At 45.6% G+C, this 144,179-nt stretch overlaps 2 long non-coding RNA genes across 3 annotated transcripts; both read left to right on the forward strand.

Moving 5' to 3' along the window:
- The first annotated feature begins 2,569 nt into the window (after positions 1–2,569).
- Positions 2,570–115,511, forward strand: LOC121133034. Of its 2 annotated transcripts, XR_005869773.1 has the most exons (5): positions 2,570–2,639; positions 37,094–37,175; positions 52,683–52,843; positions 79,460–79,520; positions 108,467–115,511. It is a non-coding gene; the product is annotated as an uncharacterized LOC121133034 (long non-coding RNA). The 2 variants fall into 2 exon arrangements; XR_005869772.1 differs by lacking the exon at positions 2,570–2,639 and having other exon boundaries at positions 31,691–37,175.
- A 16,204-nt stretch (positions 115,512–131,715) lies between these two features.
- Positions 131,716–140,995, forward strand: LOC121133033. The gene is made up of 2 exons (XR_005869770.1): positions 131,716–134,989; positions 135,717–140,995. It is a non-coding gene; the product is annotated as an uncharacterized LOC121133033 (long non-coding RNA).
- The last annotated feature ends 3,184 nt before the right edge of the window (positions 140,996–144,179 follow it).

Below are 144,179 nucleotides of genomic sequence, written 5' to 3' on the forward strand. Positions count from 1 at the left end.
AGGAGGGGGAAAGGAGACCCCAAGAAAGGGCAGGACATTTGAGGTGAAGGAAGGCAAGAAGAGTCCGTGAAGTCAAGGGCCAGGCTGTGGAGATTACAGGAGGTCAAAGAGAGGTAAGGAGGCAGAGTTGCTGAGAAGAGAACCAGCTGCTGCTGGGGGCGGGGCGGGGGGGTTAAGTATTTGGGAAGGCCTGAGCTGGGCACAGAAGCCAAGGGAAGGTTCAGACAAAAGAGGGGTAAAGGATGAATTAGATGTGAAGTTGGAAGGCCAAAAGGATGGTGGCTGATAGAATTTGAAGGGGTGAACTGCGATCGCTCATCGTAACCGGTGAGGTGGAAAGACTGTCCAAGGCCAGGCCAGACCAGAAGGTGCACCATCTCCCAGCGCACGCTTCAAGTTCCCGAGTTGGCTTTTTTCTTTTTCATAATTCCGCTCATATAGTTTTCCTTACAGAAATGAAAAGCATGAGCTAACAGAGAAATGGCAATTTATTTTACATTATAGGATAATATTTCCATGATCCATAAAAATTTTGAGACAGGGAATTGCAATTCAAAGTAAAACATCCCCCCCCCACACACCAAGACTGCAAATCAGTAAGATTAAGTACTTCAAACTGTTAGTTTCCATACATTACTGGGCTCGAATAAGCCTTTAAACGTTAGTACATAAATGCTAGCAGTGGGTTTTCAATAACATGAAAGTGCACTTGCTTGCTTTGTATTCATACATACATACATATACACACATACATATACACACATATATACATACATACATAATTTGTAATGTGTAGCATGTACAGTATGATTAAGGGATAAGCATGTTTTCCTGATCACCCTACTTCCAACCAAACACGCATTTTACAGCAGTCATCTTGTCACCATTTGAAAGAATGTGGTCAGAAAAGTAGTACCCAAACTGCCACTTTGGTTTTGTCTGTACCTTACAGGTCATAGCTTCATACCTCACTTCCTGATACAAACAAGTTTTTACTGCTGTCAGCAACAAAGCCCTGATACAGCTGCGGAAGAGAAAAACTGCCTTGCATTTTCCTCTTGAGAGCATCATCAACAGTTACCGGAGGAATGTAATTCCAGAAAGCTCCGAAACTGGTGGTGATGGGAATTATGGACCAAATGCCTGATTCTATTTGTTGTTGTTTGGGGGCATTTCTGTTCTACCAGCGATCTGCGAGTGAGCTCACTGAGGGGGCAAATCTGGTTTTTTTCTTTTTGACTTTGTAGAATTTAATCAGGCCTGAGAGGTTCTCACAGCTCTTGGGAGAAAATAAAGTAGGAACCACGAAATGTCATTTTAACAGAGCGTGGGTTTGGTGACTGCAGGAAAGGATTTAAGGACGCTCCTGTTCCGTTTGCTGTGTAATGAGCACGGGCTCCACGCACGCACCGACGCCACAGCTCCCGGATGCAGCGGCTCCCCTTATCTGGGCTTCTGCAGCGCCACAAACCCCTTCGGGATGCTGCGAGGGGCGCCCGGTGGGTGGTGGTACAGACGCTGCGGCCGCCGCCGCCGCCGGTCTCGCTGCTGTTGTTGCTGCTGCAGTCACGTGGGAGCCCCTTTAAGTTTCCATAGAGAGGCCTCTCCGGTGTCACATGATGGACATGATATAATGAAACAACATTGTGGAGAGCAAAGCATTAGGAGAGCCCACGGCTACAAAAACAAGTGAGTGAGAAGAGGTGGGAGAAAAAGAAACTACGCCACCTCCCTTGCAGCCGAGCGCACGCAGCAGCTTGGCGTGACGAGTGGGCGACGCCGGGGGGCAGGGAGCGGGGGTCCTCGGCCCGCCTCGGGGACCCTGGAGCCCACCGTGCGCAGAGCAACTTTTAACCGGCAGCCCCGCACCTGTCTCTGAGTCTCCATCGCCCTCCGCGACCATCCTGGGAAAATTCTAGAAGATTACGCTCCCGGAATCTACGTGCGCATCGTTTTCTCCTCGCTCCGGAGGAAGGAGCCGGAGAGGAAAGCAGAGCGGCGTCATGTCGAGACCACCGGTAAGTTCTGCGGGGTGGGGGCAGCGGGCCCAGAGGGGCTCGGGGACGCGGGTGTGGGGCTCGACTCCCACCTTCGGGGGTGAAAAAGGTCCCCGCACTCCCCGAGACGCAGATGATGGGTCGGCGCGTCCCCCGAGCCGTTTTCCCGGCGGCCTCTGTGGACGTCCACCCTCGCACTCCCCCGGGGCCCCTGGTCGCCCCCCGCAAGGGGCTCGCGGCTGCCGGCCACGATGCTCGGCGGCCGAGAGGAAGAAGGTAGGGCTGCTGCGTGATACGGGCATGTCGCAGCTATTTCGCCATGTTTGTGTTGCTAAGAGCACTTTTTTTTCCCCTTTTGCGGTGGCTTGATGCCACATGGCTCCTCCGGAGCTGCTGCCGGGCTGAGAGCGAGTGGCTTTTTTTTTTTTCAATGTCCGCATTCCAGCTAATGTTGCGCAGATAAAATTCAAACTTGAGGTAAACAGACGAGGAGGAGGAGGAGGAGGGGAGGGACCGGCGGGGGGGAGGAGGACTGTTTCCATTTCGAGATCCCACCTCTTCACTCAGCGGAGACCAACATCCCGAACCTGGAGGCAACTCACGCTTGGCTCCCACGCCCCCCACCTCTGCTGTCAACAAGAAGTAAGGGCCGGGGGCGTGCGGTTGGGGGGGATGCGGCGTCTTGGCCGTCGGGGGGTGGGGAAGAGGCAGCCCCTAGGAAACCGGAGCTTTTCTGACTTCGGCTGTTATTTGGGCGGAGGGAAGCAGGATGCGTCCCTTGCTCTGGAGATGAGGAGTGGGAGGGCAAGGGGCGCACGTTGCCCCCCTCTTCCCGTGACTACCCATGACCGTGTCGCCTCCACCTCTGCCCCCGCTTCGGAACACAGGTCGTCCCCCACCCCCCGCAGGTGGGATGGGTGGGGCTCCGGGTTTCCAGAGGGCAGGTTATCTAGCAGGTGTGCGGGGTGGGCGCTTGGATTTGGTAGGAGACCGCGGGGAGGCAAAGCGACTGCGTAGGTAGAGCTGGGTCTAATGCTTCTGTATGGGAGGGGGGTTGTTTAAAATCAATAGAGAAAAATCAAGACGGCTCCCCCCCCCAATATGTCTGTTTCAGCTCGCAGCCAGGCTGCTGCGTGAGTGGCGAGGACGAGGGCGAGCTTCGTCATGTGGCACCCTGTAGGCTTCTGACAGCTTGGAGCCATCTAGCCCCCCCCCCCGCGCTACCGCGCGCGCCCGGGGCGGAAGGTGTGGGTTGGGTGGTCCGAGGAGGGTGACGTCCGAGACCGGGGTGGGGACAGCGCCGGGGTCCGCGACGACAGGTCGCTGGGGGCCGGGGGGGAACGACACAGCGTGTCTGGGAGGAGGCGGCCACGTGAGGGGGGGGTCCGCAGCGGCGCGCGAGCCGAAGGCCGGGGGCGAAGTGCGTAGCTGAAGTCGTGACGGGGGTGACACGCAGCCGCCGAGGCCGCCCGCCGCCCACGCAGGGCCTCGCCGCGGGTGGGTGCGCACTCACGCGCCCGCTCCCGGGAGACCGTTTCCGGCGCAGGGCCCGAGCCCGGCGGTAAACAGGGTGGCGCCCTCTGCCCTCCCGCCCCCGGCCTGGCGGAGGCGCGCGAGCGTGGCGGGCGAGCCGCGGTGGCGAGCGGGAGCGGGAGCGCGCGCGCGCCCCGCCCGCCCGTCCCGCCTCCTCTGTTTTTGTTTTGATGGAGCCCGCGTGCAGCTGGCGCGTGTCGAGTCACGTGCCGCGGCCGCGAGGGGGCTGGGCGCTGGCGGCCCGGACGCGGGGGAGGGCTCAGGAAGGGGGCGCGCCCCCCCGCACAATCCCAAAACGACGTGGAGGTGCAGTCTCGCGGGGCTGGCCTGTCGCGGGTGCTCCCGTGGAGCCGCAGGATTTGGGATCGTCGTCACGGCATCCCTGCGAGGGGAGGCAGCTGTGTCCCCCACCCCACCCCCGGGCTGGAGGACCAGCCGCGGGATCGGACGGACCTCACAGGTGTGTTATCATGGACTCAGAAGTATCGACATCTGGCTCTTCATCCAGGCTGCACGGTATAATAATCAATCCGAGACCTTTAAAATTGATCCCGGTACCTGAAATCCAAATCGAGTTAGGAGAGAGGGCCGTTTTCTTCGCCTCCTCCTCCTCCAGTCGTTGTGACGCAGTAGGAATGAAAACTGATGGCTAGCCAGCTTGATAGACCGGGTAGTTGTTGAATCATCCGTATTTACGCAGCAAAGAGTGAAAAAGAGCCCCGATAGTTAACATGTCGGTCTGTCACTAAGTGGGGCCTCGAGATGCCAGACAGGATGACTGCGCAAACATGGCTGTAACCTGGAGAGGTAACAGTTTTACTCACGGGGAAATGGAAGCCGCGAGGTTCGGGCAGTAGTGTGAGGAGTCCCTTCCCTGACTGGTGTCCAGGGTGGGCAGATCCCGGAGTGCATGCTTGGAGTCATGACTTGGGGCTGCTTGACCTTTGTGGACAGCTCGGGATCACATGTTAGCCTGAGGGCCTGAGTTTATGTACATGTATTTCTACTGTTGAAGCTTTTATCTGGTCTGAAGGGAGAAACCTTTTGGTAAATTCATTTTAAGGCCTTCAGGCTACCTAGTCTAGGTTATTGTGGGGGAAGCCAGAGGCTGTTAGCAATTTGAAGTTAACAGGTGGATCCCCGGGAGTATTTTCATGTTTGCTGTTGTTGAACATACGTGTAAACTGAAGAAGAGTCCGGAAGATGCATCTGAGTTCCATCCATGTTCATGGTTAAGGATGCCCTGGTGGTCACGGTTTGGATGTGGTCCAAAGTGCCCCGTGGGGTATAGTGTCTGAGAAGTTCTGCGTGAAAATTTTGGAGGGAGCGCATGCATTTTGGGGTATAGAAGCTTTGCTTTTTACAGAAGTCCCCTTGGTTTGATTGTTTTTTGTTATATAAACTTGATGGGAACATTGCGATGTGTGGGGGTTCCGGTACGTGTTTGGGAAATATGCTTGCTGATAGCTAAAGAGATAACTAATAACAGTAAACTGAAGCTTCTCCCTAAGCACGGAGTTCTAATTCCGATAATCATGTGACCATTTGAGTTATCGTTGTCTTTTGTGTCCTAATGAACTATGAATTTGCACTAATGATTGCCACCGAATAACATTTGCTGCGTGGTGGACATTGGGTAAGTATAATAGAGATCAAGGTTTCGAGGTTAATGTTCACGTTTTCTGCAGTTTGGTGAGCTGAGCTTGAAGACCCCACCCAGGCCAACGCAACATGAACAGGAGCTTCGCTGCTTTGGGATAAATGGTTCTCCGGTTTTGTTCCTTCTCTTGTCTATCCTGGTGTCACCACCATGAGTGGCACGTTTTTCTTAAGCATTGTCAGGCCATTTAGATGCAGCGGTTCTCAACCTTCCTAATGCTTCGATCTCGTAATACAGTTCCTCATATGTAGTGACACCCCAACCTTAAAATTATTTTTGTTGCTACATCATAACTAATTATGCTGCTGTTATGAATCATAATGTAAATATTATTTGTGTTTTCCGATGGTCTTATCAACCCCCTGAAGGGTTGGTTGACCCCCCCCAAAAGGTCACAATCTATAGGTTGAGAACCGCTGGTGTAGGGGGTCCTTGCCATAGAGGACTTGTTTGTTCTATAGTACCTCCTTCAGGAACTTTCTCTGTTGTCTTTTCAAGAACTTTTTCTTAAAAGTGAATTGACTAATTTATGTAAATGGGTGTTTTGTCTGCATGTATATATTGGTACACCAGAAGAAGGCATCGGATCCCACATCACTAGTAAAAGACTGTTGTGAGCCACCATGTAGGTGCTGGGAATTGAACTTGGGACCTTTGGAGGAGGAGCCAATACTCTTAACTGCTGAGCCATCTCTCCAGCCCCCAACTTTTTTTTTTAATGTAGCATATTATGTCTTGTGCACATCCTTGGCTCATTTTGCTTACCGTATTTGTGACGTTGGAGATTTTTAACAAAAAATTGTTCTCTTCAAAGTTAAGGAATGATTTTTTTTTTAATCAGTGTATCAGTGTGGCCCGTAGTGACACTAAATTCTTTGCGGTGGCCGCCATTAAATTCTCTTGTATTGCGTTGCCTCCCTGACGCACTTCCATTTTGCAGCGGCCTTATGTCTGTGCTCTGAGCTGTCAGATGAACAGCACACACTTTTGTGGGAAACAGAGAACACGGTAGCACTAACACAGACTTGTAAATGGGATAGAGAAGATGGTCGTGACACACCGTGATTTTCACTTGTTTTCCAGTGCTGCTCTTTTCCCCCGGCCCCTCAGACAGTGGTTTTTCTCACTGATAGCTGCTGGGAGGGCAGCCTGCTGCTGTTCCCGCTTACACCCTTATTTGGGGAGAAAGAAATGGCCCCATTACCAGCAGACATGCTTTTATGTGCTCTGGTAGGACACAGATGCTTCATCCCATTTCATTACGCCGTAATTTTCTGATCTAACGTAGAGAGATGTGTGAGAGCCCCTCTGCCCTGCAGGGCTTTCTGAGATGACGAAAGCGATTTCTGAGGCCGCGATCTGCAGTCTGGTACCTGATTGAGGCCCTCAAGTGGTTTACATCTTAAATGTGGCTTGTATGACACAGGAACTGCACCTCAAGTAAATCCAAATGTAGATAGCCCCTAGTGGCTACAGTAAGGGACATCGCGGAGGGCTGCTTCTCTCTGAATCTAACATGTAATGAGCAAACATTTAGGCTAAGGTAGGGTACCTTTAAAAGGAAAATGTTGATGACTCTAGAGCATCGGCACACATGCTCCTCATGCCTAGATTATAGGTACTGGCTGGTGACATTTTTTTTCTGACCTGGGTGAGGTCCTCATCTGCAGAACATCTGTGCTGTTATGTAAGCTTTCCTTGTGCTTTATGTGGTCTCTCCCTTGTAGGAGCAGAGTGGAGATGTAGGGAATAGCTATAATAATGAGTAATTATTTATAAATGGATAGGAGCAATAGGTGCATAAGCCAAAATGAACACCTCACAAGTTGAATCGGTTTTGTTTTTGTTTTTCCGTGTGTTGTAAGAACCCGGCAGTATTTGTCTTGCTGATGGTTACGTCTCCAGTGCTTAGCACAGTGTTTGACATCAGAAGCACTCAGATGTTTGTTGAGTAGGCTAGTGGTCATGCCATTTCAGCCCCAGAGAGAATGTTAAGGAGTGGGAGGACAGGCTGAGGACAGGGACTCTGACGTCACAGTTCTTCTGAGGCATTCTGGTTAAGAGTGACCTTGATTCTTTCCCGTAGGATTCAGAGCAGGAGCTGTCACCCTTATTTGATGACAGATTAAAAAGTCACAAGGTGTGGTGTACAGGTCAGAAGGGCGCTGGGAAGAATATACACAGGGCAAAGGAAGTTTGCACTTCAGTTGTGTTAATGACTGTCCCTGTACTTGCCGTAAAGAAAATAAAACCCGCGCATCGAAGAGCGTTAGTTAGCTAATTTGGCTCATGAAGTTAAAAAAATTTGCTAATAATTCTAAAAAAGACGACCAGAAATATGACCCCAAGCGTGGAGTGACATTGAGAAAACAACTTGAGTATCGGAACAGGAACGACTCTATCTCATATAGACCCTTCAGTGTCATCGTAACACCAAGTGAGAAACTTCTCCAGGAGACTATTTAAGGTAGAGGCAGGAGCAAGTGTTTAACTACTAGGAAATACATGAAAACTGCATAGGACACGCCCAACATGTTTCGAACAAGCCCTTGAGGGTGAAAACTTGGCGTTCTCTTAAATGAGTTAGGTTCTGTGCTGACGATGTTGATGCGATGAAGTACATGCTGGTGTTTGGTACACAGTCCACTCCTGTCTTGTGTATCAGATGAGCCCACTCTACCCCATAGAGCTCCTGATGTCAGCCTGTCTTTCTGCCCCACCCCACTCTATGTCCCCCAGGGAAAGCTAGTTTTCCTCTAGAATAAGCTCAACACAATTGGAAACACTAAGCTGTCACTCAGAACAAAATCAAAAGCCATAGAGAACTCTCCCAAGGGGGACTGGGAACTGGGGAGGGGGCAACCTTCTCACGGAATTTCTGTCTGTTCTTAGTGGTTAGATTTCAATAATTCTGGAGTGATTTTTGTTGTTATTGTTTTTTTAAGACCGGGTCGGACCATGTAGCCCTGGCTGTTCTGGATCTCACTATGCAGACAGACTGGCCTTCCTCTGCCTCCCAAGGGGGATCCCTTCGGGATCAAAGGTGTGTGCCACCATGCCTGGCTGATGGGGTACAAATAACAACACGTAAATAAATAAATGGAAGCTTCTCAGACCTGTAACCAAGTGTTCCAGTAATTCCTACTGTTGCCTTAGAAACAAAACCAAAACATAACCTTAATAAGACAGAAGCAAACATTACTGATAGCAACAGAAGTGAGCCTAACTAAACACATGAAAGGAAGCCTGTGTTAGTTGACGTGTTAGAGGTCAGTCATGTGTAGGCTGCTTTTTAGGTATTCAATATAAATTACTTAGAACAGTTTATATTTGCCCGTATCTAAGTGTCTGGTGATGCTGTTAGATTGACAATGCAAAAATCAAGATGTGTTTGTCTGTGAGAGCACATAGGACCAATTGGATTCAGGTATAGCGCTAAAGAGTCGCTTTGAGCCTCCTGAGAACTGCTTACAGTGAGTGACCATGGTCACTAAGTTGGTATAAGAATTTAAGGAAGATGGGTGTGTTTGCAGAGACCAATCCTGGCAGAGGATCACAAAAATGAATAGGACGAGGTGATTGGCTTCAGTTCTTTATGGAGTTATTTGCATTGGGCCCATGGTTCTCAGTGCAGAGGCCTTGTTAGAACATGTATGTTTGGCTTCCCAGGCCTTCAGCCTAAGTAGGCCTAGGGTAAGGTCAGTAATGTATACTCAAGATGCCCAGGATTGCCTGTCATGATCTTCAGAGGACCACACATTAAATTAGGTAACTTTTCTCTACTTTCACTGTTAACACGCACGCACGCACTCATGCGCACTTGGGAGGCAGAGGCAGGGCGGTCACTGAGTTCAAGACCAGCCTGGTCTACATATCCAGTTACAGGACAGCCAGGGCTACTTAGATCTGTCTATTAAAATATTTCTGATGGTAAATGATGAAGCTGTAAGCTGATGATTTAACTTTGACGTACTAAATACTAACCAGTCGCCTTTCTTGTTTTTGTTGTTTTTTTAATGTGTATGGATATTTTTCCTGCGTGCATCAGTATACCATGTACATGCAATTCCTAAGGAAGCCAGAAGAGGGCATCAGAAGCCAGCCGGTGCCCTGCAACTGGAGTTACAGTTGGTTGTGAACTGCCATGTGGGTGCTGGGAATTGGACTTTTATCTTCTGGAGGGGCAGGCAGCGCTCTTAACCACAGAGTCCTCTCCAGGCTGCAAATTGACTTCTTTTTTAAGGTTTATTTACTATGTATACAGTGTTCTGCCTGCATGCCAGAAGAGGGCAGCAGATCTCATTATTATAGCTAACAAGTGGGTGCTGGAAGTTGAGTCTGGGTCCTGAAGAGCAACCAACTCTTAACCTCTGAGCCGTCTCACCAGCCCTGCAAATTGGCTTTTAAAATAGAACTGCGGGCCGGGCGTTGGTGGCGCACGCCTTTAATCCCAGCACTCGGGAGGCAGAGGCAGGGGGATCTCTGTGAGTTCGAGGCCAGGCTGGACTGACAGCCTCCAAAACAGAGAAACCCTGTCTCGTAAAACCAAAAAAAAAAAAAAAAAAAAAATAGAACTGTGGAGTGGTAGTTGCAGCAGTATTGGGAGCTCACTGAAGAAAGTAGGTCTATGACACGCAGATATTTTTCCCAGGTGAAGTCCCATAGCTTTGGGTCTGTTCTGGACAGCGATAGCTGTAACACAGAAGTCCTCTGAGAACAGCTGACTTAAGGACGGACATGAGTACACGGTGCTCTGACACATGGGAAGTCAGCACCGTCAGTCCCCATGTTGTATGTGCAGACACATGGGAAGCCAGCACCATCAGTCCCCATGTTGTATGTGCAGACACATGGGAAGTCAGAGCACTCTCAGTCCCCATGTTGTATGTGCAGACACATGGGAAGCCAGCACCATCAGTCCCCATGTTGTATGTGCAGACACATGGGAAGTCAGAGCACTCTCAGTCCCCATGTTGTATGTGCAGACACATGGGAAGCCAGCACCATCAGTCCCCATGTTGTATGTGCAGACACATGGGAAGTCAGAGCACTCTCAGTCCCCATGTTGTATGTGCAGACACATGGGAAGCCAGCACCATCAGTCCCCATGTTGTATGTGCAGACACATGGGAAGCCAGCACCATCAGTCCCCATGTTGTATGTGCAGACACATGGGAAGCCAGCACCATCAGTCCACAGTTCACAGCTGTGGGCACAGGGAGCAGCACTGAGGCTTGTAAATGAGAGGCCTGTGGGGCTCAAATCAGTAGCAAGGGGTCGGGATAACAGAGACTTCTCTTAGAGCAGCCAGAGGAGTGTTCTCGGGGTGCCGGGGAGCACTCTGATGTGGATTCTAACAGGGCAAGGACTTTGGAGGTATTCCAAATAATCAGGCGATTCGAAGTCTGAAGTGGCCTGAGCTAAGACTTCACAGCCTGCTCTGCACGAGGGGATTCATTGGACAGCAAAGTGATGCCCAGGGAAGTCTGTGAGACCTTATCTCAGAGGGAAATCAAGTGGGGCCTGTGAGGAGGGGGGGGGCTGGTGGTGGCGATGAGATCTTCTAAGATTTTAGAACATTAAGAAGGCTAATTAGCAAAACCAATTATAGCAGCACTGAACCGTCTGTTAGAAAATGGTTGTGAGCCTTATTTTGTGTGACTGTCACCATGTACTCTTTTAACTCACGTCAGACCCTTTCCAAAGTTTTCCTTGGAGCCAGTGCTTACATTTTTAGATGGCTTTAAGTTAACTTGCTTAAGTCAGGTTTCTGGAAAACAGGCCTGCCACTTCTTCGTGAGTGCGTCTGATGGATTCTTGTGGGTCACAGCTGGCTGCCACCTCCAGACTGGCTCCTTCGCACGAGGTTTAGTTTTATCTTGAAACCCTGTGTTTTGTAACTGTCCTTAGAAAATACTGAAACTTACACAGTTGGGTTTTAGACTTTCATAGATAGGGCTTTGGGTTTGAACCTGTTTTTGAAAAGATGCTTCTGAGGTCTAGAGCCTTTTTTCCTTGTGTTTGATGAAGGGGGTGGAGTTACTACTGACTCAAACACCTGAACACGTTCTTTGCAATTGACTCTTTAGATTTTATATTTTGGCACAGGGTCTCACACTGTAGCCCAGGAGTCCCTGGAACTCACTCACATAGCCCAACCCACCTTCAAACTCAGCAGCAGCCCTCCTGAGTCAGTCTCCCAAGTGCAAGAATTAGACGCACAAATCACTACGCACAGTTACCTCTTGGCAGGTAAATCCATGACACAGTTTTAATTGCTGAGGTTGGCAGGCCAACAGTGCCAGGCCCCAGAGAGTCACTTGTCATGGGCTGCTGTAGGATACCTTCTCCTGGTCCTTCCCTGAGTGTCCCTTTTCCTTCTTACCCTAGAGCAGTGGGCCTCAACCCCTTTGGGGAGGTCAAATGGCCCTTTCACAGAAAACATCAGAAACATTTACAGAACATCAGAAAACGTTTACACCATGATTCATAACAGTGGCAACATAAATTGAAGTAGCAATGAAAGTAATCTTATGGGTGGGTTCACTACCACGTGAGAAACTGCATTTAAGGGTCACCACATTAGGAAGGTTGAGAACCACTGCTCTGGAGCTTTAAAACCCTCCTGGGGTTGGGGGGTTGATAACTCGGTTGGTAAAATGCTTTGCATGAGGGCATGACCCCCAAATCCATGTGGAAGGCATCATGGAACAGTTTTCTCATCTTAGTACTGGGGTAGATCCTTGCTGGCTGGTCAGTCTACTTAATCAGTGAGTCTCAGGTCCTGGTGAAAGATCTATCTCCCAAAAACAAAACCCAAGGTGAAGTACCTCAGGAAGGACACCCAAGACTGACCTCTGGCCTAGGAACATGCCTATACATACACTTACATATTTGTACACACATGTACACACCACCAGCAGCAGCATCAACAACAAATCTTCCTATGCTTTAGAGTTAAACTGCTATGGACAGTTACTATTTTTTCTTGACTTTTAATGAAGAACTCTCTTTGGGTGCATCTTTCTTGCAGTTCGCTTAGGCTAACCTGTGAGAACTCTGCTTCTGTCCCAGCTAGGCATGCAGCATCTCCCATGAGTGCCGGTTGACCAGAGCTGCCCTGTGCATCCTCAGGATTCTGCCTGTACACACTCTTGTTTTGCCTGTCGCCTCTCTTCCTGAGTTGCAGTTGATCTTAGTTTGAACATTGAGATGTAATATTGACCATCCTTTTGACAGTGATTTGTGGCTGCTTGATTCCTGCCATTCTCATTAGCTCTGGGGCCCCAGGAAAAGCACGCTCTTCCCTTTCTGTTCCTTGGGGAGAGTTTGGATGGAGAAGGACTTCCTGGCTCTCAGATGCCAAATGGATTCTATTTGTACAGTGGTAGGTTGCAGACCCTCACAGCACATGACTGATAATGGAGAGAGGGGTCTGGATGTAGGGACCAAGGTGAGGGAATCCAGAATTCCTTAAATGAGTTTAATTACTGCTATGGTGAGAGCACTTAATTATGTTTGTCATTAGGATTATTCACATTCCTAATTTAGCTCTTTGAACTTTGTAGTTTTTTCCCACAATTTTATACTATTTAATACAGGCTCTGTCACAAAAGGAATTGTGATAGCACTATAATTTTTCCCACTTCTTGCTTGAATATGTATCTCTGGCCCTCTCCCTCCTCCTGGAGTTGGGGTGGGTCCCCAGGGTGCCCTCCACATACTGTGTCATTTGCAGAGTCCTGGCAGTTGAAGCGGAATCTTGCATCCCTGAAAGGTCATCTACCAGGATTTGGAAGATTTCTGCTGCTCTTTTGGCTTCCAGGAGGAGGTGGCTTCTCAGGCCAGACTTCTAAAGGCTTCTAGAGCCTTTCCAGTGATGGTGTTTTAACCACTGAGGGAGTGTAGTGTCAGGGAGCCAGCTTAGCTTAAGTTCTGTTACTTCTTGTACACACACATAATAAACAACTATCCCAGGTCTTCCTTTTTACAACTTGAACGTGGCCTGTAACCTTGAGTGCTTGTGTCCTATTTTTGGGGGAATTCTTGCCAGTAAGGAATCTCTTTGTCCACAACTACACCCGGCTGCTTATCTATCTGTCTGTGGTCAAGGCCACTGACGGTTGTCCTGCTTGCTGGTCACGTATCGTGGTACACATCTATTGCAGATACTGCCCATGCTTTAAAAGCTTGGAGAACTTTCCATCTGGGTTAGTTAACTTTAACTTTGCTTTCTTTTTTAACCTTTTCAGAATTTTGTTATATATAAACTCTGTCAGAAGCATTTCTTGACTGAAAATGCTCAAGTTTGATAGGAAGGAGTAAAACATTTTTAAAGGTCATTCATAGCCCTTTTTTGAATTTGTCCTCTGAACTTCATACCTTATTCTTTTGCTTTGTGGAACATTACTGTGAATGTGTTTAGTATCTTCCCTTTATTTTCATGGGAAAGTATGCCCAAAGCCCTTCTTGCCCCCACTTTTAGTGAGTTCAAAGTTGAGATTTTTTTCCTGCTGCTAATTTAATTCTGGAAGAGGAACCAGGGCCACCCATCTTTGTAATTATCTAATGAGCCATGTGCAACAAGGACTTCTTTGCCTTAATGAACCAGTGTCCTAGTTAGTCATTTCATACCATTTTGCAGGATGTTTTTCAAGATGAGAGATTTTTACAAATACAAGGTTAGAGCTGGGGTGCTACTCAGCAGGAGAGCATGTGCATAGTGTGGCCTTGGGTTCAGTCCCCAACACCACAAACCCCAAAAAGATCGTTTGGGATTTCAGATGGCAAACCTGGTCTCCAGTGTCTTTAGTGATCTTCCCAATGATAGCTGTGGAGTATTTGTTTCTTTGTTAGGGACGTGGTGGTGACATGATACCCTAGGCACATTTCACTGTCCAAGTGACCCCAGGCTGTTAACTCAGAAAGTCACCCTGCAGTTTTGAGGAAAGCTGGGGCAAGATCCCGAGAAACGACTGGAGACGCCTGTGCACTCACTGCATTTTGTTATTGTTGGAGGGTATTACTTGGTTACAAGGGCAGACTGCAATTGTGTGAGTTTATGTAACCCTTGCTAACATACCGTGGCGTCCTTCTGGAGTAAGAGCTCTAAGCTCAAGAGAGGTTATACTCCAGGAACCTGTGGGCTCAGGGACATGGCAGGTAACCCCTTGTGCATATTTGGGGTTGTGGACATGAGTTACTTTTATCAGAGTCCTCCTAGTTTTCAGTATGGAGCCTCACTAAAATGTACAAATGAACACGATCTCCTTGGTCGTACTCTCTGTCCCCAAAGAAAACAAAAGGCTTTGAATGTATATGGAATGTGTTGAAAGTTTTGTGGGGTGCTGGTACACTGTGGCTTTGGCATACCCAAATTTGGCCTCTGTCCCTATCATCCTTTCTGTCTCGTTCCTTTAATGGCTACTTACTCAGTTTCCCAAATTTATATGTGTGTATGTGTATTTATTTGTCTATTTGTGGGTTCTATTTATCTGCCTTTCCCATTTGCAGATAAAATAGCTCAGTTGGTAGAGTGTTTGCTTGGTATTCATGAGACCCTGGGTTCGATTCTTTATAACACAAAACAAATAAGTTCCCATATGACTCCCACCTCCAAACTGATGGCCATCTAAAGCTAAAGACAACTTTGACTCTTAATGTTAACATTGCTGTAGTCTGTGAATATTCATGCTGACACATAGTAATGAATAGGAAATATTTCCAAAGTATTAATTTGTGTATATAGGTTACTCCCATGTTGGGTGGAAAGTACATGTGACATGTATACTTCGTTCTTCAGTAGGCATTAAAGTAGAATTCTGCCAGAATTTAAGTAGTCTTTTAAGTAACCAATTTCAGGATTGTTTTTTAATGAAGAATTTGTTGAACAAAAATGTTTTTAAATTGCTTAAACTGTATTTGGTATGAAGAGCATGACAGTCAAATTTGTATTAAATGCCACTGTCAAGGATGTACAGTCTAGTTGTAATGACCTTCAGAGCTAAGGGACTTCAGTTCTGTTAGTCCTAGATCATACAGTTGACGTCAAATGACATAGCTCGCTAGTGGCATAATTGGCCACAGGCTAGTAATATTCCTCTTATCAAAAACTCAGATGACTTGGACATAGAATACTAGCAACATGAGACGATTGTTGGAGTTTATAGTAGCTGTGACTTAGACATTACAGGTGTGGATTGGTGTTTGATCTCTTCGGAACTGAGTTACAGAGGAAGGCCCCTCCAGGTGTGGGATACAGTTCCCATTGAACCAGGGCTTCATCCTGCCACCAGGTGCATTGTGGCATCTCAGCCACCTGAAGTGGATACGTACTCAGGGGCAGGTCTTCCAGACTTCTGATCTGGTAGAGGGGCCTCTCCAGTAATAATCAGATTTGGACTTGGAGGGGTGCTCTTCGATATTTCTATTCTCCATAGGGTTAAGAGACCAGTGTTACATAACTTTACGGGAATTTTGCTGTTTCCAACTCAGAGTTGCTTTGTTGGGGGTAGGAGAGGAGGTTTTGCGGTTCTCACTAGGAGAAGCTGGTAGTCCGGCAAAGGGAAGCCAGTTGGAACAATCTGGAAGGGTTAGGAAAAGAGGAGCTTTGGTGAAGGTTGGAGAAAAGCTGATTGCACCTGCTTCTGAGAGGCCCATAATCTTGAGTGTCCAGGCCTTTCCCTGTTGGTCTTACTAGCTTGGCAGGACACTCTTCTTTTGCCCCAAAGAAATAAGAAATGAAGGTAAAATAGAGGGAAGCCTTTTTAATTTTTATTTTCTGAAGGGTATGTTACCCATGCAGGGTTGAGGGGCTCACAAGCAGCAAAGATTTGCGTGTTACAGTTCTGGAAGTCCAAGATCAAGATACTGTCGGATTCTTGTCTCATGAAGACTAGCTTCCTGGCTCATAGTGACAGCTTCTTGCTGTGCCGTCAGTGCAGTGGAAAGGAAGCAGCACTCTGTGTGTGGTCTGTTGTTTGTGAGACAGGTCTTGCCGCATAATAGCTCAGGCTGCCCTCCAATGGGCTCCCTGCACTCCTTCTGCCCAGCCCAAATCTTTCTTGGTATTTCTTCAAAGGATACTAACTCCATCCATGAGGGCTCTGCCTCCTTACCTTAACCAGTCTTTATTATTTCTAAAGCCATTTCCTCCCAGTACTTTGTATGAAGGAGGATTTCATTAAACGCATTGGAGTAGGGGGAGTGCCAAAGCAGTCTGTAGGGAAGACGAGCTTTGTGCCCCTTAATTTAGTAGAGATGTTGGTTATAAGAAGGTACTTTTAGGAGTTGCTGTGGGGAGAGGGAGATGCGATGGGGGCTGATACTTAGAAAGCCAGGGAATCTCATGGGAAAGCACAAAGGAAGACATACGAATTTGTCTCCTCGGAGAAAGAGATGGTTTGTCCCCTGGGCATGAGAGGGAATCTTGGAGTTTATTTAGGTATAAAAGTTCAGAAGATGCCAAACAGAACTCAGTGTACCCTGAAGATGTATTTATACCACTTTTAGTAAGAAAGGGAATATGAGCCAGGCGTTGGTGGTGCACGCCTTTAATCCCAGCACTCGGGAGGCAGAGGCAGGAGGATCTCTGTGAGTTCGAGGCCAGGCTGGACCAATAACTTCCATAACAATACAGAGAAACCCTGTCTTGTAAAACAAACAAAAAAATCTATGGAAAACGAATATATAGAAGTAAATACTCATTTAGCAATAATGCCTACACTTGTATTTTTTTAGGCAGGGTCTTCTGTATAGCCCAGGTTGGGATTTTAACCCTTTTGCCTCCACTTTCTGAGTGGTGTGCTTCCATTTTTGTAGGGATTTTTTTTTTCTTTAAAACAATTACTTGAGTTTTCCCAAATTTTATGTGAAGGTTAAAAGCTTATTGAGTAAATTCTAAATATCTATACTATTAATTGTTCCCATGTAATTAACAATATGACTATCTTGAATGGTGGATTTTTTTTAATTGAACATCTGTGGATTCAGCCAAGCAGTTAGAAATAGTTATGTGGAAAAATCTTGGCATTTGTACTGATCTGTACCGAACATACACAGCCTTTGAGTCATTTCCTGAACAATGCAGAATAGCTGTTTATATGTGCCATGTACATTGTATTAGGTGTTTACATCTAGAGGTGATTTAAGGTGTATTGGAAGATACATGCTAAGCCACATGATTAGTAGTAGACTTTAGCATCTGCAGAATTGGGTATGGGATGTGTCTTGGAATCAATCCCACATGGATACCAAGAATGATCGTAATTGTAGGATATAAACATCTCACCCATTCTTTAATATAACTCTAAACAATCTGAGATATGTTTCATAAAAGAGGAACTATAACGTCAGAATTAACTCAGCTAGATTTTTGTTTTGTTTTGTTTTCATGTTAACCACAAAGTTAATGTTAATTCTTAAGTGCCCCTACTCTCAAAGGCCAGTGAAATTAGTGTTCAGCTAATTCTGGTGACCAGTAGGCATCCAGTGCTCATGAAGACAGGAGGAGAGGAATGTGCAGTGGTCTGCCATGGACCCCTCTAGCCATGATGAAATGTCGAGAAGCCCAATCTTTGTGGGTCTGTGTAAGCAACCACAGCTTCACTGAGCTCTTAAGTGCAATGTCCATGTCATACCCCAAAGACCTTTTTGCTGCACATCTTTCCATTTTCTAACTATCACTAAAATAAAAAAAACATACAAATAAAAGATGGGAAACCAAACAGGTCTGGCTATCCACCAGGTGTTTTTAAAATAAATATTTTAATAGAATACAGTGAATTTTGATCATAGCCACTCCCAGTTCTTCCCCTTAATTGTTCCCAGGTCCATCCTCAACTCCCTACACCTTCCTCACTTTGAGTCCTTCTTTGGGTTATTTTAATAACCCTTTGGCATTTCTGGCTGTGGGGACATCTGGAGTGTAGTTGACCTGTGTGGAGCTACTCCCTTTAAGGAAACTGATACTCCCTCCCCCTGGAGCCTTCAGCTATTCATAGCTCTTCAGAGTTGCACTAATCTGTAAGCAGAGAGCTAAGGATTGAGAGGGCAGTTTAATATCCTGTCCATTTAGCAAAGTAATCATAATGGACTCACCCTGGGGTCTGGGAGCTCCCCAGCCATGGCTTGTTGGCTAAACTTGTTGTTACCAGGTATGTATCTCCTCCCGTGGAGTGGGCTTTAAGTCCAGCCAGAGAGCATGGTCACCTCCTAACACGTGTGCCGCCATCGCTCCTACAGGCATGACTTACGCAGCAGAGAGCATGGTCACCTCCTAACGTGATCGCTCCCACAGGCGTGACTTACGCAGCAGAGAGCATGGTCACCTCCTAACATGTGCCACCATCGCTCCCGCAGGCATGCTTGCAGGTCACAGAGTACATAGTGGCTTCCCTAGCGGTCTGCACTGTACCCTGGTACCCTGATGATGAGTGGTAGAGATAGGAAGCTTCCTGGTCAGCACCCACTGGATTTCTCCATGTCCTACGACCAGTGAATGTGGTATCTTCAGCAGTGGGGCCTTACCATCAAGTTCTGTCAGGCATCCAAAAGCAATGACAGTGTTTCGGGTGTTTCCAGAACATCTCCAACCACAAATTTGAGGGGAATTAATTGTCCCACACCTTGGCACTGGGCTTTTTATTTGGCATCCCGTGTCTGAGGTAAGCATGATCCACACAGTAGGGTAACTCCACAATTAAGTAAACCTTTGTTTCGGAGGCTTATAAAATTGTTTGCATATGCTTTTTGGAATGCCCTTTGGGTTAGACACCCCTCCGCTCCCCTCCCCTCCCATGCCTGTGTATTTGATGGCATTGTTGGAAGAATACTAGCCAGTCAGGATGTAGAAGCTCCTCCTAGTCGGTTGGTTTGACGTTTCCTCCTGTGGTACTCAGGTTGTGCTTTGTTAGACGTGTCACCCAGGGAACATTATGCCCTCGCTATATCACGCTGGAGGCACATAGTGTCACCATTGATAAGGTTGACTTTGATACCTTCCCCCTCCTCCCCTTCCTCCTACTCTTCTTCTTTTTTTTTTTTTTTTTTTTTTTTTTTTTTGAGACAGGAATTCTCTGTGTAACAACCCTGACTGTCCTGGCACTCACTCTGTAGTCCAGCCTGGCCTCGAACTCACAGAGACCCACCTGCCTCTGCCTCGCAAGTGCTGGGATTAAAAGCGTGCGCCACCAACACCCAGCTCTCTCTTTATAAAGTCAGTTATTCCACCATTTTCAAATAAACAAGTTCATGAAATAATCTTCCTCAGATTTTTTTTACTATCCTATTATTTATACGTCTGATTTCTTTCAAGTTTTATTTATTTAGAAGCATTATGTTTATTTGGGAGGGAATTCATGCATGCACGGGGCATGTGTGGAGGCCAGAAGACAGCTTACAGGCGTGGTCCTCAGATTGTCATGCTTGGAGGAGGCAAGTGCCGTAGCCCGCTGAGCTGCTGCTTTGTTATTTCTACTAAGCCTTGTGACTCAATGATGCCCACCGTCTGATTCAGTTATTCTTAAACTCTATGGCACCTTGTGGTTTTAAAGTTAAATCTTTTTAAAAAAGTATTAATTGATCTTCTCCAAAGAAGTGTTTCCTGTTACAAATCTTTGTATCTATGTCAGTTTAGACTTGGCAGATTTTTCACATTGGTGCTAATAAGTTGTTACTACTTTTGGCACTCAAGTGTCCCACATTTGGTTAGTAGGGTCCATTGGAAGTGGCTTCTGTGCCTTTCGTTTCTGAGATAGGACATAGTGAGGTAACCCAGGATGGCCCTCTGTTGCTCCACCTCACTGGGATGCAGGTGATGCAGGTGTGGGCCACCACCCTTGGTCCCATGTCCTCATGACCTTCCTTTCCTGCGTGACAGGCTCCTGTTGAATGCCTGTTCTACCCCCAGCCTTGGAAGCAGTGTGCGAGTGCACGTGTCCCAAGAGCATGGCTAACCCCAGTCAGACATCTGAGGAGTGGTGTCTTAGTGTGCTATAAATGTGCATTTCTCTTACGATCCACGAAATTGAGAGTGTGTCCTTTTGTATCAATGTGTATGTGAATGTGGGTTCGCATTCTTTTTAAATATTTTTAATCTGTTTTAGGATTGCTCTTTAGGGGAAGGGAGGTCCTCCTGGATGTGCTATTCAAATATTTTCTTATGTTTTTGTCTGGTTGTGTTTGTTCACAGTGTTTTTGATTCTGGCCATACTAAGCTTTCTCTTTGATTGATTGATTGATTGATTGATTGATTGATTGGGTCATCTTTTGCTTGCTTTTGAGACAGGGTCTCAGTTCTATCCCTGGCAGGCCTGGAACTCACCATGTGGCCCAGATTGTCCTGAGCTTCTGACAGTTCTCCTGCCCCAGTCTTCCAAGTGCTAGAATTACAGACGTGAGTCACAGTATTCACTTTACAAATTAAATTGTATGTCTGTGGTCAGACCCTGGGTCTTTTGTCCTTACTGCCTCTGTGTCCTAGTGAAGTGTCCTGCTCCGACAGTGCTAAGAACATGACGGTTCTCTCTCTTGAGTCCCTGCACGGCTTCACTGTCACACATTTGGATCTTGATTCATTGGAGCTTATTCTTGTGTGTGGTTCCAGATGAGGGTGTGATTTATCTATCTCCAAATGGCTGTCCAGTCCTTCTAACACCATTTCTTATAAAGTCCGTTTTCCTCAAGTAACTTTGGCATCTCCTTCAATTCGCACAATGCTGCATGTCTCCTTGAGACTATTTTTGACTTGTGTGTGTGAAGTCCTTGGTCTGTCTGTCTTGCCTGTCTGCATCACATTTTCCATTATGGAGGTTTTATGATACCACCTGGAAGAATACATCATCCTCTCTCTAGTACTTGAGCGTTTTATTTATTAGTTATTCAACATGGAATTCTCCACTTAGAAACTTGGTATATTTGTGAAAGTTACATTTATTTTTATATATTTAGTTAACAGTGAACTGACATTTTAATGTTCGCTTGTTCTGTCAGAAAATATGAGCTCTTACTAGGTTAAGTTTTCATTTTGCCTTTTCTGGAATGTTTTAAAGTTTTCTTCCGATGGAGTTTACACATTCCTTATTATGAAACTTGCCCTTTTTTCCACTTAATAATCTGTCGAGCAGGTCAGTACATGTTGACCTATTTTATTTTGTAAAAGGAATCCAGGATAGTCTGCCATGCCCTAATTTAATATAACTTTGCCTCTGTTGATGTATGCATGTTACTTTTAATTTTTTCCTTTTTCTAAGCAGTTAGAATTGGAATTGCTTATTCATAAACCATCTGGATTTTGGGGGTAATAACTGCTGCCAAGTTATCCTTTCAAACCATTTGACGAAGTCATGCAAACTTTAGTGCATATGTACAGGTCTTCAAACTTCCTTTTTAAAGAAAAACACCATAAAAATTGCTCCTAAAAGTTGTGCGTGTTCATTAACACGGGTAGCAGGGACTGGAGGTGTGGTTCAGTGGTTCAGTGTGTGGGAGACCCTGGGTTCAATTGCCAGAGCACTGCACATAGTAAAGTAGCAGAAGCCACAGCTTCTACCTTCAATAACTGGAACCTAGTCTTGGGAATGGCATTTATGTACATTTGAAAGTATGAAAAGTTGGCATGTAAGGAGGCCTTGAGTTGAGGCCCAAAGAAAGTATTGCTAGGTCTAGTAACAACCCTCAAGGGAGCAGGAGCAAGTGGGTCTCTGAGTTCGAAACCAACTTGGACTGCACAGCAAGTTCCAGGTCAGCCAAGGGCTACATAGTGAGACCATGTTTTAATATCCTCCTCCTCCCAAAAGAACGTCTGAAAGTAGTTTGGTGTGCTAATGGCATAGGTAATGGACAGGAATGTCCTAGACTACAATGGTGTCTGTATGCAAAGACAACGAGATGGCAGAAGTTGACAGATGACTTTGAGATGAGGCCCAAAGAAACGCAAGGTTTGATTTCCTCGGCATCAGAGAGTCTTCTGAAGGTAACAGAGCGTCCTCAAATTCAGAGATGGGAATTAACAGTAAGCACGGATTTTCTCTAGCAGTGTGCTGAGGGTGGGATTCAGGACTGGGGTCTCCTGATAGTAAGTCAAAACGTTAGGTTCCAGGGTGGTGCCCCCTCTGGTGCCGGTGGCTTGAGGAGACCTCAGTTTCTTCTGCGAGTCTCCAGAGTGGCGTGTCCTGAGACCTGGCAGCTTCACCCCAGATGGAGTGCATGCTCAAGTGCAGATGTGCCGGTGCCTTCCTTCTGGCCTTCCTTTTGGGAAGCACCCGCTGTCACCCTGGCCACATTCTATTCCTTAGAAACAAGCTATAAGTAAGTTCAACCCACGCTCAGGAGCAGGGGCACTAAGTTTCACATTCTCAAGAGGGGAATGTCGAAGAATCTGGGAACAGATTGTGAAACCTACACACCGTCCCGTCTGTTCTAAAGAGGAGGTGTGATGCTGACGTTTGGAAAGGGAGTGTGTGCTCCCACCCGCATCCCCATGGCATCTAAGGAAGATCAAGCTGGTCAGAGTGTTGATGATAAATTGAAGGGAGATCTACCCAGTGCTGTACTCAAGCCCCCGCGGGTGACAGAGTCCGTTGAGGGCAGGTGGAAGGAAGGAGGCAGCAGAAGGATGAGGAGGAGCCAGACCAAGCACTTCCCAACTGGGGAGGGGGCAAGTTCTGAGCGTACCATTCCGGGGACGGTTCAGAAGGAGTTGAAAATGCACAGCCAAGACCCAGATCGAAACCTCTCACCGAAGAGGCCCTGCCTTGAGGGCCAGGCCAGGGGAGGGAGGGGGCTGTAGTTTGGTGCAGGACTGGAGCAATGAGCCAGATCTGCAGCACAGGGTGAAGGAAGAAACCGCTGCCTCCAGGCAGGAGAGAACCTGGTGTGGTCCAGAGCCCTCTGGTGTTGGGGTTTGAAGACAGCTGTGTTCAGAGTGAAAGTATTTGCCAGCAGGATTGTGATGGAGACGGCTGTTTTTTAAGTGGAGCAGAACAACTTTGGAAATTGGATCATCACATCTTCGTAGATGCTCAAAGTGGCTGACATTTAGGTTCCTCTCCTTGATGTTGACATCTTCTGTCTTCCTGATTACCTTTAGAACCACCCTGCATCTCAGGGATGGTGTGGTCGCTCACTTGGAGGAATCCTTGAACTATAAGTGAAGTCTGTTTACCTTCCTAGGTCCCCCTCCCCCACACCGTGCTCCTAGCTGCCCTCCACTGGCTCTTGAGACGTATTCGTTACATGTGTGCATGCTCAAGTGCGTGCACCACAGCACAGGCGTGGCGGTCAGGCCACTACTTGCAGCCATTGGCTATCTGCTCCTCTTAAGTGAGTCGGGTCATTCTCCGGCTTCACCCTCTGAGCCATCGCAGCGGTCCTACTCCTTCCCTCCCTTCTGGCTGTTACAGTCTTAATGCCTAGATAGGAGACTATCATTTCTCTCCTAAGTGCGATTCTCAACTTTTGTTGACGTAACTTGGATTTATACATAATATGATAAAAATGATTTGTAAATGGTAAATTGAGATCATACTTAATACTCTGTTAACCCAGTATAATACATAATCAGTTTTCACATTAGGAAAATAGTTTATAAGTCTTCATACGAACATAGCATATTCTAAGGTTTCAATAAAGATTTGAGGTTGAATGAAACAGGAACTTTTACAGGTTAAACATCAAGGTTCCCCTAAATCGTGTGTGCATTTCCTCTACCATGTGGTATAACGATAATTTTTTTTCTTTCAAGAACAAGATTTTAGGTCTACTAAATACTTACAATAAACCAAAATGGCAATAATTATTATGGTTCAGAATGAAAGAGTTTTTGTGTTGTTTGATGTTGTTGTCGCTGTAGTTTTGTTTTGAGATAAGATCTTACCATGCCAGCTTGAACTCACTGTAGCTGAAGTTGACTTTGTTGAACGCCTCCTTCCTGTTTTCTGTTTCCTAGCGCTGTCTTCACAGGTGTACACCATTATTCCTAAAAAGCAGTCTGTACCTTATGCTGGCATAAGTTCCTTTTAGCACAAAATATCTGGTTGTCTTGATTGTGACCAGAATCATCTTTAAATCAGTTGGGCAGCCTTACGTAAAAGGAGTCTGGTTCTGCAGAGTATGTGGGGGGTGAGCATGGGGCGCCAGGAGGGTGAGAAGAAATAGCAGAGAACGGAAGACTGAGAGACCCTAGTCTTCGTAGCCCAGGGCATCAGTAGGGAGGGGCATGACTCCAAACTGCAGGTCGTTCTTAGTTTTCCTTAAACAGATGCCAAGAGTCTTCATGTGCTCACAGGTGTAAGAGAGACAGGCAGAAGAAGAAAAAAAGAGTCCTAGGGTTCATCTCAGGAGAGCCACTACTTTTTTCATTTTTGCGTAAAAGATCTAAGTAGATTTACAAGCATCTCATCCTGGATTGACTTTTTTTTTTCCTGTTTCTTACCCATCTTGTCCTCACTTTTTCTATCCATTCTCTCTTGGATAGCTGCAGATCTAGAAACTTCTTAGATCACTTATTCCATTCCCAGTATCTACATGCTACACCTACACTCTCAGGAAATGCTGTCACCCTCCCAAGTTCCTCTGATTCCAGAATGTTCTGAAAACTACTCTTGTCACTGGGCTTCTAGGACATCTGTTATTAATATTCGTTTGCAAATTTGATATCCAAACTGGTAGCTCCTTAGAAGAAAGGGTAAGACAGACTTAATTTAACAACCCTACAATTAATGTTAGTGAACAGGTGCATACGTACATGTTTACCCTTCCTGTGCACACCACCAGGGTAGCAGTGGCATTGAGGGCTGGAGACTGACTGGAGAGGTCGTGTGCACATGGTGTGGCGTATCTGGGGTTGACTGAAGTTGAGTGACACAGAGCTGCTTATCTAAAGTGTTCTGAGGCTGATGTGTCAGGGTGGTTTGGGAACCGGGAACCAGATGCAGTGCTGTGTGGTGAGCAGTGCCTTCCGCCCAGCCTGGTCAGGTATATACTGTGTCCTCATGCCCAGCCCGGTCAGGTAGTTTGCAGCTACCTTGCTTGGAGTGGTCTGGGCATTCTGAGGTTTGTCTGGAATCTTCTAGAAAAATCACACTGGGGAGAAACAGGAATAGGTTTCCAGGGCACCATGTGTCACACTGTAGAGCTGGGGACTTTGAAAGACTTGGAGCTCGTGGCAGCAGGGAAGCAGTGAGAGATGAGTTTGGAGAGGCCCTATGTAGAATGCTTTCCCTGTGCTGGTTGTGGGCATTGTGGAAAGCCTTAAATTCGAAGGAATGGTATAGGTTGGCTAGAGTAGTTGAAGAGGTGGTGACTCCTTGGAACAACCATTGTGGGTATTTAGAGAGAGCACCAAGGAACAGGCGAGGAAATGGATTATTTCCTAGTAACCAGGGCATGGTATAGATTGAAGGCAGGGAATTGAGGAGTTGAAGAGTTCCTGAACTTTCTTTGAAAGAGTAGCCTCTTGCTCAGGAGCTGGAACTACATTATGATTGTTTCCTTCAAGCTTTTTTTTACACATCTGACTTTCTAAAAATTAATCATTGTGCACTAAGATACATTCACATGAACAGGTAGCATCACATACGTCACTGCGGTACATCTCCTACAGCTGAGAAGTTATTGAACAACAAATACGTCTCCCTCAAGATGGCTCAGACAGTGTCTGGCCTGTGATGATATACTGGTTATAACTTATTGAAGTTCGCCTGAGGGTTCAGAAAGCAAAGCCAGCCTCAAGCTATAGAGGTCAGGCAGTGCTAGTACACACCTTTAATCTTAGGACTCAGCATTAAGAGGTAGATGGATCTCTTGTTAGTTTAAGGCCACACTGACTACACGAGATTGATCCAGTCCTAAAAGAAACAGCTCACACAAAGGTGATCTCAGCAAGTGGGATCCCACACCTTTACTCCCAGCACTAGGGGGGGTGGAGACCGGAGTGATCTGACTGGGCGGAGAAAGGAATAGAAGGAAGAAGAGACAGGAATTCAGAGCCTTTCGCCTCTGAGGGTTTGTGGAGACAGGATTGCCACTTCACCTGGGTTAGAGGTAAGATCTAGACACCCACCGGCTGCTTTGCTTTTCTGATCTTCAGCTTGAAGCTCGAACCCCAATATCAGTCTCTGGGTCTTTTATTTGTTGTGCTACACTGACCTTTGCGAAGGATTTGTTTCACTGTGCTTAGTGGCTTAGCACGCATCAGAGTTCACCTCAGTATTTTTTGAGACAGGTTCTCATTATGTGGCCAGCACTGGCCCAGAACTCACTATCCTCCTGCCTCAGCCCTGCAACTGCTGGGGTCTCATGTATGCTTTTAAGGTTGCTCCATTGTCCAGCTAACGTATCCAGCACCTCATGACGTTAAACAGTTTTAATTGAGTGCTTAGCCTTTAAAAACTCCATCAGCGGCTGGAGAGATTGTTCAACAACTAGGAGCACTTGCTGCTCTTGGATTGGCCCCAAGTTTGGTTCCCAGCACCCACATAGTGACTCACCACCAGGTGACTCAAACCAGTGCCAAGGTACCCAGTGCCAGCTGTGATCTCTCCAGGCACCAGGCACTCACGTGGAGCACACGCATGAATGCAGGTTAGACTCTTACACACATATAAAACAGATGAATCGGTAAAGGAGAGAATTAGTTGTATATAACTGAAGCAGCTCAGTCTTTTGGTCTGTTGTGTGATGTTTTTGTTGAATTTAGTTCTGATGTAGCTGTCAGAACAAAGTTGAGAGATTTGTAGGGTACATTTAAGAAGGAAACTACTTCTTTTAAAAAAGAAAAAAAAGTAAGAGGTTCTATCCATCACAGATAGAAAAGAGAACTCCCCCCCCCAAGAAACCCCCACTCATTTTTAAGGCTTTCCACGGGCCCCATATTATCCAAGTAATCTATGTTTTAAGCCAAAAGCTATAATCTGGGAGTTGCTATGTTGAAGGGTTGCTTTTTGCTTTAAAAACAAACACATTCTCCGAGTTCCTCCTCCATATTGTGCCAGTGAAAGCCATTTCTCTTTGAAGATCTGAGAGTGATGAGCATGAAGTCCAAGGCTGCCGGAGTGGACAATCCTGAGAGAACCTGGCGCCATTCACTGAGCTGTGGTTGCTCCAGCAGGGCCACTGGGAGGAAGCCGGGCCTTTGGTGTAGTTCGCAGCTGACTTTGTGTGCATGTCTCTGTTCAGTGTGTTGCTTTGAAACCTGTGAGAGGCCTGCTGGCTGAGAGTTTTACCGTCATCCCGTGACCAGTTGTCAGAGAGAACCGTGGTCTGCAGCTTGTTGATTTTAGAGAACTATTCTCAGAAGCCCTTTTTGGAAGGAGATAGAAGCCAGAGGAGTACCAGCAGCCAGACTCTGTGCTCCGTGTTGATGTGGATGCTTTGGAAAATGATAAGTGGTTCTGTGGGACCATCCGAGGGGGTCGGATTACAGCCTACTGTAAAGGTGAAAACAACTAACAATCTATGATAGGGATGTCACATGCCCTCAGGTCTCCCTCCAAGCAGTCATGGAGAAAAGATGAGTGTTTCTCTCCACACACTCTTCTCTGAGATGGAGGTTGTAAAACTTGTAATCTCTCAGTGGCTCATTAATTCAGTTTCTGAGTGACTAGCAGGTGCAGACTTGTGATTTAAGGTGGTTGTCTTGTTGAGACTGAAGGGCTTTAAAAACAGATAGTTACCACCTCTGGTGAAGGCTGTGGCAACAGCTAGTTAAATTCAAGTGCCCGGTTACATTTTTCTCAATTTGAAAGTCATAGGCAAAGAAGGACACTAGACCAAAGCCAAGGAATATAAACCGTTGTCACATGGTCATGTGCTGCTGTTTTATCCACAAAGAATGCACATGCCATGGCAGAGGATATTTTTATAGTATGCAACTTGGATGACTCTTTGAGTCAGGTGAGTGGGTGATTCTAGGCAGAATAAAAACTGAGTTTTCAGCAAGAAGTGAGAATCCATATTGAGAACAGGAGCGAAGCCAAGAGTACACTTGGGCAAGGGGAAGATTATAGGAGAGGTTGGATGGTGGTGCTGGAGAGAAGGCATTTAATCTGAAAGGACTAGACATGGGGCCCAATAGGAAAAGGATTTCTCTCTACTCCACAGGCCAGACTTGCTCAGTCTGGGTCTGGTGGGGATGAACTGACTCCTAGGGATTCCCAGCCATGGGGCTTCAGAAGAGCGCCCTCTATGTTAGGCCTAGCGCAATTAATTGAGCACTGGGAGATGATTGTGCTTAAAGCATTCAGACGGATAGGACTTTATTCCAGGATGCATGCTAGTGAGGTTTTGGTATAGTCAAGCAAACTCTCAGTCTGTTACTTACTGCAGAGCACCGAGTCAGTGTTTCTTACCAGCAGACGAGAGCAGAAAATGTCTTCATAGATTTCATTTCCTGTCTAATTAAGATAGGGTGACAGAACCCAAGTGTGAGACCTTCCCTAGGGGGCTGGCAGGAAGGTGATGTATTTTTACACAGCCTTCTTTCTGCCTGTAAAGTCACTAACTGGCATCTCTCAAAACACTGCTGGTTTGGCTCACTTAACCAAGGTGGGCAGGAGTGGCAGGACTGAAGTTCATGCATTCCTTGGGCTTGGGCGGCCAGTGTGACGGGCAGATTGGAGTGTCCACAGCTATGGAGTTAAAGGTGTGTGGCGTGCAGGATAACTGAGTGCAGCTCTGTGCTGCATGGGTTTCAGGGCCTAAAGCAGAGAGTGGTTGCAGAAGGGTCAGAAGTTCTGTGACTCCTTTGTCCCAGTCAACAGAACTAGCTGCAGCTCTGTGAACCCGGTGCTGTTCTAGGACTCCGGAGACGGACTTGGTTGGAAGTTCTTTGTTAGAGATAAGGGTTGGGGTGTTCTCTGCATGTGGAAAGGTCACCCAGATCGATGGCACTGCCAGAGGCAACCCGGAACCACAGGGCAGAGCTGGAACAAAAACAGACAGTAGTTAGTGTCTCCCGTTTTCTTTGAAGTTAGAAGGCTGAAGTAGACTTTCCCGGAAGTGGCAGGAACTCAGCTCATCCATTCTTGTAATATACACCCTTGTTGAGCCCGCTAGCTGCACCTGTCTAGGTCTGGCATACCGCGGCTCATTCACTCCAGGAGCCATGTTGATGGCTGGCGGTCATATTTGCCTGGTCTATAAAAATTAGAAGGCTTCAGGAAAAGCGAATAAAACTGATAGTAATTTGACAAATTAGAAAGAAGTGGCAGAAATGACTGGGTGGCTAAGCGTACTTTCTTTCCGCAGAGGAGATGCTGTGGGGTTGTTGCAGTTCCTCCTTCCAGATCCCCAAATAAGTTCCTGTAGTACTGACCCTGGCTTAGAGCCATATATGGAGGGGATTCTGGGAAATGTAGTTTCTTATTAACCAAGCCAACCCCAGCACAAAATCCCACATTTATGCTATGAAATGTTTGGTTTTTTTAACTTATTGTTTTGGAAACTGGGAAAGACATGCAGAACTATTTCTGCTTAAAACTATCTGAAAAGTTTGTTGGTATACCAAATAAATTCGCAAATATTTAATTTGATTATATAATTGTTTTCTTTAGGTAACCTTATCTACTTCTGAAATGGCATAATAGCTTAAGAAATGGGACTGATTTGATCATATCCTCATCTCCTGAAAACATTCTTGTAATTTGACAATCAGTTTGAATCTCATTATGCAAGATTTTCTGAAATTACCCTGCATAGTGCCATCTAGTGGTAGATAATTTACTTGCTTTTGGACAGTAGTTCATTTATTTCCCTTTTAATCATGCTTCATTTATTAGAGATATTTAAAGGTACTGTCTAAACCAAATATTTACAGATGTAAAAAGGACTAGAGAAGGAAAAACTAACTGGAAAGGATTCTTTCTTTCCAGGTTTTCTTGTATAGCAACACACACACACACACACACACACACACACACACACACACACACACACAGCAAGTTGTCCTTTGTTTACCTGACAACAGTTTGAACATAGGCATAACATCATTTTTTGCGTATGAAAGTCCTATGCTTGTTCCAGAGGAATGACGTTAAGAGACAAGCCTCGGCTTTGAAAGCAGGCACGCACAGGCCTTGTGTTCTGTAAGTGCGATCTGCGGAGTGCCATTCTATCCCTTTTGAACAAACCAACTCCTTAACCATTCACGGACTGTGATGTCTCATGACAGAATTTACCTTTGCTGCACTCCCCATCCAGTGTGCAAGCCCCTCCACCCTCCTGATTGTGATGATAATTAAATTTTTGCATAATGCTCAGCATTTATGTTGCGTTGACTTGGAAATAACGTTATTCACAGCCAAGTGTTAAGATCTGTAGTTAGCTTTTCTCTCCATAGTTTTGTTTGTTTGTTTTTAGTTAACTCTTGTGTTTGGGGGCATTGTTTATCTAGATATGCTTAACACTTTAGTCATTCCTGAACTCTTCCCCAGACTTAAACAATGTTGCTTATGGCCGGGTGAAACAGACAGTTGAGGTTCTGTGTTGACCAGGTCACTCGGGGATAGCAGCTGCTGGCCAGCACTAGGCCACCCTCTGTGGCCCAGTAGTCTTTTGCTACTAGCTGTGGTGTCTTTGTTGCCTCCAAGAGAGGTTGTGGGTCTTAGGGTTCGGCTGGAAGTAGGACCCTCTCTGTGTGGCTAAGGCCTCAGTCAAGCGGGATGGGGGATCTGCAAGGCGGAGGAGGCACTAGTCACTTTCGATAGTGACTTGCTATAGAGAGATGGAGTGGGTGAATTTTCTGGTATTTCAGTAGAAAGGAAATACACAAGACAGGAGCAAACTAGTTCATATTTGTCTGAAGCCTTCCTAAGGAGGCAGCTTCTTGGGTCTGGTCAGGAAATGGCAAAGGAGATACACATGGTGGTGTCTTCCTTGTCTGCCTCCTGGCTTGGTTTGCTCCAGCAGTATCTGAGGTGTTACTCTGGGGATCAGCATTACCCGTGTAGAAGAACATGAGAGAATGGGAGTCTAAGATGCTGATGCTATTTTAGTAGTAGCATTGGCTGCAGAACTGCTCCTCTGTCCCTAAGACACAGAGGCTGTCATTCTTCATGGCGAGCACTAGGAGGCCACAGAGGCCGGAACTCTGGGAAAAACAGCACTGTGCTAACAGCTAGTTTGAGGAGGTTGGTATTTCATAATGCAATGGAGAGTGGTCTGAACACTCTTGTGGACACGGATTTTCAGTTCAGTCAGGATGCTGTTTGTAAATAGGAGGAGCTGAGCATTCTGTTTCTTAGAATTTAGTTGAACCTCTGGATACAGGCCTGATTTTACTTTAATGATTTATTTATTATGCATACAGTATTCTGCCTGCATGTATGTCTACAGGCCAGAAGAGGGCACCAGATCTCATGATAGATTGTTGTGAGCCACTGTGTGGTTGCTGGGAATTGAACTCAGGACCTTTGGAAGAGCAGTCAGTGCTCTTCTTCCCTCCCCACCTTTTTTTTTTTTAATTTAAGTTAGAAACAAGCTTGTTTCACATGTCGATCCCAGCTCCCTCTCCCTCCCCTCCTAACCCACCCTGCAGTCAGTGCTCTTAACCTCTGAGCCGTCTCTCCAGCCCAGCAGGCCTGATTTTTATGCATAGAAGTTGGATGTCTGATGGACCACACTCTCTGTATTTCTCCAGTCCATTGTGCGGATTGAAAACAAATATTTTCATAGAAAGAAGCAGCTTGGGCCACAGGCATTTTCAGATCTTCTGCTTCACTATCACATATTATTTCAAGCTTGAGCTTGTCTATCCTCCATCAAATCGGTGCTTCATCAAATGGACGTTGAGTGTCTTTGGTCTCCAGGCCCTGCTAGCTAGATGTTGGGTCACAGGGCGAATGCTTTCTATGTAGCCCTGCCTTTCCCAGGCCCCCCCCATCTCCTCTACTGATAACACGCGTAACTTTCCCCCCTAAAGTTTTACCTTTATCTTTTAAAGGTAAATGAGCATGTGATGTCATAATTCTCTTCATTTCTGAGTTGGCATCTTTATTCACCTCTGTTACCCTGAGCTCCTGGCCTGTGTATTATTTTATCCATACTATATTGATTTCACAGACCTGCCATTTTCTCTTTATTAAAATTCCAAACGGCCGAATGGCAGTTGTGCAGGCCTTTAACCTAACTAGCACTGGTGGTGGCGCAGGCCTTTTAATCCCAGCCCTGAGGCGGATCTTGGAGTTCGAGGCCAGCCTGGTCTACAGCCAGGGCTGCGTAGAGAAAGTGTATAGTCTCAACAGTCATGCTAAGTGGAAGCTTCTCCTTATGAGTTACTACTTTCTTGTATATTGGTCTTATATCCAGGAATATTGAACTTATATTTTATTTAATAGTTTTCCATTATAGTTCTCGATATGGAGACAATTATCCCTCAAAGATGCAATTAACATTTGTGTATTTTGGTGTATGTGTGTATTTTGGTGTATGTGTGTCCCTGTGTGCGTGTAGAGGGCAGAAATTGACATCTGGCGTCTCCCTCAGTCTCTCTCCACCCTGTTTCTTGAAACAAGGTCTTCCACTGAACTTGAAGCTCACAGATTGCCTAGATGGGCCAACAAGCTCCCCCAGGATCTGTCTCTCACCTCCTGCACTCCCTGTGAGAGGCTGGCCAGCCTTTACCTCTTGAGTGCTGGTATTCAAGGCATGCATCCATACACCTAGCAAGATACACACTAATTAATATATATTAATCTCAAAATGATTATTCTACCACAAACTTGTACTGTCCAGAGGGTAGGTATTTACTATTAAGACTTGGCTACTAAAATTCAGTCTAGTTGAAAATCCCTGGCCACATATAGCTCAGTAGTAAAGTATGAGGCCCTAGATGAAGTGCACTGTTCCAGCCAGTCAGTCATTACTGTTACTCTAAGCCATATGGCTGCCATATTTAATAACTACATAATTCTTTCATCAATCTAAGAATATGATTGATTGTACATTGTCTGGCTTTTATTTATCAGAGTTTTGTATTTGTACTATATATATATATATATATATATATGTAATATATTACATCCTATAAGAAAGCTGGTGTAAGCCAATCAGCATATCCCCAGGGACAGTTCTGAGGGCCCCAGTGTATTGTTTATATGATGATATGCTAGAAAAGTTATTTCTCAGATAAGTACCAGGACAAATCATAGTTACCCTGAGACTTACTTCCCAGAATCCTTAGGGATAACTTTGAAATCGGTTGTCTTTGTTGTTTTTGTTTTTCTTTGCCTTTTCTGGGAATGTAGAGCCAAAGTTACGGTACAGTTGAGGTAGTCCCCTGGCGTGTGGGTCTGTGTGCTTTGTTCCTTTCTCTGCAGTCTCGGGGAACAGCTGCCAGAAAGCCCTTCAGCTGGCTTTCCAAAACACTTTAAATTTCAAAATAGTAGTTAAAGAACTCAGTGATGGAGTTGACAAAACCCTTCAGGCCTTTCAGTATTGCTAGGGAAATTTAGCTAGGAGTATATTTGTGTCTTAGTCAAGCTGTGTGGACAGGACTTGAATAATGGTACCTTTTTGGAGGAAGGGGTTGTTCCTTGTGGACAACACAGAATTAAATTCTTAGTTATCCTTTCTCAGTGGAGAGACATACTTCTCTTTTTCATTTTATTCTGGAACTTACATGCCAGTGTGATATTTGCACATTTCAGGCCAAAAGGTAAAATACGTTTTAAAAAATAAGTTTTAAGCCTTATATGGAAGGAAAGTTGTAGAACTAGGCATTCTGTTGGGCAGGGTTGGTGAATATATTTGATTTGGGGCTTCCTAGTTGCCGAAGTGAGAAAAGGAAAACAGAATTGCATAGTTTATGTGTGTTGACAACCAGAAGCACGTAAACATCTGCAGAAACCAAACATTTCTTGGAACTAAACTCAAGCAGAAATGTGTCACGTGGACCTTTGTTTAAAGAGTCTAGTGAAAAATATCTTCAACCACAGTTACATAACAGGTCCAGGAGCACAGCGCATGTGAAATGGGTTCTCTAGGCGGTGACTGGGAAGCCCAGTGTGTGCCCTCGCAAGGCAGGTGAGTGGAAAGGATCTCAGAGACCCGAGGCCAGGGCCTGTGCTGTTTGGACATTACAGGAGGGAACTTTAGACAATCACCCTGGTTACAGGGACCTTTATTTTCTGTCAGATATGAGATGCTGCCAGTGTGGCTTTTCCGTAGCATCCAACAATGACTCCACTGCAGAGATTTTGCTTTGATGATTAATGTAAAGCTCTGAAGATAGCAAAGAGCATTTTTTTGTGGGACCATAAGGGCTGGCCTTTGCCCTCAAGAAGTCTAGTTTATTTCTGAGTAAAGGGTCCAGTAGAATCTTTACTCTTTCAAAACTTGTATCCATTCTCTTTTTTTCTCATTTAGGCTTTTGTAACAAAGTAGCTTAACGAATCATAACTAATAGGACAGAAGCAGCTTTCCCCCTCTTTCTGAGGAACAACTGTAGCCAGCTGCTCATCTGAAAGAGTATCATGGAAGGGTGGTTTGTTTTAAGAGCATGCCTTCTCTGGGGTTGACTAGGTATGATTTGAATAAGAATGCTCCCCACCCCAATCACTTCATGTATTTGAATGCTAGTCATCTAAAAAAGGTGGTAGTCCTAAAAATGTGCTTGAGGCTAAATTTAGTTTTGGATTAATGGTGTTGGCAGAGGAGATTTGAAGACCCTTAAGAGATTAACATTATCCTTGGTCTTTTGTGCTGTGTCCTCAGATGAAGGAAGGGACTAAAGTGCTCTTGGCCTTCTTTGAGAAGAGTACCAATTCTAGTCATGAGTGATGCTCCGTCCTCACTTCATGATCACTGCCCAAGGGCTTGCCTCAAATTCCAAAGCCTTGAGAATTAGTTTTCTTAATGTGGAGGGTTCAAACCCTGGCCTATGACAGCAGTGGTTACATTTCTGGAAAGCAACATTTCTGGAAAGACTCTCATGACTATTTTATTCTAATAATTTTCAATACAGTAATGTGACAATTTTGATCTAATTTCATTTTATCCAGCTACTTAGATACACTTTTTATCTGAAGAATGTACAGCACCTTCCAGTGCACCTTAAAGCAAAGACTACATCATTAATTACTTGTTAAAATAATTTCAGTTCAGTATACTCCTTAGGGAGGGAATTGTTGAAGTTGGAGTTTGTTTTGAGCTTTGTGGGTTTTTTATTACCAATTTTTTTCAATTTTTGGAAATTAGTTCAAAGCTATTGGAAAACTTCAGATGGAACATTTTTAAGTAATAAAACTTTCCTCCAAAAAGGAAGAGATTGCCATTCGTCTCAGAGACTTTGAACTTCAGGTGTTTGGATAGTGTTGAGGCTGTGGGAACTGAATGCGTTTTTGCATTATGATATGCTCCAACTTACCAGACCAGGGGGTGGAATGTGCTTGTTTTTATAAGAATGGCCCCTATGGGCTCATATATTTGATTGCTAGTAACCAGGGAATGGCACTGTTTGAAAGAATTAGGAGATGTGGCCTTGTTGAGGGAAGTGTCACTGAGGGTAGTAGGGTTTGAGGTTTCAAGAGTCCATGTCTCGCTCTGCCAAGGGTGAGGATATAACTCTGAAGTACTTCTCCAGCACCAAGCCTGCTGCCATGCTTCCCACCGCCTTGACAATGAGCTGAGCCCTGAGATTGTAGACAAGTTGCCTTGGTCATGGGGTCTCTTCATAGCAACAGTACAGTGACTCAGGATCTAGGGGACTGTACTGGCTGCTTTTGTGTGTCACAAAGAGCCTCTGCGAAACATACTTCTGCTGCAGCATTTACTGCTCTGAGTTAAACATGGAGCTGGGCACAGCCTTCTTTTAACAGACCATGCCTTGAGCCTGACAGGGTCCCCAGCAGGTGCAAAGAGCACTTCCTTGTTAGTGTCATCCAGGGAAGGGTCAGCTGAAAGGGCTAGTGTTTTCAGGTGACTGACATGAGAGTAAGCTTTGAAAAAGCATCTGTGCAAAACTTAATAATGAGGTCACACTATTTTTTCCAGAAAATACAGTGAGACCCATGTGAGAGAAGACAGTTTTCTGTTAGGGAAAACAGTGGCCGTGCATTACAGTGCACACCTGATCTATGATCTTCATAATGTTCATATGTGTGAAGACAGCTTTGCAACACACTCAGTCACTTTCATACTTTAAAAATAAGCCCAAAGTTTCAGTTCAGCTTATTAGTACCACCGTCGTTCTTTCTCTGCTCTCTCTTTGCTATCTGTGCTCCCCCGCCCTCTGTTTCTCCCTCCATCTTTGAGAAAGGACTTCATACTGATCCCAGGTTGGCCGGTGTGTAGCTCAGGTTGGCCTCCAAACCATGGCAGTCCTCCTCCCTGGGCCTCCCACTTCCCCTGTGCCCAGCTTCAGTCCTTTGAGTGTTTCCCTCTGACTGGGGGAGTGACCCGTGGTTAGAGTGCTGGCTGCTCTTGCAGAGGACCCGGCTTCATTTCCCAGCACCCACCTGGCAGATCACCACTCCCTGTGACTCCAGCTCCAGGGGGTCCTCACACACATGTGAATGTAGGCAAAACACCAATGCACATAAAACAGAAATAAATAAATGTTCCCACCTCTTTGAATCAAAAGTGTTGTTTGTCAGTTGTATGACTAGAGGCAGATTTTATCTAGTGAAGGGTCAGGCTGGTAAAAAGTAACCAGGCTGTGCCTTGGGATGTGGGTATTTAACTGTGTCAACCTAGGCTTGTGCCGGAAGGGATGTCTCAAAACAGAAAGGACATAGTTAAGCACAGAAGATCGCTGCGTCGTGTCACCCGCCATTCCAGGGCCGTGAATTAACTTGCTCTGAGCCCTCTCTAACAAACACAGAAGGAAAAGAATGGAACAGAGCTGATTTCTTTCTAGGCTCCTGATAGCTTTGTCCTGGTGTGTAATACAGCTTCTTTTCTCCCACAGGCACTTTGCTGCTCGTTAGGGTTAGAAGAATTGAGCTAGCAAGAGTCTGTACCCCTCGGCCGTACGCAGCTCACAGCCACTGGTAAGTAGGTGCTGCCCCATCCTCCTACCTGATCATTGTACAGCTTTTAAAAAACGTTGCATCCTCTGGCCTCTACATGGGTGTGCACAAGCACACACACACACACACACACACACACACACAGCAGCATCTTAGAACTTTGAAGTTTTAAAACAGTGCACTTTAATTGGGTGCTAATTGGGTGCTTTAAAATTTTGCTGCTGGAAAATAGTGGCGATTTTATAATAAATAATTTAAAATACAAGCAAATGTGTATAATTGAAGGGATTTTGAGAGAAGGTAACCCACTGATGGTAAAAGTAATGGAAACATTTCCCTTACATAATAGTTACTCTCTAAAAACATAGCAGTGTGTAAATGCAGATACTGACATGTTTAAGAGCATTCGCTGTGGTGTTAAAATGCAAACATGTAGGTGTGGCCATTGTGCCAACACTTGACAGGTCAACTGTGCCTACATGAGTGTGTCTCCACGCTGGGTGGGCTTCGGTTAACCTGAGATCCATGGCAGTCTAGAGGACATCGTGTTGATAGTTCTGTTTGAAAACGATGGTTATGTTACACTAATGCAGATAAGATTACAGAGTCCTTCTGGACTTATTTCTTAATCACAGGGAGCAGGGGGACGGACCCTGGCCTTTGCAGTTAAAGCACAGCCAGTTATCTTGATGGCAGTGACTTCCCAGAAGAGACCCTGTTTCTTCTGTTCTATTCTTGGAAGCTGTTTTTCGACAAAACTAGTAAACCAAGAGGCTGTCCTTGAGTTTTATTTTGGATTCTTTAGTTAACAACGGAGAGTAGATATTTAGGTGGTTTAATTTGGGTGCAAACATAATGCTGTCCAGTGTGGCAGCCTCTTGGCCACTGTAGCTCCTGAGCATTGAGATAGCTGTGCTGTTTGAGATGTGCTCTGCATAAAATATATACTGTTCCAAGTCGTGTGTGTGTGTGTGTACATACATACATGCATACATACATGCATACATAGATACATACGTGAAAAGACCACATAGCAGGGCATGGCTGCATATGCCTTTAATCCCAGCACTCAGGAGGGGCAGGCAGATCTCTCTGCTTTCCAGGCCAGCCTAGTCTACATAGTGAGTTCCAGGACAGTCAGGACTACCTAAAGAGACCCTGTCTGAAAACAAAACAAACAACAAAATATTTAAATTTCTCATGAATAATTTAATAATAAACTTTGAAATAACCTTTTTGATATATTAATTAAAACATTATTAAAATTAATTTCACTTCTCTGTCCACTGCTTACCATGTGACAGGTAGATTCTTCTCTTTTCTCCCTCTCCTCTCTCTTGCTCTTTTCTTTTTAAGGTAGAATTTTGCTATGTAGCCCAGGCTGTCCCTTCAGATCCCCTGCCTCTAAACTCCTGAGTGCTAGATTACAGGCATGTGTCCCTATGTCTGGGTTAGAAAGTTTTAATTATTTGTACCTTGCCTATTTCTCTTTTTTAAGGCAGGGTTTATTTATTTATTAATTCCTTTATAGGCAGGGTTTTGCTTTGCATCCCAGACTGGCCTGGAACTCACAGCCCCAATCATCTTGCCTCAGTCTCCCAAGTTCTAGATTATAATTATGTACTCAGCTTTGAATTTTATCTTTTTTGACAGGCTTAACCCTGTCATCATGTATGCCTATTCTTAACCAGTGTTCTCTACTCCTGCTTCTTGTCTGTATGGATAATTCATATAAATCTATATTGTTTGATGAATCTGATTCTCTGGTTTGCCAAGTGTTTATTGAATACCCACCATGTGCCAGACAGTCTTCCACGGCACAGTAGCAAACAGAACTCCATTTGAAACATTCTAGATCCGGATAGTAGAACAAATGAGTAAGTGGAATTTGTTTTGCGATGCAGTGTGAACTTGGGAGAACCGTGAGGCAGGCAAGGGCTGGGGACTCGGCGCCACGTGGGTGATTTCAAGAAGGTGTCCTTCACTGAAAAGCGGGGCTCCTGGTCAGAGACTGGAGGACAGCCACAGAATCGTAGTGAGAAAGTGGGCAGCAGTGTGTGTAGGCAGAGAGGATGGCAGATGCAGAGATCTTAGGATGCAAGCATGGCGGGTTCGCCTGAACAAGAGGGAGGGGCAGGTGACGGGAGTGGCGTGAGCAAAGCGTGGTCAGGAAGGGGAGAATGCAGGTGGACAGTTCGTGCTGCAAAGCGTGGTCACACCAAGAGCTCTGCTTCCAGCGAAATGACAAGGAGTTGGTGGCTTTCCAGGTCTTCTGAGGCTGCTGTAATTTGATCGCTCTGGGGTCAGCATTTACAGAGGGAAACAGGGAGACTTCCAGGGTATAGGAGTGACCAAGGTGAGAGGTAATGGTACCTGAGGCCAAAGGTAACGAAAGGAATTGAGATAAGTGTTGGCAGAGGCAATAGGGGTTGGATAGTGGCTGGACAGTGTGGTGCTGTAGAGTCTGTCAGAGACGTTCAGCAGGAGTGAACAGCCTGTCTGGGCAGTGCAGCTGATTGGTTAGACCAGGGGGGACCTTGAGGTTGATGGTCACTGGATTTAGCTATGACCTTGACAGTAGCAAGGTCAGCAAAATGGGCAGGGATAATTGGGAGATGGGGAGGATGCTAAGAAATCGAGTCTAGATCTTCTTGAGTCAAGAAGAGCCAAGGAAGTTGTTTTTGTGAAGATGAGAGAAGTCAACACCATTTCCAAGACAGGTGTGTTAGGTTTGTTTTTCTGAAACGGCTCTCCAGATTGTGACAGTGAAGGCCAACGCCTGTGTGAGTGAGGCGGGTGATGGGAACAGAACCCCTCTAAGGTGTCGTAGGCTTGCTCTGGGGTGGGAGGGGTTGGAGTGATTGAGAGGCAGGCACTGATGCCGCTAAAAGTTGTATGAAATTTGGCTTTGTTTCTCCTGGCTGAGCGCCATTTACATTCTGACAGTCAAAATTCTTAAGGAACAAATGTTAAAAGTAGTTCTTGTCAACTAAAAGTGCTGAAAGGCTGGCACTGGGGAATGATTTCCTTTATTTTTAAGGAAGTTATCAAGACATTTGAAGAAATAAATGCCCAGAGCCACAGAAAATAAAGCATTGTCTAAACATCTAGATGTGTAGATCTAATTCAAGAGTGTGTGCTGTCTTCATCTAAGTGTTCTAACGGCGGTATTGACTGTACCGGTGTCCGACACCTTTGTGAAGGCCAAATGGAGGCAGTAGGTGAGCACTTAGGGCACGTTGTAAAGTGCTCACCCATAAGAAGGACATATTGAGGTTAAGTCTAGTTGGAGGTTTGTCATCACATTTGGGATAACTGGGGAAAGTGGACGCTGACACATTCTGGGCTGATAACTAATCCATAGTCATGCTAATGGGACCTCCAGAGAGTCGCCATTTTGCCCTTGTCAGATGTGGTGGTTTGAGTAAGAATAGCTCCATAGGCTCATATATTTGAACTCTTAGTCTTAGGCTTTGTTGGAGGAAGTGTGTCACTGGGAGTGGGCTTTGGGGTTTCAAAAGCCCAAGCCAGGCCCAGTGTCTTCTTCCCTCCCCCCTCTCCTCCCCCCTTTCTCCTCTCTTCTTTCCCCTCCTATGTCCATCTCCAGATCAGAGTGTAGCTCTCAGCTCCTGCTCCATTGATTGACAGCCTCTATGTCTCCATGCTCCCCACCCTGATGGAAAAAAGACTAAACCTGTGAAATTGTAAGCAAGTCCCCAGTTAAATGTTTTCTTTAAGAGTTGCCTTGGTCGTGATGTCTGTTAACAGCAGCAGAACAGTGACTAAAACATAAGGCTAATGACAACACAGAATCAGCCCTGTTTGGGCCATCCTGGAGTTCTGTGGTCAGAGTTTTGACTGAAGTCCAAGCAGTCCATCAGTTTGTCCTCAGAAACCTCAACATTTCAGAACATCTGCTATTTGGGTGCCAGAAAGTAATGTTAGCTGACACGGTGCAGGGGCCATTCTCCTGTGGAAGACACTGCAGTTAGGAATAGTTTTATATTTCAGACTGGAGAGCATGTCTATATTTCTTCCTGAGGTAGAAGTAGATTTATGCTTTATTTTCATAGTACAGTTCTCCTTTATTTAGAGGAAATTGAAGACTGAAACATGAAGAGCCAAGCGGGCATGGTGGCACATGCCTTTAATCCTAGTCCTGGGAGGGATGGAATTCTTGGAGGCAGTAGACAGTAGCTGAGAGGGGTCTTGGGGCACCTTCTGTCTGGACCTGCCCACTGTCTGCACTGAGTCAGGAACCAAGTTCTAGACTCCAGCCATTTTGTCACTGAATCATATCTAAAATAGGAGATTGTATTTCAGTGTCTTTTGTGTAGAATCCTACATTGTAATTTTTTTTGAAGAATATCTTTTCTTTTACAGTTCCGTACAGATCCTGGTCATATCCACCCCAACTCTCCTATCACTTACTCTGCCATCTTCCAGTACATCCTACTCCTACTTTTCCTGCAATTTTAATGAAAATCAATAATCTTTAAAAAAATTCCCCAGTCTAGTACAAATGGAAGAAAATGGTTTAGAAACAGTTGTTTGAAATTCACCAAGCCGTTTTTCCTTAGTCATGGTCCAGCTATTCCCTAACCCTTTCTTCCCCTTCGAGTGAATCCCTCACTGAATGATATACAACATGCTCATATTCTCCAGGCAGTCTAACGGTTCTGAAGACACAATAGGGTTAAAGAGCGGCATGGGCTGGAGAGATGGCTTAGTGATTAACAGCACAGGTTGCCCTTCTATGTTTGATGCCCGGCACGAACATGGCAGCGTACAGCCATCCACGCAACTCCAGTTCCACGGGGATATGATGACCACTTGTAACCTCCACAGGAACCAGGCACGGACATACATGCTGACAAAACATCCACCCACATAAAGTAAACATTTTATTTTTGCAGTAGAGGGGTGTCTTACCTGCCTCTGTAGAGAGGAAGGGACGTGCACGGTTGACTGGGGAAGCCTTAGACGAGGAGGTTAAATGAGCAGTGAGGGCTTTGTTGTTGGCCTTTGTGGATTTTCTTGTTTTAAGGAAGTCTCACAATGTAGAACAGGCTAGCTTCAAACTGAAGACCCTCCTGCCTCAGCTTCCCAATGCTGGCATTGTTGACGGACATGAACCATTCTGTCCACTTAAGGAGCTGCACTTTTGAAGGATGGTGTGACCGGGCTGTTGGCCAAGTTTGGGATGCGAGAAGGGGTTCCCAAAGACTAAATCTGGAACCTTAAAGTTAAAGGTGAGAATAGAATTGAGATTCAGTAAGGAGGGAACATCCTGTTATTAAGACTCATGGACTAGGGAGATGAGGAGCCAAGTATGGGCTCTTCCATGACCAACACTGCAGATGGGTGACAGATTTGGGTAGGTAGGGATTCACTGGAAGGTTTTGTCAGGGGAGTAGATGATTAAATCCTACTTCACCTTTGGTGTGGGCAGTACATAGGAGCACCAGGGAAGAAAGTTACCCTTGATGGAGTCTGTGGTCGGGCAGCATCACAGACTATAACCTAACTTTACAGTAGAGGCACTATTGGGTACTTAGGTCTGGCCAAGTGGAAGAATTCCTGTATGTGAAAGCCTGAGTAGATAGAAATGCAATAGTTCTGCTAGTGACTCTGCACTTTCTACTTGATCATTTGTGTCCGTACACTTGCAGAGATGGCTGGGGGGAGGGGGAGTAATGTGTTTGCCACACTTGCATGAGGACCCGAGTTCTGACGCCTACTACCCACATAAGAAAGCCCCTGGCCTGTAATCCTGGTGGTGGAGACAGGAAGATAACTTGGGGCTTACTGGCCATCCAGTCTTGCTTAATTTCAGTGAGCAGCCAGGCCTCAAACAACGACGTGGAAAGCCATTAAGAAAGACACCTAAGCCGGGCAGTGGTGGCGCACACCTTTAATCCCAGCATTCGAGAGGCAGAGGCAGGTGGATCTCTGTGAGCTTGAGGCCAGCCTGGTTGGTATACAGAGTTCCAGGACGGCCAAGGCTGTTAACATAGAGAAACTGTCTTGAAAAATAGCAACAGTGGAGTGAAGGGCTGAACGTTTAGTGTGATCAAAGCCATGGCCAGAGTCTGCTCCTGAGTGGTCTCTCGGCTCTCCAGTCGGATACTGCGTAGCGGAGCAGCAGCCTGCTCACTGCTCACCCCTACCCCTTGCCCACAGTCAGCCTGCTCACTGCTCAACCCTACCCCTTGCCCACAGTCAGCCTGCTCACTGCTCAACCCTACCCCTTGCCCACAGTCAGCCTGCTCACTGCTCACCCTACCCCTTGCCCACAGTCAGCCTGCTCACTGCTCAACCCTACCCCTTGCCCACAGTCAGCCTGCTCACTGCTCAACCCTACCCCTTGCCCACAGTCAGCCTGCTCACTGCTCACCCTACCCCTTGCCCACAGTCAGCCTGCTCACTGCTCAACCCTACCCCTTGCCCACAGTCAGCGCTCCATTAGCATGCCCTACACTGATAGTGTCGAGAAAAAGAAAACAAGGAAAGACTCATAATTATGTGTCTTGATCTGTGACCTCCACATACACACGTGAACATTGACCCACGTGCACACAAAAGACTATCGCTTGTTCTTCTTTGGGATAAATGCTAGAAAAGATTACCTAAGTGTCTGTATGTTAAATTACTTAATTAGGGAAAAACCCTGTATGGGCAGTTTTTCTTTTTTAACTCAATAGACATTTATAGTGAAGATAACATAACAAATAATTGGAAATAAAAGTTTAAGATTTAGGATTTGCAATTAGCACTAAGTGTAAGTACCCCTATTTTTATCCTCTGACATCAGTAATGTAAATGAGGATGACATTTTACTATTTTGAGAAGTGTGATTATTTCTGCCTGGCGTTCAAGGAAGTGCTTGCAGTAACAAGTAGATCAGTGATACACAAAAGAAAATCCTATTTATGTCCTTTGTGGATAATGTTGGGGAAACACTATGGAAAGTTACTCCTCTTGGGAGAACTTTTGTCTAATGTTACTTTGCTGTTTTGTTAGTGACCATGCTTATATCGACGACATCAAAATAGTTACTTCGAAACTACATTAAAACAAGAGTTAAAATTAGGTTTAAACTGAGTCCGTGTGCATATTTTAAGTGGCATACGCTCAGCATCTACTTGAAAGGCAATCTGGATAAGAAACAGCTTGGCAAGGGCAGATGCTGTATGCCCAGATGCAGTGCAGAGTGAGTGCCACACCTGACTGACACAGTTCCCAGGGGAAGGTACCTGGGGGAGCCAGGAACTGACCTCACGTAGGCTGTTTTCCTATGGCAGAATGGCAGGGATGAAAGTCCCTCCTCCACTGTTAGAAAATTCTAAAAGGCCTTCCTACCTACCTGGCATTCCACTGTAGGAAGCAGGCTTTCGTGTGCCACAAGAGGGAGCTCCTGAGCCTAAAGCATGGCTTCCTCTTTATTTTGCTGGTATTTGTTTTGTTTTGAGCTGGGGTCTCATTAAGTAATTGGCCAGACTGGAACTATGTGGAGCAGGCTGGCCTTTCGATCAAAAGAGATTTACCTACCCCTCTTTCCCAAGTGCTGCGATTGAAAGGCACACATTACCATGCCTGGCTCTTGCTGGCAGTTGCATAGAGAAAAACTACAAGCACAATGTATTTGTGTTTAAGTAGTTTTACTGTAATATTTTCAGTGTTGGAAAAGGTTCAGGATTCAGGAGGGATCATCTTTGGCATCTCCCTTCGCTGCAGTGTCTGTGACTTGGTGGCAGGTTTAAAGCACTACCCCAATTCAGTCGGCCCCCGGTTCCCATTGCAGTGCTGTTCCCGGTGAGGCGATCAGCCTTTGGTGGTTTACCTCCCTCTCTCGTGGAATCTGATGCTGCCCTGATCAGAAGAAAGTGGAATTTCTGTAGAAAGCAGGCGTAATGTTATCTTACCGCGCAGCACCATGCTCGCACGTGCTAGGCTCCTCTGAGGTCCTCCTCACGCCTGTCGGTCAGGTCAGCCCTCTTGTTCAGGTGGGGGCAGAAAAGAGGGAGAAGGCAGTTGACACGGGAGAGCTGTACTCTTAAGTCGGTCTTTAAAATCAGGGGTCATTTTAGTAATACAAAGAAGGCAATATAGAACTCAAATGGTATGTGGTCATTGAGCCATGTCTATTTTTTACCACAAGCCTTTGCTCCTCGCTACCTTGAATAGTACACTCTCATACATCCATAGACAATGCCATTTCACAGCATGCTGTATTGTGGTGAATGTTCTAAGACAAAGTACCAGTTGTATCTGTTAGGGTGCAGGGAAGGTCCCAGGGAAGCAGAGGCTGTGGCCATTGAGATGAAGGAAGGTTGTCAAGGAGATTCCAGGTTTAATGCTTATGGAAGAGAAGAAGCCAGAACTGGGCAGAGGGTCATATTGGTCAGTCCTAAGCCTCCAGTTAGGCTTTAACTGATTTCCAGGGTGAGAGCCAAGCCACAGTGGCTTCCTATTGGCTAGTCACTGGACAAAGATTGGCTTGGCCATGGGATAGGACGTTGAGGATGCCGTTTCTGCAGACAGCTACCATCTCACAGCACTGTTAGCTGGGGAGTATGCTTTATGTATGTACAAGGGACCAAGACATATCATGTCTTAGTGTGCTCCACTGTCCATACTGTGGGTATTGTCTGACCTGGGATTTCTCATCCAGTGACTGTGAGCTTATTTATACTATCTATCCCCTACTCAGTGTTTTTATTGTCTTGAAGTGTGTTAGCTGTGTGTGGGGTGATGTACTTGTTTGTGGATGTGTGTGCTTTCAGATGTGGAGGCTAATGGTTGATGTCTCATGCCTTTCCTTCATGACTCTCTGTCTGTGCTTCTTGAGACAGGGTCTCTGTGTGAACCTGAAGCTCATCAGTTCGGCTTTGCCACCTGAGCTGTGAGCTTCAAGGATCCACGTCTCTCTGTGCCCTCACTCCAGTGCCGAGGTTACAGACATGTGCCACTGTCATGGGCTGAACCCAGGTTCACCACCTAAGCCATCTCCCTAGATTTAAGTCACTATTTTAAAATATATTTTCCTATTGAAAGACTTATATTTGTGATTTTTCACTTTCAGAATAGCAGTGCACTTTCCCCCCACTTTGTAGCAAATGTGCCCCAGTCCCTCTGGGGTAGATAACTAGAAAGTTCTAGGGTCTTAGTGCATCCACAACTTCACCTTTAATAGCTGTCGTGAACTTACTCTTTGAAGTGGCTGCATGGTGCCACAGCCTTATTAACACTTGTCGTTGTCAGAGTTTAAGACAAAATTAAGAGTATGAAATGGTATCTTGTAGTTTTAATTAGAATTTTGTTGATTATATGGGAAATTCAGAATTACTGTTACTTTGTGTGTGTGTGTGTGTTTAAGTTGGTATTCAGTCATTTGAGTGTTCTTTTTTTAAATCTTTAAAATTTTTATGTGTGTGTTGTTTATAACATTTTATTTTTTACTAAATGCTGACATTTAAAATATAAATAGATCTCTTATGTAACCATGTCCCTACTGACATTTGGGTCAACTCAATTTTCACAATGATTATTCTTGAACCCACATACTTCCCATGATGAAGTTTATGTAAATATAAGCTTACAACTTCTCTAATAATGCCAGGAGTTTAATTTTTACTTTTTTTGGGACAGGGTTTCTCTGTGTAGGCCTGACTGTCCTGGAACTCTTTCTGTAGACTAGGTGGGCCTTGGAACTAAGAGATCCACCTGCTTCCGCCTCGCAACTCTTGACCAAATGCTAGGAGTTTTATATCTTGTTGATACAAGATGTACTTGGGTGGGAAATATAAGCACACACCTAACTTCATCTTCTCTGGAAAGCTGGACAGTTTGGGGATGTTCCAGCTTTCAAGTTGATTTACTGTGTTTTCCTGTCCTGTGGCCATTAGCAGTGCCTGTGAGTGGCAGGCATTCTGTACATGTTTGTCCGCATGAGCCTGTTGTCACTTTGCAGATACCAAACTGCTCTCCATCAGTCTCTCTGTGTTTCTGATCTGCAGCCATACTGTGTTCTCATGACTCAAGTGGTATACGTCTGTGTGCTGAAGAACACCATGATCAGATTAGTTGTTTTTTGTTTTGTTTGTTTTTTTCCATGATCTTCTAGGCTATTTCTGCATTATACTTTCTTTCCAAATGAACTTTTAAGAGGATTTGGTCAAATCACCCCCCCCATCTGATCTTGATTGAAAGTGTGTTATATTTTGAAGACATTCATGTTTTAATTTTCTTGCCTGATGATTGCTATGTATTCATCTGGTTTGTACATTCTGGAACTCCAGTTAGAGCAGATTAGCCCCCCAGATTTCTTTTTTGATTGAAATTCAAGGTAATTAAATAAACCCATTTCAGCATACATGATCATGCCCACATGTTCTGCAAAGACATAATTGAACCATACCTCAAAGACTTAATGGCAAGCTTGATTCCACATGTTTCCTGACTGGACAGTTTTTAATGTCATCATTTACGGACTGTGGGGTTGGGAGGTCTTTTTGGTGGCCCCCTTTGTCCTATGAAGCTTTAAAGGATCCCATGTCCATGATTCCCTGTGTTGACAGTGAGGAAGTCAGACATGCTAGTCTGTTGAGCCTGTACAACTCTTTCCCACCTGCTTGGGTTCTGGCGATGGTATTTGCTAAGTACATTACAAGGACTGGCTTGTCATGTGTTTTCACAGAACACTGGCTCCCGGCCAATCTGTTTAGTCTTTTTTTTCTTCTTGCATAAAATTGCCTATTTTTCACTTCAGATGGGGGTGTGAGGCAGTTCTGAGGTGGGTTTTTTTTTCTTGTTGCACACACACCATCTGTGGTCTCCTGGCATCTCAGACAAGTTCCCAGATTGTCTATGGTGCCGGTTGGTCAGCACTCAGAGTGTTCTGGATCCTAGCCTAGGCTTGTCCCTGTTTGAATACAGCACCATGGCAATCATCTCAAGTACTGAGTATTGATGCTGTGGGCTAAGTGTGTTTTTTATTTTAAATAAATTCTGCAAAGGAAGTTCAGAGAGCCTGCAGTGTCCTGCCTGCATCACTCACCAGGAACGAACATGGGAATGTCACTATAGGCAGAAATTCATGCTTTGCTCAGTACTTAACTGGTGGTTCTCCAGTGTCCATTTCCTGTTACGAGCTCTACTCTGGGATGCCATGTTACTCTTAGCCTCAAGCCTTTTACCTTAAAGTAGTTGACTAGGTGTTTATTTCTTCACCTTTTGTTTTGTTTTGTTTTGTTTTGTTTTGTTGAGACAGGGGCTCATGTAATTCAGGCTGACTTGAAACTTCCATTCAGCCAAGGATGACCTTGAAGTTCTGATCTTACTTTCTCCACCTCCCAAATGCTGCGACTACAACATGCCCACAATGTCTGGTTTTATGCAGTGCTAGGGAACTAACCCAGGGCTTCATGCATGCCAGTCAAGTTCTTTAGTTTTGAGGCATTGCCTTAGTTACTCTTCTATTGTTGTGACAAAACACTGTGACCAGTGCAACTTACAGAAGGAAGCGTCTCATTGGGACTTAAAGTTTGAAAGGGTGAGTCTATCACCATCATTGCAGGAAGCATGGCAGGGTGCAGGCAGACATGGTGCTGAAGAAGGAGCTGACAGTCCTACATCTAGATACAGGGGCAGCAGGAAGAGAGTGTCACCACACTGGATATGGCTTGAGCTTCTGAGACTTCAAAGCCCACCCTCTAGTGACATACTTTCTCCAGCAAAGCCATACCTTCAACAAGGCCACTCCCTATGGCCAAACATTCAAACATCCGAATCTGTGGGGGCCATTCCTATTCAAACAGGTGAGTTTAGAAAACAAGACCACAGAGTAAAGGGTTTTTGTTGTTGTTGTTGATTTTTAATCACATGCATGTGAAGGGAGCATGCTGTCAGTGTGTCATCACCATTGATAATCCCTTGTCACTTGGCTCATTGCTGGTTTTCTTTAAATTCTTTTACATTCCCATCTACCTTTGGGAACAAGTCACCATGGACAGTAGTCTCAGTTGTAAAGTTTTGTTAATTATCTTCCCTATTGATACTTGAAAGACTGTATTTGAAATCATGCCTACTTTGGCATATCTGATTTCAGATGTCTATAGTATAGACATAATGTTGAGAACCTTAAATGCAGGAATTAAAAACAATGGTCTAAAGGAATGTTTTAGAGCACTATTACACTAGTGGCCGCCTGCATTTGGTTTGACCTTAAAATCTCCATGAGCTGTAAAGTGCATCAGCTGCCCTGCTCCGCTCAGATGCTGCCCAGCTCGCTCCTGATTTCAGCACAAGAAAGCCTCCCAGTTTTCCCTTACTGTTGGAGGATAATGCTTAGCATTGGATCCGTACTGAAGTGTGCCTAGTTAACACAATGCAGTACTTCTAGTTAATTTGATGGGAAGTGAGTTTTACAAGGACTCTCCTCCACACCAGGGCAACTCCTCATTTCATCCTCAGCCCCACCTGCTCCCCCACACGCAGGAGTCCCTAGGGCTCCCTCGGTAGCTGTCTCGCCTCCGTGTTGCTGGAAGAGAAAAAATTTTTGGTTTTGTCTGATTAGTCTTAATCAACTCAAGGTCTTTCTTATATTTATGAAAGAAAGATTGCCAGCTATTGGTGTCATACGCCTTCAGTCCCAGCACTTGATAGGCAGAAGCAGGCAGATATTTGTGAGTTTGAGGCCAGCTTGAGTGAGTTCCTGACAGTTACATAGAGAAACCTTGTCTGAAAAAAACAGGTTAAAATAGGATTACTTTAGCATATAGTCAGAATGGAAATGATATCTGAGTGGTAGTTCTTGAATATGTCTTAGGAAACTTTTTCAGAATTTGTGGTGAATTTTGTGATTGCCAAAATGACTTATTTTGAGGGTTCACACTTGGAGCCATTCTGTGTCATCCACAGCTGTAAACATTGTGTCTAGGTGGACTCGCTAAGTTTTTTTTTGAAGGCTGGAACTTAATGTCTTCCCTCAGGTTTGCCTGACCTTGACCTTGGGAACTGTGTAGTTGGACTTTGAGCCAGTTTCAGAATCCGGCACTGAGGGGAAAGGTTGAAAAAATACATCTTAAAGGGGTCTTTTGCTCACTTCATGGTCACTTGGAATGACAACTAGAAACAAGAGTAGTGTTTTCAATCAACCGCAGGGGAAATCCTTTCCTTGGCTTTCAGTTCCACTCTCGGTCAGTCAAACCATTCTTTAGTTCATGCGGGGATTCCCATGCCGACTGTCACAGGCTCTCATGTACGTGTGGAGTACAGGATAGCACCTCCTTTGTGTTCTCCTAATTCAGTGAGGTCTGTTCCATGTACCATTGCTGTTTTACTATTACTCATTCTTGGTATATGGACTAGCAAAATCTGAACATCAAAAAAATAGAGAGAAAATTGTCAAGTAGGTTGAAGTCTGTTTAATATGAGGCCTTTGGATATGTACTGCATATAACATGCATATTATACTACACATATATAAAGCTTTATAAAAGTTTTTATGTAGCAAGTGAGAAACATTTTTTAACAGAACAACATCAAATACAGGATCCTGACTTGGGCCTGCCTTATACCACCTAACTGTGCCCTCTTCATTAGCTGTAGGAACCATCCTTGCTCAGAGGAACGATATAGTTTTCTACTTTTTAATTTATGTGATGTGTAAGAGTGTTTTTTCTGCATGCATGCATGTATGTATGTATGTATACGTACCACATGCATGCCTGGTGCCCAAGGAAGTCAGAAGAAAGTTTTGGATTTCCTAGACCTGGTTGTGAATCACTATGTGGAGCTGGGAATTGAACCCGGGTCCTCTGCAAGACCAACAGGTACTTTTAAATGCTGAGTTTGGCCCTAGCTAGGATGTATTTTTATGGCTCATTTTTTAAGGCTTGGAAACAATCTTCAAAACAGTAACTGTTGACCCAGTTGGGGAAAATAAACTGATATGACAGCTTCTATCTAGCTGACAGTCTCATTAAATAGATGGCTGAAATTAGCACGCTTGCAAGAAAGTTGAAAAGCAAACCTGCACGGTGACCGCCTTTGCTGTTTCTTGAGTCTGTGGAAGAGCCTTGGCTTCTGAGGCTTGATGCTTGGCTTTTCTCAGTCACCCCAGTTTGAACCCCTAGGAACCAGGCACCCCATCCTTACCCCTGAAAATACAGTAGCTGGCCCTCTCCTGCATTTGCAAGCATGTTTGCACAGAAAGCAGGGAGTGAAAAGTCTTACTCAAGAAGCTGTCACCTGCCGTGGAGAAGCCAAGTCCCTGTTCTTCTGGCTTTGCTCTCAGCATTATCTCCAGCCCCCCTCAGAGGCTGTTCTCACGCAGAGAATTCCTAGAGGTTGAAGCCATCAGGGAGCAGTTGGGGAGGGAGGTATAAGAGACTCTTTTTTTCTTTTTTTCTTTTTTTCCGAGGCAGGGTTTCTCTGTGACTTTGGAGGCTGTCCTGGAAGTAGCTCTTGTAGACCAGGTTGGTCTCGAACTCACAGAGATCCACCTGCCTCTGCTTCCCGAGTGCTGGGATTAAAGGTGTGCGCCACCACCGCCCAGCTAGAATATTATTTTAAGGTGTGTTACATTTGTTTATGCTGTGGACCACTTGTTTTAATGATGCAAAGGTGTGTTACGTTCTTTTATATTACATTTGTTTAGCTCTGTGAAGCTGTGCTAATTTGCCTGTGGCCTAATAAGGAGCTGAACGGCCAATAGTGAGGCAGGAGGAAGGACAGGTGGCACTGGCAGGCAGAGAGGAGAAACAGGAGAAATCTGGGAGCATAGAGGAAGGCGTGCGGTAGAACAAAGAGAGGAGGGTCGTTATCATCATCATCATCGTCCTCATCAGTAGCCAGCCAACCACAGAGTAAGAGCGAAAGTAAGATACAGAAGTAAGAAAAGGAAAAAGCCCAGAGGCAAAAGGTAGATGGGGATAAATTAGGTTAAGATAAGATGGCTAGAAACAAACCCAAGTTAAGGCATTTATAGAAGAGAAAGCACCCCCACCCCACCCCACCCCACCCCCGTGTGTATTGTGTGGCAGGAAAGAGAAAAGAAACAACAGGCTTTGACAGCATCACATCACTGCTGTCTGTTTTCCATGGCCCTGCTTTCCCAGTGTGTTCTCTATTATCTTTATTATAACAGTTATTACTTTGTTAACATTGCATAAAATAACATTCCATAATTCTACTGGATTACAATATTCTTATGTGTGTGAATGTTTTGTCTGTGTATATGTATGTATATTACATGCATGCCTAGTGTCCATGGAGTATAGACGAGGGCAGTAGACCTCTGGAGCTGCAGTCATTTGTGAACTGCCGTGTGATGCTGGGAGTTGAATCCCTGTCCAGTGTTGCAAGAGCCACAAGGTCTTAACCACTGAGCCATCTCAAGTCTTGGTAGTAGGGTTTTTGAAAATCACAACTTCTCTTCTAAATTTGATGTCTTTAACTTGTATTTTTGTTAGGAATATTAAAAGTAAGTCATTACTCACATCCTTTTTTCCCCTATGCCATCAGGTTGCACAAATACCTGACTCCAATAGCTCAGGAAGAATATCAAGCGAAGATGGGAGGTCAGCCTGCAAGCCGGAAGGGAGAGCTCACTTGCAGTCCTCCGGTTAGCCTGGTGGTTTCCTAGGCAACCACTTAAACAGTAATTAAAGATGAAGAACTACAAGGTAAGTATTTAATAATCTTAGTTCTCAAATACAGTGGTCCGCAAGTTAGGATTACGGTGTGAGGGTTTTTTGTTGTTGTTGTTTGTTTGGTTGTTTGGGTTTTTCTTTTTCATTTAATATTAAATGAAAAAACCCTCAAACATTTAATTAGAGGGCACACACTATAATTAGGATGTGCGTGCTGTGCTTATTTTTATCTTTTTCACACTTGTCTTGAACAGAATGTCACCCCCCCACACACACACACACACGGAGAGGAGAGAGGGAGAGAGGGAGGGAGGAAGGAGAGAGAGAGAGACACACACACACACACACACACACACACACACACACACACACGGGTATTCTTATACTGGCTTCTTCCTTAAGGTTTGCGGGAAGTCCTTGAGTGGACTCACCTATATTCGGGGAAGGGACGCTTGTTAATCAGATGCTGCCGTTTTCAGTGCTGAGATTTCCCGAACTCTTCATTTGAGTTCTTTATGTGTCAGTCTCTACTTGGTTGACCCAATATTTTACTTCCCCTGAAGCCTGAACACTTAACTTCCAGGCTCTAAGGCGAACACTTATTCAGTTCCAGATGAAAGAAATAGGTGACGTTTTCTGCTGCACCAGAAAAAGAAGGAAGCCATGCTGGTATCATGACAGCTCACTCAGGCATTGAGAGCTAACAGGTCCTCAGAGAGAAGCAGGACGCACCAATGTCGGCTGTGTTGTGTAGCGTGTTTCTGCGTGCAGAAGGTCTGCAGACTAGGGTACTCCTCTGTGGAAGAACGAGGGGGTCTTTGCCCACCCTGAGTATCTGTGAGTTGTGGACAGTTTGAATGATAGCCACAATAGTTAGAAAACTTTCAGATGTCACCGTTGGTCCCCATCTGTCACCCACACGCCCGGAGACACTCCCGCTATAGGATGGTGGCGGATGATGTAGGTGTGCCCTGCTACAGCTTTTTCCTCTCTGGATTCCTGAAGCTTCAGATGGAATTGTCACAGGGGGACCATTAGGGAGCCAGGCTCTGGGGTCTACTGTAGTTTTGCCCCCTTTCCTGTGGCAAAGTGAAAATTTTAATTATGGAATTTAAATTATGGTTTTGAAATACCAGGCTATACTGTATGTGTTCCAATTTAAGAGAAGCAGCACGCAAGAGAAAGACGCTATGTGACAGGGTTCAAGTACAGGTTTTTTTTTTTTACTAGGGAAAGGGAAGTTGGGGGAGACCGGCCTCCAGAGACAGGAGCATCAAGAGAGAGGAGAAAGGAAAGGGGAACAGGGAAAAGCATGGGGCGTGGGCAGGGCCCTTTTAAAAGGGAGCATAGTGAATGTGCACAGGAGGTGCTCTTAGTACCTGCAGCTGAGGCCATAACCTGTCAGAACCCCAAGGACACGCCCGTACAGATGCCTGAATGCTAACATTGTGAGCTTCTCTAAATTAAGTTTTTAGAAAATAAAAAGGGATTATAAGTAAGTGAATATTTTGGGTCTTTGTTTTGTTGTAGTTACATCTGTTTGTTGATGTGGGGCTCATAGCGTCAAGGCTTGTATGTGGAGTAAGAGGAGACCTTGGAGGAGTGCTCAGTCCTACCATGTGGATCCAATATGTTGAACTCAGGTGGTTAGGCTTAGCAGCAGGCACCATTAGCTGAACAGTGTCCTTGGCACTAACTTCTTGTTTTTAGTATTTACTTTTTGATTTTTCTGTGAGGTGAAAATTGTCTTGTTTGTTTAGTTGACTCACCAAATGTTTTTCATTAGTCAGTGATGATACCAGGGCTTAAGATGAGGGTTGGGTTCTTATTTTGAATGTCCCAACAAATCCCCCCAAAAGAGGAGGTACGCAAATGAGTGACAGCAAAGGCTTCCATAGCACTTACATGCACCAGGTACATTGCAGGCTCTCAGGCAGGTCGTAGGTTGATACTTTAGTCTAATGAGATGCTTGCCACATTCTCCCTTCTTCCTCCAGGAAATTAACCAGAGAGGTAAAGTGTTTGCTCTGGGTTATGAATTGTGTTTGACTGATAGTGCTGTAATAGGGCTATTCAAGAGTTCCAGCAAAGCTATTGCAAAGATAGAAAACAGAGGCATAAACTTCAGTGTCAGCTTCAGACGTTCACAAGTCTATTCCTAGCAGTGAAAGGGTTAAATTTGCCCATGCAAATGAGTCCATAGGCTGAAGCAGTTACAGACACTGGAAGATGGGGTCAGGTACCAAGCAAAGCCCGTATATGTAAATCTTTAAGGAAAAGACGTAAGTCTCTACCTGTCTGGATACTCTGCCATTTTGTGTTGCATGAAGCTAGAGGAAGGACCGATGGGCACCCTCCAGATTAAAGTAGGCTGGCGGCAACTGATAGAGTGTCCCTACTTTACTGGAAGATTCAACCTTCCGGAAGGTAGCATTGCAGCCTTTACAGCAGCGTAGCTACCAGACGGTTCTTTCCACCTCTGTGTCCACGGGCACATCACCCCGGCCCACAGCCCATGCCTCTGCACACCCTGTGATTGTAATCTGCCTTGTTTTCTGCCCTTCCCAGAATTTACTGGACTTTGATTGCTCCATCTGCCTCTTTGATAGGTGGACTTTGTACTCTAAGTTTATTGCCCCATTCAATTCCCTGACCTGTTGGCAGGGTTCCTTTACATCAGTGTGCATCCTCTACAAACCACCCCAGACCCCACACACACACTCCCTAAATCTGTGTCTGCACACAGCCATGATCAGCAGGTCAGGGATTGTGTATTTGACCACACTCTTGTGTCCATCCACCACAAACATGTTGTTCCTACTCTTTCTCATCTACTAACTCTTTACCCATCATTTTCAAAAGACTTTAATTTCTGCCTGCCTTCCTCCTTCCTTCCATGTGTGTAGGGGGTTGGGTCTAGGGAGGGGGATTAGAGACATGAAGCCAAGAAGAATGGTCAGATCCTCTGGAGCTAGACTTACAGGAGGTTGTGAGCTATCTGATGTAGTCAGTGCTAGGAACTGAACTCAGGTTTTCTGGAAGAACTAACTGTAAGTGCTCTTAACTTGAGTTAAGAGCCCCTCCCCCCATCTCTACCTGTGTGTTCCTCGTTCTCACCATTATTCCTCTCAGCCGACTTAGACGAGGACCTGCTCTCCTGGCCTCAGGGCACCCTCTGACCTCTGCTAGATGCAGTGCTGGCGCCTGTCAGTTGTGGGATCAGCCCGGCACTCTGCGGAAGTAGTTCCCTGGGCTTACTCTGTATATGTGCAGAAGGTGGGCTCATTGGCAGTTTTCATAGTAGAAAGGGGCTCCCAGACAGATCAGCCCCTGCCAGAAATCTTTGTTTTCTTTCGTAGGGTCTAAGAAAGCAATTTGATAGTGAGTTAATGAGCTGTTTATCACTAGGAAGTCTGCACTTAGGGTGTCAGCCTTAATAGGTATGGTTTGGGGCCACTGGCTGTCCTGTGTTAAGAGCCCAGGAGACACATGGGGAACAGCTGGACTTGTTGAAGCACACTGAATAAATAGCATCTGGGCCTAGCAGAAGGCAGTTCTGCTCTTTGCAACACAGCCGCACCCAGTGTGTTAAAGGTGATGTGAGTACTGTTGTCTCCAGCTTTGGGGGTTGTACACCTGGCTCCTCCACTCATGTGTTAGGGGACATCTAGAGAGTCAGAGACCAAGTGAGAATGTTGATCCATTAAATGTGTTCATTCCACCTATAATCTGCTGTCCTAAGCTCCAGAGACTTCATTGCATCTTGACCCAGGCAGAAAGGCCGTTGTTCTTTCCAGAACTAGATATCAGAAGCCTGGAAGTAACATTTGCAGAGATCCTCAAGATCTGAGTAGAGGTGATAAAAACCAAAACATGGAGGAGAGGAAGCTTCCATGCTTTCCATTGTACTCTCAACCCTTAACGTCCTTAGCTACAGTTTTGATTTAAATGTGATGATGCCTAGAGCTAAGGATTCTGGGAAGTAATTGTTTCTATGAGGTCATGTGGGTGTGCTGCTATATAAAATTACACCAAGTCTACATGCCCTTTAACTCTCATAATTCCAGTCTCTTGAGCTAGGGAAAAATGGCTGTCAACATTTAATCCATTAAATCTGGGATGCTGACTTGTTTTGCTTTGTTTGTAACAGTAGCCCAAGCAAAAACCTCCCCTTCCTGTTTAATACAAAATATACGCAGGTGGCCCAAAACTTACAAGTAAATACAAATAATCCTGTGCTCTATAAAGTTTTAATTAACATCCTATTGATATCCATCCAACCAGGAAATGTTCAATGGTTAGGGATTTATTTGTGAGACCCATACTATCTAATGAGTAACCATTAGCCCACGGGATTCTTTCAGTTAAACTAAAAATAAGCAAGGGCCAAGGGGACAGCTCAGTGGGTAAAGTGTTTATACATTAAGATTGATGATCTGGAGCCCACATACTGAGCTGCATGCAGAGACTAGTACCTGCAATCCCAGCATTCCTCACTTGGGCATGGGAGGCAGAAACAGAAGCATCCAGAACCTCTCAGGCCCCTAGTGTGGGGGGATGTTGCACAGTGGTACAAACAGCAGGAGAGACCCTGCCTCAGTAGAGTGGAAGTCAAGAAGTTTGACTCCTTAAAGTTGTCCATTGACCTCCACACAGACTGAGGCACTCACATATGCCCCACCCCCCAGTTTAAATGAAGAAGTGCGTTTAAGCCTTACACTTGTCAGTCACGCTAGCCATCTCTGAGGTGCTCAGCAGCTGGTGGCTACCATGTGCACAGGACAGGTGCAGAGTGTCACCATCATTGCAAACGTTCTGTTATCAGGAATCGAGATGGATTCCAGTCATATATAAACATATACACACAGTTGGCATAATATTGTGCATACTGTTTTGCAGTTTGTTTCTTCACCCAACAGAGAAACTGTTAACTCGGTGTAATCCACATACTGGATCATGCCAGGAAAAACTGAAAAGGAATGTATTAGCAAATGTAAAAGTTGAGTAATCTAAACTTCTTAATTTCAGAGATCATTGTAACATATTAGTGCTTATCCTACCTTTAAATTATTAATAGACTGCGTCCTCTCACCTCTGAGCTTGCTAAGAAAAGACAGTTGAGAATATGTATTCAGGCTGACGACACTGCTGACTTCCCACGTAACCTGAGCGTACACTTCCCTTGCTCCTCTGTAGCGTCAGAAGTCGCTCTTTCTCTGTCTTCTCACTCGTCAGTAGCTGCAGTATACATGTTGGTATTGACATACACACTACGTAAAACGAAATGAACGTAATTCAACTCCTCAGCTGGATGTCAGGTGGCACAGTGACTTTAGTGTTGGGCCGTCTCCATGGTTGCACGATGCTCAGATGTACACTGTTAAGTCACACTTTCCGTGAAGTGCAGTGACATTTCCATGGAGGAAGGATGAGGAAGTGATGACTGCCTGGGAGGACAAACAAGACTTGCTGGAAATGCTTGCAGTGCACTTAGCCCTTTCCTCCAGAATGCACACTTTCTTACTGTCCGGAGAATTGGCAACCCCCGGGAAGTTGGAAAAGAGAGAATTGGCAACCCCCGGGAAGTTGGAAAAGAGAGAATTGGTACTGCAGTTTGGTTGGTTGGCTTGATTCTTTTCCTTTCTCCTGTTAAGACGACGTCACAGATAGCCCAGGCTGGCCTGGAAATTCTGACTCTCTTGTGAACACTGGAAAGTGTGCCTCATCGTTTATGGGACACTGAGGATCAAACCCAGGCCTTTGTGCTTGCCATAGGTAAGTACTCTGCCAACAGAGCAAACACCCAACCCTGGATCTGATAATCTCCTGGGTTAAGGTACTGCTGCAGTACTATATACTTGGTCAGAGATAGCATTGTATTAACTATAAATATGACTGCTGAGTTTAAACTGGAAAGTAGTTGACAAAAACTTAAAACAGGATCTATTTATACCTTTGCGTTTTTAGGAAATACATGCTCTGTTAGGATTCACAGAAGTGAGAATACGGGATGAGACGGGTTTCTCTGTGTTACCTTTTCTTCCTGTGACTGTCATGTGAGCCTTCCAAAGCTCTCCCTGTGCACAGTGGCATGGGGGTTGGCACACCATTGCTTCTCAGCTTTTACTGTACAGCAGCAAAAGCTATGTAGAACTGGCTTTCTTGATATAATTTAAGTGTATTCATGAGGAAAAATACTGTTAGCATTGAAAATCTCCTCCACGTAACCATTCTTAACACTTGGTGGAAGAGAGTGCAGGAGATAGCTGATTAAAACTCTTGGAAATAATTAGAGCAGAAAGACGAAGTTGACAAGAAATTATTCCAGGTCTGGGGCACCCTGCTTCAGCTTGTCTTTGAAGAAAATGAATGCTAGTGTTAATTGCATTTGGGTTGAATAGTGGTGACAGAGCTCATTCCACACACACACACACACACACACACACACCTGCCCTCACTGGAGAGCTCACGTTGCCTTTCTCCTTGCACACCCAGGCCTTTGAGTGATGGAGAAGTGGGCAGTGGAGACAGTAGAGATACTGCCCTCCCCCCCCCTAGTTCAGCTCCCAGGAGACCACACCTAGAGAGCAGTGATGAAGTACTCATTTTAAAGAATGCTTCCTATAATTCTACAGTATTAACTTTTCCACTAAAGCAAGTTGCTAGATCTATATTCACTGAGGAAAGAAAACAACAAAGAAACCAGTTAGGGGAGTTGACATTGTAAATTGCTTAGCTTGCTTTGAAAGGAAAACCTTGTTCATTGTGGAACTTTTAAGGGAGGCTTCCTTGGTGCCAGAGTAAGTTTCACAGCATGTGACTGCCACGGTAGCAGGGGGATCTAGTCACTGAGGGTGTGGACCCTTACACATCCTGACAGTGCGACCACTGTGGGTCAGTAGCGACCTGGTGCTACGTTTTGTGAGAGAGTCTACTGGCTGTTCATAGAGGACATGCACACCTTCCTCTCCCTCTTGCGTTCTGTGTTTGTGTTCGAGATGGGGTGCCATTGTTGTGTATGGGAAGAGGAGAATAAATTATCACACGTATCCCTTCTGGGAACCTGTTTTCAGGGAAAGTTCTGCTTTATCTTTTGTCCTTTTCTGTTTTCCTTGAGTGTGTGGGTATCGCTGTTTTAAGTTAGGCCAGTGTGAGAACTGCAGATAGGAGGAACCCGCTAGCCGTCCTGGGTTCCTACAAACTGAGGGAGAAGCACTCTCAAACCCTACCACAATGAGGGAGAAGCGCTCTCAAACCCTACCATAATGAGGGAGAAGCGCTCTCAAACCCTACCATAATGAGGGAGAAGCACTCTCAAACCCTACCATACATCGGTTTCCTCTCTCCCCCAGCCAAACACAGCGTTGAGTCACATCAGTTCAGTCGCTAGGCAAGTTTATTCAGCTCCATCATATTCATAACGGCATTCTCCTGCTAGACTGGACTACGAGGCGGGGGACTAGGAGGCGGGGATTAAAGAGATGGGAAGCGGCACCCAGACCCTTCCCAGGTCAAGCCACATTCTAGGCCCTGTGGCAGCCTCGCCAGGTTCACAGTCCCAAAGCTTTGTCCTCACCTGTGGGAGGTGCCATCTGGTGGCCCGTGCCCTGGGTGTTGTAACTTTCATTTGGCAGAGTCCCAGTTTTGTGGATTTTTTTTTTCTTTTAAAGAGAGACGTTGGGTTTTTCAGAGAAATTCTTCTGTGGCTTTTTGAAAGCGACAAACAAGTTAACTGCATTTTAGTCAATAATTGTTATCAGAAAACCTTGTTCCTAATTTCAAAGAAACCGAAGCATTCCTTCATTTCCAGTCCTTATTTAGTTTTCCTGTGATAATTATGAAATTTCTGCGAAAGGGGTAGTTTAAAGAGACTTTCTGAATTCTTTTGTTCGTCTCTATAGAAGAGATTTCAAGAAACATTGGAAGCTTCTTTCTTTTACGTTTTAGTTCTCTCTCCATGGCAGTGACTCTGGAACATCCACCATGTCTACATGGCACTATAGACATTAGCGGCACTGGCATGAACCGGAAGTTCTGTTTAGATTGTCATGTGGGTATAGCCTGTGCAGTCGGCATTCTGTAAAACGTAGAGGAAGGAGAATGGGCCTGGTATGGCTGCCAGGGCGTGGGGCAGCTGACAGCTGGTCCGTGGAGGGTGGGTGGGGTAGGTGGGGCGGCAGTTGGAGCATGAGGTTAGTATCTGGACATTCCAAAGGGTTCCAGGCTCCCTCACACAGATGAGACACATGAACCTGTGGGAGACATTTCACATCTAAACCATAGTGGGAACTAGCATATGGAGTCCTCAGGCCAGCAGGTAATAGTGATCTTAGGCACTACTATCAAGTAGATTGAGTTCCTGGGAATGGAAGACCATACCAAGCAGCTTTGGGTAGGCGCTGTTGGGTTTTCTTTACTAATCCATGTTATCAGATGGTCTGTGGGCTTGGTGTGTACTCCATAAAGCAAAACTCTGTCTTTGAAAAGCCCTTTTGAGATCATCTCATCCTGTCTCTGCCAGTTGGAGTAACTAATTGTGCAAAGGCTGAATACATTGCTTTCCAAAGTTCACTCAGGGATTCTGGCTTCTTAAGTCTTCCAGCGTTAGGTGGAGCAGGTCCCAGTGCTGGTTACTAGAGGGAGTTCTTAAGTTGTAAGACTTTGTCAGAACCAATAGGGATTGGAATTAGGACCAAGTTCTAATGCAGGGAATGCCTTGGGGCTAGTAACGTGCTGTATGCTGAATTCTCTCTCTCCAAGGATTGCCCTCAGCAGACTTGCAGGAGGCAAGTGCAGGGAAGGTGCCTCCAGTCTCCATTTTGGGGTCATGGTTGACCGAGAGGTAGTAATTAATTAGAAGGATGTTTTAGAGATGCTGTCTAGAGTGTCTTCTCATTTACTGTAGTTGAGTTTCACGTGTGAATTTGTGTTGCCAGCCTGGGAAGGCTGGTAGAAACACCAGACTGAAAGGACCCCTCCATATTGCTAGTGCTGTGTCAGATCAGGTCTTCTCAGTCATGTTCTCCATCACATTCCAAAGCACTCAAGAAGTAGAGAAATAGGCAAGAGGATTTTGAACTCAAGACCAGCCTGGGCCACATAGGGAGACTGCACACAAACATACGAGGTCTTTCTGGCCAGTCTCCACTCTGTACCACATGGTCATCTCCTACTCAGTGACCTCTATCCTGGATTTGTGCATTAAGTCATTTGAGAGAATTCTGCGGTTAGTGCTCACCACATCACCAAGCCAGATGTGTGTTGTCTGTCTGCCATCCGCTTCCTCCTTGCTAGCTCTTCTGTGAGTGGATACAGTCTGCTTGTGCATTATTTGCTATTGAAAAACGTTTTGCTTAGACAGGTTGTAGTTATAAAGTCCGTGCCAACCTCAGCTTTGCAGTCCTCTTGCCCTTGGCTGCCTGAGTGCTGGACTTACAGGTGGACACCCACATGCCTGGCTCACATTCCTTGTTTGTGTTTAGGACAGATCCAATCTGTAGCCCAGGCTCATTGGACCTTTAGCCCAAACTGGTCTCAGATTTAGGGCAGTATTCCTGCCCCAACCTCTCAAGTGCTGTCTTTATAGGCATGAGACACTACATTAGGCTAAACAGTTCAGTTGTTGTTTTTTTTTTTAACAAGGTCTCACTGAGGTAGCTCTTGGATGATCTAGAACTCAGTATGTAGATGAGGCTGACCCTTAGACTTATAGAGATTCTCCTGCCTCTGCCTCCAGCCAGCTTCTTTAAAGTTTTCACTATACAAGTAGAAAACAAACATCTCTGTGTTCATGACTGCCCCACACTTAAATTAATACAACACTTAAATTCCCTTATATTTTTATATAACTGCATTAAAAGTCAGCATAGACCAGGTGTAGCGGCACATGCCTTTAATCCTAGCGTTGGGGAGGCAGAGGCAGCAAAACCTCTGAGCTTGAGGCCAGCTTGGTCTATATAGCGAGTTCCAAGCCAGTTACTATATAAAGAGACTGTCTCAAAGAAATCAAAAACAGAAAAACCATTTTCTCTGTGATCTGTTTCATTTTGTAGCTGGGGCACACCATGTGTTGAAGATAACAAATAAGAAACCAGGGTTTCCTAAATTCTGTTTGCTACAGAAACAGCTGGATAGAACCGTGTGGACAAGAGCATTGAGTTGCATCGGGTGTTTGGTGCAAAGATTAGTGTCATGAACTACCCAGTCCCTAAGTATTATGAGATGTGAGCTTCCTGCAGTGGGCTGTAGCTTGGAGATGCATTGATGCCCACTGGGGACTTGCCTTGTGGTGCTTGAAATCCACATAATTCTTAGATGCTAAGAAATGACACGGGCCAAAAAGAGATTGAGAGATGCTACCTGTGATGCTGAAATATCTTGACTCGGGTGGGAGCATTGGTATTTTGGTGTGTGTGGTGGGGTTGGGAGAAAAGAGGAAATAGACCCCTGTACCTCACAGAGGTGTGTGGGAAACACCTCTCCTGTGCCGGCATCTTCTCAGCACATGATTGAGATCCATTCGCAGCCATAGAGCTTTGACTCCTGTCTGTCAAAACTCGGCCTATGGACCTTGGAACCAGTAGTTGGTCATGTGCAATGTCTTATTTGCTAAGAATAAAATAATAAATGGATTTCTTGTAGCTCAATCAAGTTGCGAAATTTGGATTGTAAAGGCCATTTGTATACTGCAGTGTTTTCCTGCCTCATGTTTGCTTAGAACTTAGATGCTGTTTCTAGACAAGGACATCTCCTGGTTCTGCCTCAATACGCCGAGCCATTGTTGGAATGTAGTAGCTTTAGTTAGGTCTGCTACAACTGAAAGTCCTAGCATGGTGCTGGTTGGTGTTCTCGGCTCTTGGTTGTGAGGTGGGTGGTCATTATCCTGGGATGCTTAGTCAGTTGTGAGTTAATGCCTGTGCAAGGAGAAGGAGGTCTCAGTGCACATTCTATTCCTTGTGACTGAAAAGCTGGTTCGTTGTGTTGGCTGCATTTGATGCCTTGTTCTGAAGTGTCCCTTGCAAATCTCTCCTGGTCCTTTCTGCTTTTGGCCAGCAGATGGCACCTGGCTGTCTCCTCTTTTGACTGTTGGTTTTGCCTTTTTATTCTGTCTTCTCTGCTTGCCCCCACCCCACCCCCACACTTGGCAAATGTTTGTCACCAGGATTGATGCTGTTAAAAGTCTCACCATGACAAGCTGTCTTGTCAAAGGGACAAGAAGAAAGGGAGGAAACAGGTTTTCATTGCTTTAGGCTTCATTGCAACTGTCGTGTTTTTCTCTAACACATCTGCTAGAGAAACGTTTTCTGTTGGAAGCAGATCCAACACTTCATTACGACGTCACGTTTATATTTCCATCCATGCTGTTCAGCATGTGGAAGGCTCCTCTTTGCAGGGCTAGGTTAATGAGAACCTTTTGTTTGCTTTGCCGTTTTTAAAATATGAAGGTATTTTTTAAGAACTATATAATGTACAGGTGAATGGTTTCATTTATTCGTATTTAACTATTCTGCAGACTATGCCGAACCCCACTCATCCCCCCCCTCTTTCTCAGTCAATAAATACTATTGAGTGCTTCTGGGTTGAATGTCCAATAGAAAGATATGTTAGGAATCCAGGTCTTACTGAAAGTCACTCACAAGCATGCTCACCATACCAGAGTCAGCCTGCCTTCGTCTGGAGAGTAGCCTCTCACCCTGTCCAAGTCAGGTTGCAGCTCATGCCATCTCCATTATAATTAGCTGTCTCCAACTCCAACCCTCTCCAAAAATGCTCGCTCTTGCACACCTGTATACCCTGCATCTGGAAAGTACAGACAGGAAGATCAGGGCTCAGCCACATGAGTTGGAGATCCCAGCCTGGGCAACACCAGACCCTCTCTCAGAAGAATAAAAGGACACATGGTTTCAATCTTGGAGTGTCTTCAGCTTCTCTGGATCACTCCTTGGATGCACCACTACTCTGCCCTGCGCGTGCATATATGTTACCGTTGTCCCCACGAGTGTCAGCACAGAGTCCGTATTAAAACGTTCTTCACTAAGTGACTATTGAACAGTTACTAGGTGTATTCTTATGGGCATTAGCTCTGAAGTTAATCAGATCTGGGTTTGAACCCCAGCCTTGCTATTGGCTAGATGTGTGGATTTGGTCACACCTTTCGAAATTTCTGCCTGTATAATCTGGAAAATGGAAATGTTAATGCCTTTTTGAGAGAAACTTTGCAAAGATTAAAAAAAAACTTGGCCCAGTGCATAGTGTATTTTCAGTAAATTGTTACACATGTGCATACTCATAGACATGTTCACACACTCTAGTGTGTGCATACATACACGGCATACGTGTGAAGTGATAGTCACTAGAAGCAAATTGAAACTGAGTTCTGCTTCAAGAAGAAATAGAGCCATTTTTAAAGATATATTTTCAGAAGCCACAAAGACCGAATATATTGGGAGTTTGACATCTGCTGGTCTGCTGTGCTCTGATTGGTTTGCAGTAGCATCGGTTCTCAGGTGACCCCCTTTCCTTAGCCCAAGTGTGGTAGCTGCTCTCAGGGAGGATGGAAATGAAGTGATTGGGCAGTGTCACTACCTGGTTGTCTGCAGCATTGTGATGGTGAATCCCCATGTGTGTGGAGAAGGGGAATTGCCTTGGTAGCCATCCCTAAAGATATGTTCGTAAGAAGCCTCGCAGCTTAATGATGCATTGGTAGGGGATGAGATAGGAACTCTGTAACAGCTTTCTAAGAGCACTGGATAGAAGAGGAGTAAATTAGCACCTGCTGTGGAACCGCCCCAAAATATGTAGGGTGCTTTGGGCTTCATTGGGGTTCTATCTATATTCAAGTGTGGATCTTCATCTCCAATCTATAAAGGTAGCTTCAGCGGGTCCATTTGACAGAGAAATCTGCTGCTCACACGCATGAATAAATGGCAGAACAAGGTTTAGATGCTACACTCTTACGTAGCCAGGTCATGTTGCTAGGCAGGGGGATCTCTTGAGTTTGAGGCCAGCCTGTTTTCACAGTAAGCTCCAGGCCAGCCAGGGCTGTGTAGAAGGGACTCTGTTTACGAAAGTCTTCACAAAGGAGAATCGCTAAGTCTCAGATAGGGCCACAGTTACCCATTGTTGGAAAATGCCAAGAGCAGTCTGAGAGAGTTAAGCTTGGTGTCTCACTCCATCCCAGTCCCCGCCACAGCTTAGCTCTGCTCCTGGGAGATCACCCGAAACCGGAGGGTGTATACTGTGGTGAGTGGACCCACGAGAGGATATGAGATGCAGTGTCTCCTCGACAGGTTCTTCATGGATGCCCACATTTTTTAGAATATGCATCCTACGGTAGTTGGAACTGACAAGTCCATTTGGCATGTGTATTTAATTTTTGTTAAGCGTTTTGAAAATATCTAGGGCAGAGTGCTTTACAAAGAGATGTTTTAAACTTAGTTTTAGAGGTGGAAAGTCTCAAGGTCAGGTGACCCTGTTGGTGTGAGGGTCGGAGAGCAGGTGACACCCTGTGAGAGGCACAGATTGCATGGCCAACGAGAGTCTTTTAACCACCTGGGTCTCTGGAGTAGTCCTTCGGCCTTTTCCAGAGTGACTGCCGCAGTGACCTCCCATTAGATTCCACCTGTTACAAGGACTACACCACCTTCCAGCATCCCCACACTAGGACCAAGCTTCCAGTTCAAAGACATGATGCCTTGGGAGCGAGGCCCACGAAAACACAGAGCGTGCTGTACAGAAGCAGGATCTCTGGGTTGGTGATACAGTGGTGAACGCCGCTACCTCCCAGAGACGAGGTCCTGTTGTGTTTTCTAGGCACAAAGGACTGCTTCTCAGAGCTCACTACTGTCGACTTCCTGATTTTAGATACTCTAGATTCCATGCTGGTGGCACACACCTTTAGTCCCAGTGCTTGGGAAGCAGAAGCAGATCTGAATTCAAGACCAGCATGGTATAGCTCCAGGGTAGCAGGGGCTACACAGAGAAACCCTGTCTTGAGAAAAACAAAACTAAAGATTCTTGATTCCCATTGTGGTCTTAGGGATGCTTTTTGCCTTAGTGATATTTCAGGCCCGTGGTTTTTTTTTGTTTTTTTTTTTTTAATTTGTAAAAATATTGGGCTTTCCCTCAAATAGGACTTACCCTTTGTAGTCCAGAACCAAAAAGAAGACAAAGTACCTTTTTCATCCATGTGTTTCATAATGTAAAGCATGTTTGTACTTCCATGTCTGCCCATATCGTGTCATTCTACACTGTAACAGTCCTACCGCTCGGTCACTGTAACAGTCCTACCGCTCGGTCACTGTAACAGTCCTACGGCTCGGTCGGCTCGATCGGCTGCAGTCCCCTTATTTGAGCATAGGTCTGTGAGTCAGCCGGGACTCAGCCGAGTGGCTCTTCTGGTCTCTGAATGTCCCGAGTGGCTCCAGTAAGATGCTGTCCAAGGAGAAGAGGACCAGCGATGGCATCGCCAGTATGCAGAGCCTAGATGGGGACACTAAGAGGTCACACCTGCCCAGCTGCAGGCTTGCTTTGTTTTCTTGCTAGGGTGGCTGAATTTTAGGAATCGTGCATGAAGAAACCCGCACAGGCAGCATATGTGGTGTTCCTCTGTCATGCTTGTTGATGCTCTGCTGTCTAAGCCCAGTTATTACCTGTGACATCGGGTATGATTCCCCCCATTTGCGATTCCCAGACGTGATCCACTACAGCCCTCCTGAGTGATACCCCTCTAGCATGAAACAGTCAGTCACAGAATATTCTTATGACTTCAGGCTTTCAGTGTGGAACGGCACAAAACTCTTCACTCATACAGCTGTATGTAAAAAAGGTTTATTTTTAACAGTGTGGGAGGTGGGTCTGTGACCATGAGTACAGGTGCCCGTCAGGCAGATTCCCCTAGAGCTGTATCTGAGCTACCCCGTGTGGTTTCTGGGAACTGAACTTGGATACTCCAGAACAGCAAGACCTCCAGCCCAGTGCAGCTACCTGTAAAGGTTAGTTTCCCCTAAGATGTTTTTTATACACGTGTGAGGGGCTGTATTGATAAGCTCAGGTGTTGGTTTTCTGATCCCTCTCAACAATCCATACACACCCAAATGTAACTTAAAATGTCAACTTTCAGGGTACAGTATGTTCCTGCAGTTTAGGCCTTGTCTTTCATGGCTGCACAAGGGACCTTGGTTGCTTTTTGCAGAGTGTCTTGCAAATGCTGCGTAAACTTCCCTGCGTGCAGTCTGTCTAGGCCCCTGAAACTAAAGAAAATAGAGTTTATCCTTTGTTCTCAGGAAGTTTAGGTTTAGACATAAAAACTGAATAGATGAATTGAAAGAAGTTTGCGGTGGTGGAATGGAGGGATGTGAATTTCATAACAAAGTGTTTCTGTTTTATTGATCTTAAATTCTCTCCTAATACATTTAAGGGTCGATGAGCAGGCCACATCCTTGGTGGGGGAAAGGACAGGTTGCTAAAGGCAAAAAGGAATTCATGTTGCTTTTCTAGTGTAGAGGTTTTGAAAGCCTTACGATATTCTAGGGAACCACTGGGCACTTCCACTTTTAAGTGAGCCCTGGACATGATTTTTACACCTTCTGACACAGAAGACTATTGTGTCTTGGTCAGAGGGTCTTCTGCATTTGAACTGACTGCGCTGTTACCAAATCACAGAAACTGGATGCTGAGTTGTCACTTACCAGTACCTGCCTGAGCTAGGATGATGCTTAACTGTTGTGTCTTATCCGAAGGGAATCAGCCTTTCTTCCATGTGAACAGTTAGGTTTACCTGCCCAGGTCCCCAGCAGCCAACATGTTTGGGAAACATCGAGGGAAGTTTTCAAACTTCATAGTAGCCCGTGATCCCTGGTACCCTAAACCTTGCAGGAAAGTCTACTTCTAACACGAAGCGATGTCTTCTAGTACAGGGTTGGTTTTGTTTACCTCCTACAGGGTCGTCACAGTTAAAGGAGGACAGGTTAGTTTGTGATGCAGGGTTTGAACCCAGGTTTCACTCGTGCTGGGCACCCTGCCCCCTGAATTCAGAATAATGAATTAGGTGGTGTGAACTGTGTGATAGCCGTGTTCACACCAGCCCCCATGCTTAGCAAAGTTGCATACTCTGCTTTAAATGTGTAACATTTTAAAAGCTTTCTTCACAATTACCTGAAAATAGTAATAGGGTTTCGTTTATTTGAAATAATATGCCCAGGGTGTTTTTCCTTTTTGGTTTCCAATCTATCCGATCTAAAGTATAGGGAGTTCTTGTTTTCAAACTGTAACCCTGTAATCACACCTAGGCACACAGGAAATGTCTCATTCTTAGAATAAATATTTGGACCTTCTCAGATAGACTACTATCCCAAAGGTCCTTTAAGTGCAGTGGTTCCTCTCCGATGCCCCTGGGCCTCTTCTGGTGTCACTTGGGAGTCCACACTCAGGAATGGCTTGGCACGTGTGTGCTTGCCAGAATGGAACCCACACGCACACCTGAGTGGACCCCAACACAAGTGTTTCAGACACTTAGCTGGACCAGGTATGGCACTTAAGCCTGTAACCCCAGCACTTGGAAAGCTGAGCGAAAAGGCTTGCCACCGATTTGAGACCAGGTTGGGCTACATAATGAGTTCTAAGAGTGGAACCCTGTCCTCAAAACAGAACCAGTCACAAAAGGTGTCTCAATGGCATGTCATACTCAGTAAGAGTTCCCCTCTGTGTGGGAGATCTTGAGAGCAGACAGGCTCCGTGGTGCAGCAGGGTGTACAGATGGACATCTCTGACAGTAGATAACAACCAGCTGCTTTTGGAGAGCTTGCTCATCAGTCACCGCAGGGTGAAACTGCAGCTTCACAATACCCAATACATTTGAACATTAGAAAACCCATGTCTTCATATCTTGGCAACGTTCTGTGGGTATCTTCCCCCTCCCCTTTTAAATTTTAGATTGATTTGTCTTATGTATGAATGCTCTGTCTGTATGTACACCTTTATGCCAGAAGAGGGCACCAGATCCCACTAGAGATGGTTGTGAGCCACCATGTGGTTGCTGGGAATTTAACTCATGACCTGTTGAAGAGCAGCCAGTGCCCCCTGTGTTCATCTTCTAAAAAACAACATTCTGTACTGACTAGAAGCCTGATTGGTGCTCAGAACATGTTTTGTTCCCTGTGTACAGGAATGAAGTTGGGATAGGTAGAGAGTTCAGGTGGATAAAAATAGTTTTGCTTGTTGGGTGAGTTTATATACAAAAAGAACCCAGTGTTTTTTTTAATTTATTTTTACTCTTTAAAAAACTTTTTTATATGCATTGGATTTTTGTCTACATGTATATCTTTGTGAGGCTGTTGGATCCCCTGGACCCAAAGTTCTAGACAGCTGAGAGCTACCATGTAGGTGCTAGGACTTGAACACCAGTTCTCTGGAAGAGCAGACAGTGCTCTGAACTGCTGAGCCTTCTCTCCAGCCCCAAGGCAAGTGTGTTTGACTACAAGCAAGAAGAGTGCTTCCTCGTGTCGGGAAAGCCCCCTGAGAGGAAGTAAAAAGGCCTCTGTGAACTCAAAGATGAGGGTGTGTGGGGATGGACATTAGAGAGAAAAGATGGCATCCAGGGCTTTTGATACCTTTGGGGAGAGTATGTGTTCATAGGAAAACAGTGTAGGACTCATACAAAGGAACCCAGTTACTGTCTTGCTTAAATGCATCAGCTGTGTGTTTTAAAGATGGAATCCACTGTAATAAGCCCCCCTCCATTACCTGTTCAGACACACCTAAAGTGTCTTTAGAGTTAATACCCTACTGATTTTTTTTCTTGTTCGGATTTAGACCTTTAGAGTGATAACTGTGCCCTACTTGGCTGCCTGTTGCTTCTTATGTGCGTCATAAGTTTGCCCTAAACTCAGCCTCTGTGAATTAATAGCCTTCTGTTTGTTCATTCATCTGCTTGCCCACATCTAGAGTGCCTACTTCTGTGTTAGATCCTGGAGAGTTCCAGGCACCCGCCAGGGAACAAGCTAAAACTGGACAGGTGAATCCTGGAAACCACCTGATGTTCTTATCGTCAGGATGTATTTGAAAGATAACAACAAAACTCCTACTGCAATCAATAACCACAAGGCCCTTTCAGAAGCCTGTACACTGAACTGTTAACAGGATCAAAGCTTTGGCCAGAGTATTGTCTAAGCAGGCAGGGCGAGAGAAGGTGGATGGTGGGGTGAAGCCCTCCAAAACACGGCTTTTTAAAGCATCGGGATGGTATTGTCCCATCTGTACTTCAAGGGAGAGACCAGCTCTGATGATGATACGCTGAGAAAAGCTGCTTAAAGAAACCCAGGGCACTGGAAATTGGATGGACTGTAACTGGAAGAGGGTTCTTGTTACGGTTATGACTTACTGAGGGCCAGGATAGCAGGCCCACAGGGATGTGGCGCCTAGTGTGTCCCTGGGTAAGTCACCATCCTCTGTGTGCCTCTTTACAAGATCTGTGTTGATGGTGGGTTGATGACCCATTTCAAAGGATGAGTGCGGTCAAGTTACATTGAAGGGGGTTTGAATTCTGCCTTCCAGAGAGAGAGAGCATGCACACAAGCACATGTAGCAAAATTAGCTACTATTGCTTGCCTGTGTTGGCCTGCTTATCGTGTTCTGAGTGGATAGAAAGTTAGATCACATGAGAATGGTCATTTGGCCTTCCAGTCCTCCTGCCCCCTGGACTTCTGAGCGGTTTGTTTTGCAAGGCTGTAACTTTGGCTTTTTAATATGTGACCTTGAAAAAACCCTGATTAAGTAGTTCTGGGCAAAGCTCTAATGCGGGGAAAATAATCAGGCCTCCCACACATACCTGCTCAGCCAAGAATTTGTTTGCCCCAGAAGCCGTGGGTGGCGGAATGGAAGCAAGCCCACGCCCAGTCCCATGTGAACTCTCTGTTCTGACTAGAGACTGCCCTGCTGTCGCCCTTTGTAGGCTCCTGGCTGCCTGCTTTTTTCCTTATTTTGTTTTGTGTTTTTCTTTCGGCATTGTACTGGGGTTCGAACCCAGAACTGGTGCATGAGTGCATCAGTGTCTAAGGTACATATTATGTGTTGGTTATTTTCATTCTTCATTCTAGACAACCATACTTGTGTTTTACAAAACACTTTGTAACATTTCCCAGAATGTTCCCTGTTTATTTTGCCTCGGTGTTGACCTTAATGCCAATTCCTTTCAAGCCCAGGTAGGCTACATACAGTGTCCCAGCATGGTCTGCCACTGGACTCCTCTGGGATCTGTGGCAAAGCTCCCTTGAAATGGCTCTGGAATTTCAGCCCTTCAGCCAGCAACAGACACTTCTTGCCTTTGCCCAGAGGCGTCCCAGGCACTGACTGTGGCCAGAGCTTTTTGCCCACTCCCTGTTCGGTGGGCCGGACGTTTCCCGTCCTGCCCCTGGAAGTCTGCTGAGTGTTCGGTTACTGGCTCCCATGCCTGTGTCCTGCCGAATCCTGCTGTTCAGTTCTCCACTGTGAGCAGTTAGGGCCAGGCCTCTTGTGTGGCAGCTGTAGGGAGGGGGGTGAGAAGGTGACTCTGCCAGCCTCGAAGCCCCCAGGATAGGACTGAGCTTCTGGTAGTATTAACCACCTTCAGGACCTGATTCATCAACCTCTCTGTTTTTGTCTTCCCTAGAGGGTGCTGGAATGGTGTGACGGGTGTGTGTGTGTGTGTGTGTGTGTGTGTGTGTGTGTGTGTGTGTGTGTGTGACAATATGTGGGATGGGGACTTTGCTGTATCCTTAGAAACGTAATGAGGTCTGCCCTGAGGAGGTGGCTTTTTTTTTTTTCCCCTGTGGCAGAGCGAGGGATTGTAAAGCAAGCATTCACTTTAGGTTTTGTCATTTCTATTTCTGGCCTGGTTTGTTCATTGCAAGGAAGAATGAGTAAAATAGGCACGCACGCGCACACATGCACACTTGGAAGCCAGCGCCTCTGGACAAACAACCTCCAATGGAAAGAACTCCGGACATCCTGTTCACGTTTGGTCAGTTGCTGCTCTTTCCTTCTCCATTATACAAGAGTAGCTTTTTGTGTTCTCTCTCTCTCTCTCTCTCTCTCTCTCTCTCAAGAAAAAATGTGCTAAGTTTAAAATCTGATTGCAAGTTGGTGTGTCAGGAAATGTCTGTTGATAGTTCCACAGTATACAACGTGAAGGTGTTTTAAGAAGTCCTACAGCTAAGATAAGGTCGCCTCCTAACCTGTGTCGTTCTTCTCATGGTGAAAGTCTACCGCCACACTCCTAATGAGCCAGGGGCTGGAGGGTCATAGGCAAATAGATGCTACCTAGTGTGTGAGGAGGCTGTGGCTTACTTTGTTGGGCACTACCCAGACACCATTGTGGGTTGGCCGCTCTGCGCCCCAGGGCAGCAGTCTGCAGGAAAGGGGGTGCTTATAGGACCCTAGAAGGTGAGCACTGACCAGGGAAGGTAGGTGGCAGGGGGTTGCTGGTACAGGTGTGAATCCCGCAGAGCTGGCTCTCGGGTGTCAGGTATGTGGCTTTGAGTGCTGGTAGGGAGGGCAGTGATGTGAGTTATGGAAATTTTTGTGAATAGCAATTACTGTTCTTGGTTGCAGTTCCCATATTTCTTATTTAATGGGATATTGAAAAGTCCTACATCAAAGTGAAAAGTCCTAAGTGAGAAATGCCTTTCATAGAAGTAACCACAGAACATATAGCTGTTTGAAGAATTGCCCAGTAGCCTGTAAAAACTGATAATCTATAGTGCTAGATTCTCAGAAAAAGAGAACAAATGGTAAAATAAAGTTTCCCTTTTTGTATTAATTAGTAATGTTGGGGTGAAGGTGTCTCTAAATTGGAGTGTTTGAAGATGAAGTGTTCCAGGTGTGGGGGTTGACAAAGTTAGTCTAATGTGAGGGTGACTCTGTAGGCACATTTTCTGAGGCTTCCCAGTAACCACAAGCCATTGTTTGACTATTTGTAGTATGAAATAGTGTGTTCTTAATTAAAAGCAAGTTATGACTGTCTAAAGACTCAGCTCTACCAGTAGGTTATAAACACGCCGACAGTGAAACTCCTGTCTTTGGTATGCAGAATTGAGCACATCCAGACTAACTTCCTCCCAGGACCCACATGTGCAGTGCACCTGTTGGTTAGGTGGTAACTTCATCGTCTCTCTCTGCCTTCCTCTTCCCTCTTCATTTGGAGCCTCTGTCATCTAGCGAGTGTACGGATGCACAAATCACCGTGGTCGTCGCTCAGGCTACATGTGACGCCTTTGCGAGACTCGATTGGAATGCTTGCCTCTGAGAGACCGCGTGAGGCAGAAGTGAGTGCAGCCTGGATGTGCTGCATAAGCCCTGCTGAGTGGAGGCTGTGCATGTGCTGCGAGGCAGGGTACGCCCTCTTCAGAGGAGGCTGTGCATGTGCTGCGAGGCAGGGTACGCCCTCTTCAGAGGAGGCTGGGGCGAAGCCCAGCGTTCCAGTCTGACACAGTGCCTGTGACGCACAAAGTTGTGAAATTGCCTTTTGGGAGGGAACTTGTAGCCTGTCCTATTTGCTGTGCCTTGATACAGGAGATGAAGGGACGAGCAATTTGTCCTCAGTAAAGGAAGCGCCTTGGTTTGAAAAGTCATTGTTCATGCTGTGCCCAGGTCCTTCACCTCCTCTCTTTACTTGACTTCAAGCTACATTCAAGCCACATAGACCAAGTCTGTTCTCTGCCTTGTGCCCGCAACTTAACTGTCAGCCTGTTTCTTTTTAGTTATCCATTATCTTTCAGTCACCTGAGGATTTTATAGTGGGCCTTTCTCACTCATTTCCTGAGGATCCTTCTCTTAGATATTTTAGAAAAACATTGTTTTTAGACAGTTTTTGATCACATTCTCCCTCCCAAGACTCACCGTAGGTCTTCCCTACCACTCACTCCTCACCCTCTCTCTCTCTAAAAAAGAAACAAAAATAAGACACTCGTAGAGATGGGGGCAGGGGAAGCAGAAACCAAACCATAGGAGCGGTGAATGCCTTTTAACCCCAGCACTTAGGAGACAGTGATAGGAGTATCTCTTGAGTTCGAAACCAGCCTGGTCTTCGTAGTCAGTTTCAGAACAGCCAGGACTACATAGAGAGACCCTGTGTCCAAACACAACCAAACAAAATACACAAGCGAAAGACAAAAATGATTTAAAAAATGCTCCAATTTGAAACAAAAAAATATCATTGAGTTCATTTTGTGTTGCTCAGCTATTACTGACAAGGGGGTCTACCTTGCAGTATGATTAACACGCCCAGTGAGATTCCATTGGAGAAGACGAATTTTTCCTTTGCATGGGGATGTTAGTTGCCAAGAGCTTCTTGGTCAGGGGTGGGAACCAGTGTCCACTTCCTCTTTTCAGCAGTGGAGCCCCCATCTTGAAAATGTGCAGGCTCTATGCGTGCTCCTATAGTCTCTGAATCTACGTAGATGATTCTTGAAAAAATGTTACGTATGTTAACCTTTTAAAGAAAATTTTGGGGTGTGTGTATATACGCCAGAGGATAACTTCCAGGAGTTCTCTTCCACCATGCAGATCCTGGGGCTTAAAGTGGGGTGGTTAGGGTTGGCAAGCAAGCACCCTCACTTGCTGAGACTCCTAGTCAGTGCGCTGCTATCCTTAGAAGCAGACTAGGAAGGGAGTAGATGCTGTGAGTTGTCAAAGATGGGCTGAAGTAGTTTCAAGATGAAATGTTGGACATCTCGGTATGTCGTTTGCGTATGAGCCTCATGGATCAGAGAGTGCTCTCCCCTGCCCCAGCTGTGTATACATTGGCACTAAAAGAACTCTGCTGTAGGGCAGTATGGCAGCCTGGAGCTCACCAGGAAGGCCTTGCCTATCTCCGCACACTGGAGAGATGTGGAGTAAACACAGCATCTCCTTCTGAGAGTTAAATACTGAGCGTGTTACTTTTGCTTGCAGCTAAGAGCAGGCCAGCCGATGACACTGGCTTGAGGTGTTGTTGAAAGGGGAGGGCAGGGATTCCACTCCTGACACACAGCAGTCTCCAAGGCTGTTGGGCTTAAGCTGCTCACTGACTGTTAGCCCTTGGTTTCTAGGACGCTCTGTGCTATGACCTCTTCCTACCCCCATTTATCCTCAGAGCAGAGAATACAAAGGCTCCTTAATTCTTGTCCGTTGTGCAGTCTGTCACCTTATCACAGTTACCAGGTGTGGAAGCATAAGGCCTCCTTTACGATGGGCTAGGTGTCGCTCTTGACCGACCTCACACTGGCCCAGTCAAACGCTTGAAGCCGGCCTGTGAGGCGGCTCCTGTTTGTGTAGTCTGCTGTAGATCAGTAGACCTTCCTGTGGAGAGTCATGGTTTAAACATATCAACTGTCATGGCCATATAAATATAAGGGCCTTTCTCCTTAGTCTGCTGTAGATCAGTAGACCTTCCTGTGGAGAGTCATATTTTAAACTTATCAACTGTCATGGCCATATAAATATAAGGGCCTTTCTCCTTAGGTAGGACAAAGCCTTTTATTTTCAGAATAAGTGAAAAATGCTAGTACAGGGAATGACCAGTATAGGAATACATATATACTCCATGTTTTGTCTTTTTGCTTTAATAAGAACTGTTTATTGCCAGGCATTGGTGGCGCACACCTTTAATTGCAGCACTCAGGAGGCAGAGGCAGGCGGCTCACTTGAGTTTGAAGCCAACCTGGTCTACAGAGTGAGTGCCAGGATAGGCTCCAAAACTATACAGAGAAACTGTTTATTGTTTGATCTTTTCCAACGTCAGGAATAATCATAGATTATTTCTGTACCGAATTTAAGCCCACTTTTCTGTGCTAAAGGCAGTAATTTAAACAAAAACATGGCCCAGTAAATTGTGTTAGCCAACTACATAGTTCTATGTCTTTCACTGAAATAAAATGCCTAAGATTATGAACTTAAAAAGGATAGGTTTATGTTGGCCTACAGTTTTGGATGTTCAAGTTTGGACAATTGTCGCATTGCATTAGGCCTGTGGAGGGGGTTGTGGCTGGAGTGAAATGTGCACAAGGGAGATCCTGCCACCTCCCACTAGTGCTAGGCTGGAGTAGTTCAAGCGCAGGCCTAGAAGAGCTGGGTCTTTGGGGCTAAGTATAAACCATAGCAATGATGATTCCCAGACCACTATGATCAGTTGTAAGGGATCTTAGAGTTGACCCCATAGCATCTCCTCCATATACCTGGAAGAATCCATCTTTAGATGCCCATTCACTCTGTTCATAACTCTGAAGGCTGACTTCACCTCTCTCTCACTGTCCCAGGAGCCCTGCAACTGCTCTCTCTACTTGGTCTCCCTGCCCTCATGTTGTCCACACAGCAGCCAGATCTTACAGTGCCTTCCCAGAAGACCTCTCGGCTATGCTGCTGGAATAAAAGCCAAAGGCTCATAGTGCCCTAATGTGAGGTGCTTGCCATGGCTAGGGATGTCTCTCCCAAAATGCGCTCAACTTTGTTTTGTAACCCTTTCCTTGACCATGTGGCAGTTCTTTATTAAGGTGTCCCTTAACCATCATGTTCAAACACATCACTCCCAGTTCATACTTTCTCTATACGTTTCTAAATGACACTTACTGTCACATGGTGTGTTTGATGTTTCTCTTCAGTGTTGATTGTCGCTTCTAGAATGTTACCTCCTCCCAGAGCAGATGTTGTCTTCAATATGTGTCTCTAATGTCTAGAACTGTGCCTGGCCTATTTTACATGCACACTACTTGAATGCAGTTGACTCTCTAACCGCATTATCTAGGTAAAGAATTAGAACTGGGTGGTGTGGGTGGGTGGGTGGGTGGTGGGGTCTCTCCACCAGTTTGGTTTTTAATCCCCTCACATAAAAGAACTGAAATGTAAATGTGTAGCCATAGCTGTGAACCATTTAAAACACTAGGCATACAGTTAGTTGGTGATTTGTGGGGCAAGCGGAAGGCAAGCACAGTGGTCCTGGCAGTGGTCCTGTGTGTCCCGGGGATTGGAGGAAGGCGACAGCAAGGCCTCCTCCAGTCCTCACACTGCTCAGCTGCGGTGGCACCCTGAAGTGAGCTGAGACTGTTGAGTGTCTTTCCCATCACTGTACCAGCTGAGGATGTCCTTGGCCAAATGTGTGTTTTCCTTTCTGTTGATGGTGTTTCTTAGTAACCTCTGCCAGAGGCCTCACTGCAGAATTGCTCCTCAATCATCTGAACTTTGTGCTCTTTCTCTTTTAATAGCTTTAGGTTTATTTTGGCCACGGAAGTATAGGAAACAACAATAACAACAAAATTGAGAGATTAATATAGACAGAGCCCATCTGGTTCCTGCCTCTCTTGACATACGGAACACCACAGGGAGGTTGACACTTGGTCAGGGACGCCACGTGGGCTTCCCTGTTTGGGTGATGGTACAGCGGGTTCTAATGGCCCCACAGCATCATCCATTCAAGAATAGATCTGCCGAGCCCCTGCAGTAAACTGCCAGTCAGATGAGCAGGTCCTCCTCCGGGGCCTGTGGGTTAGTGAGAGAAGGTTAAAGAGAAAACTGCGGAGGGGAGCAGGACCAGAGCGGGCCAAGTGTCGGCTGTGCTGTTTAGGCCAACATCCAGGGTGAAAGATTAAGTATGGTTGAGCCCCCGTCTGATTGATATTTTCTGGTGTTTTCCCCAAGGCCCATCTTGGGTAAGAGACGGGGAGGGAATACGAGCTAGAGGTGTGCTCCTCCAGGGGAAGGGCAGTGGGGAGGAGGAGGGCTGTCATCGTGGGCGGCTCCCGCAGGCTCCCCAGACAATCCAAGGATGGGTCCTCCGCTCCAAACTGCCAGAAGACTTGGGCTCTCAGGATATACTTGTGTACTGACAGAACAGGAACTGTTGGTCAAACTAGGCAGAGCTGCTGGGGTTTTTTGACAGTCTGTTTTTCATTACAAATGAGTCTTGGATATTATGACCTTTTTAGTCTGTTAGGAGCTTCCCTATTTGTGAGACTTGCTTCAGCATCCCAGCACAGCTGAGGGGCTAAGACATGTGAGAAACCCTGGGGAAGGCACCTCTGGTTCCTCGCTCGTCACAAACTCCCCAGGGTAAATGTCACTGGAACCTTGCCTAAGCAGTAGCACTCCTTTTCAAAAGACACTTTTTCTATTATAGTGTGTTGACTCTTCAGGTAACTCTTAAAACTGCCCAGCTGCAGTTATTTCACAGGGTAGAGGGTGAGGCGAGAAGTTAGATGTTTGCCTACAAATGATCTTCAGAGGGAGCGTGACTTAGGGAAGCATGTCAAAGGCTGGCAAAATGGTTCAACCAGTGTAGGCACTTGCCTCTAAGCATGAGGACCTGAGTTCAATCCCCCAGACCCGCTTGGTTGGTGGAAGGAGAGGACCAGCTGCTGCAAGGTGTCATCTGCTCAGGCCTTGGCTAAACCGCATTCATGGTGTCACATAGTGCTATCCTTTGAAGCCACCAGATACTTGTTTCTCAAGGCCTTATTACTAGTGAGAGGTGTTTTTTAAAAATGGGTCTTGCTGTTGTTGTTTTTAACAAATGCAATAAAGATAGCCTGAAATGATAAATTAAGGTTCTCCTGAGTTTGGGAAATACTATTTAACAACCACCGAAAACGTGTGGGTGTCCCTTTGTGAACACTCACTGACAATTGTGTCCTTCATCTTTTGCAGGGGGGACAATGGCAGCAACTCGGGCCCTTTTAATAGAACACAGTGAATCACTGACAACCAGGTAAGTGAAATTAGTTGTGTGTATATTTTTTGCATTGATCTTTATAAGTGCTTAGAATAGTATCTGACACAGGATTCAGTGTGCGTTTGCCCTTTTCTAAGTTATTGTCAGTGTACCTAAGCCCCAAATGAACTAGTCGTAACCAGAAAACTGCACACAAAGTCAACCCTCTGTCCCAAGGGTGAATGAACAGCCTTGGTAAGTTCAGATATGGCCTGAATGGATCCAAGAAACTTTATCTTGGCATACCAATTTTTGCCTTCAAGCACCCATTGATAATAACTTTGAGTGTGAAACTGGTTTCAGTTTGGAAGCTTTGACACCAAGCCAACGAAGATAGAGACACCCATGGCGCCTGTGGATTTAGGGAGCACAACCCTTCCTCCTCATTTGACCTGCGTCTCTTTGGTTCTGCATGTGTGCTCAGATTCGCCTCCTCCTGTGATGATGCTCGGGACTTGACTCCCTCGTTTCCTGCCTTTCTGTCTTCTTGGTTCTCTCTTTCAATACATCAGCATTCCTTTTCTCAGGGAGGGACCAATCTGGTAGGTTGTTCTCTGATGGCCTTCATGATGTACCTTCCTTCCCTCTGATGTGGCTTGGTAAGTTACCTGCTTTATCCTGTAATCAGTGTCACTTGGTCTTTGCTCTGGTTCCCTGCTTGCGTTTTGGGTGCGATGTTATATGTGGGATTGCTGCTCTCCTGGGAGCTGCTAGCATGGCCGTTACCAGCACCACAGGTACACTGAGTGTGACTGTGATACTCAGACCCACAGGAGGAAACACCAGTTAGCACTGCATACATTTATACCTGTCAGCTTTCTAGTTTGTTTTGTTGTTTTGAGATGGATTCTTTCTACATAACCCTAGCTGTCCTGGAACTCACTCTGTAGACCAGGCTGGCCTCAAACTCAGAGACCCGCCTGCCTCTGCCTTCCCCAGTGCTGAGATGCAAGGTGTGTGCACCACACCTGGTCCTCTAGTCTGTTTCATGATAACACTCCTCTCTTTAATGGGGATTGTGACTTCAGGGTATTACCCTCTGGCAGACTTGTGAGACTTTTGTGCTATGTCCGAGAGCCCTTTTTCCTTGCCCTTGAGAATGTGTTTCCTCCACTCCTTTTTTTTTTTTTTACCCTAAACCCCTGAAAATTTGCCTTAATTTTAAAAAATGGTTTAATGTATACCAGTGTTTGCCTGCATGTATGTGTGTATGTGTAAATGCATGCATTCAGAGACTAAGGAGCATTCGATGCCGTGGAACTTGTTACAGATGAGTGTTAAGAGGCCACGGGGACTCCTCTAACCCAACTCTTCAGCTTTTTAATTCTCCGCAGCAAACTTGCACCTTGTTGTAGCTGACTGCTCTTCTCTTCTGCTCGCCATCCCCTGCTCAGCTGTCCTCCTGTTTGAGCTTTGACATTGCTTTCCTGACCAGTAACAAAGGCTCATGCTTGCCATTTTGAAAGCCCATCCTTTTGTGCTGTGAGATCTCACTATTTAACAGCACAGGTGGTGGGGGCTAAGCTAGCCAGTGAAGGGCTTATCACATAAAGCTAGGCCCGGGTTTGGATCCAGCCGCTGTGGAGAAAGCCAGACGTGCAGTCTGTAAGCACTTCATCACTGGCACTGTGGGGCAGAGACAGGAGACTCCCTGACAACACTGGCCAGCTGATCTAACCAGATCAGTTGAGCACAAAGTTCAGTAAGAGAGTCTGTCTCCAGAGTGAAAGAATAAATGAATAGATAGCCATGGGTGATAGAAAGATACCTGACAGTGACCTCTGACCTCTGCCTGCCCATGTGCACGTGCCCCACATGAAGGTCTTGCTATTAAATAATTTTCATATTGAAGCATACAGTTCCTCAGAAGCATAACTGTGGTGGTGTTCTGATCTCAAAACCCACCCTCCCATCCCCACTCCCACCCTATAAGTGGTCAGCCCAGGGATCACAGGGTAGGGTCTTCCTTAACCCATCCTCTTCTTGCTTGGTGTCAAACACTCCAGAGAGACACCTGCTGGACAAAATGTAGTATTGCATTGCTGTTCTCATCTCGAATTTACCATAGGACCTTAAGCTTTTGTAGCATATGGATATGTCTTATACTAGAATGTACTGATGCTTCCTGCCTAAGCCTCTCAGACATGCTTGCCATTTATAGCCCACATCTGATGAACCTAAGAAGTACTCATATCTTTGAATTTGGTTCAAGGAGTAGATATGTAATGGAGACAAGGATTTATCGATAAAACCCTGGTCCTAGTCTTCCTGCATGTTCAGTGGGGCTCCAGAATAATCATGTAGTAATTATTTCTCAACCCGGGTCATTTAAAAGTTTCTGAAAGGGATAAGGAATAACTCACGTCTCCACAACAAAGTAAGACCTTACTTTTTAGATGGTTTAGTTTTATTACATGAGAAGTACTTGTGTTCCCATTTACAAACTTTGCCATGGAAAAATAAAGCCAGACGGAGCTGGTTCAGTGATTAAGAGCACACACTGACTAAGAGGACCCAGGTTTGCTCCCAGCACCCACATGGCCGCCTACAACCACCCCTGACTACAGTTCTGGGCGACCTGATGCCCGTTCTCACCTCCTCAGGCATGAGATGTGCACGCAGAAGCAGAGTACTCATCAATAGAAAGTTTAAAATGAAAGCAGATTTTAGAAATAGAAATCCAGGGTACTGGCAGTTTGCTTCAGAGCCCGTCGGGGCATCATGGTCGCTTCTGAACTAGCTCTTACTGAGGACAGAGCCAGGCTCACTTCAAAAGACAAAATACGTGGTTATGGCCTTCCCAAGGGTGTGCTATGCCCAGAACAGATTTGAAGGACTACCTTCCACAAAATGGTTCTTTACACTGAACTAAGCCAGTAGTAGTCCCCTGCCTTTGAGAAACACTCTGAAGGCGGTAGGTAACTGTTAAGTGCTTTGACTGGCATATCTCTCTTGTTGCTTGGAAATAAGGTTTTTCACCTGTTTGCTAAACTGTCCTTTGTATAGTTTTCTACAAGTAAGCGAAGGGAAGTTGGTAGGAAAGCGCCAGAATGTGTGTGTGTGTGTGTTAGTCCCTGTAGCCAGCGGCTCTGAGCAAGCAAGACAGAAGTAAGTGTGGGCTTACCTGCCGAGTGTCCTCAGACTATCTCCGTCCCTCTTCAGTAGGCAAGCTTTGTGTCACTGGACAGAACTGCAGTGGCTTCAGAGAGTGACAGACGTGGCCAGATAGAGCTGTCGGCCTAAGGGAACAAATCAAACAGTATCTGGAACATAAAATGATGCATTTGTGTTTTGTAACCTCAGACATGAAGAACATGTATTTGAAAGTATGTCTTACACGTTTTCTGTCTTTCTGGCTATCGTCTTGTGAAGCTGTTCCCTTAGTCAAGTCCCCTTGATTGATCTGAGAGAAGCCTATATTAGTCAGCCAAGCCTAGGTGAGTCTAAAAGGGGGTTAAACAAGAGGTAATGGTAGTGTATTCCAGAGGCTGGTTTTGAACCCCGGGCTGAAGTCCAAAGCATCTCTGTTGATACAGTGTGCACATTAATTGTGGTTAGCGAATAGCCACTGTTGCTGCCGAAACTACAGCAGCAGGCTGTTGGATTTGTCTCCTGTAGTCAGGGATTCTGATCTGCTTTGCATTTTCTGGATTTATATGGCAAAGAAAATACTAATATTAGGCTGGGGAAATGGCTGGGTCACAGGTGTGCCTTCTCTGCGGGCATGAGCACCTGAGCTCACAATTCAGGCACCATGTGAAAAGCTAGCTGTGACTGGTCTGTAACCATAGCACTGCGTGGTGAAGGACAGACAGCAGGTTCCCCACAGCTCTTGCTTGGGCCACCCAGCCTAGCCAATCCATGAGCTCCTGGTCAAGTGAGAGCCCCGCCCCCAGATGGGCGCAAAGTAACTGAGAAAGGCATTGATGTCAAAATCTGGCTTCCCATGCATGTGCACACACATGCTCTGCATACACATAACACAAAACAGTAACTAGTTTTCAAAGGTAAGTAAGTAACCATGTTCCATTTGGTGAGTCCCACAGACTTAAGCATCGGCTGAAAGCATAGGCGAGGATCTACTGCCATTCAGTTCAAGGCTTGCACGATGGGAAAGCCAGGTGAGATAGGCTGAAATGCCCTGTTCTACCCTTTCTGAGAACCGTGTGGCAGGCAGCGCCTCATTGGAACCCCAGCCTCTTTGGGTCCAAATAATATTGAAGCACTATTTGCAGCTTTAAGGAGCTTCTCATTTGCATGGGAGTCAGCTGTGATGACCAAAGAAGGAAAGTAGAGGGATAATAGAATAATACAATAGCCCGAGCTCTCTGCAGTTGGGCGCGCTTTAACAGTCTTGGTGTTAGAAGTTCTGAAGTGAGTACTTGGAAATTGTACTCCACATGTGGTTATCAGATAGAATAATTAACGGTACCTTTTCCAAATGAAGCGCTTGTATGTACCAGGGCTTAGCTGTTTCAGCGCTTCAGGTGTGATCGTACCAGGGCTTATTAGGAAGGTAGGAGATGGACATAAAAGCACTGGGGGTGTGTGTGTGTGTGTGTGTGTGTCTGTCTGTGTGTGTGTGTGTGTGTGTGTGTGTGTGTGTACCCATGCACAATGTTTAGTTAGTTGTCCCTGTGTTTTACATCAGTAGATACTGTGTAAGGGCTCCAGTTTCTCGTCTCTTTTATGCCTTTTTTTTTTTTTAATAGTAAGCATCGTGAAAGGTGGGATTGATAGCGTACTGTGCTTTGTTTTGAGACAGGGCATGTAGACCAGGCTGGCCTGGAACTCAGAGCCGCCTTGCTCTGCCTCCTAGTGCTGGGATTGAAGGTGTGCACCACCTCACCCAGCTCCCACTGTGGTTTTGATTTGCATTTTCTTGCAAACCAGTAGTGTTGAAAATCTTCTCATGTGCATCACGGTCATATTTGTACCTCGTCTTTGGAGAAATGCCCACTTTAGAGATGAGATTGTTTTGCCTCTGGGCCTCCGGCACCACTTACATGCTCTCTGTGACTGTCAGATGTGTGACCGACAGCTGCCTGACACAAGCCCTCGGGTCTCCCCCGCGGCCCCGCCTCCTGTGCCATGCTGAGCTGCTTCACTTGCTCTGAGCCCGCTTGTCTGGTTTTGCTCTTGTTACTTGTGCTTTTGTCATTTTCAAGAAATCCTGCCTAGATGCAGTGGTGTGGAGTGTGCCCTGTAGTCTCTCCAACTAATTTCATGCATTCGGTGTTTCAGTTTAAGTCTTCAGTTAGTTTGTGTTCACTTTAACTTTAAAAATTACATTGCATGTATTTACTGTGTATGAGTGTGCACTCCATGTACTCATGTGCTGTACAGTACATGTGTGGGAGTCAGAAGACGGCTCACGGGGCTAGGTGTATGGTGCACTCTGGTCCTGGGGACGGTGCTCACATTGTCAGACTTGACAGCAGGCACCTTTCCCCCATTCCTCCGCCTCCCCAACCCATGGGTCACGTTATCTTGTAGGGTGTAAGATAGATCCAGTAGTTTTATTATTTTCCATCTTCTCATCACTGTTCATGTAGGGGCCTGTTGTATTGTATGTCTGTGTCCTTGTCGAGATCAGTTCGTACGCAGAGGTGTATTTCACTCTGGTTATGTCTGTTTGAATGGCACCATACTGCTTTAATCTCTATGGCTTTATAGTGTATTTAGAAGTAGCATTGTCCTTCCTTCCTTGTTTCTTTTTTTTATTTTAAGATTTATTCATTTATTATGCATACAGTGTTCTGCCTGCATGTATGTCTGCAGGCCCGAAGAGGGCACCAGATCTCATTATAGGTGGTTGTGAGCCACCATGTGGTTGCTGGAAATTGAACTCAGGACCTTTGGAAGAGCAATCAGTGCTCTTAACCTCTGAGCCATCTCTCCAGCCCCCTTTCCTTGTTCTTTCTGTTTGGACTATTGCAGAATCCTTAACATTCCTTAAGAATTTGAGGATACATTTTGCTAAAAGTTGCCATTGGGATTTATTTTACAGTTTTAAAGCATACTGTTTACTTTGTGAGTTTCCACTCATATCCTAGTTCGCTGGTTTTTCCACTTTGCCAGTTTGAGGGCAGGAAGGACAGAGGCCCATGGGCACTCATCCTCCGACAATGAAGGCTTTGTGAGCCACTTGCAAACCTGGAGCAACTTCCTCCTTTAGCAGTAGCTCCTCCCTTAAATGTTCCCTGTCCTCCTAGCTCTGCACACTCTTCCTCGGCTCCAGAACAGCTGCCCTCATTTCTGTACTCTAGGGAGGCCTCAGCCAGACTCTTAATACCAGCAAGCGCTGCTGGCTGCAAAGTCGGTAGCTATGCTGCTGTTTCTGGCATAAATGCGGAGATTTTGTGATGGTGGCTTTTGTTTGGAGACAGGGTCTTATGGGGACCTCAGGCTAGTCTCAGATTCACTATGTAGCCAAGGATGACTATAAGCCTCATACCAAGAAGTGGGTTACTGGCTTGTGGCACCACACCTGGTTTTATGTACTGGGGATTGAACCTTGGCAAGTGTTTCCCCAGCTGAGCCGTGTCCCCAGCCTCTGGTTGCAGTTTTAAGTATGTTAATAAATTATGTTTTCAAAGGAAACAGTTTTGTATTTGATTCTCCTACCCCCATAAACCACTCGTGTCCAATTAAAAGAAAAAAGCTTTAAATGCAGCATTGGATATTCTCCCCTCTTCTGCAGAAGCATGCTCCTGCCTCAGCTCAGAAAGCGGGCAGGGTTAGTAGACGGGAGGAATGAGTAGCAGCATCACAAAAGTCCCCACATGCTACTGCCGCTTGAAGCAAGTGTCATACTGCTCAGTGCAAACATCGCTATTTTCTCCCAAGGGTATCTTTCTCAGAAGCAGATTGACCATATTAGTACATAATTGAATCATCCTTTTATTTTTTGTAACCCACAGTGTACGTCCCAGACCATATCAAATGTACTGGTTTCAGATACACAGTGTGCTTCGTAGAAATGAACAGCTCAGTCTGTTCATTAAGAGAAATGGCTTTAAAATTCCAAAAACCATTTTATTGATGGATAGTTCAGTCATCTTTCCTGCCTCTTCTGTGAATTAACAGTCAAAAGTAAACAGTATTATTCAAGGACTATTTAATTTTGACAGTGCTCTGTCTGAACTGTATGTGGTAAAAGGAGAACTACTTTTATTAGTTTTTAAGTCATCTAAAAGGAAGTGTGGTATAACACAGCCACTGCAGTTAAGCCCCAGATTTATCATTACTTTTAAAAATGCCCAATTGAGCCGGGCGTGCACTTGGGAGGCAGAGGCAGGCGGATCTCTTTGAGTTCAAGGCCAGCCTGGTCTCTAGTTCCAGGACAGCCTCCAAAGCCACAGAGAAACCCTGTCTCGAAAAACCAAAAAAAAAAATGCCCAATTTGTAAACCAGACACATATATTTTGATAACTGTTATTTTAAAAAAATACTTGTTTTTTTTCGGGGGGGCAAAGTTGCTGTATGATAAAAATCTGCGGTTACAGGTAAGTGTCGGGCATAGACCTGACCTGAGTATTGCTTTCCTTTGCTAGTTGCATTGACTGCTTCAGCTCACATGATGCAAGAAGGGCTGTCCCGTAGCTGTGGACTCACCGTCTGTCCTGGGAACTTTTCATTGGGATCGAACACTCGCTCACTCACTCGCTCACTCACTCGGCTCACTCGCTCGCTCACTCACTCGCTCACTCACTCGCTCACTCACTCGGCTCACTCGCTCGCTCACTCACTCGCTCACTCACCATTTGTCCTAGGTACTTTTCATTGGGATCAAACACTTGGGAGAAGCAGCTTAAGGGAAGAAGGAATAACTTTGTCTCACAGTTGAAAGGGCCACAATCCGTTGTGGCTAGAAGGCATGCAGGTGTTGACAGTGTATGGCTCAGGACTCCTTGCATCTCCAAGAGCTAGTGCACAAGCAGGGCGTGTCCACGCTTCACAGAAACCCACTTCCAGTGAGAACCCACCTTTTAAAAGTTCCTTAGTTTTTTCAGAAAGCTCTATTTATCCCGTATTCATTAAGCATTCAACGAATGAGCATGTAGGGTGACATTTCAAATCCAAATTATAACCTTTAAACTGCAGTTTTAGTGGTGCTGAAAAAGTAAGGTTTTTATTCAAGAGTCCCAGGACTCAATGCTGCCAGCAACAGTGTTGACTCATACTGTTTGTATAGACCCTGTTATAAAACATGCTGGATAACATGAAGGCAGCAAGGAGGCTGTATGGGCAAACAGTTGGGCTACATGTCATTTCATGTTGTCGTGAATCATGACCGTATACCCATCATACTATGCTAGATCTGCAATTCTCTCTGGGCCTGTTTGAAACTAGTGAGACTCCCAGTCAGTGGATGCAAAGACAGAGGCAGCCCTGGAGCTCCAGGTACTCAGCCCAGGAGTCATCACCAGCAGGTCAATGGCTTGTGGACATGAGTAGTGGGTGAGGCATTAAGAATGGACGTTACTACTGATAGTTAAGTGCCAACACTACAGCTGACCAACCAACTCCTCCTCTCTGTGATATAAATAAGAAGACAAAGTTACTGCAGAATGGTAAGGGGTCTGCTTGTTGCATTTCAGTCTGCAGCACAGTGAAAGATGGATATGCAGCTGGCTCTTCTAGGAAGCGTGGTGTGCATGCCCTGGGACATCACACGTTAAAGAAGTGAGGCTAGGCCTGAGGTAGTTGAGGTTTCTTTCTCCCAGTGTCATCACAATTGTGGTACTGGTGTCTCTGCAACTAAAAGCATGCCTTGAGATGCTAAACGCCAGGACTCTACTCCATCGAAGGCAACTGACTTAGTTTTTGTGTTATCTGTAAAACAAGTAATGTTAGTGTTTTCTTTACTGAACCACTGGGAAGATGAAGGGAGTTAATGTATGTACAGTGTATAGAACATACTGTGGCACATAGCTCTCAGTGTGTTGTACAGTGTATAGAACATACTGTGGCACATAGCTCTCAGTGTGTGATAGCTGTTATTACTGTAATTTAATCCTACTTAATTAACAATTAACTATGTGATAAACTTGAAGTAGATTTTTCTTATTGGGTTTTTTGTTTTGTTGGGTGTTTTTTCTTTTCTTTTTTTTTGTTTTTTTGGTTTTTTTGAGCTTCATCCTCTCAACACCCTCTAGGGAGAATAAATACAGGGTGATTGACTAAATAATGACTTAGAATACACCGTTAGGATCAGTGTTTAGAATAGTGTAAACACGTCTTGGTTTGTGGATTAGTTCCCGCGATAAGAAGAATGGCATAGCTCCAACTCTGATTAAATCTACATGTGATCCACCCACCTCATTTCAAGCATAATTTCCAACCTTTGCTAATAGACCATTTTCTTTCCCAGAAAGGATTGGGTTTTACAGCGTGGGAAAGTACATGCCACACACATGTAGTTATATGAGCGTGATAAGTGCCTACCTTATTATTCTGTTTTGTTTCCTTTCCTAAAAGTGCTGCTTATAGCACAAATGGGTTACTGCATGATTTGAAGAACCCTCCATTAGATCACAGTCTGCCTTTGCAGGGCTCCAAAGGAGCAGGATTGCAGTAAACTATAACTGCCTTCCTTTCCCTAAGCTCCCTACTAGCAGAACTGGAAATCTGCCACTCCACACTCACACGAGGTCCATTAATCATTTTCATAAGTAATTTAAAATTAGCAATGCTAATAGTAGTAGATTTTTCAGATTATAGTCTCTAACTCCCTACCCTAGAGAGGGCATAGACCTGAAGAGTCAGCTGCTTTGCTGGGTTGCCCGAGGCTCTGGCCTGTGCCTGTTGAGCCAGCCCCATGCCTGTGGGAAGTTAGCTGCTGCCCATGCTTGGACACCACAAGGCTGACCACACTGCATGACACCATTCTGAACCCTGCCCCTTGCTCTTCAACATCTGAGTCACCAGCCAGATCAAATAGCTACTCCTCTGGAAGATTGACAACCAGCTTCTTACCAAGCTTACCACACAAAAGCCTTCCCAGATTGCTTTGCACACGTCTTGGTCACCCACTCAGCCACTCTTGGATTTGCACACATCTTGGTCACATACATGGCCATTCAGCACTCCTTTGGTCAGTTTGGTTCTCCTGGTACAAGGTGTATGTCCAACACAACACTTTTGTGCTGGACTTGGAGGAATGTGATCACTGTTCCCTCTTTTCCTGATGACTTTTCAATCCATAGTCTTGTCGATCCCATATATATGGAGTAGGTATACATATGCCATCTGCATTTTCAGTCTCTCTGTCTTCTCCTAAGAACAGTCATCAGTCAACCCAGGAAGTTCCCAGCCTTAGTGCTTAAACCTTCTTGCATTTGCATGTAGACAAATGAAGGTCATTCTTCACTTGTTTCTCCACTGTTCGTCAGCAGTGCGCCACAGATGCGCGCTCACAGCTGTTCACATAGCATTATGCACACATCCTGTGGAATGCCCTGGATCCCTGAGAGTCTTTAGAAGCACTGTCCTAAGGGAAGACGAACTCCAGTCCTAAACCAATAGGTAATAATAGTCTTTTTTTAATCATTGTTTATTAGTCCCTTGGCGAGCCTAATTTATGAATTGAAATTTATCATCGACATGTATGCATGGGAGAAAGTTCAGTGTGCTGTGGGGTTCTGTACTTGTTGAGGTTTCAGGTAGCCACTGAGAGTCTCGGAATGTATCCCACAATCAAGGGCAGTCTTTTCAAGAGCTGTTAACTGTGCTAGAATGTTTCCTCATCATTTTCAGGGCAAAACTAAAAATCAGAATCATAGGAAAATAGTGATTGAAGCATGAATTTGGAAATGTCTGCTCATTTAAATACCCATGTATATTTTGGATACAGGAATATCAAGTTCTCTCCTGATTTTATTTAACTAGTGTGTTTGTTTGAAAGGGCAGTTGATTATGGAGCCCTCGGGCTTCCCAGATCTAAACTGGCGGAGGCCCTGGTAGACTTTGGACATCCATCTCCCCTTGCTATGGGCATTTTTCTGTAATACACTTGACATATAGCTGCTTCTTCAGGGGAGATACGTCTTTTTAAAACCAGAAAACAGTGCCCAGAAGACAAGAAAGGACTTTCCATGTTTCCGTGTTGGCAGAAAGCACTTAGAAATAACCGCCTCTTAGAGATGGCGTTTCGATCTTTGCTCCTAGCCTGACATGGCATTAAGATCTTTTGGTTAATGATTGCCTAACATTAAGTTCCCCTTTGCCTTTGAGTCTCAGAAAGGTGTGCATGAGCCTGCTGCCTGTAGTAAGCAAGCCTCGCACTACAACCATGTACTACTAAGAGCAAGGACACATCCTTAAAAAGATGCCAGGAGATTTCGTCATTTGGAAGTCAGTGTATGCTTTGCAAGTGAAGACAGTTCTGGCATCCCTGGGCAATATCTTGTGGGTCTGTTTTTTGTGTAAGGGGCCTATCCTTTGCAGAAAGACCATTACATAGTACAGGGTCTAATAGATTAATTCACTAGCAAATAATTAATATATACATATCTGAGTTGAAATGTAATGAACTCTCATGCATCAAGACGGTGTTCGTATATGTTTTGAAACATGGCTTGACAAAGCTTATGTTTCTAAAATGATACTAAACTTATGCTAGGGGTAAGGGTGACTAGGGGTGCAGGAGATGATAATTTTAGTGTTTGGGTCAGCACCTGTTGGAGGTGTGGCAGAACTCTGAAGTTCAATGTAGTAGGTAGGATATTTGTCTGAGATTTGACCTGATGTGGCTTTAAAAAAGCCTTAGGCATGCCTCACTATGAGACTTAAAGGCATACAGAGGATACATTGGTAAAGTTTAAAGACTATCAGAAGGGTGTGGCTGTACCACCTGAGGATGATAATGTTTTAACAGGGACAAATCATAAGGGCTTGTCTCTTCTGTTGCACTGTGTCAACCAAGGGTCTCCTGCTCTTTATACAGTGCAGTTGGCCTTCACCTGAAATCTTATTTGGGGAATAAAAGGTATTTCATTGCTAAAATGAAATACAAGAATCTCTGTTCCGACACAGCCAAATTTAACTTTTAGGCAAAATACTGGCAACCCCAATAAAAGCTACATGAGCTGAGAGTGCAAAGTTAAATGTTAGCTTCCTTCCTGTTTGTGTGCGGATGTCCCAGTAGATAATGATCCTGAAGCAAAAAAGGGCATTTGAGGAACCTATTTCTGTTTTCTCAGTTGGGTTCCCCATTCAGAAAGTACCTATGGGAACATGAAGAAGAACAAAACACTCTTGTAATGGAAGGAGAAAGTTTTCATAACATTCTTACGTCCATGTTGTAAAGATGAGACTCCCCAACGTGTTGGACTAAAATAACTGGTTAAGATGGAGGAGAGATGCTGGAAAATTCCATGGTCTCTATGTGGCCATAGACCTGTAGGAATCAAGATGTAGCAAAGGTAAGAGATACGGAAGTGGGACTGGAACCGAGGCTAACAGCTGAGAGCGTTGACTGCTCCGGGGCTTCTCTGGTCGCCTTTGGGCCTCCAAAGACACCTATACCCACAAGGTACCCCTAAACTCATGCAGGAACACACACACAATTTTAAAGAGGTGTAGGAAGGTGATGTCATTTTATATATATGTCTGCGGGTTTCTTCATCTCATTTTAAAGAACCCTTTATGTCCCCAGGGTGCTGGAAGTAGTTAGGTGCTCAAAGCCAACACCACCTATGTAGGGAATGCTTTCCTGTGTCCCTGTTGCCAGAGTCTGAGAACTGAGTTGGTGAGTCCATGTGCTACTTTAAAAAGAGTCTCTTTATTATATAAAGTTATCAGTTGAAAGCCCCAAGTGTGGTGTATCCATCCACACCACTCTTTCGGGGCTTTTCCTCATGCCTGTTTTCCCAGTTCACTATCTGCTGATGTGATGTTCAGATACAGCCTGTAATTATGCTCCCCCCTCCAGCATGGGTGAAGGGAGTGGGCACAGGTAACCCAGCCTCACTCTCTATTTGCAGAAATGACAGTCACTCTACCTGGAGTTGTCCTGATGCTAAGAATTGGAGAGACATGACTGAGTAATGAAGGGGGACAGACAAGTGTGCAGTCAGCTTTTTAGTTCCATAGACGGGAAAGATGACCCTCTCACCTCCAACTACAGGAGCATGACCCCCGATGCTGTCTGAAGAGCACACTTTTGGGCTCCACAGAGACAGTCTGGGCGACACAGGTGGTTCAAAAACACGTTAAAACGTTGGTCTAAAAGGATCAGTTACACAACTGTTCTGTTTTTCTTCTTTGTCACCAGGGAAACCAAAAGTTAACATTTCTTTTTTTCATAATTTTACCACTCTGTCAGAATCTGCCACCTCTATAGAGTCCCCCAACCATGGCCCTGTCCCCTTAGCCTAAGGGTGTGTATACCTTGCCTGCACCTCCCTCTGACTCCCGGGCAGCCTGTATAAAGAAAAGCAAGCTCTGGCATTGGTGTGGGATTCGTTGGTAAATTGCCGGTGTCGACATCCTAATTCTTTTTCGCCTGGTGGAGGAGCCAGATCTCCTGTGGTCGGCTGTGGTTTCCTCTGGGCCGGGGAGAGTGCTGCGGAAACAACGAACCCTGTCTAGTTTTGACTCTCTTGGGGTGTAGTGCATCCTGCATCTTCTCCTGAGATGATGGGCTGTGAGAGGCTTACCCGAAGGCTGGCAAATGAGACTCGCACACGCCTGGGCCTCTTGTAGCCAATGGCTTGCTCAGACCACATATATTACCTTGTGCGGTTTCGTTCATCAAGGGGATTCCCATCTTCAGCAGAGCACAGCCTCGAGTCGTCCCTGGCTCCTCCAGAAAAGCAAGGGTGCACATCCTGCCCCCAGAAGAACTCAAGGTGTCCCGGGTAAGCAGAAACGGGAGGAGTCTCCTCCCCTAGCTTCCTCTGGTGGATTTGGGATCTTAGGGAAATGTGACCTTTCGGGAGAGCTTGGAACTGCTTTCCTTGTGTTTTTCTACCCAACTGCTCTTCAGCGTTTCCCTGTCTCATCCTCTTCATATGTAATCCACTCTCTTCGAGCTGTAGTTTCGGTTTCAAGTTTTAAATTACAATATTCCTCTTTTTCTTCTGCATCTGAAATTTTTTTAACTAAGTAGTCACAGTTGCTAAGTTATAATTACGCCTAGGTTCCTGGTTCTAAACCAGAGGCCCACAGTTTTAGGAAGTGCTCTCACAGGTAGGCAGAAGAAAAATCTCCTTGCACTTGGTTTATGAAATAATGAGGGTAACATGTCTGTCAGGCGTCCTTCTCAAAGGCCAACCTCAGAAATAACACCACTGGATCTGATGAAGCCGATATCTCTCTCCCCCATCTGTTGATCTGTTTTCTGTTGACCGAACCAGCTCATCTCTTGTCTCTAGGCGTGTGGTTTGCTGTGTGTACATTCAGAGCAGTGGCATTTTTCTAGAAGTGACTAAGGCTTCTTGGATGAATTCTGTCTTTGAAAGAGGTGGTTGGATTGCATCAGAGAGGCATTTACAGTAAATGGCTCCCCCTTCCTGTGCTGACCACATGTGAAAGAGTGCTTTAATTCTTGTTTTGAGGAAGCGAGAGCCCCGGAGCTCTGTGAAAACTCCCTAGTCTCATTAATTAGCCAGATTTGAATCTGAGAATTTTTTCAAATTGGAATCACTTTGGGCATCCCTAAATGTTGCTGGGAGAGCGAGCTTTCTATTCCAAGTTCAGTTTGGAGCACCTGGTGGTTCTGTGTTCAGAAAGAGGAAGTAGATATAGTAAATGATGTAAATCTAAGCTAACTTCTTCCTGGCCAGTTTGTGTTAAGTTCATCTGCTTCTTAGATCTGTTGATGCTTGGACCTTGGGGTATTAATTCTCAGTGTTCTCAGGAAGTGGGATTTCCCCCTAGTGGAAATGTGGGAGGGTGTTTTGTTTATGCTATCAGGGTATTTTAAGGGGTGAGTCCCATACAGAAAAAAATTGCCCACTATCCCACATGACTTTATGTAATGAAAAGTTTAGAATTTCCTGAGACTAGACTTAGCACCAGTTTTTTCAGAAAACAAAACCATTTTGCATTTTCTTACAGAGTATACCTACTCTCCGTTGCCTACAGCGGCTCAATCTTTTATCCGACTACTTCTTTAAGAAATTTAAAATTACATTGACTTGTATTCCCGTGTGCTGCACGCACGGGGAGGTCAAAGGGCGGTGTGCAGGGATCAGGTCTGATTTTCTATCTGACTCAAGATGGCAGACTGGGCAGCAAGTGCCCTTACTGCTGTCATCATGCTGGCCCCTTCTGATGTCTTAATCCCACGTAAATCACAAGGGCCTGTTTTATTGTACAGTTCAATCACACTTGAAAATTCTTTATATCTTAAAATAAGAGTATTTCGATTATACGCTGCTTTCCTCCTCTATGCTGACTTTAGGTGATTACCTTCAGCTTTTTAAAAGCTGCCTACACACTAGTTAATATTACTGTCGAATTTTATTTTGGAATAGTACCACACTGCATGGTTTGTTTGTTTGTTTTTTAATAAAAAGGTATCTCTGATGGCTTGGGTCATGGCACACTGGGTAAGTGGAGAGGACTGCCCACTATCATGCCAAGTGCTCCTGTGGAAACTTGGGTCCCACAGAGACAATTACGACCAATAACAAGAGACCCTGTCTGAATCATTGTTGAGGGCCTGTACCCGAGGTTGTCCTTTGACAGTACCCCGTGCCCGTGTTCCCACTCAAGAACATTAGTGCATGCACGAACAACTCAAGTACACACGCTGGCACTGATTTTCTTACAGAAGGCTCTGTGGTGAGTAGGGTTTAAAACACGGATGGATCCCATTGCTCTGCTGCTCTAGAAGGGAGGGTGGTGTGAAGAGGCACTCCTCCTCTTGTGACGCCTTCCCAGCGGGCTTTCTGGGCCTGTGAACCATTCTTTCCAGCGCTCACTTGATCTTTAGCGTGCTCCCTTTCCGTAAAAAGGAAAAACAGGTATGAAAGGAAGTTTACTTACCATGGTGCAAACTAGCCAGGAGTTAAAAATAGACACGGGTTTTCTTGCTGTGGAACATTGTGTCCCTGCCTCCTTACATACAGCGAACCTAGTCTGTGTGTGCTGTTTGCACTGGAGACAGTCCTGTCAGCCTAGCTGGCCCTAGGGAAGGTACTGATGATGTAGCAGATGGCCCTCTCAGGGTCACAGCTGAGGGTTAGGCAGGCCATTACAGTGTTCCCTACAGCTTGCTCGTGGGCCTGTGATTTTTAATTTTCTAGGCCTCCTAATTTCGGTGCTGTATTGATACTGTATGGATATGATTATTGTTTCTCAATTATTTGAGGGTTACTACTAAAAGATTTTTTTTCTTTCTAGAAAAGAGAAATTCTCTGCTGTCTTAAATTTTCTATTGCTCCCAGGGTCTTTTTGTTGTTTGTCTTGTTTTGTTGATACTTGTGTCTCCCTCTCTTGTGGTTCCTTCTGACTAGACACTGGGGGGTCCGGGTGAGGATGGGGTGGGTGCCTCCCCGTGCTGTGAGGATGGGGTGGGTGCCTCCCCGTGCTGTGAGGATGGGGTGGGTGCCTCCCCGTGCTGTGAGGATGGGGTGGGTGCCTCCCCGTGCTGTGAGGATGGGGTGGGTGCCTCCCCGTGCTGTGAGGATGGGGTGGGTGCCTCCCCGTGCTGTGAGGATGGGGTGGGTGCCTCCCCGTGCTGTGAGGATGGGGTGGGTGCCTCCCCGTGCTGTGAGGATGGGGTGGGTGCCTCCCCGTGCTGTGAGGATGGGGTGGGTGCCTCCCCGTGCTGTGAGGATGGGGTGGGTGCCTCCCCGTGCTGTGAGGATGGGGTGGGTGCCTCCCCGTGCTTTGCTATTGGAGAACTGCTAAGAGTTGGGATGGGGACTTCATTTGGGGGTTCTCGTAGCTACATTAGTTGAGCCCTCATGAAGCTTTTTCTTAAGCTTAGAGAATTGCCTCGCTATTTTCATTTTCCCTGCAGGGCGACTGAGGTCTGCTCTTCCTTACAAGCACAGGAAGTAGGCATGGGAGGAACACTTGTGTGACCATTTCTGCTGCCTCCTTTCCGTTCTTCTTATCACTTCTGGCTCACCACGCTTGCTGTTTTGAAGTTGAAACCTTATAGGGGTTCTCCTGAATGAAGTCACTTGTCCCTGCCCTCCTCAGTGTATCTCAGACATTGAGTTCAGGATGTGAGCTGTCTCTCCTTAGCACACTGGGTCCCATTTTACCCTGCAGATGTTTGAGCAAAGCTCTCAGGCTCTTGTCTGTGTGTACGGGGCAGGAGGGGTTGTATGTGTGAGTGCTGTGCATCCACTGTTGCACTTACAGAGAGGGAAGCAAGAAACAGTACGTATAATGGGATTTTTCCTGTAGCACACCACTGTGTTAAAATGGCAAAACCTTCACCAGGTGATTTATTAGAATTAAATCTGAACAATTAAGTAAAAAAAAAAATGAGGTTAGCCAGATGTTAGCTCTCTGTTACTGCGTGAACATATGCATTAGGAAGGAGTTTGGCTCGTGGTTCTGGGTTAGTCCAGCTGCCTGGTGTTTGGGATCTGTGTTAAGGCAGCACGATTGTGGAGTTGCTGACTTCATGGTAGTTGGGAAGTGAAAGGAGAACAGTGTGAGTCCCAGCAGTCCTTCATGAACTCATCTCCAATGACCTCATTTCCGCCTACTAGACTCCACACCCTTAAGGTGCTATCTACCACTTGATTCCAATGACTTGGGACCAAGCCTTCAAGACATGGATCTTGGAGGACTTCAGGGTGCAGTAGCATTTGGCATTGAGTCATGGGAGAGAGTTAAAGGGACATCATGACTGCAGTGGGGTTTCTGAAAGGGAATCAGGAATTACATGATTGAACGCAAGTGGGAACTGGCGATTATTCAGAGTGTGCCTTACCTGGCTGGTTCTGTAGTTGTTCTGATCTGTGGCTCCATCGCTGCCTGGTTCCCCTGACATCTGTGGCAGTCATTCCCCGGGGAGCAGAAACCATTCCGCTTCTTCCTGTTCTGTGAGATGTTTCTAGACGCCCCCGTTTGTTTAAGAACCTCCGAGCCCATGTTGGCCGTCCTTGTCCCTATTTGCCATTCATTCTATGAAGTGGGAAAAGTAGATACCATTTAATCAGGTCTTGAACTTCCCTGAAACAGTTGATGAATTACCGTGGGAAAGTACACAGATTTTTTTTAACAGGACTCATACATGTGCCAGTCAAGAGACAGAACAGTTGTGTTACATAGTGGCCCTTGTGCTTCTACCTAGCCCTTCCCTCCCTTGCTGACATAAACATTTCTGGTACCCATTGTCATAGAGCAGGAACTCTTTCAGCTAGGGTATCTTGACTGCTGTGTGTAGGCATTCTTCGTTCTTCTTTATAGTTCTGCAGTACTCTGCATCCTGCTGTAGAGACTCAGTTTGCGGTCTTCCCACCTCTGTTTGGATGCTTTCTACCTTCTCAGCTATTATGAGTATCAAGCCACTGGGAGCAGGTCCTCTATCCCTTTTTGGACTTATGGGCCATACAGGAGAAGTATGTACCTTTATGAAAGCTTCTAAGCCATTCACCAAAGTAATTGTACCATTTTATATTTTATGCCAGCAAGCAGGGAGAGTTCCAGGTACTCAGTTCCTTCCTAGCTGTGTATGTTGTTGATTTTCTAAGTTTGTTTATTCTTTTGGATATCAAGTCGTGTATTATTGTGGTTGGAAATTTTGCATTTCCTTCATGGATAATATCTAATTACTTGCAATCTATAGGTCATATTTTTGGAGTGTCTATTCAAGCCTTTTGACTTTTTTCTTTTGTTTTTTGTTGTTTTCTGTATGTTCCAGGCTGGCCTTGAACTATTGCCTTTTGCCTCCCAAGTGGTAGAGTGATTGGTATATATCACTATGCCTGGCCCCTATTTGCTAATTTTTAAATTAGGAAGTGCCTTCTGCAACGCTTAAAATTTTAAAGAATTTAAACAAAAAATACTCCTGACTATTTGGTAGGGTTTTCCCCCCCTAAATCTTTGTCCCCAACTCTGAAGTTTTCTCCAGTGTGCTAGATTTATGCTTTAGCTAGTAATCAGTCTCCAGTTAGTTGTTCCGTGTGTTCAGAAGACTCAGCTTCTTGTCTATACTTCCCTGGCATGACTTACAAAAGGGCTTTACTTTCTTCTTTGGCTTGTCCAGGCACTGTTGCTGTTGGAAGTCAGATATTAATTATATATTATAAAGTGGCCAGTAAGTACATTTTAAAAAATGCTCAGCACTTTGAGCTGTCAGGAAAATGCAAATCAAACCCACATTGAGATTCCATCTTGCCCAAGATGTCACCAAGAAATCAAAAATCAGCAAGTGCTGTAGAGACTGCAGGGAAAACCCTTACTCACTATTAGTGCAATGTAAATTATTGCAGCCACTAAGGATATTTAAATAGAGGATGTCGAAAGCCTAAGAACAGAACTAGCATGTGACCGAGACACACTGCTTCTGGGATACACCCAAAGGAATCAAAGTCGGCACATGGCAGAGACACCTGCACACCCACGTTTTTGGAGCACTCTTTTACAATAGACAAATACGGACTCAGCCTAGGTGTCCCATAGATAAACAGGTAAAGAACTGTAGTGTATGTGCACAGTGGAGCATCAGTGAGCCACAAAGAAGAAAGTCCTGTCACTTGCAAGAAACTGGATACAAATGGAGACCCTCACACCAAACAAAATAAGCCAGACTCAAACGAACACCATTTTCCCTCATACAGAATGTAGGTTTTAAAGCAATAAACCATGGAAGTATAAGGGAACAATTAGTGAGAAGAAGGGGAATAAGAGATGAGGAAATGAGCATGGTTAAAAATGTTTTAATGGGAGCCAGGTGGTGGCGCACGCCTTTAATCCTAGCACTTGGGAGGCAGAGGCAGGCGGATCTCTGTGAGTTCGAGGCCAGCCTGATCTACAATAGCTAGTTCCAAGACAGGCTCCAAAGCTACACAGGGAAACCTTGTCTTGAAAGAAGATAGAAAAAAAGAACATGTCATAATGGAACTGAAGATGTACAATGGATTATGTGCTAATAAACGTTTTAGATATTTAGGGAAGGTGGCATACAGCTTTAACCCAGCATTTGGGATGCAGAAGCAGCCAGATAGAGGTCTTTGAGTTCGAGGCTAGCTTGGTCTTTTTAGGGAATTCCAGGACAACCAGAGCTACAAAGTGGGACCTTGTCTCAAAACAAACAAAGGTTTTATATGTATATACGACCTAAATCTGGATTGTAACAGCTCCCTTTGGTCACCCCATCATCCCTAAGCTTCAAGTGTGATTTGTGTGGTTTTATGACTTGTTTGTAGTGGACAGTGCATCAGAGGTGACTGGCTGAACCTGTGTGTTGAAGCATTATTTTTTACTTGTTTGCCAATGCTGACCCTTCCCAGGACCCCATAAGTTCCATGATTTCCATGTTAAATGCACTGTTTTTATCTGTGCAGAGAGCCGTACCATAAGCTGAGATCCAACCCAAGGTATCTTTAAGAAGAACAGATATATCAACTTTTGGTTTCATATTTAAAAACCACATGGATGCATGTGGACTGCGTCTGGTACTTAACTCTAGTAAATGGATAAGTCCAAAAAACTACTCCTAAAGTATTTTCTATAAAGCAGATTGTGAAACAAAGAGTATTTTAAAAGCAAATACAGTATGCAAAAGCAGACCTGAGTTGCACAAGCCTTGTATACTGACTAGGAAACTTTGTGTGAAATTTTAGTTTTTTAAAAACGTAGTTCAGGATTTTTAAAATTTGAATATATTAACATTTAAAGATTTTTTTGACTTGAAAACTAGAGGAAAAATAATAGACTAAGAAAGACACCAAAACTATTCTATTAGAGTAAATTAGCCTCTGTCATTGAAACAAAACACCCCAAATATAAGTAACTTAAGAAGAGGAAGCGTTTGTTTTGACTCATGTTTTGGAGGCCCTAGTCCATAGCCGGCCTTTACCCATGGTCTGTGGAGGACGTTAGCTCCCTGGGTGTTAGCTGAGTGGGCAGAGTTACATGGGGATTATCTCTTTTGACGTCCTCTGAGTTTTAGACTTCAACTTGGCATCTTGATGGAAGTGGCCAGTGCAGGCTGAGGCAGTTCCCTGGTGCTGGCTGGAGTAGAAGTGTCCCCAGGAAATTCTCCAATGCAGGAACAGTTGGAGTGTTTGCTTCCAGGGGAGGTTAAAGCAGTCAAAAGCCATAGAGTCCTGCCGGGTTCACAACCCATCTTACTCATGGAAATTAATATTACTTTCATGTCAAAAGGACAGAAGGTATGCTTTAAGAGAGATGAGAAGCGGAAATGTATGACCTGTTGTGTACATCAGCGAGTGCATCCATCCATCTGCTCCCCAGCTGATTAATCCTTTCTCACCCAGAGGGTGTAAAAGGGAGATTTGCCTTCAGTGCTCCTAGGCGGTGCATGTCCTGCAAAGAGTCACTTCTCTCTGTACACAAGGACTTTGCAGGGGAAACATGGAGTCTCAGTTCACATCTTTCCTTGAACGTCCTCTCACTTGGAATACCTCCCTCCGAGCCTGTGTCTGGACTCGCCTGTCTGTGCTCAGCTCCTGGCCCGTGCCTGCTCTCTTGAGCAGTGTTCTGGCAAGAGCTGGGAGAAATGGCTGGGGTGGGTCTTTCCCCAGCTGACTTTCCTGCAGTGCTCTGGAGGGTGAGGAGGAGGATGGACTGGGACTCGCGTGATCCACGCTGTGTTCACACCCCCTCTATTTAGAAGAGCCACCCACCCCAGCAGTAACCCCCATCCCAGACTGATCTGGAGGCATGGACTTACTGCTGTGGACTTACTGGTTTGAAGCCTTGGTTCCTCACGAGTGGCTGTGCTCCACATCTGTCTTGAGCACAGCACCCGGGATGGCCCCTGTGTGTGTCTGTCCGTCCGTTAGTGATGAGGTCTAAGGGAAGTACACCTGACTGGGGACAGCTGACTTACCGGGTCTTTCTTTCTGTGTTGAAGATGGGACTGCTCCAGGGCCACAGAGACAGCCTCGTGTCTTCAGGGAGTGAGAGCCTGGGGTCGTCCCCACTTGTATCCTTAGCCTGTTTGTTTCCCAGAGCTTTTCCTTCAAGTCTTTGCCCTTGTTTGCAGTATGGTGCTTTAGTGGTTCCTTCGCTTGAGGCTCCTCTCCATTCACATCTGCCAAGACTCTGCTTGTGGAAGTGCCGGCCCCAACTCCCAGTGTTGTTTGAGGTTTACACCTGAGACGCAGCGGATCCTGTTGGAGCCAAACCAGGTGGTGTGCACCCGTGCTCCCTTGTGGCTTCAAGCTGTAGTCCGTTGTGCTCCCCTTTGTGGTGAGCAGTATTTGATGTCCTCTTCACTCTGCCCACCCCAACCCAGGCTCTCTAGCTTTTCCAAACCTCACTTCTCTTGGCAGGTCTTTCTACACATCGCTGACTTCCTTGATTAGACTCCAGGTGGGCATCTCCCCACAATGCTTTGCCTGCTGTCTTCTACTTAACTGGTTCCAAACTGATAGAATTACCCAAGCCTATGATCTGTGACCTACTGCACTGACTGGATCCTTCTCTGGAAGTCAAATCCGGTCAAACTCGGCATACCAACAATTCCCACATCCAGCTGCTTTGATCACCAGCACATTCCCCATCCTTTCCATAGTCTTTGACCCAAATTTCCGTGAGAGTGGCCCTGCCCCTGCTCTGGATCTTTTCCCCTGGAACATTCTTCAGTTATTCAGATGATGATTATTAAAAAACAAAACACCTCCTATAGCTTATGTTTTTGTGAAGTCCTGACGCATGTCACCTGTGGGTCCTCTCTGCTTGAAGCGACACACAGCATAACCCCATGAATCCCTCCCTGGACAGCCACACTACTGCCCTCCCCAGCTCCTGGCCTCAGGTCCCCTGGTCTTCCTTTCTTCCCATTCACCTGTCGCCCTTGGAAGCCCTTCCCTGCCCCTTCCCTCTTCTCATTCTGAGTGATTCATCTCTTCCCTGAACATCCTGAGCCTCAGGCATCATTCCTGCCTGTATAGCTCTTGAAAGCTGTGGAACCCCTTTGCCCTTCAGCCCCTCATCTTCAGAGTGTGGCCCTCTGGGCTTGCAGAGATGACTGATGCATGGCCCTGTGTGACTCAGGGAGTGGTCAGTGACACTGTGATGACACTGATGACCTTGTCACTTTCAGGCTTCCACGGATCTACCAGACCAGAGGCCCCTCGCATCTAACCCTCCAGCACCTAGGTCTCATGTAGACCATAATGGTCAGTTCAGTGGAGAAAGGATGGTGACATAACACGTACCACCCCGGACCTAGGCTAATGCCTGAGATGCAGTCAGGTCTTGTGAGCTCGTTAGTCTTTGTTGAATGGTATCAGGCACCTTATACAAAGAAAGTCCTAGTAGACTGCTTCTGGTTCTGCTTGATGCCTCCTGGGTTCCCCTCCCTGACGCTGCTGAGATTGAAAGAAGAAATGGAGTAGGCCTGTAAGACACTAAGACTTTGCCCATGCTTACGTTTTTTCCTGCTTGCTGCTGCTGTTGCTTGGATTTGTAGGTTCTTTCCTAGTTGTAGGGAATTTCTCAAGCTGGCTTTAATGAAAGAATCTCAAAAAACCACGGAGAAGTCTTGTGTGTTCGTTCTCAAGTTAAACACAGCATCCCTTCTTACTTCATTTTTGATGTGTTTCTGAGTTGACTTGTGTAACTACATTTAAAGAGTTTAGTATCAAAAATACTGTTCTGGTGTTTCTACCATTGACTTTTTCCTGTGCCAATTAGAAGGCACCTTTAAGACATTCAGTTTTTAGGGAGGATAGCTGTATTATGTGTGACTATATGCTCTTAAAATGCACTTATATCCGGGGCTGGAGAAGTGCCTCAGTGAATAATGTGCTTGTCAAGCAAGCATGGGGACCTGAGTTCATATTTCCAGCTCCCACATTAAAAAAGAAGAAGAAGAAGAAACAAAGAAAAACCAATGACAGAGGTGCATGTCTGTGACCTCAGCACCCAGTGTGGGATCAGGTGCGTGGCTGCAGAGAAAGGAGGATCCCTAGGATTCACTGACCAACTGGTCTAATTGAAATGGCAAGCTCCAGATTCATCGAGAAAACCCTGTCTCAAAAAATTAGGTGAATTAGGGCTGGAGAGATGGCTCAGTTGCTAAGAGCACTGATTGCTCTTCCAGAGGACCTGGGTTCAATTCCCAGTACCTACATGGCAGCTCACGGGAACTCTTAATTCCAGGGGACCAGACTAAGGCACATAAAATATATAAAATATATACAATTTTTTCCCAAGTCTAATGCTTTAAATGGCGGCTGGTTCTGTTTTGTGTTGCGCTGACATAGAACACCTATTTTTAGAGATGCAAATTAAGATTTGATGCTGACCTGCTTAGGTTTGATTTTCATTTGCTTTGATTAACATAGTCGAAGTGAAAGTGCCATTTATTTGGACACATGGAGCTGATTTGAGAGATGGGCTATGCTTGCTCAGGGATTTTGGGTCTGTCTGGCAGTGATTTTGAAGATCAGAGGACAGCTAGAAGTGTGGATGGATCACCACCTCTCCCCCGTGCACGCTCGAATGAGTGCGCGCACACGCACATATCTGTTGTGGACAGGAATCGTGCAGTTTTCCTTGTTTTGTGGAGAAACGGGTGGAGGAGGAATACAATGAGACTTGGCCATTGCTCCTGACCCGTGGCCCCCAGACTAGTAACTAGTGACCTTGTTACCTCCCACTGGGCATCTTAATTCCTTACCTCAGTGCACAGCTGTCATCTACCCAGCCGGTGCCCTGTCTGTGTGCTTGAGGCTGCCAGCCCTCTCTACAGAGCTCCTCACCCTACCGCAATACCCAGGGTTCTGCCCCTCCCAACCCCAGCACCACTTAAGTGGAGTCTGATCATCTCCATTTTCCCCCTAATCCTTCAGTGGTCAAGATCATAAACTTCACTTCCTAAGCTTGCTTGCTTACAAGATTCCTTACATCTGACCACATCCCCTCAAATCACACCTGCTCGATCAGTTCCATACCGTTGATGAAATGCAGCCCTGTTTTCCCATGCTTGTGGATGTGTCTCTGTTCTCTGGACATCCCCTCCAGGGATGTCATCAGCTTTTCTTCTCAAACCTTGGCAGCTTTCAACTACGGCCACTGCCCCACTCTGCTAACTCTAAATTACTCGTTTGAAAACACTTCCTTGTCGCACATCCTCCTTTCTCCAGAATTCTCTTCATCAGAACATGATGTATCCATTCCTTAAACACCAAACTCTATCCTCAAGGAATCTCAGTCTACTGCAACTTAGTGACTCTATTATAGGGACCTTGTATGCATCAGATCACACTGCGTTTGTCTTCATGTCACTCAGAATCCCCAGGGCCCATCCCTGTAATCTTCAAAGCTTTTCTTTTCTTTTTAAGGCTGAGTAATATTCCATTGTGTGTGGCATTTTCTTTATCTGATCGCCCATGGATGGATGGCCAGGTAGCTTCCGGTTTTATGTGGTGGTTGTGAGAACTGCTGCTGTCGGGTTGTACAGGTGGGTGCCAGGTTTCCTGTCTTAAGTTAACTAGAAGCTAAGGTTTCCTGCTCCTAGCATACCTGCCGCTTCCATGGAGTCTTTCTTCTCTGTTTATAAATTATCCCCAGATGACCTTTGGACCGTTCATTACCTGGGACTACATACGCATAAATACAACAGAAGTTAGAAGACAGAAAATGAACATTGGCCAGGCCTGGATTCCCATCTCCCCTGTAAGATGAGACAGAAGGAAACAGGGCCAAGGTCTTCCAGTATAAATTCAAGATTAGCTTAGCCAGCTTGGTGAAGTCCCATCTCGCCATAAAAAGTGAAAAAGACTGTGAGGTGCCTCAGTGAATACTTGCTGTTCCAGCAGGAGAACCTGAATTTGGGTCTCCATTACCCACATAACAGCTTCCCATGGTGACATGTGCCTGTAACCTCGGGTAACATTGGGAACAGGCAGGGGGCTCGCTGAAACAGCAGACTCCAGGTTCAGTGAGAAACTGGCATCAGAAATCAAGGTGGAGCGCAATAGAGGAACATGCACACACGGCTGCATATACATGCACACGCTACACACACACACACCAAAACTAGAAAAGAGAAGGAAAATTACTGTTCGTTGCTGTGTCAATGAACATCACTGGTCAGCAACACAGTGCAGTCTTTTGCTCTTAGAATTACATGGCTGGCAGGAAGCCGCAGGGCCCAGGATTCCCTGCGAGGAGAGTTTCGGACTAGAGACCAGAAGATCAAAGTTCCAAGTGTGACTTCCACCGTGTGCACATTGCATTCATACCACCCCTGAGTCAGAAAATGACAAGTACAGGTCGGTGGCCAACAGTAATGTGCTGAAGATTCTCACAGAGCCGTGTGGAGACCATAGGGTAGCTAAGAGATGGCCTTACTTCCGTCCCCGCACAGTGGCTGTGTTTTTTGAAGGCATACCAAGACTCCACAGACTAAAGGAAACCCCTGAGCAACAGGGTAGCCATCTGTGACTGCTTACAGTCTGCATTCTGAAATTTAACTGGTATAGTAACACTCTTCATTTGTCAGTCTTAAAATTGTAATATTGTTATGAAAGGTCTGACAGTTACAAATAACTCCTAAGCTACAGGAAAAGTATACATAGGTAATAGCACTTCACAAGGGGAATTACAGTGGCATTTTGATTGGTAGTCTCTGTCTTTTACTGTGAATCTTGACATATTATGTCTTGAGGTCCTAAAGAGGTATAAACAAGGTAATTTTTATAGAGCTGAGAAATATTTATAAGATTACCATTTGTATAAATTTCTACAGAGTTACTTTTACTGGGTGTTACAGAGTGGAAATTGCCAAAATACTGTGTTCCTGACTTCCTTCACACTATTAACGTAGTTGTGTTACAAAGCAAATGTTTTCTTATGAAAGTGCATTGTTTGTCTCGCTGGGGAAGATGAGGACGTTGAGTCAAAGGGCCGGAGGAACTGGGCAGAGGGCTCTGTAACTTGTCCCACACTGCCCTGTCCCCTGCCAACCATGAGACTCCACCCTGACCCCACCCCCTCCCAGCCAGCACAGGCTGCTAGATCCAGCGGTGAGGGACCGGGGAGGAGTTGGGAACTAGGGTCGCCTTAGCTGACTTGGTTATTCATGGGAAGCCGAGGCAGAGGGCAAGTAGAACATGAGGACAGCCAAGGGAAGTCAGACATCTTTGCTCTGATTTCAGCTGTCTGTGTACCAGGAAAGTTCAACTTCTCTAATTTCTCAACATACAGAAGAGGGAGAGAGCTATGCATTCCCAGCATGCTTCTAAAGTTGTAGTCTAGGCAGGGGGCATACCCAGGCTCACCATGGTCTGCTGTGATCTAATGCTGGGTCTAATCAATGGGTATGAGACCAAGCTTTGTAAGATGAGGCTGGATGACACTTAACACTCCACCTTGGGATAATTTCTGCTGACTTTCCCTGGCTGCTCTTAAGCTGTCATAAAGATCCCTCTGGAGGATTGCTCCCCTAGCCATTCTTTGCTCATGTGTAGCATTGAGGAAAGGTGGATAATAGCAGGAAATCCAGGGCTGGTCATCTTCACACCTCATCTACTCTGCCTCTTGCCCAGAGCCATAGTGTAAATGTTTCTAAAAGGCCAAGATAAAAAATATAACACGACGTATGAAAGTGCTGGAAGGAATAGCGAGGAGCAAATGAATGCCTGCTCTTATTAAGCCTTGGTAATTCTGTCGGTATTAATAAGTGATTGCTTTTGAATGTATTAGTAGCAGAATCTGCACTGAGAATCTGCAGCCAATCAAATCTTTTTTTCAAATGTTTTAATATATTCTAGTTTTAAAAAGTAGCATGCCGGGCGGTGGTGGCACACGCCTTTAATCCCAGCACTCGGGAGGCAGAGGCAGGCGGATCTCTGTGAGTTCAAGGCTAGGCTGGACCGACAGCCTCCAAAATAATACAGAGAAACCCTGTCTCGTAAAACCAAAAAAAAAAAAAAAAAAAAGAATGTACCTCAAACAATTTTTATAATGCAAAGTCACTTTATACTCAGTGCTTTTTTGTTTTGGAGTGATTGATGTGGTCAGGCATTGGGTATAACTTCTATAACTCACAAGATGATTCACACATTGTTTAATGATGCCATTTAATAAAACTCATATTCTCGTGAAAATATTTTTCCTTTGAAAATGTATTTGCCATTGTACTGTGCAGTGTCTCCTTGAATCTATAGGCCCTAGATAAATCTGAAGAGCTTGCCAGGATGATGCAGCCCTGTGCAAGAGAGAAAACACACACTTTTATAAGCAACGACAGCTTATGTTTCATTTGGTGACGCTCTGTATTCTCTGGTCTCCAAATCATATTCAAAAAATGGTCATTATCTTCAAAGAAACAGCCCATTTGATAATTAAGCTTTCATTTCTCTGTGTGCTGCTTGAAACTCACTTGTTTAAAGAAAAGTCTTGGGGACTTGTTTTCAAAGGTTCCAAACAAATCCTCATTCCACAAAGGCCATTCATGGCCCCGCATATCCCAAGGATACTATTTATAAATGCCTGTTAAGTTTCTTTTTCTCACTGTGCTAATCTACTGTCTAATTGTCTTTGCTGTGGGTCATGTGACTCTCCCGCCCATAACACACGCACTTAAAATTCTCACTTCCTGATTGAGCCATGAAGATTACATAAAGTGTAAATCAGCCTAAATAGCGAGGAGCAGAAAGTCTCTGAGGAAAAAGCTGTCCTCTTGTTTTGTTTTGATAATAAGTCCTGAATATGTGGCTCCCTAGCTGAGAGACTGTTAGACTTGGTTGTTTTTGTTTTGTTTTGTTTTCTTCATCCTTTCCCTTTGAGACTGATTCAGACTTTGCTTTCATTATAAAAAGGTAACATGCCAACACGCCAACCAGATAGGCTGTGGGGGTGGCTCCACTGGAGGAAATCAAAACGGTTCTGATTACCAAGAGAGCCACCCACTTCTTCACGATCCACACGAAGAGCCCTGCAGCTCCCTCTCAAGGTACCGATTCCATGTTTCCCAAGTGCGTTTGGCCAGGTAGCCTCTGCTGAGCTTCACTTGTGGCTGGCAGGGTTACACGTGTTTACCAGGGATCTTAAATCTATCCCACTTCCTTACAGGACTGTCCATGGCACAGCAGCTTGGTGTGCCGGGCCCTTCGGCCGTTCTTCAGCCTGACTTGATGTTATTAACCGGTGTCTTTCTGTTTACCCCCACTCACGGCTCTGGGACATGTTTTGTGTTCCCTGGGCCTCTGGTGCTGTGATTAAGGGCTTGGTGCTTATAAGCATTTTTAGCAGAGGAACCAAGATAGTTCTCAGTAGGCATCCCAGAATTGTGAGCTTTTAATTACTCTGTAAAACAGCACAAGGGCTAAAGAGTCAGGGTTTAATTTTATTTCAGGAGGGTGAGATACAGGAGATTTTCTCACAGATGCAGTTACAATAGGATTCCAGTTGCAACTCTTCTTTGCTTTATTATATTCAAATCGAGGAAGGGAGAAAAAAAGTGGATCAGACTTAGAAGGGGCAGTTCCTCGCTCAAACAGGTAGCACTGAGACACAGCACCACCAGTAGTGTGTTCTGTCGATTACCAGCCCTCAGAGCACAGTACTCCATGAAATACTTCAGTGCTGTGAACTGAAAACTCAGAAACGTTTGTGGGGAGCTCCATGCACATAGGAATGAAGTCACACCTGGAGTGAGGCTCTGGGTGGGAATTCTCACCAATATGGCGGAGGTGAACGCAGAAGCCAGTCTCTTGAGTAGAAAAAGAGCTGGCAGGGACTGGGTTTGGATGTTGGGACTTACAATCTGATGTAGCATGCCTTTGCTTTCCTGTAAGAAGGACCAGAAAACCAAGCATTTCCTGATGGTCCCGTGTGAGCCCTGTGAGTATAATGCTAATGCCACTGCCCCGGCTGTGCTGTGGTGTTTGTGGGCTGTGCGAGGCAGCTGGAGCAGCCTGTGCAGCCAACAGCAGCAGAGGTGCTAATGCATGGCCAGTGATGTCAGGAGTTACGAGACCTTGGTTTCAAAACAGCGCAGTAAACAAGGTCAAAGTGTCCCCTTTTGCTGGAAAGGAGGTCTGTTTTTATGAGTTGGACAGTGCATGGATGAAGTAATTTTCCAAACAAACGTCACGTTTGCATGTATTTTTTTTATTTCTGGATTAAAAAGAAACAAACAAGTTACCCAGATGAGATTTGTTACTGGTTATATTATAAAGATTCTCTTTTTTTTCTATTTTTAATGAAGGAAATAATCTATTTCATGTTTGCTTTTTAAAATACAGTCTGTTGGTCTTTTCAGAATTTCATACATGTATATAATGTGTTTGGTCATATTTACTCGCTACTTCTCCCAGTAACTCCTTCCATTTCCATCTCCCCCTCCTCACACCTCAGTTTCGTGTTTTCTGATCTAAACCTTTGAAATAATGTGGTAGATTTCAAACCACGGTAGGTTGCAGTCACCGCCAAGAGCAGCATGGCTCTTCTGGTCGTCTGCTTTGGTGTTTCGCCTGGATAGGCAGGCGTCCGAGCTAAAGAAAGTGAATGGTGCAGAATGCCAGGGCTGCATGGCTTGGCCTTAGCCGTTTCCCAACCTTGGTCCTGAGAACGCCAGAGAGTGGAGGCTCAAGCTGTTCTTAGGAGCAGTTGTGCTGGCCTCAGGGTACTGAAGGTAACAAGTAGATGTCGTTCCTTCAGGGTGTGTGTGTGTGTGTGTGTGTGTGTGTGTGTGTGTGTGTGTGTGTGTGTGTGTGTGTGTGTGTGTGTGTGTGTGTGTGTGTGTGTGTGTTTGTGTTTGTCTGTCTGTGTAGTAACAGCGGTGGAGCCACGTGGCGTCTAGAGGTCATCTCAGTCTGCCCTGGGGAATCCTTGTTCTCAAAAGTGTCTTCAGTAGCGCCGAGATGAACTGTGAACTTGAGGCCTTGACAGAAGCGAGGTGCTTTTGGTGTTCCACAGCAGACCTGGGTGTGTTAGTACACACACAGCTTTTAAAGTGAAACCAGGGCCTTGAGGAAGCAGTTGCCAGCAGCCAGCCCAGCACGCAACCTGCTTGCAGCTAGAAAGTGAAGTAAGTTGGGTTTTGGTTTGGTTTGGTTTTGGTTTTTTGGTCAGTCTCTTCTTCGTGATTTTCCTTGTTAACATTGTTAGATGTTCAATACCTGATAAGGGCTAAGTCCTGCCCCCCCCCTTCTTTGAAGTGGGAAGTATAGTTGTTACTTCTAATTGCTTCTTTAATCATTTCTGTCTTCCATATATAAGAGGCTGGTTTGCTTTAGAGACTGGGGAGCATTGTCAAGAAGTAAACAGGCTCTTTGGTCACTCCCCATCCCTTGGCTCTTCTCTCTCAGTTAAGTGACAATGACAGACTCCTTCTGTGCTTGTAGTAGCCGGGAGCTCCTTCAGCAAAACAGCCCAGTTCCCTGCCTGATTCCTGTTGGAAGCAGGCAAGGTGTGTCGTGTCCTCAGGGCGGTGTACAGGCAGAGAGTCTCCCTGACCCCTAAGCGGGAACTGAGTGGAAACCAGCGAGGAGAGGATTACAGACAGAGCGGAATAATTTTAAAATCTGTAAGGAATTGGAAAGATGCCAATTAAAAAATTAAGCTTGCTGGGGGGGGGAGAAAATTAAATGAGGATGAAGGGGATAGAGAGCTGGTCTGTCAAGAGAAACGACTTTTCCTCCGTTAGGAGGTTTTGTACCATGTAGCTTTGGAGTGAATGCGGGGTTTTTTTTGTTTTGTTTTGTTTGTTTTTTTTTTTGCCTTTGGAATACAAAGAGGCATCAGTCACCTATGTAGGAGCCTGTGACAGCACGTTAATTCTACAGTGGACGTGTATCTTTAATCCTGTTGGGTTTCTGTATTGACTCTGTCTCTAGAGGTGGCTTGGTTCACTTTTAAATGGGAGTCCTTTGGCTTTGACATTGCAGGCAGAACCCAGAACGGCTGAGTGGTTTGTGATTGTGATGAAATTCTTTCCTTCTGAAGGGAACTGCGCTGCTGTAGAGTGCTCTTGACTGTTTCTCCATCCCGATGGCGCTTGGAGGGTAGGAGGAGGCAGCGTGGCAGCAGAAGAGTGAGGAGAAGGGTCTCCTGTGGCATATGGCAGGGATTCAGTTAGCGCTGGTGTCACAGAATCCCATTTTTACCTCAGAGTTGTGGAGACGGGACTAAGTATGGCTGATGTCCACCTGAAACACTCCAGGCCCCCACTCGCCACCCTTTGTGAACATCAGAGGACTACTAATTCAGCAAACATTTTTAAGTATTTTCCTTAAGATAGCGACATGATGGAAATTATGACTTTATTCGATTCAGTTTACAGAGCTTCAGTCTGTAAATTAAAGTGGGAGCATGTTGAAGGGTAAGCCAGCAGAGCATTCCCATTGAACTTTCCTTGTTAAGGATGGTGCCAAGCAAACCTGCCGTTCCCTGGTGAGACGCTCTTCCTAATTAAAGGGGAAGGTGGCCGCCATCTGTCCTCTTCCATTCAAGGCAGTAGGGGGACTGGAGTGGAAGGAAGCAAACTCCCCTTTTATTTTTCCCCCACTCTTTTTTCTTTTCCTTTTTATACTCGGCTTTCTCCCTAGTCAGTGACCCAGAAGGTCATTGACGATCTGTCTGCCTCCGTATGAATAGTACTGTAAGCATGCCTGCCTGGCGCTTGGAAAACAAAGTTCATAGCAGTGAATTTTCTACTTAGAACTCCACTTGAACCATGTCTCAGAGTATTGCAGTCTGCACATAGCTGTCTCTGCCCCCGGCATCCTGAAGTTACTCCTGGTAGGAAAAATGGGGAGTTTTATTTTTATTGATTTTACTTTTTCATGAAGATAGTATACATTCCACTGGACATAATGAAAAGATATGTTAGTTACAGTGCCTGTATGTTATCGGGGGAAAGAGAGCATGGATAAGGATATTAACAGATGTTCCATTGCATAGTGGTCTGTCCCTGTGTCCACTGAGTAATTCACATGGTTTATCGTTCAGTTAAGCAGGAAGCTTGGTAGCCTCCTTCTCATGAAAATCTGCTCCAAGAGAATGTAGTTAGTTTATGCTCATGGCATGATTGCTTTTAAGATGTGAGTTACCCTCAACAAAATGATTTTACTATGTTGCCTCAATTTCCCTCTTGATCATATTTTTTTTGCTTTAAGCATTTGAGAGACTATGAAATACTACTTGTTTTTCATACAAACTTTATTGGAACTGAGAAATTGTAAATTGTTTAGTTAGTTTTATTTTCAGTTTTTAATATACTTTGGCAAAATGCTATTAACAGTCATATTAAACTGACCAGGACTGGTTCAAACTTTACAGCCAATGCCAGATTTCATACTGTCTGTGTGACATGGAAATGTGATATTTCTCAACCTTGTGATAATATAGGGAAGCTCAAACATGGGAGTCACCCCTGGAATCTCACTCACCGCTCTTTTCAGATTCCTCACCAACCTGTAATGGGCGTTCTTGGAAGCATGGTTGTGCTTCTGCCGTGTGACGTCTGGCGAGGAGGAATGTAGGCATCTGCAGACAAGCACCCAGTCTGCAAGTCTGGGTTTAGCCTAGGTCCATCGGTGAAGGGTTGGAGCAAGTGTGAGCAGCTAGTCCTTGTCCTCTCACAGCCTTTTTACGTCTGGTTCTGTTGCCTTGTTTCACAAGTTAGGGCTTTAGATGCTCAGTTACATAATGAACTAGCCATGTACATTGTGGTTAAAATTAATTTTCCCCCTTAGAATTAAGAGGACTAAAATATGTCAGTAAAGTGTGATTCTCAGGTAATATATTTAGTTTTGGGGGCTGCACCTATATGGATAGGTGTGCATGTGTAGGCCAAGGGTGTTCGGTGTCTTCCTTGACCACCCTCCACCTCATAACATTGAGTTAGGGTTTCTCCTGAATTTAGTTTGTCAGTTCTGCTTGTTGAGGTAGCCACGTGCTCTGGGGGTCCTGTTTCCACCCCCTGAGTGCCAGGACTGTAGGCACACCGCCATGCCTGCTCCTCCCCTCGTAAAAGGTTTGCTGGACATCTGTAGGCGGCATGATCTTTACCCACTGAGCCTTGTCCTCAGCCCCAAGTGATTAGTACTTCAACTCACATGGCAAGAGACACATGGACAGGTCAGTGTGACCCAGGAAGAGTTCAGACTTTACTAATGGGATGCCAGCTCCCTGGAGCACGTCACTTCCTGCCTGCCTGCCGCTGCTGTGTGAACCTTTGGGCTTTCTTTCTGTCTGTGGGGTAGTAAGGAACTGTTTTTGCTAGCACTGATGACTAAACTATGTATATCTTGTTGTCGACACCCAGTGGGCCACCGGTTCATCCCTAGAGTTAGTGTGTTACGTTCAGAAGTAAGCAGCTCGCCCACGGATCCAGCATCCCAGGAGGACGCTGCCTAGCTAAATGACATGATGAGGTAACTGCAGGGTGGTGGGCACTGTCGCCTTCCAGAACCCAGATCAGGTTCAAGTAAGATCTCATGATAGAAATGCGGGGTGGGGGGGTGATATAGAGTTGCTCATGGAATCAAATCTTAGCAGTGAAAGCCTTACCCCACCCCTTCTTATGTCGAGGCTTCAGAATAGACTTTGATCCATAGTTGCTAATCAGTTGAAATGTTTTTATTCAATAAGAAGTTTTCTTTTACCTCCATTAAATTGTTGGTCCTAAAAGGTTCTGAGATTCTCGGAATAACTTTGGATTCTCTAAGAAGACAGAATAATTAATTTTTTCTTTTACCTGTTAGACCTGAGAGGACCAACCCAGTCTACAAAGTTAGTTCTAGGCCAGACAGGGCTGTGTGGAAAGACCCTGCCTTAATTAAACAAACAAAAAATAGAACTGAGAAAACATAGCCAGAAATGGTGGTATATGCCTTTAATTCCAGCACTCAGGAGGCAGAGGCAGACAGAGCTCTATGAATTCAAGGCCAACCAGGGGTTCTTGGTGAGACCCTGTCTCAAGTAAGTAAATAAATAAAATCTGAGAGACTATGGAAGCATCATGGGTCATTTTACTGTTGCCAGTTTCTATGTAACTAATCCATGGAGACAGAAACTTGAAGGTAGCTTGCCTCTCTGTGAGTGAGGGGAACCAGGGCTGCTTCATAACCTCTTGTGTGTTACATTCCGGAGGGACAGAATTTCTGTGATGTGTCTCATGGACAGTGTCATTTGGTTCGTTGTGGAGTATCAGTTCCAGGCAGTGTCCTAAGCAGTTCACTGTGGACATGGAAGGCTGCTGCTCCCTGTAGATACCCTGTAGGTGTAAGGACTTTGCCAGTGCATGACTGAGCCGAGAGCCTGAAGATGTCCTTGCAGAGCCTAAAGCTAAGGTTCTGTGCGCAGATCAAGTTAGAGAAAAGGGTAGAAAAAGTGGAGAGGAACAGACCAGCAGCATGGCAACTTGGAACCAAGGCTAATCAGTGCACGGAGTTAGAAATGCTTCCGAGGTGAAGGGTCTCTGAGCTCAGGGTAGGAGAAAGGTGGGGTTGGACATGAGGCCTTGGGAAGAAGGAAAGCGTCCTTATCTGTGGGAACAGCTGGTGTTGATGGGAAATACCAGTGACAGTGGTCACTCCCTGTCTCACAGAACCTGGCACAGTGGCTGCAGAGACCATTAAGAGAGCAGAGGTCCCATGAATGCCAGCTCTAGGAGGGCCCCACTCACTGTAATTAAACAGATCAGTTTTAATACCGAGTCACAAGGGAGCAGGAGAAGGTTTTGGGCAGAGCCCTGTGCTGGTGTGTGTGAAAGAGTGTGGCCTGGACAGTGACACAACTAGCAGTGGGACTCAGAGGCACTGTCTGGAAAAACAAAGCAAAATAAGGAAGGCGGGAGTAAGAAGGCCACAGTGGGCCCAAAGGCAAGGTCCAGGAACTGCTGGGTCATACGATGGTGCTGGGCGGGGGGGTGAGGGAGTGGGGTGGGGGGGGTGTCACACTAAGGTGGTGGGAAAGGACAAGACTCTGCTTTTTAACTGCGGAAGGCAAAGCAGGTCAGGTGACGAGCGAGCTTGGTTTGGTCACTGGAGAGTAAGAGAGACAGGGCGGAGGCTGGCTGTGCATAGGAGTTAGGAAGCCCAAAGGCTGACGCGGAAGGGCTCCTTTGTGTGCAAGCTGAAGTCAAGGTTGTAGAGACGGACGTTTGTCATTACCTATGACTGATGGATTACAGGTCATCACTAGTGAGGGATACAGTGAGGGCTGCGATGATTGGGGCCTGAGGCATGCCTTACAGATGCCTTACAGATGTGCTTTCCAGGGACGGTCTGAGACCATGAAAACAACTGGGCAGTTTGAATCCCAGAGGCCACACACAGCTGGAGCAAATGGAGGAGGTGTTCCCAGTGCTGACACCAAGAAGAGCAGAGCAGAGGAGAGGGGTGGCCAGGGTAGATCAGGCAGCCAAGAGAAGGGGTGCAGGGCACCACGAGTGAAACACGGCCCCACACCGTCGATTCTGTGCTAAAAGACAGCAGACTATATGAGTCCATGGTAGCGGCTAACAGTGTTGGTGTGGTCTGTTTCTCTGACAGTCCTCTCTTCGTGGAATTCTTTGCTCTGTGTCCTTGAATTGATTGTTTACTCTTTATGTCTTCATTCGTGAACAGCTTTCGAATAGGGCTGTCCTAAGAATTCAGTGAATTACCATGCAGTTCCTAACACAGTAACCGTTACATAATAGGTAAGAGCATGGGTGCACTTCAGACACCCACCCTGGGGGTTGTGGATGCATCCTTCTGACTCTGCCTACACCAAGTCTTCTAGAAGTACATTGGGGGTTTTCTGTAGACTTGGCATTCACTTCCAAAGGAGCATGGCCTCATTGGCATCTCTAGCCTGTCCTGTGTTCTGTAACAAAAAGCAAATTCACTGTGCATCCCAGAGCGTTTGCCTTAGAGACCCATGGGAGTCACCCTCCTTTAACGAACAGTGTGATGGCTAATTTGACTAGGGCATGTAGCCCAGTTGTTTGAGCAAACACCAGCCTAGATGTCCCTTTAGCATTAAAGTCAGTGGGGATTTTGACTAAAACATATTACCATCCCCAGTGTAAGTGGCCCAGTCAATTGAAAACTTTAAGAGACAGCAGGTGTTAGTGCATGCCTTTAATCCCAGCACTCAGCAGACAGAAGGAAGTGGATATCTGAATTTGAGGACAGCCTGGTCAACAGAGTAAGTTCTAGGACAGTCAGCTACACAAAGAATCCTCGTCTTTAAACAAAGGGGAAAAACCTTAAGGAAAAAAGTCTATGGTGAAAGGAAGAACTTTCTATTTAATATATTCGAGACTGAAGTGAAGCTCTTCTCCCAAGGTTACTAGCCTGGCCTAGACCATGTGGACACAAATCTCCATAGCCCCATGACTGATTCCTTAAGACACAGCATATGCCATCCCCCTATACACATAGGTACATGCAGGAGTTCATGCTCCCCCCCTCTCATACACACACACACACACACACACACACACACACACACACACACACACACACCTTCTATATGAAACTCCAATACACACACACACACCTTCTATATGAAACTCCAATGTAATGCTAAGACATTCAGATATCAAGTTACTGAATGAGAGATACCTAGCTTTCTAAAGTAAGTGCTTTGAGCCTCTCAGCATTCTTGGTGCACATGTGAATGGTTTGTCACATAAGAAAGATAAATTACAGAAGGGACATAATGTACTCACATTGGTTCAGAGAGTCAATGGGAGAGCCAAGGGTTTCTTCTGGGGTCACTGGACTGCCTATTTGCTGTTTGTTTCTCTGGTTTTTATTAGCAAGCTAATACAATTGCTGGCTTTGCATTGTGTAATTCTTACTAGTGGGATTTTTGCTGTGTTAGTGAGTTGGCTCTTAAAATCACACAATGGGATAGGGATTATTCTAACCAGCACTGTGTAGATTTTAAGCAGTGAGATCCACCAAGCATTGTGGACCTTGCTACACAGCTAATGAGTGATGGACCAGAGCTGGAGGCCCGGGAAGCCTGGCTCTGGGGCCTGGGCTCGCGAACCCTCGGCCTTGCTGCTTCTCAGCCTCGTGCACACAGCACACAGCTCTCAGCTCTCCCTTGAAAGCCTCGTCTGGGACACACATCACCATCACCGCGCTGTTGGTGGGACAGGTCCACACCAGGGGGAAACGCTCAGTTCTTCTCTATAGACAAGTGTTCCGCAGCAGCAGCATAGGAGGGTCATCAAGCTTTGTAGCCCCAGTACCTAGCCATTTGGTTTGCCCAAAGTGGCCCAGTAAAGTGGCACAGTGGTGACAAGGGTCGGCTCCTTGTCCAGCCTTTGGGGAAGGGAACATGCTCTTCGTGCATGTTCTTTGAGTCTCTGGAAGAATGACAGCCATAATTGTTAGTTATTGAACGTGTATGATGAGCTACGGCTGTAAAAGCACTTTAGAAATCTCATCTCATGGAGTCTTCAACAGATCAGCAACAGGCTGGCCTTTCTCCATTTTACATATAAGGAAGACACTGAGGAATTAGCATTTCCAAGCTTAAGTGGCAGGACAGATTCTAAACCTCATTAGAGTGACTGTTGCAATGCCCTTTGGCCACTCTGAATACCAGGCACAGTCCTTCCACGAGTCCTTCTTCCCTGCTAGACCCTGGCTCCCTGCATTGCAAAAGTGCTGTCCCTGCTCGTACACTGAGAACATGTTTGTGATCACAGCAAATGTGGTGGAACACGTGTCCCTTCTAATTCCTGCTGGGCCCGGGAAAGCTCACAAGCCTGTGATGGGAGGGTCTTCTGCATCCCTGGAGTTGAATCCACCCAGCCCTGCCTGGAGGCTATCCTCTTCAGCCACACTTGCCTGCCTGCCCTTCCCAGAGAAACTCAGATCATGTCTCCTGCCTCCCTGCCGCCCACAGCCAGGACCATCTTTTCTGACTTGTACTCCACACCAGTGCTCCTGCGAACTCAGCAGAATCTACATTTTTAAGCAATCCCCGATGTTCCGATTCTGATGGTCCAGACCCTTCCCACTGCCTTTCTGCCTCATGTAGACTCTGCTTATCTATTACTTATGTCCCCTTGCTTTTTAAATGAAACACATGGGAAACTAGGTAAACTGAAGCCAGTATGTGTATTTCCTACCAATTTCCCCCTCAAAATTAATTTTGTTTTTGTCTCTTATAACTGGGAACCAGTGATACAATTTTCACTATCAATTATATACATTTATTTTTCCTCTTATAAATGGTAATTGAGTGAAATTTGATTTTTGAAAACTAGGCAGCATTCACTGCTCAACCTACATAATTATTTCACCTTTAGTTGATTTCTGGCAGAGTAAAAGTGTTATGGTTTTTTTTTTCTCTCTCTATAAAAATATGACACGGTTTAAAAGAATTGCCCCTTGGTCTGTTTCCTTTTTTTTTGTGAGTGAGTGCACATGTGAACGCATTTGGATATCAGAGGTCAACCTCAGGTATCTTTCCTCGAGACCACCAACCACCTTATTTTAAAACTGGACTTTTCCTTGGTCTGGAGCTCACTGAGTAGTCGAGACTGGCCCAGCGGTGAGCCCGCTGTCTGTCTCTACTTCTCCAGTGCTGGAGGTTAGAAGCAAGCACCACCATGCCTGCCTGCTTTTCTTCACACAGTTGGTGAGCACTTTCTGGAATGAGGCATCCATCCCGCTAGCCCTGGCCTGCAGTTTGTTTCGTTTAACACATGAGTCTGTGTACACACCTAAGGTATGAGCTAATGTTTCTGCTTCCTTTCATGGTTTTAACCTAAAAAAGGTCTGAATGTCTAGAAACTCCATTATTATTGGCGTGAGATGCCTTAAAATTTATATGCACACCAAGCAGCTGGTAAAACTTTGAGTAAAAACTCCTTGAGAGCCGTCTGCTCTGCCAGAGGGATCTTGTGTGGGATTTGGAGACGCTTCGGAGCAGGGCCGTCTGTGGTTGAGAATGGCTATTCACAGTGGTGAGCTGGATTCCAGTTAGGAATCTAATCAAACATGGACAGGAAAGCAGTGGCAGCCTTACTGTAGAGCTGCAGAATTGAGATTTGAAAAGTTGGTCTTCCCCAAAGTCTCAGATTCACAATTTTTGCCACTCCCCCTTAGTGTTAATTTGCTTTCTATTCTTTTAAGTTAGGAGAAAGATAAAAGTTCTTCCCAAGGAATTCATTAGACATTAACGTCAGCGTTTAGTGTTCTTCAGAGCTGGTTACAAGCCCTGGCCGGCAGGACAGCATTCACTTTGGTGAGCTGTGGCAAGGAAGCTTGTCCTGGGTGTTTCTTCCAGCACACCTCTGCCATGGCAGAGAAAGTGCCATTCCATTGTAACTCTTCCGCTCTCTGTCTTGCCAAGCCCAGTGGCTTCTGTTAAAACATGTGGCAACTTCTCCCTTGGAGGCTAACTCGTCCAAGTTACCATAATATTTAGGACCAGCTACAAAGGCATTTCTTCCCCTAAACCTCATGCCAAAATCAAACTACCTTCTCCTTGGCCGTTCAAAGAGATCCAATTCTTATATAAGAAGGGCAAGAAACCTACAGGCCTTTTTTTTTTTAATGCCTATTCAAACAGATAAACAAGGTACATCAAGCCTACTTTTACTTTGAGCTCATTTGCCCCTGCTTCAGTGTTGATTGTAAGAATTTCTGTAACGAATCATGTACTGTGAGCGCTGACGTAGGAAGAAAGAATGGCTGAAAATCACCAGCCGTCCGCTCTCAGCAACTCCTTAGAATACGTCAGCTTCTGGGGGCAAAAGAAAGTGGGATCACCTATCTGCTAAGCCATTAACTGAAGAAAAGTAGCATCAGATAATTTTGCTTCCTAAGAGCAGCCTTGCAGACCAGGGAAGTTTCTTGGTATATAGGTCCTCATTGTATCCCTTGTAGATTTCTTCTTGTTAATTGATTGATTCGTGCATTGTCTGTTTACCACTCCTTGCTAAAACAGTGGTACCCTACAACCAACTTCATCAGCATAAATTAATTTCCTCAACTTTTAAAAGGATTGATTGCCTTGCTGTTTTGAAATAGGAACCGCTTTCAACACAGATTTGTGGGTGTAAAAAGTTATATAAAACACCTATCGGCCAAAAGTATGGTTTAAAGATGGGTGTCAGTGAATCGTTGTCCAGCTCAAGTAAATCAGCACACTAAGAATATTTGACAGTCCTCCTCTCTGATTCCTATTGTACTAACACACACACAGACACACACACACACACAGTGCTGGAGATTTTATTTATGGTTGTCTTCTGGCTCTAAACAGATATTTCTGTCACATAAATACGCATAGGTAAAAACGCTGTAAGACACAGATGTCTGCATATACAGTCTGCAGCTTGGAGTTTTTCTCCTGTGTTGTGATGTTGGGGACGGAGCAGTGTCTTCATCTACGTTGCTTTACTGCTCTGGGTGTGAATTAGCCACAGGGTTTCACTGCCTTATTACGGAAAGTGGGGGAAAACCAAGGGCTCTGCTTTAGGCACGGTGAGCTTGACATGTGTCTGAGAAGCCATTGATGACACACAGGTGGGCCTTGGTCTGATGAGGATGGGAGAGGTCACTTGAAGATGGCGTCCGAGGCATTCTGTGTCTGCGGTGTGACAGAAGGCGCCTGTTGGAACCAGTGTGTCGGTGCTTATTTTTCACTCACATCGTGTCTTTCTGGATGGTTGGTTTGCCACCTTGCTGTAGTTCATACGTACAGAGGGAATGAAGAATACAGGAGCTCCAGGGAAGCCGAGAGGGAAGTTTTGTAAGCTCTACAGGGCGATGTGACACTCAGTGCTGGTGTTAGTACCTGTAGAGTTTCGTGAGACGGAACCAGTAGGTAAGTTTGCATTGTCAGATGAAAGAAGCTACATGGGAAATCACCGTACTTCATTTTAGTCTGGTCACCTCCGGTCCACTCTTGCCGACCTCATCTGCGGCAAATCTTCCATTCTTTACTCAAACTTGAAATAGAAGCAACAGTGCGTTCAGGGTAGACTGGCATTTGAATGTGTGGGATCCGTTCCTAAGAGCTGTGGTCCAGCCCTTGTGGTCCAGTTCTGGAAATGGCAGGTATTTACCAGGTCCTGCAGCTTGGGAGTTAAGACATTTCAAGTTCCCATTTCAGTGTGTCTGCCTAGAATCCAGCTAAGAAACGGCCTCAGTGTCAAGGTCCCTAGAGTTGTCTGCAAGGTTCTAGTACCCATTATACATTATCGATTGACCTATGAGCGCAGCCTAGGACCTTTGCACACAGCCCAGCTCCTGAGTGACACATGTGCGCTATAAAATTGACCCTGCTAAGCTGATTCAGAGTAGTTTGTTTTAATTAAAATGCCAACTTGAAAATTGATCCTGCTGGATTTAAGCTGTGTTTGCCTGCCACCATCCCATGAGTAAGCAGTGAGTGGCCTAGACCGACCCCCCAACACCCCCCCACCCCCGCCTCTCAAGTGCACATTTGTTTTCTATTAAAGCCTTACATCTCCAGGGGATCTGGCAGAAATCTGAAAGAACCTGAGTTTCCTTCATCAAATATGAAGGGTCTTTCTTTTTTCTTTTTTTCATCAGAGAAGCCAAGCAATTACTAGAGAAAATGTGCATTTCTCCGAAGACCTTTGACACTCATGAGTGCTAGGATTAGGTCAGAGAGCTTGCTCTCGGTGTTCTACCTCCCATGGGGGATGCTGAAAGGGGTCAGTCTTTCTGTAATGCATGGTTCCATTCACTGTTACCAGAGACGTGTGGGGTGGCATGGAGATGGGCAGGTGGCACTGTAGAGGCTCAAGAGAGGGACAGGCAGGCTGTGTGTGCAGGTGCCAGGCAGATAGTTTTCATGTGTTCATGAAAAAGCTTCACCAGTCATGTTTAAGTTTCCAGGAGAGAGGAATCCCAAACCATCTGAGAACCACGCAGACATTGACAGATTCTTTGTCAGTGGAAGGTTACCAGAGAGATGAGAGTCACTGAACTAATCACACCCTGGAGAAACATCATGGACAGGAGGTTTGCCATCATGTGGGAACTGAATTTCTAAGGTTCCCCTAAAGAGGGTTTGAGTGCAGTTGTGGAAGGAAGAGGTTAAAGGAGACATGTATTGTGATGGTCCACTAAAGTGTGTACCCTGCCTGTTGATTCAGACAATTCCCAGGGCAGCCACAGATGGAGGAAATGCTTGTCTGACGCTGCCATGAGGTATTAGGTGGTTGTTAGAAATGGTGAACCAACTCACAGAAACACACAGCCCAGTAGGTCAAGTTCATGTCATTAACTGTTCCTTAGTTAGCTGCTCCACCACTGGAACATTCTTGGTCTTGGGGAGGTTCCTTGTCCATACACTTCCTGAGCTGCAGGTGAGTTCTTTGCCATTTTCTGCAGCCCTTGTCATTTGCCCTCGAGGCCATAGCCTAACCCGGCGGCTGCCTTTGTGGAGAGTTGTGTGAGCTTGGGCCCACTTGGCAGCTCTTTCTGTCTCTGTTCCTGGATCTGGAACACTGGTGAGTTGTCTGTGGTGAGGACTAGTGAGCGGATGCAAAAGAGCTCAAGGGCAAGAAGTCAGGAGACCTGCGCAGGCACCCGAACCTCTGCTCTGGATCTGTCATCTGAGCGGGCACCCGGACTTGATGATCTCTGAGATCTCTGCTGGCACAAGTCATATGATGAGGGACCAAACATTCCATTTCATCTAGACCTGAGTGTCCATGAGCATCCTTCCCTGGTGACATAATCTGACTTCCTGACTAACCTATGTGAGGTTACTCTCCACTCCCAGCGACCCTAATTGCTCATAAGTGGCCTTCTAAATTGAATGCATCCTTCTTACTGAAATCTAGTGCGTGTTGGGTGGTAAGAACAGGAAGAAATTGCTTGGGAAGTTCTGCTTCCTTTGTAAAATGCATGTGCAGTCTAGGTTTCGTATTAATAAGACACAGCAGTGGCTGACAACAGGCGAATGAAGCAGAAGCAGTCAGGAGACGATCTCCCGTGTCTGTGGGTCTGTCTGTGTCACTGCCACCGAGGATGTTGTTTAAGGGTCCTGGGGTCTTGCGTGGTTTCATGCAATCATATTTTCCAAGAATTGTAAATGGCGTGTGTGAAAAATGAGAGGAAACAGTCAAGGTGCTGATTACAAAGCGAGCAGGGGCTGCTCTGGTCCCTCCATCCTTCCGTCCTTCTCTGTTCTGTCTCCTTTCCTTTCCCCCTTCCTTTCTGTACCCCATTTCCCACTTCCTCCTTCCTTTCCCTTCTCCAGCACCTGAAATGTTGGAACAAGAACCCCATGGACCTTCACCCTTCCTTCGGGAAACTTTGTGGCTTGTGGAGGAAGAACACTGTAGGTACAGGGTGCGTGCAGCCAGAGGCTGTGGTAGATCCTGTGCGCCTGCGCTCAGGACGACAGCTCTTCCTTCTCTCACTGTTCTGCCAGCAAGAGCGCTGGGCTTCGAGGGGCTGTGCGGGACAGAGTAACGGTGAAGATGGTCATTGGAGAATTTCTTTTTTAATAGGTGAAGGATGAGAAGGCAGGTAGATTGTGTTTCTCCTCAATGGTTCCTTGAGTGTGCTTTACAGGCTTAGACAGTGTCTCTGTTTGAGTGTGAAATTGAAAGAAAACTTTTCAAAAGTTACTTTTTTCACAAATTAGAGTAAGGGTGTTTTCTCCATCCAGTGTCCTTTTCAGAGGAGAATCGGGAACTGGCGGGAACCAGTTCTGTGGCGTGGACAGCAGCTACTAGGGAAATACCAGGAGTAGCCTCAGACTGAAAACAAGAGTCAGGAGGGCAGCCACCACCCCATCCTTCTGAATAGTCGGCGGTGGGCTAGCTCAGCCTTGTTTGTGAGTGTGTGCACTTGGCAGGTTCTGAAGCCAGCAGCTTCTCAGCACAGCACGTTATGTTTCCTGTCCTGAATGGAATGTGGAGCTTGAACTGTGGGTAGTCAGTCTCCACTCCCCAAGGAAGCAGCCATAGGAAGACCCTTCTGGTTTTCTAGTAGCCAGTCTAGACTCTCAGGATCTGTCTCTGGTCTCCTCTTCCTGGTCCTTCTGAGTAGAAACAACCAGGACTTTAGAACTATCCCATTTTAAAAGCTTTCCAAAACAAGAAATTCAGTCAGAAACTTACTGAAGCCCCAAATTACCTTTGCACCGTTGTTCAGCCTCATTAAGGGTTAAGTAATTTAACAACCGCTTTAGTATTACTAGTGTTCTTTACCTGAGTTCTACGTCTTCTGTGAACAAACTAAACAGGATGCTTTCTATATGGCATGATAAATCTAGATTTCCCCAAGTGGTTGTTCGTGATTCTGAACACCCCGACAGCCAAGGCAGTCTCCGGTAAAGATGAGGACATCTTAATCACATATGGGTTTTTGTTGCCCCCCCTTTTAAATATCACCTTTCAGCCATTGCTTCTTAATGAGTAAGAGATTGTTTACTGAGGTTTGTACCAGGGATTTGAACATTATAAACAGTTTTAATCAGAATACAATTTTGGAGAAACATTCCTGTTCATTTTCTTAACCTTACATCAGAACAATAAAAATAGACATCCTCCCCCTGGGCATAATTTGAGAAATCCCATCATTCTCTTTGAAAACTTGAAGTGTAATAAATGAGTTCAGAAGAAATTTAATTATAGTCCTTAGACTGTAAGCCTCTAGAAATGGGTGGGGCCACCATGACTCCACCTCTTGAAATAGAAGAGCCACATGCAGCTAGAATGAAATCTGACCTCTCGATGTGACCACAGTCTGAAGAAAGTCTGCAGTCACAAAATCACTTTTCTTCTCATTTTAAAAACAGTATTTTCCTTGTTTGTTCATCAGTGAACACAGAACACACTTGGGTATTTCTTAGGCAACAGAATCTCAGTGTTACTCCTCCAAGGCCTCTCCCTTTGCCTTTGGGTGTGCTGCGCTGTGTCCACACACCTCCAGTCAGGCGGACCTCATGCACTGCATGCATGCCCTGAAGTACCTCCTGCGGCACAGGCCGTCAGGTCCCCTCCAGACCTGGGTCTACAGCTTGAGTTGTTCTCTAGCTCCCAGAGCACCGTTGGTTCAAACGAACGCTGGTGAAAAGTGTGCGTTGCCCAAAGACAGGGATTTCGGTGTGCAGTAGATCCAGGGCAGCCACAGAGAGTTCCATCTTGTTCTGTGAAGGTTGCCCGGGATGTCTGTATTAGCCGTGCAGTTGTAACAGAAAAAAATGACCTGATGTTTACGTAGTTATGCGTAATTCATAGTTTCAAAGTCAAGTTGAAACAGGAAAGACTGTACTTTTCAGGTGACTCTGACCTACACAAACAGCTTGCAACTAGTGGTGAGTTTCTGCGCCAGCATCCAGCCTTTTCACCTGTTGGCTTAGACCCCTACAGCTGAGTGCCTTCTTGCGTATTTACTTGCTCAAACTTAAAATCTCTGAAATGACTTCTGTGTTCTGCTGAGGCTACCTGCTTTCACGAGTGCCTAGTAGCGCCAGAGTGCGTGTGCCGTCTCTGTGAATGAGAGTGGCCTTTACACACTGGGGACGTTTGGCCCCACAGAGATCTGGTCAGTTCTCCCAGTCACTGCAGCCCTCCCTCAGGAAGACTACTCTGTCAGAAACAAGTTTAACAAGGAAGTGATTGATCAGGGTTTTGAACTCGGCTCTCCCAGCCAAAGATCTGCTCTGCCTGTCCAGAGACTCCTTTCTGTGTAAGCTGCATTCCTCCGTCTCTGCTTGTGCCAGGGCTCTGCAGCCCCAGAAGGTGTCCGCATGAGACGAAAATAGCCCTGCCACTGGGACAGAGAGAAGCCCATTTGGCTTGTGCCTCGTTATTTGTCCCTCCAATGGTTCCCAGTTGTGACGTCAAGACTGCCATTCAGCACGGAGCAAAAGGAAACTGGCTTCTCTGCATCAGTAGCCTGTGCTAACCGCTGCTCCTAAGGCATCCAAAATGCTCTCTGTCTGGCAGAGCTGTGCATTCCATGCCTGGGTGACCTGGTTAAATGGAGGAAACCAAATGCTGTTCCCTGAATGGTCTCCAAGACAAACCTTTCACCCAGGCGTCTCAAGCTCAGGCCCCACAGCCTCCAAGGACTGAATGGCTAGGCCGAATTCCTGGGCCAAGCTGCTTGTACATTCAGCTCCTATGCAGCCTCCGAGGCGGGAAGCGGCAAAGGCATTAGCATCGGCCTTGGTTAGCAGCCTCCTCAACATCATACTGCCTCAGGTCAGTACTGCAGGATCCCTCCTGGAAAAGAAATACTGTGGGTTTTTTTTTTTTTTTTTGGTTTTTGTTGTTGTTGTTGTTGTTGTTGTTGTTGTTTTAAGCCTTTTGGAATCAAACTCAGAAGTGGCAGCTGGCGAATGACTTTTTCCTTCATCCAGCTTCTCATTTCCACCCCCAGCCTCGGATTTCTGAATTCCAGAAAGACGTTTGTGTATGTGTGCTTCTTATCTGGCGTTCTGTGCTTTTGTTTGTTTGTGTTTTTACGAAGAGCTGCACTTTGCTCTGGGGAGAGGGAGCAAGACGGTAAGTCAAAACTGTGTATTCAGGGAAAAGCTCCCACCTCTACTGCAAACATGGTAATCCTATGCGACCGAACGCTCCCTGTTTTTTTTGATCCCTTAACAGCAATGGATGCCTCAGATCTACCAACTGAAGGCTGAGTCACCCTCTCAGGCTGTGCTTCCTTGAGTTTCTTTCTGGCATGGAAGACACTTTATTTTATGAGCCTCAGAAATGAATGTTTCAGTCACTAGGAGAAGCACGGGTATGGCAAACCACACTGTATTTCAGGGTTGGTTGAGACAAGTCAATATGTGTTTGAGGTTTTGCATTAGAAATCCCAGCCAGCCTTTGTCCAAATACCCCTTCTGTAAACCTCGGCCTGAAGGATGTTGGCAGAACCAAAACCACTTAATCTAACACATGCACAAATGTGTTAGGTTAATATTTAATTAATTAATTAATATTTCGTGTCAGAGCCTTGATATCAAGTGAGGCCTTGTTTTAGAGACAGGGTCTTGCTGTATAACCCAGACTAAACTCAGATTGAATTCAGTCCTCCTTCATGCTGAGATTGTAGGTGTGAGCCAGCTCACCTGGCTCATTGGCGCCATTTTATGTATGGGTAGTTTTTGTGGTTCTGTTTTGTTGAAACAGACTCTTCCTCTGCTTTCCATAGCTTGCCTGGAACTTGTGATCCTCATGCCTCCAGAGTCCTGAGATTACAGGTCTGTGCCACCACACACACATTGTTTATTTTAGATGGTCTTGCTCTGTAGCCCAGGCCAGCCTACAGATTGCTACGTAGCCTAGGCTGGACTCCCATTCACAGCCATCCTCCTGCTTCAGCCAAGTAGGTCATGAGATTACAGAGCTGTGCCTCCACACCTGACTGGTGAGGCCTTTTCATAGTAGATTATTATAATACAAAGTTTCTCTTGCTCCCCAGCTCTTCTGGAAGGAAATGGAGCTCTTCAGATGGCTGGGTAAAGATAGACTAGATACATGAGCCATGCCAAATGATGGTTTAGAGTGAGCACTAAGTGAAGTCTGGTTTTGTGTTCATAGACAGACTTGCTCAAAGCCTGACTAACAGCTTGCAGACGCCCTGTTGGTGTAGAGGTTGTGTGGTATATGGAGTCAGTGTGCTTGTCTTCTTCAGGCTTGTGGAGTAGGTCAGCCTGGGGCTGTTGGAGTAAAGGAGAAAGCCCAGAGTATTGCCTTCTAGCTGTGGCTGGAGTTGAGTGTAATTTACCAATGGTCAGGTTTTTCTCTTACTTTGTGAAGAGGCAAGGTATCCCAATACAAACTGACTTAAAATTGAATCAGCTGCTTTATTAAGACTGTATATTTGTTTTTCATTATGTGAAAAAGATTGGAGACATGATACAGTCATCTTACTTCTTTGGATAAAGGCTGAATGTTGACTTCTGTACCTTTAGAGGGAGTAATGTTTGTATACACACTTGAAATATTCAAGTCCCTCTCAATTTTTAAGTATACAAGCCATTATCTTCATAAGAGAAAAGTCTAGCTTTCCTAATCATCTGTGTCGGACTTTCTCTACTGCAGAGGTCTTACATACATACGGTGTAATTTATTGTCATTTTTGTCAGTTTGAAAGTCTCCACTTTCATGCTCAAGCTGACTGCATTGTATCTGCACTGTATTGTGCGGTGTCAGACAGTCAAGAAGGTGACCCATAAGAGACGCTGGTAACACAAGGCCTGAGCAGGACGTCAGCATGTTTGTCAACATTGTAATTAGGATGAACTTCACTTCCTAATGCAAAGTGGCAGCTGCAGAGATTGAGGTGCCACCTCAGGAAGCAGGAGCCCTACCACACCCCGAGTATATGGTGTTGTCTTTTCACGTGTGCGCATTCACACACACTCCAACATATGCACCCACACTTGGCACTGAGGCCAGAGGAGAGTGTCACATGTTTTCTGTTCATTGCTCTCCGCCTTATGTCCACTAACACACGGTTTCTTACTGCATCTGGAACTCTCCAGATCTGTTTTTGCTATACTGTCTGGCCAACAAACCCCAGTACGCCTGTCCCGATGCCCTCGCCTCCCTCCCAGGGCTGGTGCTACAGGCATGTGCCGCCATGCATAGCTTTTATGTGGTGCTGCGGATGTGAACTTGGTCATCATGCTTGCAGAGCAAGCACTCTTAAAACTGGCCCCCTGCCTTGTGTTCTTTAAGGGACTCGATATGTTTCAGTGGTCTTGTATGACCAGCCTCACGTAGATTTGTCTGTCATTCCTGACATAGTATAGATAATACTATCGTAGGCATGTTACAGAATTTCAGGGGATTTTCTGTGTTCTGTCTTACTGTTATTTGTGCAGGGGCATGTACATGGCCAGCATACATGTAAAAATCAGGAGGTGATTCCCTCCTTCCACCACATTGGTTCCCGGGATCGAACTTAAGTGATGAGACTTGGTGGCCCCCACCCTTACCACTGTGCCATCTCACCTGCCTGAGACTTGGGGTTCTCGACCTGTAGTGTGGAGTGGTGACTGACACAGCCATGCATGCTGGCTGACAGGACTAGAGCCTGTGTATGTAACCCCAGGAAACGCACAGTCTTCATGGCACCCAGCATTGCCCTTGTGAGAGCAATTAGTGTTTGTGTTTTGTTTTTGGTTTTTTTTTAGATAAAGTTTCACCATATATACCTCTGGCTTCTTCGTAGGAACTTGCATTTTATATAAACTTTTCATACTTACTTTTAAAATTTTAATGAAAACTTGGAAGTTGACAGACATAATTTTTTTTCTCTATGGGCCCAACAAAATAACTGAAGATTCTTATGGAGTGTGGTGACCAAGAAACTGAATTTCAGGAGGTGATAGTTGTGGCTCTGTCATGGAGTCATTTGACGGCCTTTTTCTTCATGCAACAGGTGTGGCTATCCGGTGACGTCGGTGGAACCACAAACACTTCATCTTTCTATCGTCTACTCTGCCTTCCACCAGTCACTGGTCAGCGAAGACAGGCAGCAGAGGGGGACAACTGCTGGCTAAGCTTGGTGACAAACAGGCCTGCTTGGTGAAGATGAAGGGTGACCGCCAGTGGTCCATCTCCCAAGGCTTGCCGGAGGCTGTCCTTCTAGTTAAGGTAAATCAAGTGTAATGCGTCTTATCTCCACATTGAAATAGGTTAGACACCAGGAAGAAATGACTTGGAGACAAGTATCAAAGAAGGAGAGTGGAAATGGTATACTTAAGTATGTCTACATGTATGTCCGTGTGTAATGAGTGTGTGAATGATTGTAGGAATTTATGTGTCTATGTGTATCCTTGTGTCTGGAAATATGTGAGTGCGTAGCTACCTGCGGGTGATTGTGTGAGTGCGTGAATTTCAATCCTGAGCCCAGGATTGCATACTGCCCGGTGGAGTCACAAACTCATACCTTGGTCAGAAAGCCACGCTAGTCCCCCAGCTTCCTGTGCATTTGTGTGTGTGTTTTGTTGGCGTGCATCCTGCTGTGTGGCACTGAGGGACAGACTTTGACAGGCCTGGTTTGTAAACAAATCTGTCAGCCCAGGATTTTTCAGTCCTGTGTACATTGGTTCTGCTTTTCCCACCAACACAGAGAAGCCTAGAAGTTTCGAAGCTTGTTTCCTTTTAGACAAGAAAATTTGCACATGACCTAAATAGGCACATCTACCCCATAGAAGTCTTCGGGTTGTCGAAATTTTAAGCCTGGACCTTGAATTGTGAAAGTGAATTGCAGCCACTCCAGAGTGCGCTCCCCCCCGCCCCCAGGACAATGCTCAGGAGAAAAGGGAAGCACCTTTGCCCTCAGAGCTCGTTCTGGGCCATAATGGGATTAGTCACCTAAGATGAGAAAGTGTGATGCAGGTTTCCCAAGAGTGTGTGAGTCATCTCCTTCATAGTCTAAAGTATAAACTTGAAACATCTACCTATAGTTTTTGCATGGTTGATTTAATATCCCAACCAGGTTCAAGTTTTTATGGCAGGAAATGTGTGTGAATGGTTAAGATAGGAGTAAATAATTCTTGATCTTGTGACTATAATACAGGGAGGAACTTTTAATACCAAATAAAAGTTTGGGTGTGGAAAAGTTTTGACTGAAAAATGTAGCACGCATCAGTTTTCCAGAATCTTGCCTATAGTTGTTACGCTGCCTCAAAAGAAACAAATACCAGAATGGTCTGTGTAGCTTTCTTATTAATACCTTTGGTTTAGAAAGACATTTTTAAGTATTTTTTTTTTCTGTGACCCAACATGATATACAGAACCATTAATTGTGGCAGAGGAGGAGAGGGGAAATCTCATCCTGGGCCTCAAACGTACTAGGTAAGCGCTGGGCTGCCAAGTAGCAGTAATGATTCTGTGTGGAACATTCTTGGCCAAGTACAAATGTACATGGGGTTGAAATATGGGATGATACCAAGACCAAGGAGACGCAACAGTGCCACCTTAGACAGCCTACTGCACAGGCACTTAGGAAAGGCACTTTGATGGGACAGAGGAAGAATATAGCTAAGCAAGTCCAAAGGGAGAAGAATTGTGTAAAACTCAGGTTTAAATTCCTAGTCATTTGGGCTTGTAGCAGAAGATGCTTTTCCCTGAAGAAAAACATGCACGAGGGAGGGAGGGTGGGGGAGGAGGGCATTTGAAGCTCGCACCAACCCTGCTCATGCGTCCCCAGGGTGAATGGACATTGGAGAGAGATTAAGGTGTTAGTTCCTTGTGCGTTCTTAGCCTCTGTCGGTTGGGGCTCTGTTGTTTCCGTGAGCAGGGATGTAGATGTGAGGTCCCAGATTTGAGCCCCCTTCATCCACCCAGGTTGAAATCAGGTGCTCTGAATCACTCTGCTTCTCAAATGTAGCGTCACAGATCCAGCAGGCAAAGTTAGTAAGACACATGTCGCTGTGGACAGACTGACCTGTTCATTCTAGACTTGTGTTAGCACTTGTTAGAAATTTCAAAGTGTGTAGGAAACTATGTTTGCAAGTGACATGTTCACAAACCTGCCTCGTCAGGGCCACTCTGTGGCTTTTAGATGGTTCCCCTGGTGTTCTTTCACTGGAGGGTGCACCCCTTTGGAGGGGGCTGAAGAACGGGTCAGGAGGGTCACAGTCCCTTGACTTTGGGTGCCATCTCCACTATCCACTGATAGTGGCTCTCCTTAGGCAAGTCCTCAAGCTCCCTCGGTTCCCTTGCCTGTAGGATGGGGTAATAGACCTTAACCTGTAAGGTTTCCCTGAAAGTAGCTTGGGCAGTGTCTGAGCCAGGCCTGCGTGTTATGGACAATTAAAGTAGCCCGAATAGGTTGGGTGACTTTTCGTAAGCGCAGATTAGCTGGGACCCAGCTCTGGCTTCCTATCTTCATGAGGCCACTGTGTCTCCTGTCCATAAAAGCATCGTGAAGAATCCAAGTGTTTGCATAGTCTAAAGGGGAACTTTGAGTAAATGTTAAGTATGGGGAGTGCTTTTGTGTCAGGGTTTTAGTTTGTTTGAAGAGGGTGGACCCTGTACACTTGAACAGTGTCCACAACAATGCAAACGTGACAGCTAGACCTGGATCAGCCTTGGAATTCTGTCACATTCTGAGTGTCCAGCCTACCAGGTGAGCACACCTCTCAAGGATAGCAGTGACCTTCGCAGCTGCCTCGTGCTCAGTGCGTGCTCTCTGCCCCTCCCTAGCTTCTGCGTCAGGAGCTTCTGGTTTGACCTTGTTTCCCTTTCTCCTAAGACTGTCCTGATCAGCAATCAGAGATAGGCCAGGACCAGCCACACAGCCATTGAGATCTGAGCCCAGGATGTGTTCTACACTGTGAGGAGGGAAGCTTCCTGTACCAAGAGGGGAAATGAGATATTTGAGCTACCCTCAGATGCTTTTCCTTCCACCAGTGAAACAGCCATAGGATGTAGAGGAATCTTCTCTTTCCCTGAGGACCTTCACTTGGACAGGGCAGAAGGGATGAGTATGGTTTGGTATAGTAAGTATATTCTCACCTCCAATTATAGCGCTGTTTGACTTGCCCTGACTTGTAAATTGTATTTACATTATGAAAATGGTTCCTGCGCTCTTCAGCAATACCAGTGTGATAGCCTGGGAAGTGGCCCCGCAGGAGAGCGGCTTCCCTAGAGTGTGTGAAGCCCTGAGTTCAGTCCCCGGTACTGTCAAAAGCAAACAACAACAGCAAACCATCTGTAAAAATTACAGAAACAGTGTGCCCCATCTTAAGTATCTGAAAATGAGGAAGAAAAGTGTCAGGGCAACTATCCAAAGGCACTGAAGAGCATGCAGGTCGGACATGGTCTGTCTCCATCAGCAACGGCCTACAGCAGACACTTGTGTTCCCTGCCGGCCTTGACCCCCCCCCCCATCCTGACACCCTCGCCCAACGTGAAGGCAGGACAAACTCCTAAGAAAAAGCTACCCTCTTCTGGCATGTAGGCAGAGCACTATTATCTGTAATAAATAAGTGAATCTAGAGGGGGGAGGGGCAGGAAGGAAGGAAGAGTAAGCTACCCTCTCACCAGCGTGGCCCCATGTCTGCTCAGAACAAGCCCCGTCGCCCTTGAGACTACCTTGACCAGGAATTGGAGCAGTTCTCCTTCCCTCCCCATGTTTTCAGGTCGTCAAGATCTCCCGCTCTCTTCTATGTGAAACAAGTTAATAGGTTTGTCAAAATACAAAATGTCATATTGTTGTCAGCTTCAAAGGATGCCTGACTGTCGGATGACACACATGGATTGCTGTTAAGTGACTGTGCCCTCAGACAGGTCTGAAAAACCCTAGGGGGTGGCAGTAGAGTCTGGTGAATGTCATCTGGGAGGAAAGAGGATTTCCATGTTTGAAATTTGGGGACAAAAACAACTTTGTCTTTCCTGCAAGGGTTAATGCGCTAGCCAGCTTCAAATTGGTTCTCTTGAATCTTAAAATTACTTTTCTGGTCACGCGCTCAGAAGGTCTACACATTTGTGAATCACCCCCACCCCCACCCCACCCCATGCTATTCTCTTCGGCTGTCTTAATTACACAGGGGTTGGGAAACCAAATTAAAACTAGGCGTGGCTGGGTAAACATCGACTACATTGCAAGCTTCTAGCTTCACTGCTGGGGTGGTTTCTCCTCCCTCCGTAGCTCTGCTTTTCACTTGCTTTTCTAAAGGAAATAGCACGAGGTCTTTTGGAAATACTCACAGGAAGTGGTCGCTGGATGCTGGTTACTCACCAGCCCCAGAGTCCTGACAGGTGGCAGGTGTGGCTGCCTCTCCTGCTTATGTGAAAGTAGCCCCCAGAGGGGCAGGCGCAGGGCTGGTTGGGTGCACAGCCAAGTGGCTTTCACGAGGTGACTGGTCATTGCCTGTTGTCTGGGGGAAGGGTGACTCAGGGCGCTGGGCCGGGGTCGGGGCACACACGTGGTAGCTACTCTGGAGTTTCTGCTCTATTCTCAGAATGCAGGCTGTCTCCTAAAAATGCTCCCTCCCTCCCACCCCCAACAGTCCTTCTTCCTCAGTGAGTCACTTCCAGAAATGAGTAGCCGCAGAGTTTGGAATGAGCATTGTGAAATCCCTCGTTTATAATGGCAGGTTTTCAGTTGGTGGCCTGATCAGACAGACAGTTTCTCAGGATCAGAATGAGAGCTTGTCTTTAAAAAGAAAAAAACAGTGAGAGAAAGAGAAGAAAGAAAGAAAAACGGAAAGTAAACCCCTTGGATTCAGAAAGCAAAAGTCTGCCACTGAAGAACTGTCACAGCCGACCTAGCCTGGTCTGTGTCAAGTTGTGTATCCTTAGATTTGCCTGCATGGATGAGTTCTTGGAATTACCGACCTCTCACCGGTAGTAGCTGGTGATTTCCGATGCAGAAGGTCACTAACTACATGAAACGGCTCTCTTCTGGGTGAGTAGGTGGTAGTTTCCGAAGGTGTTGAGCAGCTTGACTCACAGATTTAAAAGGCAGGATTTAAACGCCGGTGGCTCTTGCACACGCCTGTGCACTGCCGGACAGCAGGGCCCCGGGGAGCTGTTTAGCTGTGTGGATAGTGAAACCCAGTCTTTGGAACACGGAGAACTTTTGAGGAGGAGAAGGTATTTTTGCAGAAGGAAGTGGCTTGGGTTTTGGGGGGAGGGGACTTTTAGAGGTGTAATTAATTGGGTTTCTATGTTTATTTTAAGCATCTTTGGGGTAAAAGACAAATGACTTACTTGGTCCCAAAACTAACTCTACGGAAGCTGACCCATGTGGCCCTATACCAGCTGTACCTTCTGTCAAAGCAAATGCTAACCCCAGGGGAGACTGGCTGTCAGCATCCACACTGGGTCTGCCAGGCCCTGTGGGCTCCTGGGTCAGTGGGACCACTTTAATCCAGGGCAGAGAGGAGCTGGGTTACTGGAAACGGGGAGTGTATCTGTAAGGATTGTTCTCTCAAGTGGATCGGTTGCTTGACCTACTGACTCATTTCATAGGAATTGGGAAAACAACCTAGTGTGGTTTGATTGTTAATGCTTGAGGACTGCAGAATCCCTGGGCCTGCAATTGAGATGGGCTGGAGGAAGGTTGTGCTGGCACTCAGTTTCTGCCGGCCTGCCCTCTGCTCTTCTAATGGAATTCAATCTTCTGCTTCCAGGACAAGTCCAGCCTCTGCTTGGGGATCCTTGGGTGACCGGTCAACCGTGAGTATGTGTGACAACAGTTTCTGGTTCTCAGAATCTTGCCTAGAAACTTCTAACTGGCATTTTGTCTAAGGAAGGGCTTCCAAAAACTGTCGATGCTGGTGTATTTGTAATACATTTCACTTAGCATGGAAAGTACTATGGGTGTGAGCATAACTTCAGAAACAAACATAATCTATGGGCAACTATGGAAACAGAATTTAGATTTATTTATATCTTTAGAGCATACAGATAAAACTACAGTTGCAGTTTTGGTGCACTAAGTGCTTCTTTATTATTTAAAGCATAATAGCAAATAAATCCGTATATTGTAGGAAAAAATGAAAGATGTGCATTTGTGACAAGTGATGTAATATTTATGAGAGAGGCTTGTGAGTCCTGATACTCTGATTATATACCAGTACTAGCAAATGAACTTCAGAAGATAGCAAAGAAAGTCTGCCTAACCTGTGTGAAAGCAGAGGTTGAGAGAAGACAGCCATGACATTGCATATACAGTATTGCCTTTGTGTTGAGTATGCTGACTCTTGCCTCCTAATCACATCCTCAAATTACATCCAAAGGATACTTGGTGGGTGGTTACTATGGGTATTCTCATTCTCTCACCAGCGGGCTGAGTAGAAGGTGGAGATGGTGTGTCTTATTTATTGAGTGTACTGAGTTATATCCCAGTGCCTTAGAGTACAGTTATCAGTATGTTCTGGATGCTAGACACTCCCCCGCCCCTTGAGATTCTGGTGAAGCCATGAATTCCTTTAACTGCACCAATACACAACATTTGGTTGCACTTGGGGACATCCATAGACACAGAAGCCTCTGTAGATGCCCCAGGTGTAGGAGGTTGAGCTGGTCCCTGGGGCCTTATCCTGACTGGACTGTTAGGCTTCCCAAAGAACTGCTGTGTTAAGAGCAGGAAATAACCCGGCCAGAAGCCAGTCCATGAGGCTGCTGGGTGGAGGTCAGAGGCAGAGAAAAGGACAAAGGATGGAGGACACATGACTAACAGTAAATATTAGAAAGTGTTGTTGTCAGGAGTGTCACACGTGGGACCCAGAACTCTGCCTATTTAGTCAGGTAATTATGAGTTCAGGGTAGAGAGCTAAAGAGTCATAGTAAACAGCTTTACCCACTTTTTCTCAAATCAATTCAGGAAGTCTTTCTCTCCTTCCCTCTTTGGTTAGTGTTTCCATGGTGTGTGCCCCAAGTCAGGTAGGAGCACAAGTCGCCTGAACTTGAGGATGTAACTCCTCTAGCATTTCATAGTTATATTCCTGGGAAGAAGTGTGGCAGGGTAAGCATATGAGGATGTTGTTGAATGCAAAAGGAACAGTGTTTGAAAAAATACAGTCTTTATTGTTCATTAGCTCCGTTGAGTAGCATCGGAGCCATTGTGGAAAAGGAAGACACGAATCTTGAGTGTGTTAAAAGGAGTATAAGATGAAGGCTAAAAGGGCTGGGTTTGACGTTCGTCAGAGTCACTGTACTCAGTCTGAGTCATGCTTGAAGAAAGATGTTGGGCGATTGTGAGTTGCTGATACCCAGTCAACAGAATTACACACCCTTCAGTGAAAAGATAAGAAACTGAGGGTTTTAGTTGGAAGGCAAGGGAGGTTCTGTTACTGATGGTCGTATGCACTAACTGCTTGATTTCTCTTGTCTCCTTGGGCCTCCATGCTGCCCACTTTCCCTAACTTGTAGCACAGTGCATAGCTGTTGGTTTAGAAATGCTTGTAACACTTTGATGATAGCCTCACTGAGAGTAAGTACATCCAGATAAATCCAAAGAGCTGTTGTTGTGACACAGGAATAATTAATATATCTTCTGGCTGTGAAAAATTGGTAAGGTGACAAAATAGTTGAGCCGAGGGATGTGAATGATAATTTTCTCGAAAGAAAGTAACTATTTTGAGTGGTAGGACATTTATTCTTTCAACAGTCACTCAGGGCCAGTCGGTAGACAGGCACAAAAGGAAGACTGTGATGCTTAGTTACACTACTATGGGGACATAAAGCAGCATGTGGTGGGGGCTCGTGACTTTCCGCCACCACCCTGTGTGACTTCCTGATGCAGTTGAAGTACGGAATGCCTCCTTACAGGGCAGCCATCGAGGCTAGCAAGATGCAGTTAGTGGTGAGCCATTCCCATGAGGACCTGGTACATAGGGACACAGACCTAGGAGGTGTGTGGCAGAAGGCATGGGTCCAGGAAGGAATAATGAGAGCCAGACATTGGGGAAGCCCTAGTTTACACAAGACTAGTGTACCACACACGGTGGCCTGATGATTCCCAAGAGGGTAGCCTGGTTAGACATCCAACGTGGACAGACAACCCGGCAGCCGTGAAAGGACTTGGTTTAGAGTGTGGTGGGGGTAAACGGTAAAGGGGCTCCTGACACATGGAGGAGTGGATTCCCGGGAGAGGAGTGAGCAGGCGGATAAGGCAAAATGGGCACAATGCTTGTAGTATCCCTCACTGTGGAACCGTGAAACAATGCCAGAGGGAAGTCCAGGCCTGGAGGAATGAACAGGTGACGTGACAGAGAACACAATGACTAGGTAATGAGGATGTGAGAGAAGGAGTGAGTAGGAAGTCGGATTAATGGACATGGACTTCGAATTTGATGAACAAACAATTCAAATGAGCAGGTGGTCTTGACTGGTGTGTACACCCTTTTCCAAAGCAGTGGTCATTCTCTTTTGCATTGGTTATTAGTTGGTGACAAGGTCTACCTTTAGTAGCCTTCAATGGCCTTAAACTTATTATGTGGCCCAGGTAGACATGGAACTCAATCCTTTCTGCCTCATCCACCTGGGCTTTGTGTTTAAACTTGGTTCCAAGTTATGGTAGTAAAAGTTTCCATTGTGTATGTCTGAGGCATACAATACATTTTGATGGACAGTCAAATCAATTTATACCTGTATCTCACATGGTTAAACTTACGTATGTAAAAGCACCTAAATTCCCCTGTACTACTATATTGACTGCTGTTCAGCCATACTTCCCATTGATTTATCTCAAATAACAGAAATTATGTACCCTTTAACCTTTATCTCTTTTTTTAAAGATTTATTGATTATGTATGTATACAGTGGTATGCCTGCTTGTATACCTGCGGGCAGAAGAGGGAACCAGATCTCATTACAGTAAGTTGTGAGCTACCATGTGGTTGCTGGGAATTGAACTCATGGTCTCTGTTAAGGGGAGCTAGTGCTCTTAACCTCTGAGATGTCTCTCTAGCCCTAGCCTGTATCTCTTAGCCCCCCTTGCACTATTGTGTGTGCTTCTGTATACTTGACTTGTTTATTTCCACATATAAAAAAGAAGGGAAATTATCTTCAGTTCCTGAAGATCGGCTGGTGTTAATGTCACATACTAATGCTTTTGGGTCTCTTCCCATAGCTACCTCCTCTCACAGTGCAGGAGCTTTATGGACCCTTGCTCTAGCCCACTTTTTAGATGAGCATTTTCTCCGCTAAAGCATTTTAATGGTGCATTGTGCTCTCCTTTGAGGTTCAAGTTTTTTCATATTTCAGTAGTTATCCTCTAAAATGCATGAGTACTGGAAATTTGTTTCTTGTGGGTTTGGGTGGTGCTACATGCCTTTAACCTCAGCACTCGAGGCTGGCCCATGCAGCAAGTTCTGGGTCAGCCAGGGTTATGTAGAGAGACCTTGTCTCGTTTTGTTTTGTAATTTCCTTAGGATATGTTGAATAGTGAGTGGGTCTTGAAGGAATCAGACTACAAGATTTTGATGGGTTTTGCTGACTTGTTTCTCAAGTATTTGCACCATACTAGACACATTTTTTAGCAGACTTTGGAATTTCTCACAGCCTTTTTATAGGTGCTGTTACTACCTTTCCTGGTAGTCTTCAGACAGAATGTTACATTGCTTTTGGTTCGTTTATTCAGCAGGCATGTAAAGCACGCTCATACCATGTTAGTTTTTCCTAGTAAGCTGAGCTTTGTTCATGTGTCCACAAGTCTCTTTTCTCTTTTGTAGATGTCTGTCAATGCTCATCACTAATGTTTCTGGTGAAATACGGCTCTCTGTAATAGTTTTTATCTCTGTATGGATGAGACGTACTTGGGCCAGATAGTCCTCCTCCCTTCTTTGACTTCTCGTTTCACTTGTCTGTCTTTTTTTGTTTTTCCCCCTTGGGTGAGTTAGTGGCATTTGTTTCTCCTCTGGCTAAAGCTTGCTCCTCTGTACTGAAGACTTGTCCTCCTACTCAAACCTTAGACAATATTTGTTTTATTCTTTTAAGAACTAATTTTATTTTTCTTTCTTAAGCTTGACAAATGACAAGGAAGGTCTGAAGCAAAGATTCAGATGTTTTTTTTTTTCAGAGTAAATCCCCCAGCATTGTACACTGAGTCATCGGTCTTTCCCAGGTAGTTGGTGTTCCCGTTATTTTCTGTTCCCACACTTTGTTCCGTAGCAGGATGCCATGAAGTGCCTGGGTAGTATCACTTGAGTGCAGGGTGTGAGCATAGTTTTTACAAACATTTTATTATAAAGTCTCAAATACACAGCAAAATTGAAAGTTTTATGCTAAACTCCTTCCATTCACCTGCTGGATGATGGTTCCACAATTAATATTTTACCAATCTTTTATTAAAACCATGTATTTATTGGTGTAATACTTTCTAAACCATCATTTGAACCCCAAGAAGAGTCTTATAGAAGTTTTCCCTAATCCATGTTATGTCTTTGTATGTTTCTTTTTAATTTTCAGATCTGCTTTTGAGGACTTGTGGGAATTTTTATTAGTAGTACCGTAGTGAGCAGCACAGTATATATTGAGGAACACTATATTTTCCAGCATGTTTCTGTTATCTAACTTTATGGCTTGACTTCCAAGGCTTATGAGGTGATGAGTTTTTTTCTTAAGCCTAGTTCCCTGTTATAGGTGGCTTTCCCTAACAGTAGTTGTCTCTTGACAAGATGGTGCAGCAGCTGGGATGGAAGGTTAGGCCTGACCAGAAGTAGCTGCCCGGACCACAGTGCTAGCCTGAAAGCAGACACTGTCCCAGGTTGCTTTTCTGACGGATGAACGTTGCTGTGCAAGGGAGCCCTTACTGGGAGAGTAGACTGCCCTGGAGAGCCTCGAACTGCAGACTGTGCCTCCCAGAGGGCTATTTTCTAACAGCCCTGGTTCATAGGGAGGGAGCAGCAAGTCCTCAAAGACCTCAGGTCAGAGAGCTCCAGCCCTTTGTCCAGGCTGAGAGCCACCAATACAGACTCTCAGGTCATCGTGAGCCTCGATGGGACCACACCCTGGACATAAGTTGGTCACAGTGCTATAACAACTAGCTGGTCCCTGCTTCTCGGGGCAGCACACAGCCAGATGGATGGGACATTCCCAGCCTGCCTGGAGAGACTTGCCTCCGCTCACCAAGGCAGTGACCATACTGCTTTCCCCCATGCTAGCCTCAGTTTTGCATCTGTAAAAATACTTACAGTTGCACTGATAGTTTCTTTATCAACCATGTGTGACTTCTAAGATAAACCATTGAACATTAATTAATACCCATTCTTCCTCAGAAATCTAGGAGGAGGATTTTCCTCCATCGCTTTTCTAAGTAGTACTTAACCATGGTGAAGATCACCAAATTTGGCTCTTGAGTTAGAATTTGAGGCTGTTAGGTGAGGCTCTGTCCATGGGATTGGGGAGGGGGTATGAGGTCTAGTGGGGTAACATTTCTACAGTCATTCGGGGGAGGTGCCTTTCTTGGCAGGAATTTTGGTGACTCCCTCCTTACTAGAATTCTGCTTTGACCTCTTCCATGGGACACATTTACCCAATGTCACCTGGGTTCCAAATCCTGTTTCCCAGCAGAGGGGACAGTTGTGTTTTAGAAGCCTAGCCAACAGAGTCTTTTAACTCCAAGAATATCCAGAGAAATCCATCACCTAAATGAAGTCCAGCATATTCAGACGGGTGTATTTCTAAGCAGATGGTTTCGGGTGGGGATAAAGTGTTGTTTAAAGTAATGTCCCCCTCCTAGCGCGTCTGTGCTCCACTTGCTGCTTCCCAACCGTCTTTACTTACCTAACCCCGTCAGGTGCTGCTGCATCAGGACTATGGCCCAGGGTGGCCCAGTGGCTTTACAGAGGCCCAAATGCTGCATACAGACACTATTCGACTTTTACGAAATTAGCCAGGAGCAAGTTGGGGAGATACACAACTTTCCTCTTACATATTATTACTATTATTGTAATTATTATTATTATAGTGTTAAAACATAAAGACAGATGCAAAGGCTCACACACACACACATACACCCCACTCATCTCTGTGGTATGCACAGAGTATATGAATCACCTTCTAAATACACAGCTAGGTTTGAGTTAGCTCCAAGGTTAGGTCTGCAGGAAATAAGGCTGCTGAGGTCATAGGCTGTGTGGAGGGCGCATGAAGCCACTCACCACAGGGAATCCTGAGGGACGGTGTCATAGGAATGCTGCCTTTAGGCTGAGTCATGCCCATGTGGATGGAACTTGTCTCCCAAGTATCACTTTGCTAAAATATTAAAAACTGCCACCAGTTAAATGAAACAAAGTTGGGGTATGCGCAGAAACCCTGAGGTTACATGACAGGATAACAAGGCAAGTAAGACCCTTGCCTGCTGCCACAGATGTGTGGTCAGCACACACATGTAACTCTGACATCTTGGTAACTGAGGCAGAGCTTATGGCCAGCCTGGGCTACATAATGAGCTAGAGGCAAACTGTGCAGAGAGAGTATAAATTATGAGGTGTGGCTTTACTTTAGAAGCTTGGTCCTGAGGTGGAAGCTGTAATGGGGTATTTTGTGCTGTTGCCCTCTGGGATACTTACCAAGAAGAAATTTAAAGGAGGCTGTTAGCATTTTGGATAAGTCATGGATATTTTCCGCGATGGCATTTTTATGTTTTTATTTAACTGTGAGAGTTCTTCCCTTGAAGTGAAATGTAACTACCATGTGCTTGACGGCCATCTCACCCATAGTCTGCCACATGCTGTTGGTGTCTAGCCCAGAAGCTGGTGTTACCGGGGGAATAGTCCTACGATCATTGTTCCGGGGTTAGAGTGGACAGGGAAGACTCACTTTTGTGTTCATGTTCCTCATTCCTGTAACTGCCCCCAGCATAGAACCTGATGCAACACAAATTGAAGAGGCTGATGACAGCAACACATGTCAGAGGCATGGGCCAGGCTGTTAAGAGAAGCTTTTCCTTTTGCTAGCCGCTTTGGTTTATCACCTGCCAGTCGCCTGGGCTCTGCCGCATTGTAGTTCCCAAATAAACACACAGGAAGCTATATTAATTATGAAGCTGTTGGCCTTGCTTGTTTCTTACTAGCTAGCTCTGACTTAAGTAATTACCCCATAATTGTTAATCTAAGTAGTTCTCTTACCGGAGAATGGTTCCGGGCTTCCTACCCCCATGACATTACATCTTGACTCTCTGTGTTTCTCCTTCCCAGAATCCTCCTGGACTCCTAGTCCCACCCATCTAGATTCCTATTGGCTCAACAGTACTTTATTGAAAAATAACAGGCAAATAATAGGACTTCCCCAACACCAGGCACTGCACCAGGTTTCTCTGTGGCAGGGGACCACTGCAATACCCACCCGGCACAGACAGGGTTGGAGAACTAGTCATTTTCCTGGGGAATCACACAGCCAACAAATGCAGGAACCAAGATTCAAATTGCAGTGGTCTGCCAGCTACACCCAAGCTTTGAATTCGTATCCTATTTGGTTTCCTGACTCATTTCAGATTTTATCTATTGGGCCATTATTCAGTTTGATGTAGTCACGTATCCTCAGACTGTTTCGGAAGAATGCTCTTGTCCTCCTGGATACTTTCATGGCATTCCTTGTTCTAGTTCACTTTATGACCATGTGCCTCTACCGAATGTGCTGTGACCGTAAGAGGTACTTTTCAACAAAGGCAGTTCACAGCCTCCAAGGCTAAGAAAAGTGGGGTGGCTCCTATGGGCCAACTCCCTTTCCTTTTTTCTTGTTTTCTTTTTTGCTTGTTTGTTTTTAGAGACAGGGTTTCTCTGTATTGTTTTGGAAGCTGTCCTGGAACTCGCCCTGTAGACCAGGCTGGCCTCGAACTCACAGAGAATCCGCCTGCCTCTGCCTCCCGAGTGCTGGGATTAAAGGTGTGCACCACCAATGCCCTGCTTTTTTGTTTTGTTTTGTTTTTTTAAGATTTATTCATTTATATATACAGTGTTCTGCCTGCATGTATGCTGCAGGCCAGAAGAGGGCACCAGATCTCATTACAGATGGTTGTGAGCCACCAAGTGGTTGCTGGAATTTAACTCAGGACCTCTAGAAGAGGAACCAGTGCTCTTAACCACTGAGCCATCTCTCCAACCCCCCAGAGATTTTTTCAATGATATGTAGGTATATAAATTATA

Source organism: Mesocricetus auratus, unplaced genomic scaffold (assembly GCF_017639785.1).
Source record: "Mesocricetus auratus isolate SY011 unplaced genomic scaffold, BCM_Maur_2.0 Super-Scaffold_100019, whole genome shotgun sequence".
Taxonomy (NCBI): Eukaryota; Metazoa; Chordata; class Mammalia; order Rodentia; family Cricetidae; genus Mesocricetus; species Mesocricetus auratus.